The sequence below is a fragment of the Vicugna pacos genome, chromosome 14 (genome assembly GCF_048564905.1).
Source record: "Vicugna pacos chromosome 14, VicPac4, whole genome shotgun sequence".
In the NCBI taxonomy this organism is placed as follows: domain Eukaryota; kingdom Metazoa; phylum Chordata; class Mammalia; order Artiodactyla; family Camelidae; genus Vicugna; species Vicugna pacos.
The window spans coordinates 29,861,387-30,005,565 of record NC_133000.1 but is presented as its reverse complement, the minus strand read 5'-3'; the positions used below and the strand labels follow the sequence as shown (position 1 = coordinate 30,005,565).

The following is a 144,179-nucleotide window of genomic DNA, read 5'->3' as shown; positions in this document are numbered from 1 at the left end:
CATATTTTATTGCTCAGTGTGAGACCTCAATACATTTGACCTGATGTTAATTGGTAATTTATAGGGGGCCCTGACTCCTGAGGGTTGGAAGGGATTCTGGTTGACAATAGGAGGAGACCCACGATCCCTGAAGTCTGCTCAACCTGGATGGGACTCAGTCCCTCCAGGCTGGGGGGTCCTGGGGCCAGCACAGCGCCTGAAGCCCGGCTGTGGGGCCAGGAAGGCCCACAGTGTGGTTGGAAACACAGCCCCACTGGGTCTGTGAGGGGTAGGGGTCAACTTCTCATGGGGCAGGCTCTGGAGTTTGCTCCCCAAGGGCAGCCCATTCTCCTGGAAGTCAGCCCGACAGGGACAGACGTAGATGCTAGAACCAGCAGTCCCAAGAAAAGTGGGAGGTACCAATGTTTGCAAGTATGGTGACCCCTGGAGGGCTCAGCTCCAGGGAGATCAGAGCCTCAGAGCAGAAGGGACTGTGATGCCAGGATTTCTGCCTTTTCTGCCCCCTCCTCTCTGGGCCCCATCCCAGAGTTGGGCCACCCTGGCCCTTTGTCCTCCCACCCTGAACCCTGGTCTGGCTCCCTCTTTCCTTCCTGCCTTGTCCCGTATCTGCTTCTCCCTGCCTTGTCCCCTCTGTCACCAACTGTCACTCTCTAGGACTTGACCCCCAACTCTTTCTCTCAGTCACATACTGTCTCTCTCCCTGCCTATGTTTTTCTCTGTCTCTCCTTCCAGACCCCCAGGCCCTGGGCTCTGGTCCAGGCTTGTCCAGGGCCACAGGGCCCCACCTCTCCCAGGCACCCCACCCTCACTGCCAAGTTGTGGCCCCAGCCCTGCTCACAGTGGAGGAGCCCAGTTATAGAGGCTGCTCATACTGGTACTTACTGCTGTAGTAGTGTTTCCCCCTCTTCCTGGGCAGTACAGTCTCACCTTGACCCATTGGTGGCCCTTGACCTGTTGGTGGCCCAGCCTGGACAGCAGAGCTGGTGCAGGGCTGGCCACCTGCCCCAGCTGGAAGAAGGGAGGGCCCTGCGGGATTAAGGGGCTCCTGGGGGATTGGATTGAGGGACATGTAAGGAGCCAGATATTTTCACCCAACTCCTCTTTGTGAGAAGAAGAGAGTCTGAAACCACTGACTGTCCTCTGCCCGTTTCTCACTAAGAAAACTGCGGGCAGATTGTGGGAGCTCCTGAGAATTAGGAGGGAGTGGCTACCTGGAACTGGGGCTCCTGATGGCAGCTGTCAGGGCAAGGCTGGGGCCCAAAGCCTGGATTTGTGTGGAGCCCTCTGACTGGATTCCCGTGGCCACTCCAGGCACCTCATCCATTCCTCACTGTCAGCAGTTGGCCACTTCAGAGGACAGATATGAGGGTCTCTCTGACTCTTGAGACTGGCAGGCCCCACGTGCTCAGTATTTCTTGATTGAATGAACACCCCCCACATCTAGACCCCAAGTCTTCCCACCACCCCAGAAGGGTTTCTCAGACTCCCTCACAGCCAGTACTGCCCCAAAGTACAGTTTTGCTTCTGCCCCACCCGGGTAGTTTCTGCCTTCTTGGACCTGAGTGTACATGAATCACTGAAGTGCAGAGTAGAGGGTGTGACAATATATAAATATACTGTATAGTTATATATATTTTGGCAAAAATAATAGGGCTATTTTTATGCATGTATCATATGTATTTAAAATTAATGTGTCATCTACAGGTGTACTATAGATAAGGACGACCATATAAGTGTGGTGATGTGATTAGGATGGTTTGCTGTTAAGGTCTTCTCCATCTTGTGGACATTCTCTCTGCATTTTATATGCAGTGATGAGCGAGGGGGAGTGAAGACCTCCTACTCTGCTTGTGCAGGTGATTCCTCTTGGTTCTGTCATTCTTTATCTCACATGTTTTTCAGCCACTGCCCAAGGAAAACCCTGGGAATTTGGAGGAAGAGGAGGGGGCACCCAGAATTAGGGGGCAGGGTACCTGGGTTGGGAAGGACCAGAGAGCATAAGGTAAGAAAAGTTTGCAGAGAGGATCCAGGGTTGGATGCCAGTTGGTGGTGGGGGATCAGGTAGGCGAGGTGCATTTTAAAAGTGAAGTCATCCAGAATGTCAACTATGAGGTGCCAGGGGCAAATGCAGGTGATTGATCAAGAGAGAGTATAAAGCATTGGCATTGCTAAGCTTTCATTCATACAGGAGAAGGCTTGGAGGAAGGAGTCTCGTCCCCTCCAGATGCTCCTGAGAGTCTGCTTGACCTGCTGTTTGTTTTCCTGACCTGCAGACCTCCTGACCTGACTAAACTCTCCTTCCTCCCCTCAAGAGCTTGACTGACCTCATCCTATCTGTGACCCCCTTCTCCTCTTCCCAAGTGCTCAACCCCTCTTCCTGTCACATTCCCTCCCCAACCCCATCCCCAACCCCTCTCCTCCCCTCCCCTCCCTGTCCCTGTCCCTGTCCCTCACCTCCCTTCCCACCCCCACCTCCTGCCTGGGTACCTCAGAGCCCTGAGAGGACCAGGACATGGAGGTGATGGGGATGCTGTTCTGGCCCCACGTGCTGGGGTATATTGGATACAAAAATATAAATGTGCATAAACATCAGGCATCGGGTTTCCTCCTTTTTCCTGGGCTCTTTCACACTGTGGTTAAATAGCTGCTTTCTCATGAGGTCCTTGATGGGAACGCATCGTTGGTGAAGACTGAGGCCCTCAGGGCAGATTTCTTGACCAGCCTGGAGAGGCCCTGGCTCTCTGGGACCTGTCAGGACCTCTTGGACCAAACACAGCAGGGTTGACAGAATGAAACCTGAAATAGTTAATTCACTGCATCAAAGAAGGAAATGTGAATGTACTAAAATCCATTGAGTTGTATGCCTAAAATGGGGGAACTTTATCTTAATAAAGCTGTTTTTTAAAAAGTGATAAACACTTATTCACTAGAAGTCACAGTTAGACTGGCTCCCGGGAAGCTTGTCAGGATCCTGCTTCAAGTAGTGCACATTCGGGTCCAGTCCCCGTGCAGTGCACTCTCCTGTGAGTGCGCCCTTCCTGGTGGTGACACTGGCAGCCCTGGGAGCAGTGGTGTCTCAGCATTGGGTTGATGCTGGTCTGTTAAACAGTGAAGTGTCATTTGTGCTCTGTGCTTTCTGGTATTAACTTCTAGCAATTTTTTTTTCTTTGAAGTATATTCTTTTCAGAAATTTTAATGTAACAAAAATATTCAATAGCCCTATAATTTTTAAAAATATTTTTATTAAAGTATAGTCAGTTTACAATGTTGTGTCAATTTCCAGTGTAAAACAGAAATGCTTCAGTCATATAGGAACATACATATATTCATTTTCATATACTTATTTTTACCATAAATTACTAAAAGATATTGAATATAGTTCCCTGTGCTGTACATGATAAACTAGTTGTCCATCTACTTCATATAGATTAGTGTCTGCAAATCTCAAACTCTCAATTTTTCCCTTCCCCCTCCCTTCCCCCCTGGTAACCATAAGTTTGTTTTCTATGTCTCTGAATCTGTTTTTTTATTTGTAAATAAGTTTATTTGTCTTTTTTTTTTTAGATTCCACATATGAGTGATATCATATAATTTTTTTTTTGCTTTCTGAATATTTCACTTAGAACAACATTTTCCAGGGATATTTATGTTGCTGCAAATGACATCATTGTGTTGTTTTTTTATGGCTGAGTAGTATTCCATTGTTAAATATACCACAGCTTCTTTATCCCATCATTTGTCAAAAGACATTTAGTTTGTTTCCATATCTTGGCTATTGTAAATAGTGCTTCTATGAACATTGGGGTGCATATATCTTTTTGAATTAAGGTTCCCTCTGGATATATGCCCAGGAGTGAGATTGCTGGATCATATAGTAAATCTATTTTTAGTCTTTTGAGGAGTCTCCATACTGTTTCCTTAATGGCTGAACCTAACTACATTACCACCAACAGTGTACAAGGATTCCCTCTACTCCTTAACCTCCCCAGAATTTATTGTTTGTGGACTTTTGAATGACGACAATTCTGACTGATGTGAAGTGATACCTCATTGTAGTTTTGATTTGCATTTCTCTGATAGTAAGTGATATTGAACATTTTTTCATGTGCCTATTGATCATTTGTATATCTTCTTTGGAGAATTGCTTGTTTAGGTCTGCCCAGTTTTTTTTTTTCTTGTATTCAGTTTTATAAGCTGTTTATATATTCTGGCAGTTAAGCTCTTGTCAGCCTCATCTTTGCAAATATTTTATCCCATTTTGTACTTTGTCTTTTTGTTTTGCTTATGGTTTCCTTTGCTGTCCAAACGTTTCCAAGTTTAATTAGGCCATATTTGTTTATTTTGCTTTTATTTCTAATGGACTTCTAGCAAATTCTGAATTATCCCTTTCTTTCTCATCTTGGAGGCTGCCCCCAGGGGCTCTGTGTCCAACTAGGTTGACAGGAGCCCTGAGAGCCCAGCTGATGTGAAAATCAGTGGCTGCAACCTGTTGGGATGTTTATAATGGGGAAATACCTAGGAGTGACATGACCAGAAGGTGGATGAGTTGTCATTCTTTCTTTAATGAAGTGTCCATATATAGAGTGTTGATTTCCCCAAAGCAGAAAGGGTCCTTCATGTCCTTAGAATTGTCCAAATATAAAGAAAATTCAGGTACATGCTGTGAAATTTTCACTTTGTCAGAAAAAAGCACCTCCACACCAAAGAAAAAGAAAGACTGAGAACACCCCATGGATTTAAGTGGGTTTGTTCTGATAGGCATGCACCAGATTCCTACGGACCTGGAAAAATCGAGTGTCAGGAGCAACCTTTGCGCTGAGGAAGAATCATGCCACATGAATACTCCACCCAAAGAAGAGCCTATTCTGTTTCTTGTGAGCCTACTAAAGAGGACATTTCTAGGTAATCTTTGTTGGAATTTTTTCCCTCAAAGGGATTGAGGCTGAGTTCTCACAGGTTAGTTAAGCCCTCTTTCTCTACCACATCTTTCAGCATTTGGATAAACTAACTTGTCCTCCTCCACAATTTCTCATGGCCACTAACAGTCAGAACCTGAGTTCACTGGCCGTAGTGGGTAGAGTCTAGGTAAGAGTCAGCTACTGACATCACTCTTCTGTGCCATATGTAACAAGCATGCCCATGATGGAGGGTGTTTTACCAGTTAGTGACTAGATAGTGTTCGTCTTTTTGTGACTTTGACCTGCATGTCTGTCCTTTGTGCTGAGACCCACTGCTCTCTCAGAGAGTGGCTATGCAAAGACAGTGCATATTTCCCACCAGCACACATTTTACTGACTTCAGCTGTGAAAGCCGACAATGACAGTGTTACCGATTTCAGAGGCTGCTTTCTAGAGAGGTTTTAGTTGCACAAAACTGAAGCTTGGTGTCTAGTACAAATTACATTGTCTGTTTATTTCCTCCTATAATACTTAGAAATCTAGTTTTTACAAAACTATGTGTTTGCCTTCTGTTTTGGTGACTGTACATTCCAGAAATACAAATTAATTTTCGTGGTGGCTGTTAATGGAAATAGGTGCAATACTATGAAATATGCATGTGAAATATTTGTACTGATTATTTTGAATTCTCTTTTTATGGAACTTCATTCTCATAGTTTTAAACATATTATACAAGATTACTCAGTTATACAAATCCTTATTTATTTCAGAAGTCTGACATTACATACTCTGGTTCAGAAGCAAAATGAAAATTGAAAGAAAATCTCCATGGTTTTTAGAAAGTTGGGCTAAAATAAATCATTAATTTTTGCTGGAACAGTAATTTTGGCATTATTATAAGAGCTGCTCTGCTTTCTCACTCATGTCTAATTTATAAATGTACAAATACATCTCTGTACATCTCTCTATACTTTAACACATATTTTCATTGCTCTTTTCCCATATATTTTTGGTGTACTTTTGGAGATATTTCATAGGAGTTTATCCAGGTAACTAATGAACATACAGTAGAAGATGTAGGCTTCCCATGCCCTGTAGGTTTGTATTTGTTTATTTTCAATTTTAAGTTGGCTTCTACATTCATAAGTTAAGTTCTCTTAACTATTTTAAAAATATTTGCAATGTGTCAGCAAAGTCAAATCTCTAACATTTTGTGTGTCAGATATTTGACATATGTGTGCAGCAATGAAACTACCACCAAACGAAGGCAGTAAGCATACCCAAACTCCCAAGAGCATCCTCCTGCTCCTTTTGAACTCAAGTGTCCCTTCTGTCTTCTCTGAGGAGCTATTTGAGGGTGTGGTTTAGGGTTTTTAAAGATGATTCCCTGTGACAGATATGCTGCAAGTGTCTTTCAAGTTCCTCATTATCTCCAATATCTTTTCAGACCTTCCACACTCCAGTTCTCCTTTTCCATCCTGGGTCTGATGTTTATGAAGTTCTGTGGAAGCTTACTCTTATACTGCCTCCTGGGAAATTTTTGGTTTTCTCATGTTCATCTGGAGGACCATCCTAGCTATGAGTATTACTAAAGTACCTGATAGTGTCTTTTAATCACACCTAATAGGAATTTTTATAGTCACTGGACATTTTATTTACGTGCCTGGGCCAGAATCCAGGTGTCCAAACTTTTTTCTTTGTTTCCTTTTAGATAACTAACTTGGACAGAAATTAGTTCTGAAATGGAAATTTGTTGCAAAATACTATCTTTATAGTAAAAATTTAATGAGCAAAACACCAATTTATTCTCAATGAGAAAATGACAATTTATAAACCTTTCTCTTCAATAACAAACCAGAAATTTTAAGTATTTGGTGAGCCCATCTCTCTCCCCACCTGCCCCTGCCTGTGTGTTGGGTGACAAGGGACAAGGAAGCTTAGTGTTCCCTGAGCAGCATGTGAAGTTAAGGGAACATCCATGATTTCCAGCTTGCCCTTCATGGATTGATTCTTCTACAACCACATTATTGCCACTGGATTTTAACACTGTGATGATATTCCAATAGCTTTGCAAGGTTAGGGGCTGGCGTCAGTTTCTGATCATCATTTAAAGTTTTGAATGAATAAGTATGTTTTGAGGGTCAGGAAAATGTGTCTTTACATGGTATTAAAGTGGAGTCCTGACTGGATTTTACTGAGCTGTTATTCCTCACATGATGACTCGTGTCTGAGTCAGGAAACACTTCTGCTTCTTTACAAAGGTTGCTGTCTGTCCTGCTGCTGCTGCTTGTGCTCTCTTTTCTTTCATCCTTCAGTCCTGTTCCATATGTTCTATAAGAAGTCTAAATTCAAAGCAAGTGTCCTAGATAAAAAACAAATTTCTTCAGGGAGAGAAGCAAGATGGCAGAGTGGGATGCTTGTAGCTCTCCCTCTCACACAAATACACCAAAACTCACATCTACAGACCCGCTCAGCCAACCAGAGCACCCGTGGAACTCTGACAGAACATCACCCTCTTTGAAAGACAAAAAGGCCAAAAATCTGGTAGGAGAAAAGGAAAAAAGAAAGAAGAAAAAGCAAAACATTGTGGAACAGGTCCCGTGGGAAGGGAGCAGCAAAAGAGGACTAGCGCTCCTTCACTGAATCTCCCTTCTCCAATGCAGAGGCCAGCATGATGGAGGGGGAGACTCTGAGGCTCATATCTGCCCCAAGCACCCCTTGACTGACAGAACTAAGTTAAATGGGCACAAAGGTTTCCCAGCCCAAGACCTGAACCTACCAGGACAGGATATCTGAGCTGGGCAGAGGACTGGGATGGCTGCACTGAGGCAGCCCAGTAAACTGTAGGGTGCTGAGTGCTGTGGCTGGTAGGGGATATGGAGCAGAACAAACTTGGTCCCCCATAAATTGTGAAAAAAGCAAAGCAATTATGTTGGTGTGCCTTAGGGGGGAAGGGTACTGTAGCCTTTGTCTCCTCAGACCTGAAGAGCCATTACTGGTGCTTTTCACGAGAAGAGAGGTGGGGCGTAGCCTCAGCCACCATATCCTCTGTGTGCAGTGGCTGGGTGGGGGCAGGGCCGAGCCCTGAATCCACAACCAGGGGCTCCACAACCACCTAGGCAGGACTGAGTCTTGTTTACAGCATGAGGCACATAGGATCTCTCTGCCCTGGCACCTCAGAAAACTCACACTGCCAAGACAAATAAGAAGCTGAGATTTGGCATGGAGAAGGGGCGGGGCTGTTCTGCAGTCTTCCCTAAGCCCACCTACGGATTGCTGACCTGAGGTGGAGCAGGCAGTTGCACAGAGCAGTGGAGTGACCAGCACGCTGGGAGAGGGCAGGTGGCAAACCACCTTCCTGGCAGGAACACAGCACCTGATGACGGTGCTGGGAGGGGGCATGATCTGCCCACCTGCCTCACCTGAGTGCAGCAATTGACTGTGGCATTGGTAGGGAGAGTGACCCTCCCGTCCACTACTGCCAGAGAGATTTGAGCAATATGAATAAGCAGAAAAACCACTCCCACTTAAAAGATCAAGAGAAATCCCCTGAAAGCACAATCAGGGAAATAGACATTGATGTCCTGCTAGATCAAGATTTCAAAAAAAGAGTGATCAAAGTACTGAAGGAACTAAAAGAAATAGTGTTTAGAGATATAAAATATGTTAAAAAAGAAATAGAAGCTATAAAGAACCAAATAGAGTTAGCAAACTCATTTGCTGAGGTGAGAGCTGACATAAAGGCTGTACAAAGCAGGCTAGATGATGCACAGGAATGAATAAATGATCTAGAAGACAGGACAACAGAAAGTACACAATCAGAACAGCTGAGAGAAAAACAAATAAAAACCAATGAAAACAATATAAGGGAACTATGGGATAATATATAGCATGCCAATCTACACATAATAGGGGTTCCAGAAGGGGAAGAAAGAACAAAGAGGATTGAAAAGGTATTTGAAGGAGTTATGACTGAAAACTTCCCAAACCTAAAGAAGGAATCAGATATCTAACTACAAGAGGCTCATAGGGTCCCAAACAGGAAGAACCCAAAAAGACCCACACCAAGGTGTATCATAATCAAGATGGCCAGAGTCAAGGATAAAGAAATGATCCTAAAGGCAGCAAGAGAAAAACAAAGAGTAAGTTACAAGGGAACTCCCATAAGCCTCTTAGCTGATTTCTCTACACAAACACTACAGGCCAGAAGGGAGTGGCAAGATACATTCAAAGCCCTGAATGAAAAAAAAAATGCAGCCTAGGATACTTTATCCAGCAAGGCCATACTTTAGAATAGAAGGAGAGATAAAGAACTTCTCAGACAAGCAAAAACTACAAGAGTTTAGCAACACTAAACCCATGCTAAAATAATTATTGACAGGTCTAGTCTAAATAGAAAAGAAGCAGGATGCTACAAAAGTGAGAAACTCATAACTGGAAAGGAGATAACTACCACGAATTACAAATAGAATAAACATCAAATTGTAAAAGAAGACATCTAAATCATTAAGGAGAGGGAAGTAAGAAAAACCACTGTGGAAAACAGTAAAGAGATCACTCCCCCAAAAGACTTGGAATAGATTTACCATATGACCCAGGAATCCCACTCCTGGGCATGTATCCAGAAGGAACCCTACTTCAAAATGACACCTGCACCCCAATGTTCATAGCAGCACTATTTACAATAGCCAAGACATGGTAACAGCTTAAATGTCCATCAACAGAAGAAGTGGTATAGTTATATGGTGGAATATTATACAATCACAAAAACCAACAACATAACATCATTTGCAGCAACATGAATGTTCCTGGAAAATGTCATTCTAAGTGAAGTAAGCCAGAAAGAGAAAGAAAAATACCATGTGAGATCACTCATATGTGGAATCTAAAAAAAAAGAAACAGATTCATAGACATAGAATGCAAAGTTGTGGTTGCCAAGAAAGTAGGGAGTGGGAAGGGACAGACTGGGATTTTAAAATGTAGAATAGATAAACAAGATTATACTGCATAGCACAGGGAAATATATACAACATCTTAAGGTAGCTCACAGTGAAAAAAATGTGACAATGAATATATGTATGTTCATGTATAACTGAAAAATTTTTCTCTACACTGGAATTTGACACAACATTGTAAAATGACTATTTCTCAATAAAAATGTTAAAAAAAAGTTTTCTTCTGTACAGCACAGAGGACTCTAGTTGATACCTTGTAGTAACCTACAGTGAAAAAGAATGTGAAGACAAAAATAGGTATATACATGTGTGACTGAAACATTATGCTGTACACCAGAAACTGACACATTGTAACTGACTACACTTCAATAAAAAAAAAAACAAGTGTCACAAATATAAGGCGCTACTTTCTGTATTAGTGGAAGGGGACACATACAAGATAGGTTCAGCTACCAGTATAATTAATATTTATAATTCTGTTTCCTTTATTAAATATTTTCACAGACAGATGAATGACGCAAAGAAATGTTTAGAGGAGACCATTAGGCAAAATAAGATGCTCTCTGATGAAGAACTGAAGTTTAAGGCAGAAACATCTTCTTTTCCTAGATTACATTCTGAAAACAAAAATTAAAGTAATGGGTAATTGTTACTGATTCAATATGTTTTGTTGAAGGAGAACTTGAAAACCATTGAGAGGGATAATGAATATTTGAATGACGTCATTCAGATTGCTGGAGCTAAGCTTCAGTCATCGAGGGTTCAGGATGTCAAGAGTCCATGCTCGGTAAAATTTGGCTGCTACGTTGACCACAACTGGGCTTCTGAGGCTTTTTGTGCACTTAGTGAGCTGAGTGCTCCAGCTCCTCCTACTTTTGGTCACAGTAGAGTGTAGGAGCCTGGGAGTAGAACCTCCCTGTGAACAGTGACCCAGAATTTCACGGACTAATGCCTCCGTGAATTTTTAACTTCAGAGACTGGAAATACGTCTTATTTTCACAACCTAGGGAGTTTTCTTACCACTCACACTGTCCTCCAAGATACACAGAAAATGTCAGGAAATACCTGAGAGGTGAAAGAAGTTACTAGCCGAGGTATACAGCCCCTTGCCCTGTTTATGTTAAACAGGGAATTTTCCATATGAATTTGGGAAAACTTTATATTCCACTAGGAATACTCATTTGTGAGATCTTTGACATGAGCAGTTTCCCACCCTTGCTTTCCCCTTGTCATCCAGTCATGTCGTCCATTGTCCAGCAAGGAAGAAGTTTGTGGAAGCTAGGAAATATTTGTGCCTGAAGGTCTCTCTTTGTTCCGCATTTCTTTATGGGCTTGACATTTGTCCTGGGCCCAGCCTGGGTCAGCTGCCACCACAAGAAACTTATGGGTGGCTGTGGATTTTGGCTGAGAAGGGACAGTATTCCAACTGAGTTAAAGAGAAGCCACTGCCTGTCAGAACAAACCAAGACTTGCTGGAAGAGATTGACAGGTTGGCAGTGGAAGAGGAGCAGCTGAAGAAGAAAATGCAAGACATAAAGGGTCAGAACAAGCTGCTAGGATGCCCAGTGCTAGAACCGGAAGGAAGAGACCCTGTCTGCTGAAACTCTCAAATGAAACAGACACTGTCTTTGACCCCAAACTGAAATTCATGCAAAGTCCCAGATGCTTTCAAGCATGTGTAAGGGGACACATGACACTTGTTTTCTTTTCTTTTCAAAATTTGTATGTTCAGAATCATTTCACAGACTTAATATCTTCTACAGAGAATGTTCACCAAAGTCTTTGGACATGTACTGGAGCTAATATATTTATTTTCTCTGGTTTGTTCTGCACTTAACACAACTTGTTTTTTGAAAAAAATAAGTTACACTTTTTAAGTATATCACCCTGAGTTTTCATTGAAATCTTAGTACATGCTTTGTTTCTGTCCTATTGAAGATACTGGAAAAAAAGACATCTCCAGAGAACTTGAAAGATGCTGTTTCAATGAACACTTCAGGAATTTCAGAGGAAATGCCTCCATTAGTGGCAGGATTTCCACTGTACACATTAGCTTTCACAAGGAATAAAAATTTCATGTCTTAGAAGGTTAAATGTTGAAATATATTCAAATCATTTTTCTTGGGAATTTAGTCATCAATGGGAATGTTTTATTTTAGGATGAAATTGCTCTTAATAAAGCTCATGTCCACAAAGCCAAAGTGAAATCTGAAGAAATGCATGTGCAGGAGGACGTTCAGTTCAGCAAGAAGAGAGTAAGAAATGTTGCTTACCCCTAGAGATACTTAAATCAGAGAAATGAACATCACTTTGTCAGTGTTTAATTGTACTGTAATGCACATAAATCAGATGACCCAACTAAGCTGACTCCACGTGGATCCTCTCGTATTAAGTACATTCACATTGCTGTGGATCAGTACTTCTTGAACGCTTTTTCTTATGTCTGTCTTGCAGCCAGGTATTTTGAAGATGAGATCTGAGGATTCGATGCAGAGAGCCATTATGACTGAGGAATGCAACCTGGAAGATATGTTGCTTGTTGGGAAGAAAACCTCATAAGCAGGCTTCCTGGAAGATGTTGTGGCTTCAGTTCTATGCCCCTAGAATAAAGTAAGTAAATATAATAGAGTCAAATGATTTTTTCTTTTTTGGTTTTCCAGTGCATATAACAGTTACGTTTACACTGCACTGTAGTCTATTAAGTGAACAATACCACTGTCTAAAAACTCCAATATTCATAACTTAATGAAAATATTCTTTATTACTAAAAACTACTAGCCATCATAAGAGCCTTCAGTGAGGTGTAATATTTTCATTAGTGGATGGTCTTCAGTTGATGTCAATGGCTGCTGACTGATCATTGTGGTGGTTGCTGAAGATTGCTGTGGCTTTTGCAATTTCTTAACATAAGACCACAGTGAGGTTTGTCAAGGGATAACTCTTCCTTTCAGGAATAAGTCCTATGTAGCAGGCAGTGCTATTTGATACATTTCATACACAGTAGAACTTCTTTCCAAATTGGAGTCAATCTTCTGAATTCCTGAGGTAGTTTATCAGCTAAGTTCATGCACTCTTCTAAGTTGTTTGTTATTTCAACATTCTTCACAGCATCTTCACTAGTAGATTCCATCTCAAGAAAACAATTTCTTTGCTCGTCCATAAGAAGCAGTTCCTCATTCGTGCACATTTATCATGAGGTTGCAGCCATTCAGTCACATCTTCAGGCTCCACTTCTAACTCTAGTTCTCTTGCTATTTTCAGCACATCTACAGTTCCTTCCTGCACTGAAGTCTTGAGCCCCTCAAAGTCACACATCAAGATTGGAATCAATTCCTTCAAAACCCTGGTTCATGTTGATATTTTGACTTCTTCCCAAGAATCATGAATGTTGTTAATGGCCTCTAAAATGGTGAATCCTTTCCAGAAAGTTTTCCATTCATTTGCCCAGACCCATCAGTGGTCTCACTATCTGTGGCAGCCAAAGCTTTCCAAAATGTATTTCTTATGTAACGAGATTAAAAGTCATAATTACTTCTGATCCATGAGCTGCAGAATGATGTCATGTTAATCTTGGAAACAGCATTCATTTCATACATCTCCACCAGAGCTTCTGTGTGACCGGTGCATTGTCCAAGAGCAGTAATATTTTGAAAGAAATGGTTTTTTTTATTATTTATTTATTTATTTTATGAGCAGTAGGTCTCAACAGTGGGCTAAAATGTCCATGATGTAAACAGATGTGCTGTCATCCAGACTTTGTTCCATTTATAGAGCACAGAGTAGATTTCCCATGATTTTCATGGGACATAGGATATTCAGAATGTTAACTGAACATTGACTTCAACTGACAGTCACCAGCTGCGTTAGCCCCTATCAAGAAAATCAGCCTGCCCATTGAAGTTTTGATGCCAGATGCTGACTTCTCCTCTCTAGCTGTGAAAGTGCTGGATGGCCACCCCTTGCAGTTCTCTGCATTGAATATCTGTTGTAGTCACCTCCATTAGCTGTCTTAGCTTTATCTTCTGGAAAGCTTGCAGCAGCTTCTGGGTCAGCTCTTCTTGCCTTACCTTGCACATGTATACAGTGGAGATGGAATCTTGCCTTAAACTGCATAGGCCAATCCCTGCTGATTTCACACTTCTCTTTTGAAGCCTCTTCATCTCTCTCAGGGTTTGTAGAATTGCCGAGAACTAGGGACTTTCGCTAGGCGAGGCTTTGCCTTAAAAGAATATCATGCCCATCTTAATTAAAATGATAAAGAATGAAATATTTCAATAATTAACAAAATGTGATACAGAGGTAAGAAATGAGCAAAGGCTGTCACCAAAAATGTCACAAATAGAATTGCTGGACTCAGGGTTGCTACAAATCTTCAATTCGCTTAAAAAAGAAAAAGCATTAACATGAAGGGCAATAAAATGAGACATAACTGTAGTAAGAATGAGTTTGCACCGGGAAGGTAAAAAATGGGTTCCTGCCTTCAGGATTCTCTCCTATCTCCATTCCCCACCACAACCAAGCCCTTGAGTGCACATGTGCATATACAAAGACAATTGTTTTATGTTTACAGAATGTAAAAAAAAAAAAAAAAAAAAGGAAGACCACCATGCTGCATCTGGATCTGTGGAAGTGGGAGAGGAAGCCAACTTCCAAAGGCTGAAACAGAATACCCTTCCCTAGAGATATTTCTGGACAGATAAATAAGCACGTGGAAGAGAAAGATGTTCCCGTGTTAATTATGACAAATAATGTCATGTGAATGAATGTGTGAAATCAAGTAGATATTTTAATATGTTTCAGAATACTTACCACCATATTTTCTTTACCATATTCAATCAGTACAGATTTGCATTTATTTTTTGACCTTGATTCCTGTAATCTGCTGCTTCTGTTCATTCTTACTGGTTACCAGAGTTCTTGTTTGTATTTAGTTTGAGATTTTATCTGGTTCTTGGGCCAGATTTAGTCACTTCATTATCTGGATTCCCCTAGGTCCATTTTTATTGTCCTTAGTTTTCAACCACATCAAAATGTCATGACCTGCCATGTGTCTATCATTTTTATTAAACTGTAGACATTGGGTAAAAAATAGGGAAAATTTGAGAACTAGTGTTAACTTGCTACAGAGAAGATGGGCATTACAGCTGGCAGGTGATCAGGGCACCAGCAGTGATGCATCCTGTTAACCCAGTTAGCAGCTGAGATCAGTCAGTGCAGCCAGCCATCCTGAGGCCCATGTGTCTCCTGTCCACCTTTATTCCTGGCATGTAGCTCTTGTGTATCCCAGCTAAGGCCTGCGGGTCTCTCTAAAGATCACCTTTGCTGATGGACTGTGAGCTCCAGCTATCTGACTGTGGTCCCCGTGTGTGGGGGGCACAAGCTGCTGGGCTGCTCTGCACCTCTATGGTTTCCTCTGCAGTTACTGGGTGACCCCTGGGGAAGGTGGACCCAGTCCTGGGCTTCCTTCTTCTCCATCTTGGCCTCATGTTCTTTCCTGGATTGTTAGCATTTTGGTACATTCAATCATGGATTTCATAATTTGTCCAGAGTTTCCTGTCATTCTCAGGGGGAGGTCACGGACTTCTCACCTATTAACCCACTTTCAAAAACAAACAATTTCTTATATTTCCTAAAGAACAGGTTTTGCCCCAGGCTTTGACTGAAATCAGGACTCTCCGTGGGAGAAATCAAATAAATCTTCATTCTATGTGTTTGGTTGTGATGACTTGGTCAAGCCCTGATTCCCACATTGAAACACAGTCAGCTTACGCTGTCCCAGTTGCAGGAGACTGAGCTGGGGGGCAACAGAGCGCACCTCACTTGGGCTTTCCTCTGTGTTTACTTTATGTACAAATGATTAAGGGTGGAGACGCTGAAGAGAAGTCCAGATACCAAATGCTTGCCAGAGGCCTGAGTGTAGTTTTTTTCTTATGTATTAGTGGAGGGCCTTTAATTCTTTGCTCTGTATTTGTCAGTCTGAGTATCTATGGGTAAGGATGAAAGGAATATTTAATTCTTCCCTTCCAATTTCTGGGAGGGAAACTGGCAGAATTTCACAGAGTTTCTTTCCCCTCTCAGGAAGCTGGACATGAACAGATGTGAGCTGGTGGAAAAGAAGCAGCTGTTAGCAGCAGAGGAGAAGGTGAAATTTGCTGAAGAAGAGACACGACAGTACAAGTGAGTTCATCTCCTAAACACCCGCAGCTCCAAAAACCCCTGTTGAAATTTTGAAAACTTTTCTAAAATGTTCAGACGCAATATCATACACAGAGCAAAACAAATATTCAGAAGACATTTGTATACATACTTAATACAGGAGAAAAATTGTTTAGTTTTACACATGTTAAGTTAAACGTTTAAATTTACAAAGTGTTAAGTTACTAATAATTTCCTGGTCCCCAGTTCTGGCCATACTGTGTGGAAAGACGGTTCACAGAGATGTTTCTGAAGGTGCTGTAAGTTGTTCTCAACCTTAGGAAAGCAGTTTGGTGTAGCATCAGTGGGACCAATAAATATGACCGTGTCACTGGAGAGACTGACGTGTTGTAAGGCTGAGAAATAGGATAAGGATGTAAGGAAAAGAAGAATCAAGCTTTATGATGAAAGATACCCAACACAGGATATGTGAGGGAAATGTTGAGAACCAGAAGAGAAATTGTGTCAGCGCAGAACAGGCAAGCGTTAAATAATAGTGATGGAAGGAGTGACTGCAGCAATAGCTTTGAATCTGCTGTGTTTTTACAGTCGTGTGAAATGTATCTTGTACTGTTAGATAATGTGTATAAGTATGCAGTTCAAATAATGTGGAGTTGGACAGGTTAATTAACATTACACCCAGCATTGTGTTTTATCTGATGAAACAATTTGTAACTCATAGGAGAAGAGTTGAAGAATGTCACGGGCAAATGCGGGGAGCAGAGATCACCTGGAGACACCAGGCAACCTGCTTTCCTCCTGACACAATGAGTCCTCAGCACCTAATGCAAACAGTTATTGTGGCCCTAAGAACACCTAACCATGGGGTGTTTCTTGATCTGTTGACTTTTTCAGGTCGCTCTTGCTGAGAAGAAGGCCCAAGAAAACTCAGTAAGAATTTGTTTCCTCCCTTCCCTTTGTGCACAGTCGGCCACAACTGAACGTTGATGTGATTTTCTCCCACAGCTCAGGGCTCAGGAGCTGGAGAGGAAAAACACCAAGTTGTGAAGGGAGAATGCCTACCCGAAACAAAGGTACAGAATTTTGACACATTTTTAAGGGTGTTTTGAGATTCTTAAGGATTGACTGTTTTGTGTCTAGTAGGGGAATTGATGATGTAATTCTTATTGAAGCCATTCTTTCTCCGTCTATTAAGATTGGATGTAAACTGCAGAGAGAGGCAGGCAGAGGAATACATGAGGCAGGAGTCAATCGCAGGAGGACCACACAGGCTGCATCCTTCCCTGAGAGGTAAGGAGCACACTGTGTAGTGCAGCAGCTTCGTTTCTGCTGCAAAAGCCACCAAATGGGCTTCTTATCCCCTTGGGCAATTGTTGGGTTTCCTGGACACCACACCACATACTCACTGAAAAGAACACATTCTCAGCTGGGTGACAAGATGCTGTTTTCTTCACATGCCACCAGCCAGCAGGGCTCTGTCCTCTCTGAAGTGTGGAGCTCATGCCCCTCCAGGGACTGTGGGCCACCCCCCAGGCTCTTGGTTGGCTGGCGTGGTTGGTTTCTGTGCGCTAGAATTCAGGAGCGTCAGCACCCTCTTCCCACCTGGACACAGTGTTGAGGGCAGAATTTTCCTTGTAGTTGAGAAAAATAACATGTACAAGGTTTTAGAATGAAGACAGTATGTCCTGATGAGAAGAAATTTTTTCTTCATTTGTCTTCGTGGATAAGTATTCTATTCAAGATCTGCTTTAAGACAGCAGGCATTTCTTCACTAAATTTGCAGGTCCCTTTGTTCTTATAAAAAGTGTGACACAGTGATCTAGAGTAGCCAATTAGTAAGTGACATACTACATAGAGTAGTGTCACTTCTAGAGTTTTATGTGTAACTCTAAAATCTTCCAACGGCGTCTCCATATAATTCACTGTTCTTTTGCCAATTATTACAATATTAGTCTTTATAAGGCTGCTTCTTTCATAAATATTTACATGACACCTGGTCACTTACATAAGACATTTTCTGTCAGAAGGATTTTAAGAGTTTATCAATGGGCTGAGGAGGAAGAGGTGGAGCTGATGGTCAGGGGTTGTTGATACTCTTCCTCTGAAGGACTCTTCTTATTTCAATTTTTAGCCTATGTAGAAACTGTGATTTCTCCTGAAGTGTATGGTGAGTCCTCTGTGTTAGTGTTGATTTCCAGGGATCTGAGCCCTGAGCTCCCATCCAGGGTGATTAGTTATGGAAATACCTGAACCAGGGCTCTGGTCTCGTCTTCAAGGGTTACAAGACCTGTCTCCCCCTCATTCTGGTGTGGGAAAGAGTGAAGTGGGGCTTGGAAGTTTTTTGTTTTTCTTCAGCAAAGTCTGTGCAGGAAAGCATAATCCTCCATCCATTCTCTGGTTTTTATAAGATTCAGGCAGGACCTGGTGTGGCTCCAGGGCGGAACGGCAGTGCCTGCCCTTCTGAGGTGGCTATGGAGGCCCAGGTAAATGTGGTTGTCATTCTTTGTTGGAACACTTTCTGGCAACCTTGATTTTTTTCCCCAGTGGCCTTTCCTGGTCTTGTGTCCAGATTGTGTGTTCTTTCCTTTCCAAATTCAAACTCTTGCCCAGGAGCCAGTGGGCTTCTCCCCTCAACCTGTCACCTTGGGTGGTGCCTACAGAAGTCATCAGGGAGTGAGTGCTTAGGGGCTGATGACCGAAGACATAGACTGTGTGTTTCTCGAAATAGTATGAGGAGGGGGACCCCTCACTCCAAACTTCCTTGTCCTGACCTCCTTCACTTGGGATTGCTCCTGGGTCACTGAGACAGATTACTGTCATTATTTTGCTCCTTCCTTGTCTCAGGCCAGGTGATTTACCTGTTTAGAATGTCCATTCAGATCCTCATTACTGAAAAGTGAGCAAAGCCCTCCCTCCAGCTTTATGCCATACGCTTTGTGCAACTTTGAGTCTTCTTGGGTGTAGTAAATGTCACAAATCATCACTGTCTTTTCTGGGGAGGTAAATGTGTCTTCCACGCTCCCTCCAGTTGTACTCTGAGTAGAAAAGCCTGACTCTAAGAGATGTTGCATTTGTAGTAGGGAATAGAGGCTGGAAGTTAAAGAGCCCACAGTGAAAATGCCTATTTCCCTGCAGGAGGATTCTGATTGGCACCAAAGTCCTTACCTTGTGTAAGGTAAGGACTGGGTCTGTCCTGCCCTGGAAGCTGTCAGAGCTGCTCCTCTATCTCATCACACATTGTAGGATTTTACACATGAGCTAAAATCCCTTTTGCGTCAGTTGTGGAATTGAAACTTCCCACTTTACTTTTCCATAGGAAAAATGTAGTGTGTGTTTCGTAGTGAACTTAAAATCCAGACTTCCATGAGAATAAGGATAAATGATTACCTTCTGAGGACAGCATTGTCCCCCCAGAAGCACTTTGCCAGCTCCCCCGCAGGACTCCAGGATGCCCAGCTCCCCAGATCTCTGTAGCGGCAGCCACTGCAGGGACAAGGGCCCTTTGTCAGGAGGGAGCAGAGAGGGCCTGGCAGGGTCCTGCAGGCAGAGCGAACACCCAGGTGCAGCTCTGATTCCACATGTGGAGAATGAGCTCTTCACGGCCTTTCTTTCTCCATGTTCCTAGTCCACAAAGAGCAAGCTTCTGTGGGAGCCAGGGAAGGCGGTGGGGAGGGTTGTCCTGCACAGAGAGGATGCCTGTTGGGAAGGCATTATTTTGTCAGTTTGCCAGAACCTCTGTTCATCCTATAGAACAGGTCCCTTGGCTTCCTCTACTTACAGACACAAGCGGTGATGTGTGGTGACAGTGTTTTATCCCCGAGGCCTCCTGTGCAGCCCAGGCTGCAGACAGGCCCCAGAGGGGAGGGTGGAGTGTGTGGCTCTGTGCTGATGTCTGGGCACCTGGTGGAGGGGAGGGTGCCCGGTGCTGACCGCTGCTGCATTGGGTTCCAGCATTTGTCGGTTTTTGGTGCTTTTGTCTGTCATCCAACACATGTCTCCCTTCTGTTCTGCAGGCTACTTTTGATGCAAGAGGGCCCCATCCTTTCCCAAAGCCAGCCTTCATGGTCTGCCCCATGAGTGGCCTGTCATCACCCAATGGGCCACCTCCACTTGGGCCACCCTTGTGTCCTGTGCATCCTTGCCCACCACCACCAGCTGCTCCACTTGGTAAGATGAGAGCATATTCCTCTATTTCTTTCTTGAGTCACTGCAGAAGAAGGGGAGATCTCTCTCTAGGGCTTTGCAAAGCATGGGGAAACCTGATTGGGGACATTGTCATGTTCCTCTAGTCTATTTGCACACATATTTGATGGACTGTGTCTTCCCCAACCTGACCTGGGAAGGAGGTGTCTCCTGCAGAGTAAAAAAGTGTCCTCTGACATAAGGCAGAAATGTCAGTTTTGCACATGTGCCTTCAACATAAACTGCATTCTGGGTTTTGAGGTAGAAGCATGCCCTTATCATTTTCTCCAGTGAGTAGAGCCCTGACCTTCCACAATTGATCACTAGTTATGAAAACACCTGAACCAGTGGCCTGTGGACTTTTCCTCAAGTGTTAGTAGACCTGTCTCCCCCTAGTTCTGATGTGGGAAATAGTGTAAGATGGTGAAAGAAGGCTTAAAAGTTTTGTTCTGCTTCAGCAAGCTAACATTTTCAGTAAGATACTGAACAGGGAAGGAGATTTTTAATTTTTTTCTATATGCTTAGAAAGTAGTTTGCAGCAAGGAAGGGTATAGCTTATTGGTAGACAGAATGCATGCTTAGCATGCAGGAGTTCCTGGGTTCAATGTCCAGTACCTCCATTTAAAAAAAAAACAACTTCAAATATCAAGAATTCAAGTTGTGCAGCTCCAAACATGATATTAATTAGTTTTACGTGTTTTTCTTTTGCCACCTATCTTCAAAAATATCCCAACTATAATTAAGCTTTTCATTTGGAAAATGCTTTAACTCTCAAATTCTTTCCTGCCACATTTTTTTTAATTGAAATATCCATGAATGGAAATAGATGGATATGGGTGTTTAAAATTTACAGAAGTAATATTCTTATTAATATATCTGTAATTACATTTTACAGATGGAATGTCAATCTACCAATTTGGAGAAGAGAAAGATAAAGAATCTTCTGATGAGAAGGTACTGTATCCTTTGGTTAATATTCTTCTTATTTTAATGTATAAGCATCAGGGAATGATAAAAGATAAACAGATGGTTGTTTTCACTTTGCATTTTCACGTTAGTATTTGATGATGAAATTTTTTGACTTATATTTTTAATCTATAATTCAAAAGCTGTTCTGTGCTTAATGCCATATGACTGCAAAATAAACATCTGTTCATTTTTCAGACTCACCTAGTGAAATGAGTCTCTGTACCTAAATTATTTTTTCAAGTTCTTTTCCATTATAGTTTATTATAGTATATTGAATATAGAGAGTTTACTGTGAAAGTGAGGTTGTTTCTTTTTTTCTCTTTTAGCAATCCTCATTTGAAATTAATCAAGTGATGTCTCGTGTTGAATCTAGGATACTGGGTCTTTCCTTTTCATTCCCAGGAACAGTGTTCTAGTTTTCCATATACCTTAAGATGTTGTTTCGCACCTCGTCCTTTTGCTCAGCCTGTCCTTCCTCAAATCCACTTCACATCCCCCTCTCTGCACTGGGACTGTCTTTTGAGACACAGCCCAGTCTTCCCAGCATTCCCTGAGCTATGCACATGAAGCAGCAACTTCTGTCCTTTGTGCCCTTACATTGTCCATTCACTTCAGTTGTTGATCTGTTCAGACTTTTCTATGGTGATTGGTTTTCATGGATCTGTGCTTCTGGCAGAATACAGAGCCAAATCTGTCTTTAATTTATATTGCCAGCTTCTCCCAGGATAGTGCTTGTGATCTGATAGGTACAGTAAATAACTGTTGTCTTACTGACAGATTGAATGACCAAGTGAATGAATATGATGGTTTCTGAAGTTTGGTTCTTGCTTTATTTTGTTTTCCTAGGAAAGGGCGACTGAGCCAGGAATTGAAAAACAAGAGAATGTTCCTGAAAATATTGTAATTGATCCAGAGGAACTAACAGATCATAACACATGACCTCTGTTGATAGACTCACAAAACTAACACATTGGGTATATTAGTGAACATGTATAGCCTTTTTCCTCTATGCTTATAAGCTAGTTTCCTCTGTGGGAAGGGTGTAGCTCAGTGGTAGATAGAATGAATACTTAGCATGCAGGAGTTCCTGGGTTCAATCCCCAGTATCTCCATTAAAAAAAAAATAGGTCATAGAATACTCTGAGTTGTCTAGATTTAAATTTTATATCTGTTACTTTTTAAGTATTTACTCTTGCCACCTGTCTTTATAAATATCCCAACCACACCTTAGCTTTTCTTCCAGAAAATGCTCCAACTTTCTGAAATTCTTTTCTGCTACTTTATTTTATAGAGATATCTGTGAATGGTGCTAGATGTACATGTGTATTTAAAATTTACATTGGTAAATATTCTCATTCATGTCTCTTTAACTTCATTTTACAAATGACATATCAGCTTTCAATTTAGGAGTAGAGGAAGATGCAGAATCCTCTTCTTATTTGGAGGTGCTGTTCTATCATTATCATTATTTTTTATTATTATTATTATTATTATTATTATTATTATTATTATTATTATTTTGAAGTAGAAACTGTGAGTTATATTAATATATAAATGAAGGGATGCCCTGAGATTAGTTACTCACCTTTTTGCACTTGCCCATCGAAACTCTCTCTTATGTTTTTCAGTCTACCATTTAGAACTTCATCATGTGCTACATGTCATACTAGTGCCTAGTACAATCTGTTATGTTTCCAGGTTCACCTAATGAAACCAGTGTATATAGCACAAAAAGCAATGTTTAGAAGTCCTATGGAATTGATTTGGCTTCTTGAGTTGTTTTCTTTAAAAAGTAAAGAACTATTATTTTCCAGCCTGTGACCAATTGTGTGTTTCTTTTGTATAAATGGATGTGTCATGCTCTTAGGCAGGTTCAGAGAAAAATAGGTTGGATTAAAAAGAAGAGTGTTTTTGTGTTGTGTTTTGTTTTATGTTTTTGCCACATTGACCTTGAAAATCAAATGCCTGTGAAATGGAATTATTATAGTTTCCTTGTCATAGATCTGCAGGAATTATTTCACGAGAATCAGAAGCATGATGAAGAGTGATAGATATGTGGGGTTAGTATACCAACAAGTTTGGGTTAGTGGTGTTTTAATGAGGAGAACCCCTTTTGTATAGTTAGTGTGGCCTGCGTGTTGTACTTTTGATCATGACCATATTTGATGTAACGTAAGTGACAGTGATGATGTGTTTGAAGCTGACAGCTGTGGGGAGGGGTAAGGAGGCCCTGAGCTCTTGGATTTGGACAGCTGCTTCCTAGTGGCCCAGCACTGTGTTTGAAGTCAACAGATATGTTGGCATCTTGGTTCTGTCATGCACTAGCTGTGGGGGTCTTGGAAAAACTTGTTGGAGCTGTTTGAATGTCAGTGACCTTGTTGGTAAAATGGTACTGACACTTACCTCTGAGATATGTGCAATGAACGAAAGTGGTAACAAATGTGAAAACACTTTGTCGTCTGGAAGTAGTGTTATAGAGTGTAAGACAGAATGATCATTGGCAATGAATGGCTAAGTGTTAAGGACACTTTTTCAATACCTGAAGGACAATAAAATGGCAGTGGAGTTAAGAATGGGAAAGTTAGAGTGGGCATGTGGATTTCTTATTTGGGTTATGTCATGTTTCAGTAGACTTTTAGTAGAGATTTCTGATAGGTATATAGTGTTTTGGTACTTGAGGCCATCTTGAGATTTTAGATGTTTTGACCTTAAAGAAATTCCTGCTCCTGAACACCAACTGCGTGCTGGGCAGTTAGACACTGAATGTACCGGTTGAGGGTTGAGGCTGTAGTGATAAGAACAGAAGAACCAGTAAACAGGAATCCTCTGTCAGTCACAGTAAGTCCTTTGGGTAAAGAAAATGGAGAATTTTTTTTAATGAAAGTGAGTGTTTGTAGCTAGGATGGGGGTGGAATAAGAGTGGAATTTATGTAGTCGGCACAAATCAGAGTGTAACCACAGCTGCCAAGGGAAGGACAGGAAGGAGCAAGTCACATGACAGCCCAGGGGAGTGATGTTCTAGACAGAGAACAGGGGATCACATCTGTTTATCATTGTACCCGAGCATCTTAGAGTGACCAGGAAGCAGCAAATGGGTAACTGTCCTTATAACCATTTTTATTATTGTTGTTGTGTGTAGAAAAGAAGATGTGCACAGTGAGGGCCTGGCACGTGTGGAGGGTTAAGAAATGAATGTCCTTATCCTTCCCTTATGACAGTCCCTGTGCTTTTTGGAGGAGTTGCATAACTACGTTTAAAGTTTTTTGCTGTTATTAAAACATCAATGTTTTTCTTAGTACTTTGTTACTTTATTCAACTAGTTTTCCTAGCTATAAAAGTTTTAGCAAATAATAGATTGTGCTAAGCCATTGTTTACTGAAATGAAGCAGCTTCTACAGTGTTCTGTCAGTACTCAGTGTGACAGACTCCAAGGTTTGTTTTCATGCCAAGAATCTTATTTTAATACTAAATCCATATCTGTCCTTAGAAATATTCTAAATTTATAGCAAATATACTTACTAAAATATTTGTTCAAAAATAAATGTATTTTAAATTTTACTTTTTTATTGATTTATAGTCAATTTACAATGTTAGTTTTGTGTGTACAGCAAAGCAATTCAGCTTTACCTACAAAAATAGGTATTTTTTAAAATGTGTTCCTTTTTGTGGGGTAATTCAAAATGGAGTTAGGTGTTCTGAAGTTAATTGTTTATTGAAATGTGAAAATAAGTCAATACTTTCCATGTGAAAATACTTGCTCTGGCCTTCCATGTTCAGTTTACTGAATCAAAAGTTAAATGAAGATAAAAGATAGACTTGATGTAGAGAATATATATGATGTTTTCTATTTAAATATTTGGTTTCCCAAGATATTCTTCTCTTATTTTAAGCCTAATTGCTTTTAAAATAGGAAATTTTTTTAAAAGTTAGGAAATGTAGGGATTTTCTTAGAAAGGGATTAGGAAATCTTTATGCAACTCATTATTAATCTTGATTTTTACAGAGCATCTCTGGGAATCTACCACAGAAATATGTGGATATCTCATCTGGAGCTGCAGGTCAAACAGGGAAAAATACATTAAGTGAACCAATAGAAGGTAAGAACTGTATTTTATTAAAAAGTCTTTTGACAGAATGTTGATTTCAGATATGAATTCTGATATATTCTAAAAGCCAAATAAAATCACCTGGTGAAGGTATAGTGAGGAAAAAGATGAGAAAAGGAGGTCAGTTACATAACAGGCGTCCACAGCAGATTAGACTGAGAGTGCCTTTTAAGGAGCTAAGTTTTATTTTGACTTCAAGATGCTCTGTGACCTAAGGGCAGTCAGGAAATAAGGAGGAGGGAAAGAGGAGATGAAGAATGAGCGAGGCAGAGAGGACAGGCAGTAAATGAAGGAAAAGAATGTAGAGGACTGTGGGAGAGGGTGGGAAGGTAGAACAGTTCTTTGGAAAGAGGAAGAGTCTCTGAAATGTGAGATGGATCTGAAATGAGCTTCCAGCACCAAAGCTTGTTTGACAAGCACAAATGTTCCCAGTGTCCCCATCTTCCTTATTGTTAGGAAGGCAGTGAGGGCTGAGGTACCTGATCACACAGAGGTGGGTTCTACCTACTGTGGGTGAACACAGGCAGATGTGGGCAGCTGTAAATGTCTGGACCTCCATGTCATGTAGTGTGTTGCTGCCTTATAGGATGGAGTCACCTAGGCCAAAAGAAGAGAATAAGGAAGAGGAAGAGAGCAGGGTGTGTTATTGGTGGGGGGGCAGGGATGCTGTTGCCTGATAAAGAGTCCATTAGAAAGTTTGCAACTTCTAATCCAGCTTCAGGTTGGGGAAGTGTTATAGTGGACAGTTGAGGCTAGATTTCAGAAGGATCAGTTAAGTCGAGTAGACTCAGTATAGACGAGAGTTTCTCAAATTTTAATTAGTCATCCCAGGGGACCGGTGAAAAGTGCACATTCTGAGCAGCAAGCTTGAGACTCTGCATTTCTAACAAGTTCTAAGGTGACACCATTGTTGGTCTTGAGACCACGCTCAAAGTAGCAAGAGGGTAGATGTGTGTTTAGAGAAATCTGGAAGAGCTACTGGAGAGTTCAAGACATAACAGCATCAAGGAAAATCATGGTTTTGTTTTTCTTTCTGAGCAGTTTATAGCCAGAGGGAGGCAAAAAGTTGAAGTAGAAATTACCCATGTAAGATACTGCGATTTAGCAGAGAGGAAAAAGAAGTGGTGGGGATAATCCACCCAAAGAATACCAAATGAGAAGAATTATGACCACAGATCTAGGGATACCTTTGAAGAGGGAAGGGTGCAGTGAAAGGAAGGAAGGAGGAGAAAAGGCAGTAGGTAGGTGATGTGGGAATTGATAAGGAAACTTGAGAGAACTTTTAGATGGCATCATATATTTTCACTGAAGCAAGATTAGATCATTGCCACTGCAGAGAATTCCAGAAGCAGGAAGAGGCTAGAACTGGGGTAAAACACAGCCACTCCTCATAGCTATCAGGCTTCAAGGATATATGTTGTATTGGTATTTGTTATTCAAATGAGATTAGTTTAAATACGAAAGCATTGGCTTTTTTTTTAGGATAGATAATTTTTTGATAAGTTGGTTGTTTCACAAAAAGCCTCTTAAACATTAGCATGAGATACCAAACCAAACTAATTTTGGAAACAAAAGAAATTAATAGAGTTAATTCCATAATGCTAAAATTGTTGTTTTCAGTAAATACTACAGTGACTTTGAAATATAAAAGGCTTTTAATATCTAGTAATGTGGCATTAAATTTATTTTTCCTTTTTGATAATCATATTTCAATATTGAAAACTTAATATACATTATTTCTTAGGTGTGTCTTATATACCTTCTTGCAGGAGTGGATCAAGAAACTTTGAGAAGACAGCCAAGACCACGTCTACCCCAACAGCACAGGCCCATCGCCACTCCACCTTCAGGACGAGGCTGCACCACCACCAGTTCACCGTGGGTAAAAATATTGCTGCGCTCATGGTTGACAATGGCTTTGGTCTGTGCAAGGCCGGCTTCGCAGGTTACGATGCCCCCGGGCCATCTTCCCCTCCATTGTGGGACGCCCCCGGTACCAGGGCATCATGCTGGGCATGGGCCATAAGGACTCCTACGTGGGTAATGAGGCCCAGAGCAAGAGATGCATCCTGACCCTCAAGTATCCCATCGAGCATGACATCATCACCAACTGGGACGAGATGGGGATTTGGCACCACACCTTCTATAATGAGCTGTATGTGGCCCCCGAGGAGCACCCCCATGCTACTGACTAAGGCCCCCCTGAACCCCAAAGCCAATTGTGGGAAGATGACCCAGATCATGTTGGAGACCTTCAATACCCCAGCCATGTATGTGGCCATCCAGGCCGTGCTGTCCCTGTACACCTCTGGCCTCACCACTGGCATCATGGTGGTCTCTGGTAATGGGGTCACTCACACTGTGCCCACCTATGAAGGATATGCCCTTCCCCATGCCATCCTGCGTCTGGACCTGTTTGGCCAGGACCAGATGGACTACCACATGAAGGTCCTCACAGAGTGTGGCTACAGGTTCACCACCACAGCCAAGTGGGAAATTGTGTGTGACATCAAGGAGAAGCTATGTTACGTTGCCCTGGACTTGGAGAAGGAGATGGCCGCTATCACCTCCAGATCCTCCCTGGAGAAGAGCTAAGAGCTGCCCGGTGGTCAGGTCATCACCATCAGCAGAGAGCACTTCTGCTGCCCCGAGGCTTTTGTCCAGCCCACCTTCCTGAGCCTGGAAGCCTGTGGCATCCATAAGACTACCTTCAACTCCATCATAAAGTGTGACGTTGACATCTGCAAGGACCTCTACACCAACACAGTGCTGTTGGTTCTGTCCAGCGAGACCACCATGTACCCCCACATCACCGGCAGGATGCAGAAGATCACCGCCCTGGCCCCCAGCATGGTGGAGGTGAAGATCATTGTGGCCCTTGAGCACAGGTACTCTGTGTGGATGGGTGGCTCCATCCTGGCCTTGCTGTCCACCTTCCAGCAGATGTGGATCAGTAAGCAGGACTACAATGAGTTCAGCCCCTCCATCATTCACCACAAGTGCTTCTAAATGGACTGAGTTACCTTCCACCCTTTTCTGGACAAAACCTAACTTGGGTGGAAAAGGAGATGAGATTGGCAGAGCTTTATTTAGTTTTTATTTTTTCTTTTCTTTTCTTTTTTGATACTTGACTCAGTATTTAAAAACAGTGAAGGTGACAGCAGTCAGTTGGATCAAGCATCCTCAAAGTTCTAGCTTGTGACTAATGACTGCATATTTTTTAAAATAGTCATCACAAATATCATGAGCTGCATTTACAGGAAGTCCCCTGCCTTCCCAAAAGCTGCCCCACTTCTCCAAGGAGAAAGGCCAGTCCTCACACAAGTCCACACAGGGGAGGGTGATAGGATTGTTTTTGTGTAAGTGATGTTCTCCAAATTAAAAAAAAAAGAATTAACTTAATATTTGTTTTTGCTTTTTTTATTTTGAATGGTCAGCCCCTGTTTTTTGTCCCCAAACTTAAGATGTATGAAGGCTTTTTGTCCCGGTGAGAGTAGGCTGAGGCATGGAGACAGCCAGGGCTTACCAGTACACAGACCGGTTCAATAAAGTGCACACCTTAAAACAAACAAACAAACAAACAAACAAACAAACAAACAAACAAACAAAACCCCTCTAAGATGGCTAAGCTAGAGGGTCCAAGAAATGTAGGCATACCAGTAAGCCACATGGGTATGGAAAAAAATGAATATTTTTATGAACTATTATTCTCCAAGTGTGTATCCAAGCTGATCAACTCACAGAACTTTCTCTGATGTGAAGTGAATTACACATTCAAGTAAAGAGTCATCACAACTGTGGTCTTCCTAAATTGCAGGGCAAATTGAAGAACATGATACATCCTTGTAGTCTGATGGTGTCAATTGCAATAAAGATATGCTGTTGCGTGAGTCTTCTTGGAGTCATGATTTGTTCTTCTGATTAAATCTCATTTTTCTCATCAGTCAGCATGTTCACATTGGTATATGTGCAGTTTTCTATTTTATAAAGTCATTTGAAATATAATCATATTTTGAAAGCTTAACTGAATGTCCTGTTAAACCTATATTCCTGTTTTTATTTATTATCTGTAATGGATTCATATTTCTGTCTTGTTGCTGTCTTAACTGCCCCTCAAAAACAACACACCAAAACCTAATGTATTCTTTTCCAAAGCAAGCGTGAGGATTACGCTCAGTACTAACTCTGCAAGACTGTATAGTTGGCTTTCATGTTTACATACCATTGATTATGTGTCCCTTTTGTCTTTTAGATTCTACTGAAGAATATCCTCACTGGAAGGTGGAAACTTTTATACTTTTATCTTGAATTATTTTAGTGGGAATACTGGGAATTGAACCCAGGACCTCGGCATGCTAAGCAGGCACTCTACCACTGAGGTGTACCCTCCCCTCTTGAATTATTACTATAGATTATATTAAAAGCACATTATTAGTTTTTTTGTTTCAAAATTCATTCAGCTTACAGTTGGAGTGAGATTCTGTTCCTAATAAAACAGGAGGAATGAAGGATTTACAAACATCCAGATCAGGTAAATTTTGCAATACAAATTTAATTCTGAAAAGAAGTACACTAAAATATTTTAAATGTACACAGTCTTCTCATATCTAATTCCTTTTTTTTTTTGAAAATTTAATTGAAAGATTTGACATAAATAAGACATGCTGCTGTTACTATCCATATTTGGGAAAAGATATTCTAAGCATAAGAAAAAAGATTTTTAAAATATAAGCTTTAAGTCAGAAGTTTCCATTTATGTTGGGATACACTAAAGTTCTCAGTTTGCAGTCCCTATACTTCTTAGGGATTCTGACATATCATTAGTTGCTAAGATTTTTTTCCCAGTGTTTTAAAATGCTTAATTGAATTCTGAGCTTTATGTAGAGTAAAGCTTCACTTGCTAACAGGTCAATTGTATTTCAACTTTAATTATTTCATTTCAGTGTTGTTACATTGATGATATTTGTTTTTTTATTTAATGGAGATACTAGGGATTGAATCCAGGACCTTGTGCATGCTAAGCATGTGCTCTGTCACTGAACTATACCCTCCCCTCTCAAGGAGATTTTCTGAAATAAATGTTTTAGTCATATACAGAGAGCAAAATGCATTTGTTTAATTTTTGCCAGTAGAATTTTAACAAGACATTACAACAGAACCACTTTCTTCATTTTATGTATTTAAGATTCTGTGCTAAAAAAATATTATTAGCATAGAACAGATCTTAACATTTTAGTTTCATAAAAGTGCAAGAATAGAAAGTTCGTTTAAAGGAAAAATCTATTAGAATGAAATAAGCTGATTAAACTTTTAAAACGGGCAGTTTTTCTAAGAGCTGCAAAGTAATGCATTTAGTGTAAAATATGATTTGAATTGTTTAAACAATAAAAAGTGAAATTATGTGTATTCAGTAGGCCAGTATTTATTGTATTTTTCATCAGATGAATCTAAATAGCATTACATATATATGTTCTCTATTATCTAAAATCAAAATAAGTAGGAATTTATTTTATTTTAGGTATGTGTTTTTTTTTCTATTTAAGCAATCCCCAAGTTACTAAAAGTATTATTTAAAAGTCATATTTTATGAGCTAACTCTCATTCCCATGATAATGTCTCTCATTTAATTTAAACATTTTAAATAATATTTGACTTATTTCAGATGAAGCAGGAGTTGGAAAAAATATAACTAGAGAACTAGAAGAATGTATGTTGACAAAATTTATGAATTACATTTAGACATTGATTTATGATATAAACTGTAAATAGTAAATAACATCTCTTCCCATTGTGAACAACAGACACTATGCTACATTTTTTTCTTATCCATATCTAATGAAAAATGTGAAAACACAATCATTCATAATGAAAAATATACTTACTCCTCATTTATTCATAATGATCCATAGCTTTAAAAAAATCTCAAGAAGCCTATGTTCTCTGTTTATTTCTGGCTGTATCCTCCTTTTCCGCCTGCTATCCCTGTGGGACTGTCACCCTGCACACTGACACTGTTCTCAGAAAACCTGGAGGTCATCAGCTTCTCAAGTTTCTGGTAGCGACTGAGGCCAAAATCCCAGACTCCAGCAATCACAGTCCATGTAGCTGCCACTGGTGTGTGATAATAAAATTTCCTGTCATTAAGTTTGTCATTGGTTAATCTTTTGCCCTCATGAAAAATTCCAAATTCCTTAGCTTGGTATAAAAAAACATCGATTTGGTTCTTGCCAAAGTATTCAGCCGTATCTCTTTAGTCCCCTGCTCTGCCCCTCTGCTCCAGTGTCTCGCCAAGCTAGACAGCTTCCAGTTCCACATGTGCCCTTCCCTGCCTCTTTTCTTTGTGTTTGTGTTTTCCCTCTCCTTTGCACACTTTGTCCTCCCCGTTCAGGTATCTGCTTACATATCACCACCACCAAAATTGGGCAATATTGGCACAAAGCTGGATGTCCTTTCTAAGTGTTCCAGTTGTGCCCCCTTTTATACCTGTCATAGTGTTTATGACTCTGTATGGAAATTGCCTATTTTTCCAGTTTATGATATATGTTTCTTCAGGGTGGGCCATGTCATCTTCATCTTGTGGTTCCAGTGTTTCTCAAAGTATCTTAGCACATGGTTATTTAGTTAATGAATAAAGAATGAGAAAATCAGAAGCTCTGATACTTAGCCACATGAGCAGGTAATTCAACGTGCAGCCATGGGCAGATTCTAGAATCGTCACCTTGTATTTTGTATTGCAGTAGTATATAGATATTTTTATTCTTCTTAACCCCTAGAAAGGTCTCAGCTTTTTTAAAAAAACTAACTTATACTTAGTTACCTATAAAGTATTTTAGATAAAGAATCTTAATTCTTATTTTTTCCAGCTGCTGCTGGACTTGAATCTGGATCCTGTAGACCTTCCCCTCTAGGATCCACAGCACCGCATGGAGAAGCCACTCTGGGCGACTTTGTGTGGGGCCTGGAGACTCCTTCTCTCAGCTCTAGGCGCCTCTGTTGCAAACTCTTCCTAGCTGTATGGCCACTGGAAACCCACTCTGCATGTTTTGCCCTGAAGATGGGTTCTGTTTGTAATTCATTTCTACTCCTTGTAAAACAATTCAATGAAAACTCAATTGATTTTCCCCAAACTGTGGGCAGGGATGAAGGATAGCATATTATTTTATAAAAGATATAAATAATAAAAGAAGTCATAAAACAGCCCTGTGCACAGCAGAGTCAATAATCCCTCCCAATTTAAAGCAGAAAAGACGGCTTAGTTTTCCACAGCTGTAGGGCTTGCTGAGCTGGTTACTCTTTTTCTCCATTACACTTTTTTTTCCTTTTTTACTGAGAAAGAAATATGTGCACATGGTAAAAAAAAAATTCAAACAGAGCACAAAAATACACAAAGGAAAGATTTCCCTCATTCTCTGTTGTCTCAGACCTCCCTGGAGGCGTCACTGTTTACAATCCTTTGTGTGTTTTTCCAAATAGGCTTTGCACATTCCAACCTATACATGTAAGTTCTTTTAATATTTTACTTATTTTTAACCTAAAGGAATTTAAATCCTTAAGTGGCTTCTGCCCTGATAATAGAAAAGAACAAATCTGATTCTGTATTGGATCTGTTTCTTTGACTTTAACCCTGTGCCCTGTGTCCTAGGCTTAGTCTTGTTTGTTCTGCACCTTTTGCAAAACAATGTTGCCAATAGGCTGAAATATACAGGAGAGCCTGTTCTCAAAGCTCTGACCTTTAAGGATGTTATTAGCACTTTTATATTCATAAAGATAACAAGTTGTAAAAGAGAAATTAACTTTTGTTTTGTTGTTTTTACAGGGGCAGCATGATGTGACACATATGGACAGCTACAAGAAGGAAGGATTCCAAGAACAAAGAATTCCTGCACCAAGAAGTTTGCAACAAGTGACCACACAACCTCCCCCTTCTCAGTATAAAAAAAGGTTGAATTCTGACTTGGGGAAGATGGTTCTCCAGGATATCAGTCTGCCATCTTCTCAGTCTGCTGGCTTCTGAATAAAGTCTCTATTCCTTTTTGATTAATTCATTGTAGTTTTGTTTGTCTTTCTCCAGTGATCCTTTCCTTTGTAATAAGGAGGAAGATTCTTTTGAAAAGTCAACATTATTTACATCAATTCCATTAGATTGTCATTGGTGTGCTTGTGTATTAGAACAGATAATAAAGAATAAAATGATTTCTATTTTACTTTAACAAAGGAAAATTGAAAGGAAAATCCCTTGGGGTGCAAATAAATTTAGTGTCATAATTTTGATTTAATACTGATTCTTTACAGCAAAATAAAGAAAGGAAAAAAAAATAGTTGTTCTCCTTATCTTAAACAAATTTTGCCTAAATGTTGAAAGTGATAATGATTATTGATTCACATTTTTTCCCCATGTTGAGACAGTGCTAGGCCCTTTATGCTTTGCTCTCTCAATCTGCACAATGTACAAGGAAGTGGGTATTATTCATACCAATTTGAATATGAGGAAACTGAGAATCAGCAAGATAAGATAACTTGCTCAGCATCACCAGGCCTGGAAGTGGAGGAGCTGGGGTGAATCAAGGTCTGTTTGATGTCAGAGTTCATACATCAAATGCATTTGCTATTTTGTGGGGGCTCATGTTTAGGTTAACAAATTGTGATAGACCCCATCGCTTATCTCCTTCAAAAAGAGCAAATGTGCTTAGTAACTGCCTCCCTTGCATATCTGAGGATTTACCAAACACTCAGGCCCTTGGCTATAAATGCTGGCGTGTCTGCTGTTAGTATTCTATCCCCAAAACAGCCTTGTGCTGGAATGGTAAAGAAGCTGCAGACTCAGAAGTGAGAAGGCTGGTTAGCCAATGATGGGTAAGATCCCCTGAGGGGGTCAAACTAAGACAGGCACAGCAGCCTAAGTCCAAGTTGTTAAGCAGCAGTTTCCCATTACATTCTACCCTGATGAGCTGAAAGGCTGAACACAAACATAATTCACCAAAAAGGGTCTTCTGACCTTGAGCCAAACACCAACAATAAATAAAACATTTGTAGTCATTGTGATCCCACACTGCCCTTCCCTAAATTCCTGCATTCCTCCTTTAATTGCACACAATAAATATGGGAGCATTTGAGAGGCTCATGGAGTTGGCTCCTGACACCCTCTCACTCTCTTGACTTTTTCCACAGAGTCTTGAGTAATTCATTCCATCTCGGTGGGACTTCTGCTGGCCAGAACCCACAAATGATGATGAACCCACACTACATGATACAGATTTTTGTGTGTAGATTCTGTTTTGTATGATCTAAGATTAATTTTTTTGGGTGGTTGTGTAGAGGCCTCAGGCTGCCCAGAAGGAGGGTGAAATTAAAGTACTTGAAGATCAGCTTTAACAAACTGAAATAACCAGTGCTATACAAAACTAGCTCTTTTTCAACGTGCTGAAGGAGAAAGCAGAATTAAATTCTGAGCTAGATGCTCTAGTTGGCCATGCTTTACAAGGTAATTTGCATTAAATTTTAGTAAGTAAATCACATGTTAACTTTGCTCTTTGAGTTTGCTATACTGTTCCCTTGTCCCCTATAGCTTGACTGAATAGCCGCTGTATTTACTTATGCTTTTAATAATCATTCCTTCTTTAATTTGCATAAATTTGGGGGGAATTATTGAAATTGTGAGAAATGAGTAGCAATTTAAAAGGGCTTACTTAACATTATTAAGCAATTAGATTTTACGAATAAAAAGATCAACCATGTTTCTGAAATGGTTACTTAAATTGATTAAAGTATTAACAAATTTCATTTCTTTACTCTGCATATATATAACTGCCTTAAAAATAAATTTATAACCGTTTGCTGTGGAATCTGTTCCACATATCTTACAAATGGTACATAATCTTAACTTATGTGGGGGGTTTTAACATTTCATCTGTTTTGGTTGGAGTTTTGCTTTTTGTTTCCCTTTTGCTGTTATTTACACAGATCTAGATAGCGTACTGTTAGGTAAAAATGTTTAGTTTTCTGTGAACCCTACAGCTGCATGAATTACCAATGGTTCACATACACTAATTGTGGTACATCTCATTTTAAACATTTTTATTGGCAGCCAGCTGGTTTCTGCATGATCTTTTTTGTAATGTACCTATGGCTACAAACATAGTAAGTCTTTTGTCTTTCTTACACGTTTCCTGATTTTTAAATTCTTAGATATTTAAATAAGTACGTTTAGTTAATTAATGAACTCCAGTTTCAGCTCCAGTTTCATAAGCCCTTCTTTCTTTTATTGTAGGAAAAAAAGGGAACATATACTCCTTTTAATTTTTAAATATATCTGTTAACTTGTATCTGTTATTTTACCCTCATAAACAAGTTTGATATATTTGGCATATATTTGTCTTTGACATATATTTGCTAGATTTTTAGCTGTTCTTAAGTTTTATAAAATTAAGCACATATAAATTGAATAAAACTATGCAAATGAATTTATAGGAATAGATTGAAACAATATTTAGAATCATAACATGGTATTTTCAGGTTGGGAAGAGCTTTAGATTTCATTGAAAATTGAGATCTTCAGTTTTATCCTCTTGTCACTGCAATATTCATGTGAACCGCGCCCAACCTGAGTAGTATCTATGAGCCTCCTGATGATGTGCATACACGGAATACCAAGAGTATCAGGGTAATTTTATTACTGTGATTTTTCTGAATGATTATTTTGGAGCAGTTTTTATTTCATTAAAATTATTTCAAAATTTGATCTTAACTTTTATTTATTTAGTTATCCTAATGACACAACTGTCAAAAGTTTTCTGAATACTTATATTTGAAGGAAAGGAATGTAACTGAAAGAGTAAATGTAATGACCTTTCTAGGTCGTTAAACATAATCTATGAATCTGAATTGATTTAAAATAAATTTATTTTAAGGTGTTACACAAATAAAATATATGAACTATTTGATTTTTTTTACATGTTTACACTGTGTGTTAATCTGAAAATCGTATTTCCTTGAGATCAGCTCTGTAATATAGATAGGGACAGGCTACTCCTTTGAACCCGCTCAAGCTATAACAAGGTCAGGTGGAAGCGGAACAATGGTTGTATTAAGAAATCATGTTACACTGCCCACGTTCCTGGATCATAACTGTAATTTTTACCATTCCACATGTTATCAAGCACGTTTCTGCTCCTCTTCCTCCTTGTTCTTATTCTGCTCCCACCTTCCTCCTCCACCTTCTCTTTATTCTTCTTTGTCTTAGTGGCTCCATTATCTCTTTTAACTTAGAAGAAAAAATGCAATGGCCCCTGTGATGGCCTTTTGTGCAGAAAAACATTAAACTGCTATTTGATGACTGTTGTTACTTTTCACAACTTTCAAACATCTGTAGCTTAAAGGGTCAGAAGCAGAGAGTGAAAACGCACTTATCTAATATGACCTGTGACTCGTGGCAAATTTTCCCTGAGGACTGGGGCCATGATCTATCCCAGCGGTTCCTGAAAGAGCGAGCTGGAAGGAGAAAAACATGGATGTTAAGTCCATGGAAGCTACATAGTCACATATACATTGCTTTGAAAAAATACTTTAGTTCCAGTTTATCTCAAGTATTGGACTGGGTGCTGAAATTGGAGGATAAATAAGACACAAAGTCTTGCGCTCACGGACTTGATGCCTTGCTGAGCGTGACGGACCACGAAAAGATTGTGATACATTGCAGTGAGGGCAGAGACTGAAATTTGTACAGGTAGTTATGGGGGTACAAAGTGGGGTTACGCAGCAAGAATGGAGGAGCTGGTGAAGGCTTTCTGGAGGGGGTAAAATTTGAGCTGAAACATAAAGGAAGAAAAAAATTAATGAGGCAACAGACAATGTAGAAGGGGGTGCAGAAAAGAGTCACTCTGTGCAGTGAGTAAGTTAAAGGATGGACATTTAACTACAATATTATAGGCACAAGCATTTCAAGCAGGTTGGTGCCCTGGAGCAACAAGGTTGTGGTATAGGGTGATGGAACATAAGGCTGGAGGGGGAGCCAGGCCCGTCCCTCCTGCCTAGTAGGCTTGTGTTGTAGCCTTAGAAGAACATTCTTATTTTCCCCTTCTTTTTTCCCTACTTATGTTAATGCTCCTAGGATCTTTCCCTATCTTTGGAGATTTGCTAGAAGACTCATAGGGTTCAGCACATAATTGTCTTCATGGCGAAGATTCATGAGAGTAATGCAGGAAGGATCTACAACAGAATTATAAAGGAAAAGATGCAGATAGAGTTTGGGGAAATCCATGTCCAGGCTTCCTTATGCTCTCTCCCTCCCATGAGAGGTCACACAGAACTGCACACTTCCCCTGGAAGAAAATTCATCAATGTGGGTACATTGTTTATCCCCAGGGAAGTCTGTTAGGCACTCAGCACCTGAAGTTTTTACTGGGGACTGGTCACACCGATATCTTCTGTTTAGAACATACCGGAATTTTAGAACTTAGGTAGAAATCTGGAGTTCAGCATAGAACATGCTGTTGCACATTCTAGGGAGAATGAACGGCCCTCATTAGTTAACTGGTGACTAGGGACACTCAGAGCCAAGTTTTCTGAGGCCAGATGAAGTCTGATCTTGCAGGCAGGCCATTCTAAGGATAGTCATATATGGGCTTTTTTGTTAACTCTTTTCCATATATATATATATATATATGTACTTTTAATAACTTAAAAAAGTCTTTAAAGAAAAATAACTGGTTAACGTCTAATGAAGTGAGATCATGCAGCTTTATATTGATATGGATGAGCTTTAAGGCATTTGGGAGTTTTAAGTCTCTGCCTTTAGCTTTAATGCTACAGTGATGAGAAAAGAAACTGGGGTTGGGCTGGAATAATGTTCTTAGAGTTGAGAGTAGAGCAGGGAGGTGATGGAATAGCCTGCTTCCCAGATAACCATAGTGCTACAGACCAAGCTCAGTCTCAAGAGGGGTCTGATGTGAGCATCTGGGTGAAAGTATCCATCCTCTGGCTAGTTGATTATTTCAGACGATAATTATCTCTACTTAAGGCATATATGCATATATAAGAGTTAAGTGGTTTTTACTAAGCACTCACATGATGTTTAACTTACTGACCGGTTTCATCCCTCCCTATAAGAAAATTGCTGGTTAGTCATAGCTTGCTTTTATGTGGGAAAATCAAGGCTATGTTTGTCATCTTGACATTTCCTATGTTATTGACTAATTCAGTCACCTTAGCGCTCAATTTTCCTGTCTGTGGAGCACGTCCAAAACTTCCAAGTGTGGGCTTTGAGGTATATATGGTCTTCAAGAATATTTTTCTCATTTCAAAAAGTAAACTCCCTTTGTGTAGGTCCTAGAAGGGCTCCATTTTAGAGAGCGCTATCAGGTAGTAATGACTCCATCCAAGCGTCTGCTGAACAGTGAAGAAAAAAGGAATTAGTTGACTTATGATCACAATCCAAAAATAAAAGTTAAAGGGGGAATGAATCCTATATATTTCTCATTAACATATATATTATTGATAATATTGTCTAGTTTTGTGGAATGACTTTATAATAAAATGCATAAGTTTTGAAAACTTGTACCTGTGTTGGGGGCTTTTTGACATTTTAAATAGTTTACTTTCAGTGGCTGTTTTATTTACTGACTTCCTACTAGTTTCATATGTTTGCTTTTTCCTCTTTTTTATTAGTGTGCTGCTGGTGTTCTGAAATAGCAGTGGTTTGTTTATATTTATTTACAAAACTGTTGGATGCAAACCTATGTTTTTTGTCTTTTATGTACCTGTGAATGAGCCACTTGCTGATGTGTGCTTCTGAATACATGCATACACAAACATACACTCTCTCTACTTGAAAAAAGAAATAAAAATAAGGGACAATATTTAAGTAAATTGGAATACTGGTAAAGAATACATACCAAGTATGTTTACACTTATGTAGTTTTAAAAGTTGACTCAGTACATTAAAGGGAGCGCATGTAGCATTTTCTTTAATGTTGTGTTTTACTCTGGTTTTTCAAATGTGGGTGAATGGATGACATGGATTAAATACATACTCGGAAAAATATATATAATTATACATGCTCTGATAAATACATGATCTATTACATCTCAAATTTATACTCTAATAAATACATGATCACATTATATCTGATACATGACCCCATGAACTGTTTCCTACGTCTTATCATTCAAACTCATGGCTTTCCTGTTTTGAAATTTATTTTTTCTCATCATAGGATACATAATCAACAGAGTTTCATACAAACATTTTTTTACATTTCTATTTTGGTTCCTATATTCTAAACCCAAAGTGCTCATTTTGAGACCTCAGTCTGATGTTCATTACAGCGTAGTGATCACAGTCATCATTCCAATTGTGACACGTGGATAATACACACATTCTGGACTTTTTTATAGAAAACGTGGAGAACAGCACTGGTGGGGATGTACTTTTATACAGGTAAATCCCAGGATCAGAAGGAAGGTTAGAGAGTCTTCAGAAACTTAATAGATTTGGCTTATTTCTGTAATATTTTAATAAATTTATCTTGTTGCATCAAACAATTACCATAAGATAAATAATTTTGGAGTTTATAACTAAGTGAATAGCACAAGAAACAGTAATATTTTTTAACATTTTTTATTGATTTATAGTCATTTTACAATGTTGTGTCAAATTCCAGTGTTCAGCACAATTATTCAGTCATTCATGGACATATATACACTCATTGTCACAATTTTTTCTCTGTGATTTAGCATAACATTTTCTGAATATTTCCCTGTGCTATACAGTGTAATCTTGTTTATTTATTCTACAATTTTGAAATCCCAGTCTATCCCTTCCCACCCTCCACCCCCCTGGTAACCACAAGTCTGTATTCTCCATCTGTGAGTAAATTTCTGTCCTGTATTTATGCTTTGTTTTTGTTTGTTTGTTTTTTGTTTTTTAGTTTCCACATATGAGTGATCTCATATGGTATTTTTCTTTCTCTTTCTGCCTTACTTCACTTAGAATCACATACTCCAGGAGCATCCATGCTGCTGCAAATGGCATTATGTTGTCGGTTTTTATGGCTGAGTAGTATTCCATTGTATAAATATACCAACTCTTCCTTATCCAGTCATCTGTTAATGGACATTTAGGCTGTTTCCATGTTTTGGCTATTGTAAATAGTGCTGCTATGAACATTGGAGTGCAGGTGTCATCCTGAAGTAGATTTCTTTCTGGATACAAGCCCAGGAGTGGGATTCCTGGATCATATGGTAAGTCTATTCCTAGTCTTTTGAGGAATCTCCACACTGTTTTCCATAGTGGCTGCACCAAACTGCATTCCCATCAGCAGTGTAGGAGAGTTCCCCTTTTTCCACAGCCTCTCCAGCATTTGTCATATGTGGATTTTTGAATGATGGCCATTCTGACTGGTGTGAGGTGACAACTCATTGTAGTTTGATTTGCATTTCTCTGATAATTAGTGATATTGAACATTTTTTCATGTGCTTTTTGATCATTTGCATGTCTTCCTTGGAAAATTGCTTGTTTAGGTCTTCTGCCCATTTTTGGATTGGGTTGTTTATTTTTTTCTTACTAAGTCATATGTGCTGCTTATATATTCTGGAGATCAAGCCTTTGTCGGTTTCACATGCAAAAATTTTCTCCAGTCTGTAGGTTTGCTTCTTGTTTTATTTCTGGTGTCCTTTGCCCTGCAGAAGCTTGTAACTTTTATTAGGTCCCATTTGTTTATTCTTGCTTTTATTTCTTATAGGAGATAATTTTTGAAATGTATATCAGACAATGTTTTACCTAACTTTTCCTCAAGGAGGTTTATTGTATCTTGTCTTATGTTTAAGTCTTTAATCCATTTTGAGTTGATTTTTGTATATGGTGTAAGGGTGTGTTCTAGCTTCATTGTTTTACATGCTGCTGTCCAGTTTTCCCAACACCATTTGCTGAAGAGACTGTCTTTATTCCATTGTAAATTCTTGCCTCCTTTGTCGAAGATGAGTTGACCAAAAGTTTGTGGGTTCATTTCTGGGCTCTCTATTCTGTTCCATTGGTCCATATGTCTGTTTTGGTACCAATACCATGGTGTCTTGATGACTGTACCCCTATAGTATTGTCTGAATTCTGGGAGAGGTATACCTCCAGCCCCTTTCTTTCTCTTCAGAAATGCTTTGGCAATTCTAGGTCTTTGATGGTTCCATATAAATTTTATTATGATTTGTTCTAGTTCTGTGAAATATGTCCTGGGTAATTGGATAGGGATTGCATTAAATCTGTAGATTGCCTTGGGCAGTGTGACCATTTTAACAATATTGATTCTTCCAATCCAAGAGCATGGAATATCTTTCCATTTTTTAAAGTCTTCTTTAATTTTCTTCATCAATGTTTTATACTTTTATGTGTATAATTCTTTCACCTCCTTGGTTAGATTTATTCCCAGATATTTTATTACTTTGGGTGCTATTTTAAAGGGGATTGTTCCTTTACTTTCTTTTTCTGTTGATTTATCGTTAGTGTAAAGAAATGCAACTGATTTTTGAACGGTAATTTTGTAACTTGCTACCTTGTTGAATTCTTCAATCAGCTCTAGTAGCTTTTGTGTGGAACTTTTAGGGTTTTCTATATGTAGTAACATGTCATCAGCATATAATGACAATTTTACCCCTTCTTTTCCAATTTGGATCCCTTTTATTTCTCTCTCTTGCCTGCCTGCTGTGGCTAGGACTTCCAGGACTATGTTGAAAAGGAGTGGTGATAGTGGGCATCCTTGTCTTGTCCCAGATTTTAGTGGGAAGCTTTTGAGTTTTTCACCGTTGAGTACTATGCTGGCTGTAGGTTTGTCATATATAGCTTTTATTATGTTGAGTTATGTTCCCTCTATACCCACTTTGGCGAGAGTTTTTATCATAAATGGGTGTTGAATTTTATCAAATGCTTTTTCTACATTGATTGAGATGATCATGTGGTTTTTGTCCTTTCTCTTGTTGATGTGATGTATTACATTGATTGATTTGCATATGTTGAACCAGCCTTGTGTCCCTGGGATGAACCCCACTTTGTCATGATGTATAATCTTTTTTATGTGTTGTTGGATTCTATTTGCTAAAATTTTGGTGAGGATTTTGGCGTTTATGTTCACCAGTGATATTGGCCTATAATTCTCTTTTTATATAGTGTCTTTGCCTGGTTTTGTTATCAGGGTGATGGTGGCTTCATAGAATGAGTTTGGGAGTCTTCCCTCCTTTTCAATCGTCTGGAAGAGTTTGAGAAGGACTGGTATGAGTTCTTCTTTGTATGGTTGGTAGAATTCCCCGGTGAAGCCATCTGGTCCTGGACTTTTATTTGCCAAGAGGTTTTTAATTGCTATTTCTATTTCCTTTCTAGTGATCGGATTGTTCACGTGTTCAGTTTCTTCTTGATTCAGTTTTGGTGGACAGTTTGTTTCCAGAAACTTGTCCATCTCCTCTAGGTTATCCAGTTTGGTTCCATACAGTTTTTCATAATATTCTCATATGATATTCTGTATTTCTATTTTGTTTGTTGTAATTTCTCCATTTTCCTTTCTTATTTTGCTAATTTGTGCTGTCTCTTTTTTCTTCTTTATGAGTTTGGCCAGAGGTTTGTCGATTTTATTTACTTGTTCAAAAAACCAGCTTTTGGTTTGGTTGATTTTTTCTATGGTCTTGTTAATCTCTATTGTATTTAATTCCTCTCTGATCTTTATTATTTCCTTCCTTCTGCTGCTTTTTGGGGCTTTTTGTTGTTCTTTTTCTAATTGATTCAGGTGGTGGGTTAACATGTTTATTTGAGATTGTTCTTCTTTCTTGAGGAAGGCCTGTATCTCTATAAACTTCCCTGTTAGCACTACCTTTGCTGTGTCCCATAGGTTTTGAGTGGTTGTGCTTTCATTATCATTTGTCTCAAGGTATTTTTTCATTTCAGCTTTGATTTCCTCTTTGATCCATTGTTTTTTCAATAACATTTTGTTTAATCTCCATGTTTTTCTTTTCTTCTCCTTTGTTTCTCTGTTGTTGATTTCCAGTTTCATGGCATTGTGGTCAGTAAAGATGCTTGAGATAATTTCTTTCTTCTTAAATTTGTTGAGGTTTGTTTTGTGTCCAAATACATGATCGATCCTGGAAAATGTACCATGTGCACTTGAAAAGAATGTATATCCTATTTTTTGAGGGTGTAATGCTCTGAAAATATCCACCAAATCTAGTTTTTCTATTGTAGTATTTAATTTCTCCGTTGACTTGTTTATTTTCTGTCTGGAAGATCTGTCTAGTGATGTTAATGCAGTGCTAAGATCTCCAACTCTTATTGTATTCCCATCAATATTCCCTTTTATCTCTGTTAGTAATTCTTGTATTTACTTAGGTGCTCCTATATTGGGTGCATATATATTAACGAGTGTAATATCTTCATCTTGTATCACTCCTTCAATCATTATAAAATGTCCCACTTTATCTTTCTTTATGGCCTTTGTTTTAAAGTTTGTTTTGTCTGAAATCAGTACTGCAACACCTGTTTTTTTTGCTTTTCCATTTGCATGGAATATCCTTTTCCATCCTTTCACTCTGAAGCTATATGTGTCCTTCTCCCTAAAGTGGGTCTCTTATATGCAGCATATTGAAGGTTCTTGCTTTATTATCCAGTCTGCCACTCTATGTCTTTTGACTGGAGCATTTAGTTCATTAGCATGGACAGTAATTAATGATAGATGTGTGTTTATTGCCATTTTGAACTTATCTTTGCAGTTGAATTGGTATATCCTCTTTGTTCCTTTCTTCTTCCTTTTGTGGTTTGGTAATTTTCCTTTGCATTATCATGGATTTTATTTAATTTTTGTGACTCCCTTGTAAATTTTTGACTTGTGGTTACCCTTTTTTGTAAATCTATTAACCCATTACTATAACTGTTTTTATTAAACTGATCATAACATGATCTCAAACCCATCCTACTTTAAAAAAAATAAAAAATGAAAGAAAAAATATTCTATATTTCCCTGCCTCCCTCTCCCACTCTCAGTAGTTTGTATGTCTTCTTTTATAATTTTGTGTTTTCTTTATTTGTAATTCATGAGTTATCACTTTTCCAGTTGTGAGTATCTCATTTCTGTAGCATCCTACTGCTCTTCTATTTAGAATAGCCCTTTCAATACTTCTTTTAACATGGGATTAGTGTTGCTAAACTCCTGCAGCTTTTTTTTTTTTTGTCTGTGAAACTCTTTATTTCTCCTTCTATCCTAAAGAATAGCCTTGCTGGATAAAGTATCCTAGGCTGCATCTTTTTTTCATTCAGGGCTTTGTATATATCTTGCCACTCCCTTCTTACCAGTAGTGTTTGTGTAGAGAAATCAACTGAGAGCCTTATGTGGGTTCCCTTGTAACTTACTCTTTGCTTTTCTCTTGCTGCCTTTAGAATCATTTCTTTTTCCTTGACTCTGGCCATCTTGATTATGATATGTCTTGGTGTGGAATATTTGGTTTCTTCTTGTTTGGGACCCTCTGAGCTTCCTGTATTTGGATATCTGATTCCTTCTGTAAGTTTGGGAAGTTTTCAGTCATGATTTCTTCAAAAACCTTTTCAATCCCCTTTGGTCCTTCATCCCCTTCTGGGACCCCTATTGTGCAAAGATTGGGATGCTTTATATTATCCCATAGGTCCCTTATGCTATTTTCATTATTTTTTATTTGCTTATCTTGTAGTTCTTCTGAATGGGTGCTTTCTATTGCCCTGTCTTCTAGATCACTATTTCATTCCTCTGCATTATCTAGTCGGCTTTGCACAGCTATTAGATCATTCCTCATCTCTGTCAATGACTTTATGCATTCTACTTGGTTCTTCTTTATAGCTTCAATTTCATTTGTGACATATTTTGTATCTCTAAACACTATCTCTTTTAATTCCTTCAGCAGTTTGATCACTCCTTTTTTGAAATCTTGATCTAGTAAGCTATCAATGTCTATTTCATTGATCATTCTTTCAGGGGACTTCTCTTGTTCTTTTAATTGGGAAATTTTTCTCTGCTTCTTCATCTTGCTCATACCTTTCTGGCACTGTGGTTTATGGAGTATCAGTTGTCTATTTTGGATCATAAGTTTTTTATCTATCTAATGCTTATTTAGGAACAGAACTTAGGAAAAAAAGAAAAAAATAGAGAGAGAAAGAATTTTAAAAGAAGGGAGAAAGAGGGTTTGAAAACAGTGTATAATGAATAATAGAAGAGCAAGTTGAAGCAGAGTATTAATCGGGTGGAGACGTCCTTTTAAAACCTTTAAAAAAAAAAGAAGGGGGGGAGATGAATAGATGTATTTGAAACCTGTGTCTAATCAATAACAGGACATCAAAACCCAAGAGAAATAGAAATTAATTAAGAAGTAAAAATTAAGAGAGTAATAGAAAATAGAACAGGTTAAAACAGATTTAAAAAAAACATAAACAGGTTTGTCGGTGTTGTCCTGGATTCTGTGTGCTTTTAATGTGAAGTCTTTCTGTCTTCGTCCTGTTTTGGAAGCTCAGCTTGCTGTTTTCAGAGGCCCTCCGTTGGCGCCCTCTTCTGTGCTGTTCCCAGCACCTGTCGGCAAGCCGACCGCGCCACCTCCTAACACGGGGTCAGGTGCAGCTCTCCTCTGCTGTGGGCGGGCGTGTCACTGCCCCTCCGGATGCCGCAGTCAGATGTTGCAGACTGGCCAGGTAGTAGGGCGGGTCGTGCCCCCTCCTAGCACCTTGGTCAGGGGCTGTGTTCCTGCCTGAATGGCGGGGGGGGGGGGGCCGCTCTCCCTCTACTGCGCCGCCGGTAGCTCCGCTGCTCTGTGCGGCTGCGCGCTCTTCCCTGGTCGCGCTCCGCCCCGGTCGGCGTACCCTGGTCGGCGCTCCGCTGGTGGGCTTGGGGAAAACTGAGAGACAGCCTTGTCCCTGCTCCGAGCCAGAACCCAGCTCCTTGTTTGTATTTGTGGAGCAAGTTCTCTGAGGGACCAGGATGGAAAGATCCTATCTGCCCCGGGCTGTATGCCCGTCTCAGTCTGGCCTCTGAGGCTGCTGAGCCCTTCGGTGCAGATGCAGGTTTCACCCCCGCCCCCGCCTGGGTGCTCAGAGCTGGAGGATATGGTGGGTGTGCCTGAGCCCCGCCTCTCTTCCCCCAAAAAGTTTCCGCGGGTTTTCAGAAATGGGGCTATGCACCCTTCCCCTGAGAACACATCAACCTTGCTGTTTTATGGAGGGCCCAGGTTGTTCTTCCCTGTGCACCCACAGCCACGGCGCCCAGCCCCTTGCTTTCCCCCGGGGCTGCCTCCGTGCTGCCGCCCCCATCCTCTTCCTGGCTTGTGCAGCCTGGTCCTGCCCGCCGCTGCCGGCCCGCGTCTCAGGCTGGGTGTCGGGGGGACGCTCTGTGCCCGTTTAACTTAGTTCTGTCAGACAAGGGCTGCTCTGTACAGATCCGAGCCTCGGAGGCTCCCCCTCCGTCCCACTGGCTTCTCAGTTGGAGAGGGGAGACTCAGAGAGAGAGCGCCAGTCCTCCTTTGCCGCTCCCTCCCTGTGGGACCCGTCCCCTGCTGCTTTGCCTTTTGTTCTTTCTTTTTTTCTTTTCACCTACCAGATTTTTGGCGTCTTAATCTTTTGAAGAGGGCGATGTTCTGTTGGAGTTCCGCAGGTGCTCTGGTTGGCTGAGTGGGTCTGTAGATGTGGGTCTTGGTGTATTTGTGGAAGAGGGTGACTTACGAGCGTCCTTCTACTCTGCCATCTTCTCCGTCTCTAGAAACAGTAATATTGAAACCAAACTGAGTAATGCTTAAACTTCAAAACCTTTAAATATAATGTTATATTTAAAGAAGGAAAATGAATTATTTTAATTCATTTGTTTTGATTTTGAATATTGTCATTCTGTGTTTTCCATAGATATACAAATTTTTTTCCCCGTATTTATACTGAGAGAGGACATATAGTTTTCTATAATAACTTCCCTTTTAATCTTGTGGTTAATTATTTGCTCATAGCTCACTGTCTTCAGGCCTTATGAAGTTTGTGGTGAAGCGAAACCTAAAAACAAGGTAAGGAGAATTGAAAATACCTGGTAAACATTTTTACTACTGTTCTTTATTATTCCTATTGAACATAGAGGGCTCAGGCTTGACTCTTCAAAGGCTAGCAAGTAGACATGCTTTCACTAAAGTTTCATGTGTAGGAAAGTTAGTGCTTTATTGTATTCCCCTTTGAAAAACGTTATATTGAACTGTTTCTCCTTTATGGGACTTGTGATCTCCTCTATTCTTGTATTTTTCCCACCATATAAGGTATGATTATGGAGAGCAATTCTTCAAAATAGGTTAGATTGGTAGGAGATTTTTGAAATTTTAGCATTCTAATATGTTTTTATGTTTTCCTTATTTATTTTGTTTAATTGTATCCAGAGATGATTTGAATAGGCCAACTCTTAATCATCATTTTGTTTTAAAAACTGAGGTTATAATGGATATTTGTGAAGTTTAAAAAATATGAGTAATATATACTGTTATATACTGTTAAATGTGTAAGACACACGTGATAAATCTCAGATTGAGTGTTGGTAGTTACTAGATGAATTATAACCACCTTAAGATGTTTTTTGGATTTTTGCAGTGCTTAGTAAATATTTGTTGAATGAATGGGTGGAATCAGGACCTGAAAGAACAGTACTCTGCTACTGGACAGGATGGATTTGAGGCCCACAGTGGTCAGCCAAGTGATTCAAAAGAATATTTTGGTTGGATGTAAGATAATTAGCAAGGGCCAGTGTGATTACCTGAAGAGGATATGTCCTATCTAAAACAAGTGCCACCACTCCACTATTGCTCATTTTACCATGATGGAATATGGGCCTAAGGCTAACAGATTCTCAGTGTTTTCAAGAGAAGATTTAAATATGGATTTCAATGGAGAATTTCTTTATCTTTAAAATAATGGGCTTGCCAATCAAACAACATCTACAGGCTTCATGTATGGTCCTTGAGTTACTGGCTTGGTAATGTGCGGTTTGCATTTTATTATTCTAAGAGACTAAGCAGAAGTTACCCAGACTCAAAGAAAACATTCTAGTGTAGTTTGGATCCAGTCTTAAGTGGAGGAGAGAGTCTCTTAAGGTGACTTTGTATCTCAGGCCACGAAGTCCTTGCTATTCATGCCCTTGTAGGATGTCAGGGAGATATGTGAAGGGGTGGCCTAAAGGCCATCTCCTGAAAAAAACACTGGGATTAGGAAGCCCCAGGAAAATGATTCTGTTGACAGCGGAGAGAATTGATAGGACAAAAGGCTGGTCTGCAGGGCTTTTTCTGTTTTCTTTTTCTTTTTTGGCAGTGAAGGGTAATCATCTTTATTTGTAATGCACACACTATTTAAAATATGAGTGTTGCCAGTTCTGAGAAAAGAGGTGTCCCCAAAACCTATATACCCATCCCTCTCTTATCCAAACACAAAAGAGACCACAGCATTTCTTCAGAAGATGCTCAGTTAAAAATCAGCATTGAAGGCAGCCACAGCCAGGGCCAGTGTGACAATAATGAGAACCAGGAGTCCCACAATACGTTCTTCCTGGAGTTCTGGGCTTCGTGAGGTCTTAGTCAAGTGCTGCTTTCTAGTAAGCCTCGATCCTCCAGCCCGTCGCTGAACTGGCCGCTCTCACTGATCCAGAGCTGCCACTCATCCTCGGGCTGCAGCTTGCACTCAGGGAAGCCCAGATGTCCTGGGCGGGGACGGTTGTCAAGGGCGCGTGGCCGTGGGGAGGAGGCAGGACCGCAGGGCCCGGGGGCGCTGCGGCGCTCGCTGCCCGCGGCCAGCTCCTTGGCACGGGGGAGGGGGTACCTCGGAGGCTAAGACGAGTGCTGTGGTGACTCCAGTCAGAAGTGGGAGGCGCCGCAGCTGGGAGCCAGCGGAGGGATGTACCGAGGGAGGGCGAACGGCCAGAGTGGAGGTGTGCCAGCTGCGGGGGCCGGGGGTGGGGGCGTGCAAGTCTGCAGGGCTTTTTCTTTCCAAAAGTTTTCCCATTCTCTCTACCACCCCTTTTGAACTGCAGATATGCCTAAAAGGACCTCAAATCATTTATTTTTCACTCACTGAATAAAGAAAGTTGACTATATATTTTTGGTAGGTATGTACTAGCACTATATTAAATGCAGGGGATGTAAAGTTGAATACAGCAGGGTCTCTACACTCTAAAGGTTTATAATCTGGTAAACACCTTGATTATCTGCTACTACATTAGTGATAACAACCAACTCTAAGCATTAACAACAAGGTAGTCCTTTGGTTTTCCAGGAGTATGGAAGGGAATGCTTAGAATGAATTATAGATTCTAGGGAAAATTAACTTTCACCTGCCTCACCATGCTGCCAAAAGCCAGGATGGGCTGGTGTTGGATATCCAGCAAGCAGATTAAACATCCAGTTAAGACATCAGGGGGCAGGGTCATGAAAATGAAGATACAAAAATAAAAATTGATATTAAAATAATATTTATATTAAATAGAACATCTAAGCATGGGAAAAATAAAAATTTAGTTGAAAGCGCCTGCGATTGTCTTTTGGTTTTCTTTCTTTCTTCTTTTCTTTCTTTCTTTCTTTCTTTCTTTCTTTCTTTCTTTCTTTCTTTCTTTCTTTCTTTCTTTCTTTCTTTCTTTCTTTCTTTCTTTCTTTTCTTTTTCTTTCTTTCTTTCTTTCTTTCTTTCTTTCTTTCTTTCTTTCTTTCTTTCTTTCTTTCTTTCTTTCTTTCTTTCTTTCTTTTTCTTTTTCTTTCTTTTTCTTTTTCTTTCTTTGTTTCATCTTTTTCTTTTTCATGAGACATTGAGGGAGCTGGCCACGAGTGTCAGGATAGTGCAGTAATGTTGGAGGCAGATTGCCTGTGTTTGAATCTGGCTTTGCCACTTACTAACTGTGTGACCTTGGACTTTTACTTCTGTGTGCCTCCATTTTCTCATTTGTGAACTGAGATAAGGATAGTAAATGCTAATATAATAAAGTGTTTAGAACAATTTCTGGCATCCAATAAGCATAATACAAATGTTGGCTAATATTATGACCCATAAAAATCTTATCTGGCTGTAGCTCTGGCTTGTCACTATCTTACAAGCTATGTTTGACACACTTGCTAGGAAAAGCTACGCTAAATGTTTTTATCTTCAGACACTAGTGCAGGAGATGCCTCCTTGCCTAGCCCTCTTACATCTGCTGCAGAAGGGCAAGAGATTGGAATGAATACTGAGACCAGTACTTCTGCTAGGGGAAAAGAGCTCCCTCCCATGTCTGGCCTCCCTTCTAAGATAGGTAGCATGTAAGTCTGGCCCAGCTACACCAATTTCCTTTCTTTTGACTTTTTTTTTAAATATGCATGTTGCTAATTTCTTATTTCTATTTTTTAAAAAATTATGTAAATACGATCTTTAGTTTTCAAAGTAATTTCTGCTAGGTGTCATGTCCCTTAATTTTTTGAATATTCAAAATAATTAAATGAGATATTCTTTGCTGAAATTGCTTTGTCCTATTTATAAGTTTTAGGGTCTTTCTTAAAGATTATTATTTTTATAAAGCCTGAGACATGAATTACAGACAAAATTTATTTAGAAACAAATTTAGGTTAAAGTGACACCTATAGAATCATTATGTCAAACAGAACCTTAAAGATTCTTCAGTTTGCTCTAAATTATGGTATATCCTAATTCTAAGAGCCTGGTGACGTTAGTAGACTTTTGCTGACACTGTTAAAGAAAAATGCTGATGTCAATTACCAACTTAATACATTTTGAACTTTCCTAACTTTTTGCCTTGAAGACATTGCATGTCTGGGATGAGTGTATACACAAAGTATTGTTACTGTATTATTAAAGAGTTGAAGGAGAGAACACTTTCTATCTGTGATAATCTGAACAAGAAACATTCTATTCAAAACAGATTTTATTTAGAAATTGTTCATAATTATTTTGAGAAGAATAATTTTCCTACATAGGCCAGTGTGTGTGTGTGTATTTTTTGTTAGTTGTATTAAAACTACATCAGTCATTCACTAGTAAGGATTTTTAATGACTTTTTTCAAACTAACCCTCACATATGATCTAGCAAATGATTTATTGGATGAACACATGACTGCATTGAGAAATAGTGCCCAAAATTGTGGCACATACTAGATGACTATGCAAATATAAAATATAACAAATCCCCTGCCCCCAACTTGAATATGTTTCACATAACTTTCTTCATCTGATGAAGGTATTTTCATTGTCTTCCATTTAGTAAGCTTTATTTCCAAAATTAATTTTAACGATGGAAGAACTTTCTTGCTTGTGCTTGAGGTGGCCTATGTGATTAATTATTGAGTTTGCTGATAAAGGTTGCTAACCAGTATGGCTTATGGCTTCAGTGTTTTTCTGATAAGATAACAGTAGAAGAAATGCTTTTGGTGAAGGTAATGATACAGAACTGAGAACAGATTTTAGGAACTCCCTTGTGTTCAGCATTTCATCGGTCAGATGAATAAAGACTATTAGAACTTCAAGACTAAATCTATGACCTGGAATCCAGAATTCAGGTAATATCTTCTTTTTGACTTTTTCATTTTAAAAATGTTATCATTCATAACAGGTTGTGGAAAATATCTTTTACATACTGTCTATTCACATGATTTATTTTCAAGTTTTCATCAATTAAGATGCTTGTGTAATTCTGTACAAATTTAAGAGCTGGTCATGTGCTGGTGCAATGACTTTTATAACCCATTACTTCAGGACTTTTATTGCATAAAATAAAATAATTTACCTAAGTAGGCCTTATGACTTAAATGATGCAGAACTTCTAAAATGTAATTTCCTCTGGTTAGCAAAATCAGGCACATGAAGTTTAGTTACAGTTTTCACTTTCAAGTAGGAATCATTGTAAGCCCATTCTGAGGATCCTGCTTCCTAATTCTTTAGTGTTTTTTTCCTTATTAGTATAACTAGCCAAGGACAGCAAAATTTCATTTCTTTCCAATTAAAATTTATTACCACTATACACAAAAATCAGTCTTAAATTGTTAGTTATATAGCCATCATTCAACATTTAAAACTTATAATAAAACAAGAATATTTTAACCAAAATTTATATAGCTAACTAATGCTTAAATACTAGTTAAGTAAAATATTTTTGTGCTCACTTGTAGTATCCTTTTGTGACTCTGTAATAATAATTCATTAAATTTCATTGTTTCTCATATTCCGATATTCTAATATTTTTGTTCTTGCAAAATAGTAAAGGCTATTTTTCTTCAGCTAAAGCAGTTTTAATCAAACTTAAATGCATTTAAAATTTAAAAATTCATTTTAGCTATTTGGCAGTATAGCATTGAATGTTTATGTTCAAAGATAATAGGCTTATATATTTTTGATAAGATTTCCAATTTAAAAATTAAATATACAGTTGTCAAGCTCCCATTAATTAAAAATAACTTGTGTAAGATTTTTCTATCCTAGTTCTACCTTTTATTCCCAAGTAACCTTTTTCAAATTCTAGTTAGTAATCTATTAAAAATTTAGGTTGAATTGCCAAAGTTATATGTGTATATTTAAAATTAGATGATTAGAAAATCTTTTTATCTCTTAGTTCCAGACAGTCATCTCTATCAGAAAAACCACCAGAGCCTTCCCCTATAGCAAGGAGAAAGGCATGTGAGAAAGCAGAAAACCCAAAAATGAAGCAACAAAAACAGTAAGTTGCTAATGCTTTTTTATCTGATAGATTGTATAAAAATTATCAGCTGCACTTAGATGCTAAAGGACAACAGTGAAATAATTTTCCATATTTAGGCTCGCTTGAATTGTGACTGATTTGACTTAATACAACCAAATCAGCTGTTGGCTTGTGGACTTACTGTTCTTTCATATTTAAATTGCTATTATCCTTAATTTTTTGTTGTTGACATCTTTGAAAAGCTGTGTGTGTGTTTTGTGAGTTAGTTTGTTTTGTGAGGGTTAGTTTGCCTAACAATATATAATATAATCTGATGGTCCACTTACCTGGGCATTTGTAAATTGCAACACCACAACACACAGAAAGTTATGGATTGGTTAGAGCCACTGTGCCCTTCTACCCTGTGGCACACTCACATTTCCCTCGGGTCACCTGACGAGCTGCATATGGCAAGTAGATCGCTGACATGGTCTTGAGTGAGCGTATCAATGGAAATCTCCATTCAAATATTGGCAAAGCCTATTTCTTCAACATAAAATAAATATAAAGAGAAGTTTTTGGGTATTTTCTGTATTGAAGTGAATGATCTTATACAAACCCCCTCCCATCATTCATACTCTCTACTTTGACCACTGATTTAGCTGCCTTGAATGTCATGGAAATTATTCTAATCATCCTTGCTTCCTGCATTTAAAGTTGTAATTTACCTGTTTCTACTGAATCAAATATCTCAAGAATAACTAGGATATAGGGGATGGAGCAAATAGTAATTTAAAAATAAATGAATTAATCAGTTGAATAAGAAATCCCTCTTAATCTCTCAGGGTCTGTTTCCTCATCTACAAAGTGAGCTTCTTGGTCTTAACTGTAAAATTGTATAATTTTAAATTTGCCTTGCTTTATTCATACCGAGTTTGGATTTTAGCAGACAGAACTTTTTCTTTAGTACCATCTTGAGGCCAATATAACACAATCCAGTGGGAAATTATTTTTCTTTACACTTTTTTATTGAGATGTGTCAATTTCCAGTGTACAGCACAATTTTTCAGTTATGCATGAACATACATATATTCATTGTCACATTCTTTTTCACTCTGTGCTATCACAAGATCTTGTATATATTTCCCTGTGCTATACAGTATAATCCTGTTTATTTATTCTACATATGCCTGTCAGTATCTACAAATTTGAAAAAAATTTAATTAAATTGTTCTCAGTACATTTTATCTTATGAAAAACGAAAAGAGGAAGAAAGGAAGGAAGGAAGGAATCCTTTAATGAGAACTTTTTTTTTTTTTAAAGCATGTTTCTTTTAACATTTCTAACAAACAAAAGCCAACTAAAGCCACCTATTTAACTTTTTTTTTCCTTGTTGCTCAGATTCTGGAACCTCAGAGGCTACTCTTTCACCTCCTTCTTCCCCACCAAGCCAGCCCCGAAACGAACTGAATGTTTTTAATTGTCTTACTGTTTCTCAGGGAAACACACCACTTCATCAGGATAAGTAAGTCATTATGTAAAAGAGTCCCAACTATTGATTATAACATTCCTGAACCTTTCAATACAATTTAGAAAAAACATTTAGCTTTCTCTCTGTGTGGGAGATGGAGTCTGACTTGTGAACTCTTGCTGTATTTTTCATGTTTTTCCAATGGAAAATGAACCTTATACACAAAATTAGGTGGATTTATTTTCCTGCTGAACATTATTCCCTGCTGTAGATTTGCATTGCTCCACTTCAGCACTTGCCTTGTCTTTTCCTTTTGCAAGTCAATTAGAATTGAAATATCTTTTGCGATCACTTGAAGTTGAAATTTCTTGGTATTCTTCACCTTCATTGAGCCCATAAAAGCCTCTAATCCGATAGCCTGCATTGAAAATAGGCAAACTGTTTTTACCTTTGGTGGAAATAACAGCTTACAGAGACCATGTCACAAATGTGTAACATGTTGTTACCATTTAGTTGTTCCACAAGTCCATCACAAAACTTGAGTCATTGAGTTCTTGGAAAAAAAGAGTACCATTATGGGCAGAGGAGGTAGAACTCAGGGTGGGCTGTTGGGGAAGAAAAGTTGGAGGGGTATAGAAAATATAATTTTCATTCAATTTGAAGTGAAAAAATATTCCTAAATTGAGCCAGAATCTCTTTTGTAAGAATTTCATAGTAACGGTGTTGCCATAAGGTATTTATTAACTCTAACTTGTCTACTTTGATTTTGAATTATAACATTGTGGAGGTATGTACTTGATATCCAGTCTCCAACACCAATTTGTTTCTATGTTATAATCTTCCTATATATATCAACGATTTTGAAATTTACAGATACTGTTTAAGATCTGTCTGGCATGTTTTGATCATACTAAATGGCTCTGTAGACAGAGAGATATAACATTATTTTGAAATAACCTTTAATCTACTTAATTTATGGAAAAAATTCTTGACTAGATTTTAACATAGTTTAATCAGTAGATGATATGTCTTTAAAATGATCTAGTTAGGTGATTTTTTTTAAATTTAAAAACAAATATTAAAAGACTCTTGAACATTGTTAAATCATACCTCTCATTTAATTGAGAAAAGAGTAGAGCATTAGGAATGTCTTTAGGAGGTCCATTTTCACTAGTGATATGAAGAATTACTAAATTTTGTCTACCTTTTATTTACAGTCATAAAATTTTCTGTCAGTGTTTTGATAATCGTGATAGTCTAATCATAGTTCCATTTTTTTTTACTGAAATAGCTTACAAGCTACCAATCATTTTACTGCATTGTCATCTCTATAAATTAAAACTTAGAATAACTGACTACCCCAAACCTTCACCTACCTTTTGAATCACTTTCTTTGGGCTCCTTTATGAGACTAGCATGTCTCACCTGCTAGAAGTTAGGTCCCACACATTGTTTCTGATGGCATGACATGCCAGCACTCACTCTGTCCTCATTCTTCCCAAGCCTATTATATGATACTGCACACTAAATATTTAGTATCACAGTAAACAGACTTACTGTCAGTCCTGGAGGATTCAGGGTCAGTCTGACAGGAATGGCTCACCTATTTTTAAAATACCACCAAATCCTCCCAGCTGTTACTGAGGGACTGACTATGCAGAAGACCTCCACATTTTTGAGATGAGTTAAATCAAAGGTTATTAAATTTTGACTGATTCGCTCTCCATGCAGACATGTATTTGTGTAACTTTCATATGAGGCTCTAAAGTAATTATCAAGAGGAATGAAATTCATTAATGGTTATTGAAATGAAAAGTTTTCTAGTACTAGTCAGATTAAAAAGCACCCTGAAGTGATGGATTTCATTTACCTGATGGTGTTCCTCTTCAGGGCCTACATGTTAGAAAGCGAGGACAGATGGGTTCCATGTATCAGTAACAGAAAGTTTTTGTCCCCAAATCTTGGTAGAAAATATAAGAACAAAATATTTTACCTAATTTAGGTGTATATTGAATTTGCTGTTATCCATCACAAATAGGAAAGCAGGGCCCGTTAAAGGAAGTGTTTTCTGTGTTTCTATTATTCATACTATTGAATCAGTTCAGCCTCAGAGTCTGCCTTTTAACACCTGCATTATTTCTCTTCATAATTCTGACTCTTTCCCTGTAGGCATGATGAAAGTGACTCTTCTCTGTTGGAGGTACACAGGGACTTCATGTCTTTCCTACTTTCTGGTCTTTCAGTGATGTTCCAAAGTGCCTTCCTAGAAAATTTAAGGAAGTCTCATTTTTGTTGCATTCATAACTGGTAACTGGTAAATGTCAACACACTAATATTTTTAACCATAAATTTTTATATAAAATATATTTTTGTGATCATAACTTTCAGACAAAATAGTGGCAGACTTTTTTGTATAATAACAAAAAAGTGTGCTATTTGTTTTCTGTCTATAATCTAAAAGTTTTCTTTAAAAGAAATTTAGTTCTATGAAAATTAATTTCCTCAATGAATGTTGCCTCCTTAAAGTGTGGGAGGTGAATAAGGTATTTTTTCATGTTGGTTTATTGATTTCAAATGAGAAGTTTATGTCAGGTTTTGTGATGAAAAAAGGTATGCTGGGGAAAAAGAATACTATGGTACCTAAAGTATAGAAATAGAAAGAAAAAGAGTTTTTAAAAAATAAAATATTTTTAACTAGTAAATGCTATTTTAGAAATAACAGTGTTGCATTGTTTGCGTGTTATGGATTTTTTTTGGACCCTTAATTTCTTTTTCTTTCTATCATTTCCTCTTTCTACTAGTCATTTTGTCTCCTTTCTCTTTGTACTTTTCCCCATGTTTTATGGCCATTTTCCTGATCATCAGTAGATCCTCCAGAAGGTAGTCAGGGAAAGGGAGAGGAAATTAATCTCATTCACACATTCACAGCATTACAAGACTTTACTCGTTTTGCATGGAACAAAAATAAGCATTTTTTCCCCTTCTGATCAGATCTGTTGTGTAAATTTGCAATATTTAACCATAACTTAAACAATTTTAAAGTTGACTTACATATTGCAGAATGTGAATAGATTAATAGAAAAGAAATACCATGGATGTATGTTTCCCATTTCTATATTTTTCTATAATTTTTGATATAACGTAATCTCTATAAAACATTAATCCTAATATTCTGAATATGAGAGTATTTTCCAGTATCTAATGAATAAAATGCTTTATTTAATGTTGAAATAATTTTTATTCAAAGGTCTGAAGAAATAAAACATGTAAGAATGAAAAAGAGACATACTGGTCTCTAGACTATACACTGTAGGCAAATATTTACTTTTGTAATATTGCACCTTTGACATGACAGAATTATGTTGGATGTTATGTCATGAAGGGAACACTTAATAGATTCTTAGGATAAATAATAAACTGAATGAAGGAAAGTTTTTGGACATATTATATAACTGAGGGTGCTGTTTAGTTTCTTTCCCCTTAGGATGATTTGTGTCATTAAATGCAGATCATACAACTCTTAGGCTGTTAACATTTTTTTTCTTTATAGTCACCTTCTTAGAATATGCATACATACATACATACATATTCTGTTTTTGAAATAACAGTAGTAGTTGACTGTGTATTAGATCATAACTTTTCAAAGTGAAAAAATAGTTATAATTTGATGGCTTCAGTTCATAGCTTTTAAACCCCACATCAGTTAAGATTTTGAAATGGCAGATTCAGACTTTTGAGGAGGTTTGGCTCACATTTCAGTTTTGGTTAAATTCTTAGATTACCAACAAGTTACTGAGCATTTGTTTCAAAAATCTCAAATTGATGAATGTATGCAAATAATACTTTGGATTTTGTCATTATACATCTATGTGATAACAGTTCCTGGTATTATTTCTAGTAATGAGGAACTCCCTTCATTTTTTGAAATCATTATAACTAAACCCTAAAAATAAAGGATTTTTAAAAATCCTGAGCCTAAATTTACCTCCTTTAAATTTCTATTCATTGGTCTTTCTTCAGCCCTCTTGAGCTGTAGTAGAATTAATCCAGCACATCTTTTTGTGGGTATGTGACAGATCTTTTAAATATTCAGCCATTTAACTGTGCTTTTGTATACTCTAATTAAGGTTCTCTTATCATCTCAATAGTTTTAGATTTATCTCTTCCTGATATACAGTCTAGGATTCTTTCTGCTTCCACAGTTTTGGATAATCTCCCATTTTTCAGAGTTCTTCTTAGAATGTGGCATCCAGAGCTCAACCTCATTCCAGATGTGGCCTCAGCAGAATATATTAACTCTTTTGCTTTCTTCTGAAATATTTACTTCTATTGCACAAGTCATTGAAAATGTTGGTAGAGGAATTAAAAATTGTTAAGCAATTGATCTGATATCAATAAACAAATTTCTTTAGCTTGTAAAATTAAGCCCCTTTCCTACTTGGAGAATTCTCTTCTATCTTAAACTTACATTTTATTCTTAATTTTTTTCATTGAATATTTTAGTGCTAGGTATGTACTTAAATGAATTATGTTCATAATTTTTCTTGGCAGTGCATCTCATATGTCAATTTAATAAACATGCCATGTCTTTCTTTGTTTCTGAGGAAAGATTGCTTGATATTGAAGACCTCTTTCCAGACTGACAGGAACATGGACTCTTTAGGTGTGATTCTTCAGCCACTGATGGAACTACCTTACTTACAATAGTGTTTTACTTACCTTATCTAAAGGGATGTCATTTGAAAAGCTTTTTGTATGGACAATTCTGGAGTCAACATATATTGTGAATATGACATTCCCCTAATATGCTGCCTATTAATTCTACAAAGAACTTCCCCACGAGGTTAGTGAACTCATGTAATCTCTTATATATGAGTATTTATATGTGCATTTAAGTGTTTATAATTATTTAATGTTTTCCTCTGTGAGACTCAACAAGAGTTACCCATCTGTAATCTCTGAAGTCCACTATTTTTCTCCTTTATAGAAAATTGAGTCTATGTATTTTATCCCCTTTATTGATCCAGTGTACCAAAAATGATTTTGCCTCTGCAATGGTATATACTTTCAAAACCCTGTGACATAATATTTCAGAAACAGAAGTACTTGAACTCACTGAATAGGTCTTCATTATCAGTTCTAACTTATCTTAGGCTTACATTTCTTCTTAATTACTCCTGCCCCTTGCATCATGAAGGTTGTTCTCATTCATCAAGAAGATGGAAACAGATAGCTTTGTTTTATGCCTGTATCTGCTCTAATATTATGCCATCTGTCTTAGATAACGGGCATATTTCAACATTTTTCTTCCTGCTCTGAAGCAGTTACATTCAACTTACATATTTATTATGTCTTATTTCACACTCATCTTTAGTTTTCCTCATACATTTATTTCAATTCAGATCCCGTCTTAAATTCCTTTAGGACAGGGACAGTGTTTTGATAAACTTTCTATTTCCATAGTTGATAGTCCAATGGCATAAAGCAGAAACTTCAGAAATCTTAAATTTATCAGAAATTTCCCTAAAGAGATTCACTGTTCTCTTAAAATTTTACTCTTAAGTTTTTTTTTCTCTTTGACACTGTTAAGAGTTTTGGAAAGTTTTTGCTATTTTTGAGCCATTATCCCTTTAGAATTTCTGTCTATAAAATATTCTTATATTTCTTCAAATTGGTTTTAAATTTGCTTTCTTAGTATTTTAGGTGATATGTGTTATACTTTCTCCAGAATGTCTTTTTTGACATAGAATTATACTCCAGCCTGACAGAGTCACATCTCCCAGTTAACCATCATTTATACTTTCTTACCTGTCAGAATTCACTATACTTGAACAGCTCCAATATTACTTCATTAAACTTGAAAGAGATGAAATTACTAGTAAGAAAATCCAGATGCAGCACTGGCTTTGCTTTTTGCAGAATGCATCTTCTAGCTGACACCTGATTAGTTGGTGCACACCATCACTGCTTTTACTGTTTCACTCTGTGTCCCTTTGCTTAAAAAATGAGACAAGGGAGCAGTATGGATTTCATTACTAATTATTTGGAAAGACTTCTTAAAGTCAGAGAAAAAAATTAAAAGTAGTTTCATGATACAGCTACTGAAATTAAGCTCTGTTTAGTTTTCTGCCAGCTCAGGGGCACAATCAACCCACTTCCAGCTTCAAAATGAATCAGAAAGCCCCCATTTCAGTGTGTGCACAAAGTTGAAGGGCACACAACAGCTGTGCTCTGTGTAGATGCTACTGATGATCTTCTCTTCACTGGATCAAAAAGTGCTAGTTGTTATGTTTTGTGGATATGTAAGAGATCTTTCAAAAAATGATTGCATTGAACAAGTTTTGAAAAAATGTCAAACTGCTTAAGACTCATAAGAATCTGAGAGATAATCAGGTTCAACCCCTGAATTATATAAAATATAAAAATCACTGGATGGTTGGTAAGAAATTGAAACCTCTGTTGATGTGATGTGAATAGAATGGTGAGGGGATACATCTCTCTTTGGTAGTTGAGCATCTGATGTATGCAAAGCCTCGAGCTTAGTAATGCAGGCTGCTTAAAAATCTATGAAAGGCCATTGCAGTGTACAGTGTGACAAAGAGAGTAAGGTGGGTAGTGGCAACCATTTCTTGAGCTGTTCCTGTATGTCAGAGGCTGTGCTGGACAGTATACAAATTACATCTCACTTAATTCTCACAACCACCCCAATAATATACATATTGCATACTTATTTTACAGATGAAGAAACTGAAGATTCAAGAAATTAAATAATTTCCCCAGATAAACTTAGCTAGAAAGTGGAAGAGCCAGGATTAGAAACCGAGGTGTATTCATCTCCAAACCTGTGCTCTTAACCCCTTCGGTAAAATGACAGGCCACTAAAAAATCAACTCTTAATGATTTGAAAAGTTGTAGACTAAGAGTTTCGGGGGTTTCAGAAAAGGGAGAGATTATGACAAGCTGTAAAAAATAAGGAAAGCTTTGATAAGGAGGTATTTAGGATGAACCTTACAGGATTGTTGCTGTTGACAGGTAAGGACTGGCAACCAAGATCAGAGAAGAGCATAAGCAGAGATGTGGAGGCAGAAGTGAATTTGGTGGGTGAGTGGGAGGCAGTATATCTCAAGTGGTACAGCACACACTTAACGTATATGAGGTCCTAAATTCAATCCCCAGTACCCCTTCCAATCAGAAATAAATGAATAAACCTAATCCTTAAAAAAAAAGTGAGCTTGGAAACAATCCAATTGAATTGAAAGGTAGACTATACATGACAATGGTCAATGAGACTAGGAAGATGAGAAAAAAGCATGTATAGGAATTTGGGGAGCTAGTTAAATTTTTTTTAGCATTTAGGGATGTTCCAAGACTCAGTTTAATCAGCAAACATTTTTGCTCATTGTCTATGAGGGACATGTAAGAGTCTAGCTAGAACTTATCATTGTGAATAATGGCAAGTAGTTCCCCCATTAAAAGAACTTTGTTCTGTACAAATATAAATTTCTACTGATTCAAGCTAAATTGAATTCTTTTTTTTTATAATCTGGTTTCTTTCTCTTATTTTTTACATTTTTTATTGATTCATAATCATTTTACAGTGTTGTGTCAAATTCCAGTGTTCAGCACAATTTTTCAGTCATTCATGGACATATACACACTCATTGTCACATTTTTTTCTCTGTGATTTATCATAAAATTTTGTGTATATTTCCCTGTGCTATACAGTGTAATCTTGTTTATCTATTCTATAATTTTGAAGTCCCAGTCTATTCCTTCCCACCCTCTACCTCCCCCCCGGTAACCACAAGTCTGTATTCTCTGTCCATGAGTCTATTTCTGTCCTGTATTTATGCTTTGTTTTTGTTTGTTTTTGTTTTTTAGATTCCACATATGAGCGATCTCATATGGTATTTTTCTTTCTCTTTCTGGCTTACTTCACTTAGAATGACATTCTCTAGAATCATCCATGTTGCTGCAAATGGCATTATGTTGTCGGTTTTTATGGCTGAGTAGTATTCCATTGTATAAATATACCACCTCTTCTTTATCCAGTCACCTGTTGATGGACATTTAGGTTGTTTCCATGTTTTGGCTATTGTAAATAATGCTGCTATGAACATTGGGGTGCAGGTGTCATCCTGAAGTAGATTTCCTTCTGGGTACAAGCCCAGGAGTGGGATTCCTGGGTCATATGGTAAGTCTACTCCTAGTCCTTTGAGGAACCTCCACACTGTTTTCCATAGTGGCTGCACCAAACTGCATTCCCACCAGCAGTGTAGGAGGGTTCCCCTTTCTCCACAGCCTCTCCAGCATTTGTCATTTTTGGATTTTTGAATGACGGCCATTCTGCCTGGTGTGAGGTGATACCTCATTGTAGTTTTGATTTGCATTTCTCTGATAATTAGTGATATTGAGCATTTTTTCATGTGCTTTTTGATCATTTGTATGTCTTCCTTGGAGAGTTGCTTGTTTAGGTCTTCTGCCCATTTTTGGATTGGGTTGTTTATTTTTTCCTTATTGAGTCGTGTGAGCTGCTTATATATTTTGGAGATCAAGCCTTTGTCAGTTTCACTTGCAAAAATTTTCTCCCATTGCGTAGGTTTTCTTCTTGTTTTATTTCTGGTTTCCTTTGCTGTGCAGAAGCTTGTAAGTTTCATTAGGTCCCATTTGTTTATTCTTGCTTTTATTACTTTTAGGAGAAAATTTATGAAATGTATGTCAGATAATGTTTTGCCAATGTTTTCCTCTAGGAGGTTTATTGTATCTTGCCTTATGTTTAAGTCTTTAATCCATTTTGAGTTGATTTTTGTATATGGTGTAAGGGTGTGTTCTAGCTTCATTGTTTTACATGCTGCTGTCCAGTTTTCCCAACACCATTTGCTGAAGAGACTGTCTTTATTCCATTGTATATTCTTGCCTCCTTTGTCGAAGATGAGTTGACCAAAAGTTTGTGGGTTCATTTCTGGGCTCTCTATTCTGTTCCATTGGTCCATATGTCTGTTTTGGTACCAATACCATGCTGTCTTGATGACTGTAGCTCTATAGAATTGTCTGAAGTCTGGGAGAGTTATTCCTCCAGCCTCTTTCTTTCTCTTCAGTAATACTTTAGTAATTCTAGGTCATTGATGGTTCCATATAAATTTTATTATGATTTGTTCTAGTTCTGTGAAATATGTCCTGGGTAATTTGATAGGGATTGCATGAAATCTGTAGATTGCCTTTGGCAGTGTGACCATTTTAACAATATTGATTCTTCCAATCCAAGAGCATAGAATATCATTCCATTTTTTAAAGTCTTCTTTAATTTCCTTCATCAGTGGTTTATAGTTTTCTGTTTATAATAATTTCACCTCCTTGGTTAGATTTATTCCCAGATATTTTATTACTTTGGGTGCTATTTTAAAGGGGATTGTTTCTTTACTTTCTTTTTCTGTTGGTTTATCGTTAGTGTAAAGAAAGGCAACTGATTTTTGAACATTAATTTTGTAACCTGTTACCTTGCTGAATTCTTCGATCAGCTCTAGTAGCTTTTTTGTGGACCTTTTAGGGTTTTCTATATATAGTAACATGTCGTCAGCATATAATGACACTTTTACCTCTTCTTTTCCAATTTGGATCCCTTTTATTTCTTTCTCTTGCCTGATTGCTGTGGCTAGGACTTCCAGGACTATATTGAATAGGATTGGTGATAGTGGGCATCCTTGTCTTGTCCCAGATTTTAGTGGGAAGCTTTTGAGTTTTTCACCGTTGAGAACAATGCTGGCTATAGGTTTGTCATATATAGCCTTTATTATGTTGAGATATGTTCCCTCTATACCCACTTTGGCGAGAGTTTTTATCATAAATGGGTGTTGAATTTTATCAAATGCTTTTTCTACATTGATTGAGATGATCATGTGGTTTTTGTCCTTTCTCTTGTTGATGTGATGTATTACATTGACTGATTTGTGTATGTTGAACCAGCCTTGTGTCCCTGGGATGAACCCCACTTGGTCATGATGTATAATCTTTTTTATGTGTTGTTGGATTCTATTTGCTAAAATTTTGGTGAGGATTTTGGCGTCTATGTTCATCAGTGATATTGGCCTATAATTCTCTTTTTTTGTAGTGTCTTTGCCTGGTTTTGTTATCAGGGTGATGGTGGCTTCATAGAATGAGTCTGGGAGTCTTCCCTCCTTTTCAATCGTCTGGAAGAGTTTGAGAAGGACTGGTATGAGTTCTTTGTATGTTTGGTAGAATTCCCCGGTGAAGCCATCCGGTCCTGGACTTTTATGTGTAGGGAGGTTTTTAATTGCTATTTCTATTTCCTTTCTAGTGATCGGATTGTTCAAGTGTTCAGTTTCTTCTTGATTCAGTTTTGGTGGACAGTATGTTTCCAGAAACATGTCCATCTCCTCTAGGTTATCCAGTTTGTTTCCATAGTTTTTCATAATATTCTCGTATGATATTCTGTATTTCTCTTTTGTTTGTTGTAATTTCTCCATTTTCCTTTCTTATTTTGCTAATTTGTGCTCTCTCTTTTTTCTTCTTTGTGAGTTTGGCCAGAGGTATGTCGATTTTATTTACTTTTTCAAAAAACCAGCTTTTGGTTTGGTTGATTTTTTCTATGGTCTTGTGAATCTCTATTGCATTTAATTCCTCTCTGATCTTTATTATTTCTTTCTTTCTGCTGCTTTTGGGGCTTTTTGTTCTTCTTTTTCTAAATGATTCAGGTGGTGGGTTAACTTGTTTATTTGAGATTGTTCTTCCTCTTTGAGGATGGCCTGTATCTCTATAAACTTCCCTCTTAGCACTTGCCTTTGCTGTGTCCCATAGGTTTTGAGTGGTTGTGCTTTCATTATCATTTGTCTCAAGGTATTTTTTAATTTCATCTTTGATTTCCTCATTGATCCATTGTTTTTTCCATAAAATATTGTTTAATCTCCATGCTTTTCTTCTTTTCTCCTTTGTTTCTCTGTTGTTGATTTCCAGTTTCATGGCATTGTTGTCAGTAAAGCTGCTTGAGATAATTTCTATCTTCTTAAATTTGTTGAGGTTTCTTTTGTGTCCAAGTACATGATCGATCCTGGAAAATGTTCCATGTGCAATTGAGAAGAATTTATATTCTTTTTTTTGGGGGTGTAATGCTCTGAAAGTATCCACCAAATCTAGTTTTTCTATTGTAGTATTTAATTTCTCTGTTGCCTTGTTTATTTTCTGTCTGGAAGATCTGTCTAGTGATGTTAATGCAGTGTTAAAATCTCCAACTATGATTGTATTCCCATCAATATCCCCCTTTATCTCTGTTAGTAATTCTTTTATGTACTTAGGTGCTCCTATATTGGGTGCATATATATTTACGAGCGTAATATCTTCATCTTGTATCACTCCTTTAATCATTATAAAATGTCCTTCTTTATTTTTCTTTATGGCCTTTGTTTTAAAGTCTATTTTGTCTGAAATCAGTACTGCAACACCTGCTTTTTTGGCTTTTCCATTTGCATGGAATATCCTTTCCAATCCTTTCACTCTCAGTCTATATGTGTCCTTCTCCCAAAAGTGGGTCTCTTGTATGCAGCATATTGAAGGTTCTTGCTTTATTATCCACTCTGCCACTCTATGTCTTTTGACTGGAGCATTTAGTCCATTAACATTTAGAGTAATTAATGATAGATGTGTGTTTATTGCCATTTTGAACTTATCTTTGCAGTTGAATTGGTATATCCTCTTTGTTCCTTTCTTCTTCCTTTTGTGGTTTGGTAATTTTCCTTTGTATTATCATGGATTTTATTTAATTTTTGTGACTCCCATGTAAATTTTTGAATTCTGGTTACCCTTTAATGTAAATCTATTAACCTATATCCGTTTTTAATAAACTGATAATAACATGATCTCAAACCCATCCTACTGTTAAAAAAATTTTAAAAATAAAGAAAAAAAATTCTATATTTCCCTGCCTCCCTCTCCCACTCTCAGTAATTTGTATGTCTTCTTTAATAATTTTGTGTTTTCTTTGTTTGTAATTCATGAGTTATCACCTTTCCAGTTGTACATTTCTCATTTCTGTAGCATCCTGCTGCGTTTCTATTTTGAATAGCCCTTTCAATATTTCTTTTAGCATGGGTTTATTGTTGCTAAACTCCTGCAGCTTTTTTTTGTCTGTGAAACTCTTTATTTCTCCTTCTCTCCTAAAGGATAGCCTTGCTGGATAAAGTATCCTAGGCTGCATCTTTTTTTCATTCAGAGCTTTGAATATATCTTGCCACTCCCTTCTGGCCTGTAGTGTTTGTGTAGAGAAATCAGCTGAGAGCCTTACGGGGGTTCCCTTGTAGTTCACTCTTTGCTTTTCTCTTGCTGCCTTTAGAATCATTTCTTTATCCTTGACTCTGGCCATCTTGATTATGATATGTCTTGGTGTGTGTCTATTTGGGTTCTTCCTGTTTGGGGCCCTCTGAGCTTCCTGTACTTGGATATTTGATTTCTTCTGTAAGTTTGGGAAGTTTTCAGTCATGATTTCTTCAAAAACCTTTTCAATTCCCTTTGATCCTTCTTCCCCTTCTGGGACCCCTATTATGCGAAGATTGGGACGCTTTATATTATCCCATAGGTCCCTTATGCTATTATCATTATTTTTTATTTGCTTATCTTGTAGTTCTTCTGAATGGGTGCTTTCTGTTGCCCTGTCTTCTATATCACTAATTTGTTCCTCTGCATTAACTAGTCGGCTTTTCACAGCTGTTAGATCATTCCTCATCTCTGTCAATGAGTTTTTCCATTTTGCTTAGCTCTTCTTTATAGCTTTTATTTCATTTTTGACATTTTTTATTTCTCTAAGCATTATCTCTTTTAATTCCTTCAGCAATTTGATCACTCCTTTTTTGAAATCTTGATCTAGTAGGCTATCGATGTCTATTTCATTGAGCTTTCTTTCAGGGGATTCCTCTTGTTCTTTTAATTGGGAAAGGTTTCTCTGCTTCATCTTGCTCATACCTTTCTGGCAGTGTGGTTTATGGAGTATCAGTTGTCTATTTTGGATCTTACGGATTTTATCTATTTAATGCATATTTAGTAATAGAACTTAGGGAAAAAAAGAAAAAAGAAAAAAAGAAAAAAAAAGAGAAAAAATAAGAGAGAGAGAGAAAGATTTTTAAAAGAAGGGAGAAAGAGGGTTTGAAAACAATGTATAATGAATAATAGAAGAGCGGGTTGAAGCAGAGTATTAATCGGGAGGAGACGTCCTTTTAAAACCTTTAAAAAAAAAAAAGGGTTGTGGGAGATTAATGTATGTGTTTGAAGCCTGTGTCTAATCAATAACAGGACATCAAAACCCAAGAGAAATAGAAATGAATTAAGAAGTAAAAATTAAAAGAGTAATTGAAAATAGAACAGGTAAAAACAGATTAAAAACAAAACAAAAACAAAAACAAAAAAAAACAAAACAAAAAAACAAACAAAAAAAAAATGGGGGGGTTGTCGGTGTTCTCCTGGAGTCTGTGTGCTTTTAATGTGAAGTCCTTCTGTCTTCATCCTGTTTTGGAAGCTCAGCTTGCTGTTTTCAGAGGCCCTCCGTTGGCGCCCTCTTCTGTGCTGTTTCCAGCACCTGTCCGCAAGCCGACCGCGCCACCTCCTAACACGGGGTCAGGTGCAGCTCTCCTCTGCTGCGGGCGGGCGGGTCACTGCCCCTCCGGATGCCGCAGTCAGATGTTGCCGACTGGCCAGGCAGGAGGGCAGTTCGTGCCCCCTCCCAGCAACTCGGTCAGGGGTTGTGTTCCTGCCCGACAGGCGGGGGGCCGCTCTCCCCCTGCCTGCGCCGCCTGTAGCTCCGCTGCTCTGTGTGGCTGCGCGCTCTATGCCGGCGCTCCGCCCTGGCCGGCGCTCCGCCCAGGCCGTCGCTCCGCCCTGTTTGCGCTCCGCCCCTTTCGGCGCTCAGCCCTGGTCGCGCTCCGCGCGTGGGCTCGGGAAAGACCGAGGGGCAGCCTCGTCCTTACTCCGAGCCAAGATCCAGCTGCTTGTTTGTCTTTGTGGAGCAAGTTCTCTGGGGGACCAGAATGGAAGGATCCTATCTGCCCAGGGCTGTAGGCCCTTCTCAGTCTGGCCCTTGAGGCTGCTAAGCCCTTCGGTGCGGACGCAGGTTTTGCCTCTGCCCCCACCTGGGTGTTAAGCGCCGGAGAATATGGCGGCTCTGCCTGGGCCCCTCCCCTCTTCCCCTGAAAAGTTTCCGCGGGTTTTCAGAGATTGGGGTATGCACCCTTCCCCCGAGAGCACATTAACCTTGCTGTTTTATGGAGGGCCCAGGTTGTTCTGTCCTGTACACCCACAGCCCCGGCGCCCAGCCCCTTGCAGTCCCCTGGAGCTGCCTCCGTGCAGCCGCCCCCGTCCTCCGCCCGGCTTGTGCAGCCTGGCCCTGCCGGCTGCTGTCGGCCCACGTCTCAGGCTGTGTGTCAGGGGGACGCTCTGTTCCCATTTAACTTAGTTCTGTCAGACAAGGGCTGCTCTGTACAGATCGGAGCCTTGGAGGCTCCCCCTCTGTCCCGCTGGCCTCTCAATTGGAGAGGGGTGACCCAGCGAGCAAGTGCCAGTCCTCCTTTGCCGCTCCGTCCCCGCGGGACATGTCCCGCGCTGCTTTGCCTTTTGTTCTTTCTTTTTTCCTTTTCTCCTACCAGATTTTTGGCGTCTTTATGTTTTGAAGAGGGCGATGATCTGTTGGAGTTCCGCAGGTGCTCTGGTTGGCTGAGTGTGTCTGTAGTTGTGGGTCTTGGTGTATTTGTGGGAGAGGGTGACTTACAAGCGTCCTTCTACTCCGCCATCTTGCCCGGAAGTAAATTGAATTCTTAAGTATAGTTACACATTCAGCATGTCAGAAAAACAAAATACAATGGTTTTATGATTATATTTTTGAGTTGAAGATAAAATCCATCAATCAGTGACTACTGGGAAAAAATGTGTGTATTTATGAGTATGGAGTGTTGTCAGGAGATAAGAGCAGATTTTGAAGCAGCTGAATAAGGATGGCTGTTTAAAATTCAGATGAAATTTGGAGCAAGACTCTTTTCATATGGCTGTTTCAAAATTTTGTATAATTTTTTTAATACCACATAATGCATCCCTAGCTTTCATCTAATCCATTACACCTACTTTGCCCTTGAACCCACTGCAAAGTGTCAAGGATGGGGTTAGGATGTCTATTTACATTAATTGAATAATTACTGTTTCCTTATCTCATTTTTTCTCATAGAAGAAAGATTGTTAATGTTAAATGAGTCTAATTTAGTTCATATTGACAATATTTCCTCTTTCTTCTTTGTTTTTAGATTGTCCTTGTAAAGTGTGAACGAAAATACTGCAATGTAAAGGAATACTTCAACCACATCAGTAAACAAAGAATGCTAAAACCAAGCCATCAGCAGTTGCTGCCACCCCTCAGTGAGGAGAGGCCTGAAGCCCAGCCTCTCAGCCACTCACAATGGTGCCCTCTGAGCAGACTTAGAATAAGAAAGGACAGGATACTGGCCCTAGATAGCTAGATGCTTGTCAAAGGAATGAATTCAGCGAGCTTAAATGTTTGCTTCGTCTCATACATAGAAAAGCACTAATTCTTTATATTGATATTGACTGAAAAAACTGAGCAGCCTAAAGTTAAGAGTTATGTTTTATTTGGAGAGAGGACTCGACCGGGATGACAGCCTCTCAGACCAATTTCAGGGAGTGTTCGGAGCTCGACTCTCCCGCCAAATTAAACATAACTCTTAACTTTTAGGCTGTGCATTTATTTCAGTTGACAGTTTTGGCAACCATAAAGGGACCCAGAGCAGACTTCTCTCCTTCACCTGAACTATAAGAGGAACTGGAGCCTTGGTACCAGCACTGGCCATTTGTGCCCACCCGCCTCCTCGGGTAGTTAAGATGAATTTGGGTGAGTCTCTCCTATTTCTTAACTCTCCCATATTGATTGATGATCCCGAGGTTCATTTGGTGGTGTATCAAGGTGCCTGGCCCTCCAGTTGAAAGGTGCTGAGGGGAAATACCCACCCAGTGGAGACATGCTGAATGGGACCTAGTTGAAAGATACTGGGAACTACCCATTCAGTGGAGACGTCCCAGGTGGGGCTGCTTTAAAGTGTCAAGTGAAATAAATGTGCAGCCTAAAAGTTAAGAGTTATGTTTTATTTGGTGGAAGGACTTGAGCCAGGATGACAGCCTCTCAGATTACTCAGAGGGAAGAGGTAGGGGAGGAGCTAGGGTATATAGGAGCTTTACAACAAAGACTACATAGGTGGAACAATAGAACATTACTTATTATCTAAAGAAAGCCAGGCATCTCAAGTAAAAGAATTAAGTGCTTTTTTTATGTATGGGAGGAAGCAAACATTTGGGCTTACTGAATCCATTCCTTTGACAAGGACCTACCTATCTAGGGCCAGTATCCTGTCCTTTCTTATTCTGTGTCTGCTCAAAGGGTACCATTGTAAGTGGCTGCAGAGGCTGGGCTGGAGGCCTGTTCTCACTGGGGGTTGGCGACAGGCTCTGATGACTTGGTTTCAGCATTCTTTGTTTACTAATATGGTTGCAGTATTTTCACTCACATTGCAGTATTTTCCTTTACAGTGCTCCCCCTTGGTCCTAAATTCGACCAACATTTTGGAAGACATTTAGTGCCCAATTTTGTCCCACAGTGCTAGGAAGGCTCATTCCTAGTTAAGGTGAAGAATCTGTTGACATGCAACTCAAGGTGTTAGGTTTTTCATCAGGCCCTGTTAATATTAAATGTTCTCTGGATCACCTGTCTTACTAATCTATTATGATCCAGGAAATGTTTATCCATCATTGCTCATTTCCATACCTAGAATCACACTATTATAATTATTTCATGCAAGGTTATAAATTTTATCTATTATTTTATGGTGTTTAGCCATCATCAATCTTGTTGGAGGCCAAGTTACACATTGGGAAATAGAAGAGACAACAATCTTATAAAATGGACAGGATATAAGTAATACAGCTAGTAACTTTTAAAAAGTCATGAGTAAGGATTTAATAGTTGAGAAGTAACATTTTTGGGTTAACATTTTGCTTGTGCTTCTGATTGAGCTTGAGTGATCTTGTAACAAAAGTCATATTTATGATCAGGCACAAGGCAGGTATAATTAATTGGCCAGGTGAGGTCTCTCACCTTGTAATCTCAATAGTGGCCTAAACAGAACTATCATATCTTTTTAGAATAACAATTCTGAGGGCTAACTATTTAGACCGTTGGAGTAGGGAAACCCACCAAGGTAACACAGAAGTACTAGACATAGGTAATTTACCATAAACATAACAATTGGATTAGTTCATAATCAAAAGTGAGAGCAAATATCAAAATAATTGTTATGCAGGCCTGCTCCAGTGTCTTGGGTCAGCTGTCTACCTCAGGTGTTCTCTTCTCATCCTGGTCTGTTAGCTTTTACTTCATTTGAGCATTGTTTAAAGGTGAGCAGTAATCTAAAGTCCAGTCCACTGCAGGGGCTCTTTTGGACTGGAAATTAACCCAAAAGTCAATTTCCTTTAGCTTTCACTGTGCATGATCTAGATAAGAGTACCTGATAAAGGATCCTTCCATTCAGGTTGGAGACAGTTTTTAAGTCATGCCTGTTCCAGTATGTACAATCCCCTGGTTGCAGGTCATGGGGCATCAGATTTTTACCCAAGGATAGATTACTGAAACAAGTAACAAACAGAAACAAACCTAGAGTGTCCTTTTAATAATTCAAATAATCTTTGCAGCAATGTAACATAACAGCAAGAAATGATCTGGGAAGTGTCTTAGTAAATATAGACCTCAATTAACAAAACTAGAATTTAATATCCAATAAAATATAAATTTTTCCCTCTAAACTTACCCTCAATTTTATCAAATATACTCAAATCAATATTAACTTGTTTATAAGTTAAGCCTAATTATTTGATCATATAGGCTCTTTTAAATTGGCTGTGTTGGAAGTTCTAATAAGGAGTCTCAGGCTAGAATTTTAATAAGGTTTCCCAAGGCCAAGAAAGCCACGTCAAGGGCTGACCATAAATTTTTACCTTACAAATTTAGGTAAGTTGTCTTCTCTTTAAGGTCCGTAAAATACCTTGAGATTCCTATATCTGTAAGGAGATGATCTTCCTAATTTATCTGAAAGAGCCACTGGGGACCAAAGAGTTTCCAGTCTCTGGAGGGATCAGATAGAGAGAAAAGATAACTGTTCCAAGTCTGCTTCCATAGGTATAATTCATCAAATTGCTGTGAATCCTAACTAGCCTAAGGAGAAGAATTTCTTTATATCTGGGAAACAGGTTAAAAGCCAGTATTATTTCAGACAAAATCTAAAATTATAATCATATTCATCAGTTTACTCAGTCCCATGTAACTAATCCTTTTGGTAACAGTTTTATTAAATCAGTTTTCATTAGAACTTTAAAATGACTTACCCAGTTTAGTTCAGTTCTATAGTTTGAATTTATTAGAAGCCAGTAAATCTCCTTGAAGAGAAAGCATTTTGTAAAATCATCAGAATAAAACAATAACTGTCTATAAATGACAAAAGATTTAAAAGCATGGTTAAATGCCATTACACTGTAATCAATTAAGAAACCTGGTCACAAGAACCAGAAATATGACTGGTAACATTTCAGATACACCAGAATTCTAGGAAGTCCATATAATTTCTGGAATATCTATAATGATATTTTCTTATACAATATAACCTAGGAGCATTTATTATTCACTTGAAAATAATTCCCATGTAAGTTAACATATCAAATGAAGCAATAGTTTAAAATCTCTCTTTGGGATGTTTCAGGGGCCCTCTGTAGCATCCCAAAGTTAACGGGAGATCAAAAGAACTTTAATCAGAAATTGATATTTGGGAAGCTTGTTAAAAGGTTTTAAAACACTTGGTTAGATAAAAGTATAGGTTAATGTAATGTAGTCCTTATTAAAAAGAAAATATTTCAAATGTAAAGACAAAACAGATCACTTAAGGAGTTTAAGTAGGTTTACAATCTGTTACTGTAGGCAGATTAATATTTCAAGAAAACTTTGCCCATTTAACAAAGAGAAAACCAAATCTCATCTTGTACAGGCTTACTATTAAGATACATTTACTTTGACCAAAATTATTCTAAATTTACCCAGTCCTGATCATGTACAAAACCCTTTTCTCAGGGATCTTCCACAAACCTTCCACAAATTTCTATACTCATATTATTTTGTCACCTTTTTTTTTTTTTCCATATAGAAGCAACCAGATTCAGGACAAAGTCACTATATTCCATTAACAAAATATAATTTCATTCCTTATATCTTCCTTTACACATTCATCTTACTTTCTTAAGATACTGAGATGTTTTCCTTAATAATAGAGAATATTTCAGGGTGGCACAAACCATTAATTAATATTTTTAAACACCTTAATTTCTCTGTAAGAGGAAGTCAAATTTTAAGTAATTAATATTTTAATCTTATTTTATCTGAAAATGACATTGCTATTTAATAAACTACCATCATTTAACTTAATTTAGCTGAACTCTATAATTTAAAGATACCAAATATTTAGAGATTATTTTAAGCATATATATATATATATACACACACACACACACACACATATACATATACATATACATATACATGTATACATATATATACTTTTTTTCTAGCCCTATAAATATATACATTTTAAACTCGGGTAAGTAAAGAGAACTTGTTTGAACATTAATGTTCTGGAAAAGTAGGTGATCCCTTTGTCTTTTTTTTTTTTTCTTTTACTTTACACAGTGTAGTGTCAAAACCTTGTATCTTAATCCAAAAATGTCCATTTTATTTATCCCATTCACTATAACCATGTAAAAATTTTTATCCATTTGGAATGAGTCCCTTATTATTATTTTTTCTCTCGTTAAGAAAAAAAATCTTTTGACATTTTTAAATTCCTTTTTTCATTTACTGAACCTAATTAACATTAATTATTCTAATGTTTTTACTAACATCTCTAAAACCCATTGAAGGGAAAGGGAAAACACAAATTTAGATTTCCAAACTTTTTTTTTTTTTAAACTAAGTTCTTAGGTTGAACATTAGACATATTTTTCCACCTTTAAGCTTGATTGATTTTAATAGGTACCAATTAAACAGCTGTTTATGAGAGCTCTCTTAACTTTCACCAATTTAGAAGTTTTCCAAATTAAAGAATCCGTCATATAGCCATCAATTTACATATATATAAATAAAATTTGAAAGTGTACCCCCCAAAAGGTAAAGGCCTTTATAGTCCAGGCTGATGCAACAAAGGTTAAGATGGTAAAATGCCTGAGAATTGGTATAGTCAAAGAATTGTTCAGAATCCCAATTTATTTGCTTGGCTGCCATATGTACAAAATACTTTTATCTTTTGGATGGCAGAGTCCAACTTTTCCTTTAAAAAAAAAAGGAAACACATATATACATAAATACACACTCATAAAACACCCAGAGAAGGATAAAACGTTTACATTTCAAGGACATAGGAAGAGAAATCCAAGTTCCCCTTAAAGGGGCTTCTGTTTTCATAATGTCAGAATTCCAAAAAAAATAAAGTTTTTATCAGGCTTGGCTAATTATTTTCAGAGTGAGATTTTTTTAAATTCCCAATTAAATTTGTAAGTTTTATACATACATAAACCTGGATAGGTTATTACTTGGAGGCTGGCAATCTGTCACTTCTTGTTCTTTTGTTTTGAAATTTCTATTTCCCATTCAAAGCTGTGGTTGTCAGAATAAAATCGCTAGTAAGATTTCCTGCAGGGACAACTGCACGGCATGAGGTCTTTGCCTCTACCACTCCTGCAAGTTTCTCAGTCACTTAAGAAAGCTGTCGCCAGCCTGGAGAAGGGTCCCATTTTTGGAGCTGTAAGGTTCCTCATAAGATTTTTACTTTTATCGCAACAAATTCAATGGAGGTAGCCAAATTGCAGAAAGTGTTAGACCAGCCTCTTACCTAACCACACGGTCCAGACCTCAGTATCTTTCAGCTGGGCCCCACCTGGGATGTCTCCACTGGGTCGGTATTTCCCTGGTATCTTTCAACCAGCCCCAATATGGATGTCCACACTGAGTGGGTATTTCCCGGTATCTTTCAACCAGGCCCCACCCAGCATGTTTCCACTAGGTTGGTATTTCCCCCCAGTATCTTTCAACTGGAGGGCCAGGTAGCTGGATACACAGCCAAATAAAACTCAGTATCAGACAATATGGGAGATCCGAGAACTAGGAAAGACTCACCCACATTTGTCTGGACTCCACGAGGAGGCGGATGGGCACAAAGGGCCTCTGCTGGTACCAAGGATCAGCTTCCTCATAGAGTTCAGGCTCAAGAGAGAAGTCTGCTCTGGGTCCCTTCGTGGTCACCAACACTGTCAACTGAAATAAATGCACAGCCTAAAATTTAAGAGCTACGTTTTAATTGGCAGAAGGACTCCTCTCAGATTTCTTGGAGGGACTACTCTGAAAAGGTAGGGGAGGAGCTAGGATATATAGGAGCTTTACAATAGAGACCAGCTAGGTGGAACAATAAAAGATTACTTGTTATCTAAAGAAATCCAGGCATCTCAAGTTAAAGAATTTAGTGCTTTTCTTTGTATGAGAGGAAGCAAACATTTGGGCTCACTGAATTCATTCCTTTGACAAGCACCTACCTATCTAGGGCCAGTATCCTGTCCTTTCTTATTCTGAATCTGCTCAGAGGGCACCAGTGTGAGTGGCTGCAGAGGCTGGGCTGCAGACCGCTCCCCACTGGGGGGTGATGGCAGCCAAAGATGACTTAGTTTCAGCATTCTTTGTTTACTGATATGGTCGCAGTATTTTCACTCACATTGCATTATTTTCATTCACAATATTAAGCCTTAGTGATTTGAGCAAGCAAATTCAGCTTACTCCAACTGTTATTTATAAGCAGTAAATGTATATTGTAATACCTAATTCATAAATAAGTTTTAAAGTAAAGATATGAAATCTCTAGGTTTTGTCTGTTTATAAGTCTGTGTACACATTGTAGATATTAGATAATTCTACTGCTAAAAAGAAGTAATGTGGTGTGATAAAATTCTAAGTAAATTAAATGCAAATGACATCAGAGCTTTTGGGTAAATTATTTAAAATATATTTCTAAAAATGTATGCTTAAAATAATCTCTAAGTATTTGGTATCTTAAAAGTATAGAGTTCTGCTAAATTAAGTAAAATGATGGGAGTTTATAAAATAGTTATACTATTTTCTGATAAAATAAGATTGAAATATTAATTACTTAACATTTGACTTCCTCTTGCAGAGAAACTAAAGGTGTTTAGAAATATTAATAAATGGTTGGTGCCTCCCTGAAATATTCTCTACAATTAAGGGAAACATCTCAGTATCCTAGGAAAGTAAGATGAATGTGTAAAGGAAGATATAAGGAATGGAATTATATTTTGTTAATGGAAGACAGTGACTTTGTCCTGAATCTGGTTACTTCTAAATGGAAAAAAAAAAAAAAAAAGGGGGGGGACAAAATAATATGAGTAAGGAAGGTTGTGGAAGGCTTGTGGCAGAGGAACCCCGAGGAAAGAGTTTTGTATGTGGTCGTGATTGACTAAGTTTAGAATAAATTTGGTCAAAGTAAATAAATCTTACAAGTAAACTGGTGCAAGACTAGATTTCGTTTTCTCTATTTTAAGAAGACAAAGTTTTCTCAAAATGTTAATCTGCCTTCAGTATCAGATTGTAAAGCTACTTTTACTCCTTAAGTGATCTGTTCTGCCTTTACTTTTGAAATATTTCCTTGTTAATGAATAAGTACTATTTCACAGTGATCTATACTTTAATCTGCCCAAGTGTTTTGAAACCTTTTAACAAGTTTCCCAAATATCAATTTCTGATTAAAGTTCTTTTGATCTCCCGTTAACTTTGGGATGCTACAGAGGGCCCCTGAAACATCCCAAAGAGAGATTTTAAACTATTAAGTTTCATTTGATATGTTAAATAACATGGGAAGTATTGTCAAGTGAAAAATAAATTTTTCTATGTTATATTGTATGAGAAAATATTATTAATATAGATATTATAGAATTTATATGGACTCCCTAAATTTCTGGTGTATCTAAATTGTTACCAGTTATAATTCTGGTTATTGTGACCAGGTTTCCTTATTGATTACACTGTAACGGTGTTTATCCATGCTTTTAAATCTTTTGTCATTTATAGACAGTTAATTGTTTTATTCTGATGATTTTGCAAAATACTTTCTCTCCAAGGAAATTTACAGGTTTCTAACAAATTTCAAACTATAGGACTGAACTAAACTCCGTAAGAAATTTTAAAGTTCTAAAGAAAAGTCTGATTTAATAAAACTGTTAACAAAAGGACTAGTTACATGGGAATGAGTAAACTGATGAGTATGTTTAGAATATTTTATTTTGTCTGAAATATTTCTTGCTTTTAATCTGCTTCCCAGACATAAAGAAATTCTTCTCCTTAGGCTAGTTATGATTCACAGCAAGTTGATGAATTATACCTATGTAAGAAGACTTGGAACTGTTATCTTTTCTATCTGATCCCTCCAGAGACTGGAAACTCTTAGGTCCCAAGTGGATCTATTAGATAAATTAGGAAGATCATCTCCTAACAGATATAGGAAACTCAAGGTATTTTAAGGACCATAGAGAAAAGAATTTATTTAAACCTGTAAGACAAAAATCTATGACAAAACCTTGCAGTGGCTTTCCTGGCCTTGGGATACCTTATTAACATTCTAGCCTGAGACTCCTTGGTAAAAGTTCCAACACAGCCAATTTAAAATAGCCTATATGATCAAATAATCAGACTTAACTTGTAAACAAATTAATCTTGATTTGGCTATATTTGATAAAAATGAGGGTAACTTTAGAGAAAAGAAGTTTATATTTTAGTGGATATCAAATTCTAGTTTTGTTAATTGAGGTCTATATTTACTAAGACACTCCCCAAATCATTTCTTGCTGTTATGTTACATTGCTGCAAAGTTTAATCGAATTATTAAAAGGACACATTTGTTTTCTTTCTGAAGCTCAGTAATCTATCCTTGGGTAAAGATCTGATGCCCCATGACCTGCAACCAGGGGATTGTACATAATGAAACAGGCATGACTTAAAAAACTGTCTCCAACCTGAATGGGAGGACCCTTTATCAGGTACACTTAATTAGACCATGCACAGTGAAAGCTAAAGGAAATTGACTTTTGGGTTAATTTCCAATCCAAAAGAGCCCCAATAGTGGACTGGCCATTAGAGTACTGCTCACCTTTAAACAATGCTCAAATGGAGAGGAATCTACCAGGCCATGATGAGAAGAAGACAACATCTGAGGTAGACAGCTGACCCAAGACACTGGACCAGGGCTGTATGCCAATTACCCTGATGATTGATCACACCTTTGATTATGAACTAATCCAATTGTTAAGTTTATGGTAAATTACCTATGCCTAGTACTTCTGTGTTACCTTGGTGGTTTTCCCTACTCCAATGGTCTAACTAGATAGTCCACAGAAAAATTTATTCTAAAAAGAAATGATAGTTCTGTTTAGGCCACTATTGCCATTACAAGGTGGGAGACCTCACCTGGCCAATTAATAATACCTGCTTTGAGCCTGAACATAAATATGAATTTTCTTATAAGATCACTCAACCTCAACCAGAAACACAAGCAAAATTTTAACCCAAAGATGTAACTTCTCAACTATTAAATCCTTACTCGTGACTTCATTAACGTTACTAGGTGTATTACTGATATCCTGTCTATTTTATAAGATTGTTGTCTCTTCCATCCCAGTGTGTAACTAGGCCCCCAACAAGATTGATAATGGCTAAACATCTTAAAGAAATTGATAAAATTTATAACTCCACATAAATATTTGTAATAGTGTGATTCTAGGTATGGGATTGAGCAACAGAGGATAAACATTTCCTGGATCATAATAGATTAATAAGACAGGTGATCCAGAGAACTTTTAGTATTAACAAGGCCTGATAAAAAAACCTAACACCTTGAGTCGCATGTCAACAGATTCTTCACCTTAACTAGGAATGAATATTCCCAGCACCGTGGGACAAAATTGGGCACAAAATATCTTCCAAAATATTGGTCGAATTTAGGACTAAGGGGGAGCACTGTGAAGGAAAATGCTGCAATGTGAGTGAAAATACTGCGACCATATTAGTAAAAAAGAATGCTGAAACCAAGTCAAGAGCAGCTGCCACCACACCCCAGTGAGTACAGGCCTCCAGCCCAGCCTCTGCAGCCACTCACAATGTTGCCCTCTAAGCAGACTCAGAATAAGAAAGGACAGGATACTGGCCCTAGATAGGTAGGTGCTTGTCAAAGGAATGAATTCAGTGAGCCCAAATGTTTGCTTCCTCTCATACATAGAAAAGCACTAAATACTTTAACTTGAGATGCCTGGTTTTCTTTAGATAACAAGTAATCTTTTATTGTTCCAACTACCTGGTCTTTGTTGTAAAGCTCCTTTATATCCTAGCTCCTCCCGTACCTCTTCAAAGCGGTCCCTCAGAGTGATCTGAGTGACCTTCATCCTGGCTCGAGTCCTCCCACCAAACAAAACATAACTCTTAAATTTTAGGCTGCACATTTATTTCATTCGACAGTTTTGGTGACCCTGAAGGAATCCAGAGCAAACTTCTGTCCTTCGCCTGAACTCAACAAGGAAGCAGATCCTTGGTACCAGCAGTGGCTTTTTGTGCCCATCCTCCTCCTGGCGGAGTCCAGACAAGTTTGGGTGAGTCTCTTGGTTCTCGGGTTGTGAAGGAAAAGCCAGGCTGGGGTAACACATTAACCCTTAAATCTAAGTGCAACAAGTGTAGGATTACTGATCTGAGTTCTACTGGGCTAACTGGTTAATCTATGTTAATAAGTGTCCATTTGCTGATTCCCTGCTTATTTTATTTTATTTATTTATTTATTTTGCTAGCCAACTGGATTTTCAAAGAGACATACCTGGCCTTGAAATGTTGGTTTGCTGCCTCCCTGCCTCTACTTTTGTGATAATGATACTGCTAAAGCTGTTACACAGCTATTGGCCAAGTCTCCCAAGCTTCTAATTAACCCTATAAAACCTCATGCACACGTCTTGGAGGTGCTCAGATCTTCAGAGCAGGAGCCCCTCTGAGCCTGCCGACATGATAAATCTGACTACTCCAACCCTCCGAGTGGTGCTTGTTTCTTGCAGGCCTGTCATTTCCGTAACAAGATCTCTCATATTGGTTCATAATCCTAAGTTTTATTTGAGGGTGTATCCAGGAAACTGTCCCTCCAGTTGAAAGATACTGGAGGGAAATACCCACCCAGTGGAGACACGCTGGGTGGTGCCTGGTTGATACATACCGGGAAATACCGACCTAGTAGAGACATCCAGGGTGGGGCTGGTTGAAAGATACCAGGGAAATACCGACCCAGTGGAGACGTCCTAGGTGGGGCATGGTTGAAAGATACTGGGGTTTGGACTGAGTGGTTAGATAAGAGGCTGGTCTAACGCTTACCTCAATTTTGCTACCTCCACTGAATTTGTTGGGATAAAAGTAAAAATCTTATGAGGAACCTTACAGCTCCAAAAATGGGACCCTCCTCCAGGCTGGCGACAGCTTTCTCAGGTGACTGAGAAACTTGCAGGAGTGGTAGAGGCAAAGACCTCATGCCGTGCAGTTGTCCCTGCGGGAAATCTTACTAGCGATTTTATTCTGACAACCAGAGCTTCAAATGGGAAATATAACTTTCAAAACAGAAGTAAAAGAAATGACAGATTGCCAGTCTCCAACTAATACTCCAGCCAGATTTATGTATATATAAAACTTACAACTTTAATTGGGAATTATAAAAGAAAAACTCACCCTGAAAATAACTAGTCAGGCCTGATAAAAACACTTTTTGGAATTCTGACCTTATAAAAACAGAAGCCCCTTTAAGGGGAACTTGGATTTCTCTTCCTGTGTCCTTGAAATGTAAATGTTTTATCTTTCTCTGGGTGTTTCTGTGTGTGTGTGTGTGTGTGTGTGTGTGTGTGTGTGTGTATGTGTTTCTCTTTTTTAAAGGAAAACGGGCTCTTCCATGCAAAAGGTAAAAGTATTGCGTACATACGGCGGCCGAGCAAATAAATTGAGATTCTCAACAATCCTTTGATTGTACCAATCCTCATGCATTTTGCCATCTTAAACTTTGTTGCATCTGCCTGAATCACAAAGGCCTTTACCTTTTGGGGAGTAAACTTTTGAATTTTATTTAGGCAAGACCCCCACTTTCATGTGGAAAAACCTGTTCATCTTATTGGTTTAAAATCACTGCATATATACATTAATTGATGGCCATTTAATGGATGCTTTTATTTGGAGAAATTTCTAAATTGGTGAAAGTTGAAAGAGCTCTCATTATAAATAGCTCTTATATTAGTGGTAGGGAAATGACAGGCCAGCAAAGAACAAGCACCATTCAGAGGGTTGGATTACTCAGATATATTACGCTGGCGGGCTCAGAGGGGCTTCTGCTCCGAAGCTCTGAGCACCTCGAAGATGTGTGCATGTGGTTTTATAGGGTTAATTACAAGATTAGTTTATTCAGTCAATAGGCATGGAATAGCTTTAGCAGCATCATTATCACAAAAGTAGAGATAGGAAGGCAACAAACCAACATTTCAAGGCCAGATATGTCTCTTTGAAAATCCAGCTGGCTAGCAAAAAAAACAAAAACAAAACAAGACAAAAAAAAAAAAAAGACATGAGCAGGGAATCAGCAAACCGACACTTTTTACACTTAGCTTTATGAGTTGTCTTGTTAGCCCAGCCTGGCTTTTTCTTATTCCCCTCTCTTGATGCTTTCACATCCTTTGTTGGAGTAAGCATCATCATGTATCTGTTGTAAGGGCTCGTAATTGGAGGCTAACATCTGTAGTTTTATAGCCTCTATCTGCTCCCTGGCAAAGTGGTTCAGAAGTTTAGGATACAGGGCCCAAATAGCAGAACTGCAAAAAACAGGAGCAATGGTTTTATGAAAGGTGCCAGCCAGGAGGTCTAGCCTCAGGGGCCTGTCCACAGGCTTTTGTGTAAAATATGTTTTTTTGTGTGTTTTTTTGGTTTGTTTTTGTGTTTTTTTTTTTTTCTTTTTGCCACTCAGTCTTGTAACTCTTGAACCATCCCTCTGATAATTTCTGATTGATTGGCATAAAAACAGCACTCTTCGTTTAGGAAGTGGCATAGTCCCCCCTTTCTGGCCATGAGCAGGTCCAGGCCCCTCCTGTTTTGTAAGATCATCTCGGCCAGAGAGTTAATCTGATTTTGCAGTGCTCCCAGGGTTTTTGTCATTTATTGGAGATCCTGGCTGAACTCACCTGTAAGCTGATAATAGTAATGAGAGGATGAGGCTATGCCATCGATTTCTGTGCCCACCCCTGCTGTCATTTTGAACCCCACTAGCAAGGGGAGTGAAGGTATTAGCGTCAGTAACATCAACCTTATGATTATCTTAGACATGATGCTGGGGTGATGGCACTAGTTATAACAAGGTGTAAAATAGCTATCAGGATCCTGTGGCCTATATTCCAGTCAGGTGGGGCGGCACTAGCCAGCCTCACTGCTAATACACAGACAGGTATAGCAAACAAGGAAAGAGGCAAGGGAGCACAAGAGGAGTATATTTAACAGTTTTGTTGAGCTTTTCTCAAGCTTTGGCCATGCTTTGACTAGCCAGCTTCTGGGTGTGGCTAGAGCAGGGCTCGTAGATCTTTTTCTGGTCCTTTTGATCTTGATCTTGAGTGGATCTCCTGGGACGCTCTCAATTTTTAGGGACCCTTTATCTGAGGTGAAGTTGCTCTCTTAAACTTGGACTGATGGATCCAAGGGATGATTACTGCAACTTTAACAGCTTCCCTGAGCTTTGGGGCCTGTATGCTGTGTGTAGGTTCCAGTGGATGCTCAGTGTCTTTGCCACTTGCTATACAATTTCTGCCACGAAGGCGGCTCCATTGTCAGACCCAATGGAGATAGGCATTTTAAACCGAGGAATGACATCCCTAAGAAGGGCCTTTATTACTTCTTTTTCTTTCTCTGTCCTGATGGGGTAGGCTTTATCCACCCTGTGAGGGTGCAGAAGAAAACCAGCAGGTACTTATATCCCTTACTGGGCCCAAGCTTAGTAAAGTACACTTTTAAATCTTTGAAGGGAGCCAGTTTGTATCCTTGTATTCCCATTGGCCCAGTGGGCCCTTGTTTTGGATTGTCTTGAGCATAGAGCAAGCTGTGTTGGGAGACTGATGCGTACAGAGTAGGGAGAAGAGACATCAGGAAATATCACTTTAGGTGGGCCTCCAAAACTGTTTTTCCCATACGTGTGTCTTCGTGTTGTTGTTGGACTATGCTATAAGCTAGTCGTTCCGGGATGAAAACCCTTCCATCTGTTATGATTCACTATCTGTCCTTTTTTTTTTCTTCCCTTGTTCAGCCTGTGCCCACTTGTTTTCATTGTGGCTATATTATGGGGCAGTGGGTAGTTCTGGTGCTGCCATAATTTTTATTACTGGGTGTTCCCAGGTAGCTGCCTCTCTTGCCTTTTGATCAGCCAGCCTGTTTCCCTGGCTTATACGGTCTTTTATTTAGTGTCCCATACAGTGAATAACGGCCACTTTCTTTGGATTCCATACTGTCTCCAGTAACTGTAAAATTTCTTCTTTGTTTTTGATTTTTTTTCACCAGTCAAAGGCCTCTCTCCTTATAGATGGCTCCATGTACATGCAAGGTTGCAAATACATGTTTGGAATCAGTGTACATATTGACTCATTTTCTTTTTTTCCCTTAGTGCCTGGGCAGTGCCCAAATATCTGCTCACTGAGCAGGCCATCCTGGGGGAAGGGACTCTGCTTTTATTATCTCTCGGGTTGTTGTTACAGCATAACCTGCTTGCCAATGCCCATCCTGCATGTAAATGCTGCTGTCTGTGAAAAATTCCAGGTCTCGGTTCTGCAGGGTCCTGTCAGTTAGATCAGGCCTACTCGCATTAAATTTTTTTTGTTTTTTTTTTTACAGTCAAGGTCATACTGCCCTTCCCCCTCAGGCAAATAGGTGGCTGGGTTTAAGGTTTGCACAGTCTCTAGACAGACTCTTGGATTTTCACATAGAAGCCCCTGGTAGTGGGTCATCCTTGTGTTAGTTATCCATTTGTAATCTGGGTCATTTATCAGGGCCAGCACAGAATGGGGCACTGGGGCTGTCCCAGTGTGAGTTTGTCTGCCTTGTTGACCAGGAGGGCTGTGTCAGCGAGGGCCCATAGACAGGATGGCCATCCTGATGCCACAGGGTCCAGTCTTTTAGACAAATAGGCCACAAGGCGCAGCTATGTCTCCACATTCTGAGTCAGGACTATGAAAGTCCCAATCTGGTTTGGTGTAGGGGCCCGTGTCCTGGCCCATCCCTCAATATCCAGTGTGTCCCTGGGGGCTCGGCCTTGCAGCCATTTTCGTACTTCAGTGAGAATGTGTTTCTTCTCCTGTGTATTGAAAAGAGTTAGAAGCAGCTGGCGAACATCTCCCCAGGTGGGACGGTGAAAATGAAAGATAGACAATAAGGTCAATCAGAGCCTGCGGTTTGACAGTCTGGTTACAGTCGTCACATATCACCAAGTAGAAATCATCATGGGCTGAACAGAGACCAAATATTTGCATCTCTTTGTGACAGAGCCCTATGTCCTAGTATTGCTTCAGGGCTAGGCAGGGGCCGGCACTCCCCGACAGTTGCCATGGAGGCGGTGGCGGCTGCGGCCAAGGTGGAGGCTGTGCCAGGGCTGCGGGGGCTGCTGCTGCTGCTGTTGCTGGGTGGCATGGCCACTGCTCCGCCCACCTCCGCTTGGCGTGGCTCCCCTTGACATCCTCTTTAGCCTGCTCCGACACTTTTTGCTCCTTTTCTTTGGAGGGCAGGCCCAAAATTCTGACCGGTTTACCTGTGGCTCTTTATCTGCTATTATTGTGGAAGCTCTTGTTTTTAATTTTATTTACACCATGGTGTGATAGAAATGCCTGCGGTTTTTCAGAGTAGGAAGGAGTATGATGATGCCAGTTGAGAAGGGCTGTAGTGCTAAAGTGTTGGTAACAGAGAATGGGATGCCCGGGTGGAACAGCCCCATCTTTCCCAACTTGCTGCAGCCCTTGTTTCTCCTGCAGTGGCATTTGGAGGGCCGGCGGTGCTGGTCTCCTGGCTTGTACTAAGCAGAGTCTCCTTCCTACCAGCTCAGGCTGGGGGCTGGGCTTTGCCTCTGGGTCCTCAGGTTGGGGAGATGATGACACAAAGGTTGGCAGTGTCTCCAGTGGAACCGGAGGTGTTGGTGCCCCGGGGGCATAGGGAGGGGGCAGGCACATCTCGTCCTCTGTTTCTCACTGGAAAATAAGCTTTTCTCTGTCTTTTTGGCCTGGACCAGCTGAGCTGCTAATATCTTGGATTGTCCAGGTCCGTTTGAGCAGAATCGAATACATGGGGGTAGATTATGGGCAATATTTAGCCTGGAGTCAATGTAAGGGAATTGATCTGGGTGGCCTGGGATTCTGGTGATTATTCAATAGATTACTCGCACTGTTGCTAGGTCCAAAGTTTCTCCTGAGGGCCACCTGACTCCAAAGGTCAGCCATTTAAGTTTACACAAAGTATGAAGCTTGCCAGGGCTCATTTAAACTCCATAGTTTCTGAGAATTCCGTTTTGGAATTCTAAATCCTGAAGTCCAGAACTGTCAACTTTGATTTAGAGGCTCTCATTATTATTATTTGACAAATTTTATGGCCTATTGCTGTGGGTCTGCTCCTGGCATCGAGGACTGTGACCCCAGTATCTCTGTTTTTTTTTTTTTAAACCTTGCTGCCTCACTGGGACTAATATCTACCTGCTTGGCTGAAAGTGCTCCCAATGGGTTAGGGTTTCATGATAGGTACTTGTCCTTGAGGCTCTCCTGGGCCTGGATGAACTCTAAGGGGTCCCTGCATAAAGCTTTCTCTATTGTCTAAATTGAAAAAATATGAGGCTGGGATGGCCGGCCATTGGCAAAATAAGTGGACCAAAAGGGGATCTCAAAAGAGGATTCCAGCCAGTCCTGGGGTAGCTCCCTGTGGCTCAAGTCTTGCCAGCTTTATTTTAGACAGAGGGGCATTACTAAGGCTGGTTTATGAATCGCGACAGGATATTCCAGGGACTGGTGACAAAGTCAAGTCTGAAACTTTTAAAAGTCTCATTTTAGTCCCCAAGGGCAAAGGGGTGTTTACTTATATGCTGTTTTATGTCCCTTTCCCTCCCAGTGTAGCCACCCTGTGCTGGTGTCGCAGACAAGACAAGGGAGGGTTTTCTCTGTGTCCGCCTGTCCATTCCTCTCGTGGGGATGAAGATGCCTCTTAGCTTTGGCAGGTCAGTATAAGCTGCTGGCTCTGATTGGGACCCTGAGGGACTGGTACCGCCCTGAGCCATATGAGGTCACCACGGAACCGCAGGTTGGGACTCAGTCGAACTCGAACTCCATAGCAGAATGCTGTGGAGCAAAAAACTCGAGCCTGATCGCATGCTTCACAGGCCACTCATTCACACACACACACACACACACAGAGTTTAACAACTGTCCTCCCACCAATTCCCAATATCCTGTTTCCTGTCGGAGGGGATCAGCCTACTCGTCTGTCCACTGAGACAGGACCTGATTCCTGACTGATTTCCCCATCTGAAATACTGTCAGATAGAGAGCCAGTAGGAGGGGATCAGCCTCCTCTTCTGTCCAATGGGACAGGACCTGATTCCTCCCAGGGGTTCCTACCTTGTCCAGACAGACATCTGGTGAGTCTGTCCATCCCTCCATTGAGTCTGGCTCTGGTTGTAGCCCAGCCACTTGGGGTAGCCAAGTCGCCATCATGAAAGAGAACCCAGAATACCATTGGGCGTCGTCACCTCATTCGCTGCCAGAGTCCAGTCCCCCGGTTGGCCGTAGCCACCAGTCCAGCGGCTCAAGGGGCCAGTGTGGTTGTATCTCACTGAGGCCTCCAACAATGTTATGGAAATGACAAGCCAGCCAAGTAACAAGCACCACTTGGAGGGTTGGAGTACTCAGATTTATTATACCAGTGGGCTCAGAGGGGCTTCTGCTCCGAACCTCTGAGCACCTCCAGGACGTACGCATGAGGTTTTATAGGGTAAAGTACAAGCTTGGGGTATTTGGGCAATAGGCATGGAACAGCTTTAGCAGCATTATCATCACAAAAGTGAAGGTGGGGAGGCAGCAAACCAACATTCCAAAGCCAGATATGTATCTTTGAAAACCCAGCTGGCTAGCAAAAAACATGAACAGCAAACCAACACTAATTAACCTAGATTTACAAGTTAGTCTAGTAGAAATCAGATCAGTATTCAAATACTTAGATTTGTGAGTTATCTTGTTAGCCCAGCCCAGCCTCTCCTTCACATTCCTAGACTTGTGAGTTATCTTGTTAGACCAGCCCGGTTTTTCCTTCACATTAAGGTTAGTTTAAGTTTGTTCTAATTAATATAGACATATTTAGAGTCATCAATATTAAGTATAATACCCTTACTGTACCTTGGTTTAATGAAAGTCAAATAACATCCTGTTATATCTGTTGCACATTTGTCACTAATTAATAGTTATTATTATTATTATTATTATTATTATTATTATTATTATTATTATTATTATTATTATATGGTGTGATAAAATTTTAAGTAAATTAAATCCAAATGAGATGAGACCTTTTGGGTATATTCTTGAAAAATATATTTTTAAAAATGTATGCTTAAAATAATCTCTAAATATTTGGTACCTATAAATTATAGAATTACGCTAAGTTAAGTTAAATGATGGGAGTTTATTAAATAGCTATGCCATTTTCAGATAAAATAAGATTGAAATATGATTTACTTAACATTTGTATTCCTCTTACACAGAAATTAAAGGTGTTTAGAAATATTAATAAATGGTTGGTGCCACTCTGAAATATTCTCTACTATTAAGGAAAACATCTCAGTATCCTAGGAAAGTAAGATGAATGTGTAAAGGAAGGTATAAGGAATGGAGTTATATTTTGTTAATGGAAAATAGTGACTTTGTCCTGAAGCTGGTTACTTCTGAATGCAAGAGAAAATAAGGGACAAAGTTATATGCACATAGAAAGCTGTGCAGGACTTGTGGAATAGGAACCCTGAGGAAAGAGTTTAGTAAATGGTCATGATTGGCTAAGTTTAGAATAAACTTGGTCAAAGTAAATGAATCTTAGATGTAAGCTGGTACAAGACTAGATATTGTTTTCTTTCTGTTAATAGGACAAAATTATCTTAAAATGTTAATCTGCCTTCAGTAACAAATTGTAAATCTACTTATACTCCTTAAGTGATCTGTTCTGCCTTTACCTTTGAAATATTTTCTTGTTAATGAGTAAGTACATCTTTACAGTGATCTGTACTTTTATCTGACCAAGTGTTTTGGAAACTTTTAACAAGCTTCCTAAATATCAATTTCTGATTAAAGTCCTGTTGATCTCCCATTAACTTTGGAATGCTAGAGAGGGCCCCTGAAACATCCTAAAGAGAGATTTTAGAGTAGTAAGTTTCATGTGGTATGTTAAATAACATGGGAAGTATTGTCAAATGAATAATAAATTTTCCTAAATTATATTATATGAGAAAATATTATTAATATAGATATTTTAGAAATGATATGGACTGCCTAGAATTCTGACATATCTGAATGTTGCCAGTCATAATTCTGGTTATTGTGACCAGGTTTCTTTATTGATTACAGTGTAACAGCATTTATCCATGCTTTTAAAACTTTTGTCATTTATAGACAGTTAATTGTTTTATTCTGATAATTTTGCAAAATGCTTTCTCTTCAAGGTGATTTACTGGTTTCTAACAAATTTCAAACTATAGCACTGAACTAAACTGGGTAAGTCATTTTAAAGTTCTAATGAAAAGTCTGATTTAATAAAACTGTTAACAAAAGGATTAGTTACATGGGACTGAGTAAACTGATGAATATGGTTATAATTTTTGATTTTGTCTGAAATACTACTGGCTTTCAACCTGTTTCCCAGATATAAAGAAATTCTTCTCCTTAGGCTAGTTATGATTCACAGCAAGTTGATGAATTATACCTATGGAAGCAGACTTGGAACAGTTATCTTTTCTCTCTATCTGATCCCTCCAGAGACTGGAAACTCTTAGGTCCCCAGTGGATCTATCAAATAAATTAGGAAGATCATCTCCTAATAGATATAGATATCTCAAGGTATTTTAAGGACTTTAAAGAGAAAAGAATTTACCGAAATCTGTAAGTCTAATCTATGACAAGCCCTTGACATGGTTTTCCTGGCCTTGGGAAACCTAATTAACATTCTAGCCTGAGACTCCTTATTAAAAGTTCTAACACAGCCAATTTAAAACAGCCTATATGATCAAATAATCAGACTTAACTTGTAAACAAATTAATCTTGATTTGACTATATTTGATAAAAATGAAGGTAATTTTAGAGAAAAGAAGATTATTTTAGTGGACATCAAATTCTAGTTTTGTTAATTGAGGTCTATATTTACTAAGACACTTCCCAGATCATTCCTTGCTGTTATGATACATTGCTACAAAGTTTAATTGAATTATTAAAAGGACACTCTAGGTTTCTTTCTGAAGCTCAGTAATCTATCCTTGGGTAAATATCAGATGTCCCATGACTTGCAACCAGGGGATAATACATACTGAAACAGGCATGACTTAAAACATTTCTTTATGGCCTCTGAGTCTTAAATCTTGCTTATAAAATACCTTACCCACTTTAAAAAGTAATTTTAAAGAAATTCACCCATGTATTCTATATTCTAGCATTTTCATGGCTTTCTGTTTTTTTTTCATGTACATCTTGTATCCCAGTAAGTGTTGTGGCTCCTTTCCCCTGCCTGAGGCTAACATCCTTAAGAGCTAACCTGTGACCCATCTCCATTTATGGAGTGGGCCACCATCCCGCTCCTCTGACTGACATGCTGTCGCTGTCGCGCACTCCGTACGTCTCCACATGTAGCTGGTTTGTGTCTACACTCTTTTCGTTGTTGATCTTTTTCATTCTTTCCATGCTACGAAACTACTTATTATAGGTAGCTTTGCCTTACTATTCTTTCCCTCCCACATTTATCCTGGCTCAAGTTTATTTCATGTAAACTTTATATTATTTTTTTCCATGTCTCTCCCCAAGAAAAGTTATGTTGAATTTTGAGATTGAGGTATCATTGACAACTTATAATACTGAGTGAATCTTTTTGCCCAAGAAATGTCTAATACAATTTTAGAACCAAAAAAAAAAAAAAAAAAAAAAAAAAGGAAGGACCCTTTATCAGGTACTCTTAATTAGACCATGCACAGTGAAAGATAAAGGAAATTGACTTTTGGGTTAATTTCCAGTCCAAAACAGCCCCTGCAGTGGACTGGCCTGTAAAGTACTGTTCACCTTCAAACAATACTCAAGTGGAAAAAAAGCTAGTAGGCTAGGATGAGAAGACATCTGAGGTAGACAGCTGACCCAAGACACCGGGCCAGGCTGGTATACCAATTACCTTGATAATTGCTCACACCTTTGATTATGAACTAATCCATTAGTTAGGTTTATGGTAAATTACCTACGTCTAGTATTTCTGTGTTACCTTGATGTGTTTCCCTACTCCAAGGCTCTAACTAGATAGCCCTCAGAAAAAATTATTCTAAAAAGAAATGCTAGTTCTGTTTAGGCCACTATTGAGATTACAAGGTGGGAGACCTCATGTGGCCAATTAATACCTTCTCTGAGCCTGATCATAAATATGAATTTTCTTATAAGATCACTCAAGCTCAATCAGAAACACAAGCAAAATTTTAACCCCAAAATATAACTTCTCAACTATTAAATTCTTACTCATGACTTTATTAACGTTACTAGCTGTATTACTTATATCCTGTCTAGTTTATAAGATTGTTGTCTCTTACATTTCCCAATATGTAACTAGGCCTACAACAAAATCAATGATGGCTAAACAAACTGAAGAAATATATAAAATTATAACCCTGCATAAAATAATTGTAATAGTGTGATTATAGCTATGGGAATGAGCAAAGAGGGGTAAACATTTCCTGGATCATAATAGATTAGTAAGACAGGTGATCCAGAGAACTTTTAGTATTAACAGGGCCTGATGAAAAACCTAACACCTTGAGTGGCATGTCAACAGATTCTTCACCTTAACTAGGAATGAGCCTTCCTAGCACCGTGGGACAAAATTGGGCACAAAATGTCTTCCAAAATATTGGTCAAATTTAGGACTAAGGGGGAGCACTGTGGAGGAAAATACTGCAATGTAAATTAAAATACTGCAACCATATTAGTAAACAAAGAATGCTGAAACCAAGTCATGAGCAGCTGCCACCACCCCCTCAGCGAGTACAAGCCTGCAGCCCAGCCTCTGCAGCCACTCACAATGTTGCCCTCTAAGTGCACTCAGAATAAGAAAGGACAGGATACTGACCCTAGATAGGTAGGTGCTTGTCAAAGAATGAATTCAGTGAGCCCAAATGTTTGCTACCTCCCATACATAGAAAAGAACTAAATTCTTTAATTTGAGATTCCTGGCTTTCTTTAGATAACAAGCAATCTTTTATTGTTCCAACTACCTTGTCTTTGTTGTAAAGCTCCTATATATCCTAGCTCCTTCCCTACCTCTTTGGAGCAGTCACTCAGCGTAATCTGAGAGGCCGTCATCCTGGCTCGAGTTCTCCCACCAAATAAAACATAACTCTTAACTTTTAGGTTGCACATTTATTTCAGTCAACTGAAGTACAGAATCTGGTGACTGGGCAGGAAATAATGTCACTGAGGGGGTGTTCCCAACAATGTTGTATCTGTAAAACTCTAATTATACAAGTTTGTTCTTCACATTGTCAACATCTTATATTAAGGTGGGGGATATCAGAGATTCAGCAAAGTGCATTCAAACACTAAGCAACTTAAAGACAAATAGCATAAGAGGCAAATAGTTCTTGTTTATAAATATGAGAAAAGGTAAGTCTGTGAATGCATTTTTGTTTATCTGTACCTGTCTACTTGAAGGAACATTAAAGTGTTTACAGTAAGAATGCCAATAAAGTAAAGTGAAAACCTATTGAGAAAATATTATATAAGAGCTCAATGTTAAATAGGAAGGGAGAAGTCATATTTGATCTGTGACTAAGTACACATTTCATATTTCCTCCCTCCCAAATAACTAATGAGTTAAATTTTCATAGTATTTATTACTTATATAGTTAAATGATTTACATTACTTGCTTCAAATGAATACCACTGCTTGGAAAATGGCTGAAATCAGCATTGTAGATGATGAAGAAGTACTTGCAACATTTAATTAGCATATATTGAATAACTGAGACAGCTTTTTTGTTGTTTCTAAGGACTTAACGTTATCTTGGTGTTAGCCCATATTTTATAACTTTCTGTTTTGTTGGATAATTGGAGGATCAGTTTTCTGTTTCTTATCATATATGTCTTCAAACTGTAGAGCAGATTATTCTTTTTGCCGTAAGATTGATGAACTGTTTTACATAATTAAAATTATGGTGAACTCTGTTGGTTTAAATAATAGTAGGGAGCATAGGAATGGTTAGTTTTTACTAATTTGTAGAGTAGGGGTTACTAACATTGCATTGTATTTTGCATTTTGAGAACTACTAATTATTTACTGTACCGAATACAAGTCTCTTGAGAAAAATTTTGTAGAAAAAGAACACTGTTATCTTATGTTAGAAATTTAGTCATCCAGTTGACTCACTATAATCTAATTTGAAAAGATTGATTACAACTTGATATTTTAGAAGTTAACTCAGAAAATGTATCCAAATTTAAAAATATATTTGTCATTTAGAATTTAGCTGAGGAAGTAGAAGTAAGTTATGTTTAAGCAATAGTAAATAATCCATATATGATTGGGTTAAAGTAAACAAAAACTAAAAATAATTTTAAAAGTCCTCAGTGTCTTTAACTCAAGAGGGCAAATCTCATGTATGAAAGGAATATTGGTAGTTTTGCCCCTTGGTGGACTTCTGGAAACTGCAGGAAAATGAATTACCTTTGTGGCACTGCATCATTTGTTGAGTTTTTGAATCATTGTCATCTAATCTTTTCTGAATCATATTGAAGTCATCCTCAACTCAGGACCCAGAATTCCTAGTGTTTAAGAGACTTGTGAATTAAGAGTTTAAAGCTGTGTCATCTTGTTTTCTTCATTCACTTATCCATTTATCTGTCAAAATGTTTATTTATAAGTTACAGTGGAAAATGTCATTCTAAGTGAAGCAGCCAGAAAGCTAAAGAAGAATACCATATGAGATCTCTTATACATGCAATCTAAGGGAAAAAAAAAAGAAAAAGAAAAATAAAAATGAACATAAAAACAAAACAGAAACAGATTCATAGACATAGAATGCAAACTTGTGGTTCCCAAGGGTGGGGGTGGGAAGGGATAGACTGGGAGTTCAAAATTTGTAGATAATGACAGGCATCTGCATAATAGATAAACAAGATTATACTGTATAGCACAGGCAAATATATACAAGATCTTATGGTAGCTCACAGCAAAAAAAAAAAATGTGACAATGAATATATATATGTACATATATAACTGAAAAATTGTGCTCTACACTGGAATTTGACACAACATTGTAAAATTATTATAACTCAATAAAAAATGTTTTTAAAAAAGTGCCAGTCATGTGTGTGTGAAGTGCTGTTCTAGGTAAGGTTCTTACAGTGACCAAAGAACACAAATCTTGTTGCTTGCAGCATTTCCTAGGAATTTAAAAATTCTAAGCCTAACTGTTATCCTGAAATGTGACTTATCTTGCTGTTTCATCTCTGTTAAGTTCTTCAGGTCAAGTTACTCTTGGAGACACTTGTTCTGCAAGTACCAGCTGGACAGTTGCTATTTCTTCTGGGGAATACCAGATCAATCAGATTGCACTAAACCCAACTGACACCTTCCTCTATGCAGCTTCTGTAAATGCGGTCAGAATATGGGATCTTAAAAGAATTTTAAAGGAAAGTGTATTTCTTGTACACGACAAATGTATTTTTTCACTCATCATTAGTGCATGTGAAATCTAATTTTTATAACCCCAGATGTTAATATAAAATCTTAGGCTTTTCTGTTGAATACAACACTCCTAAATATTTCTACTTCTAAATATTTCTCATTAGCAAACTCACAATTTTACTTTCTTTAGTCTCCATTGCTGGGGAAAATGTATATGAAGGAAAATAGCCTTTCTTAATATATGTCTAAAAGTTGTATTGTTTACTAGGAAGAGACAAAGATTCTCATTCTAACTGCATCAGTACTTTTGAAAGAATTATTTTTTGTAACATCAATCATGCATCTTCTATCTCAGATTTTTCAGTTTATAAACTTTACAAATTTGCACATAAATCCTCACAGGGTTTTGGTGAATATGAAATAATATATGTAAAAGATGAAGTATTAAGAACATGAAGTGAGTAAAAAGAGAAAAATGATAAATTGAAGTATAAGCTTTTATCCTTCATTTGAGTGTTTGTTTTAGTTCTTTAAATTTTGGCAGCAAGAGAATATTAATTTATTAGTTAAGAAATATTTAGTCAAGATCAAGTATGGCAGACACTGTACCAGAATTGTGGTAGGTACTGGGGATAAAGACTAAGCCAGACAAACGTGGGGTCCGCCTTCTTAGAACTCATCTCGTAATGGAGTCTAAAGGCCACTGAAAAAGCAATTACAGGATAGTGAGTTCAGCCTGCAATTCAGGAAATTCAGATAATAATCCAACCTAGAAGGAATTTGTTAGTGGTAAATAAACGGAAAACTTATTTAAGAAATTTTAAGAATAACTAGTTATAACTTGTAATATTTTAATGCATGACTGAGAAAGTATAATAAACCTAATTTATATATAAATAAATGACAGAGAAAGAGAAAGAAGAAACACAGTCCTGAGTACTATTTTAAAAATAAAAAGTAGAAAAGTAAAAGAGTGCTTGTTTAAGAAAATTAGGAAAGAGATGAAGACTTGGTTTATTCTTGAAGATATTAAACTTGTAGTCAGAGCACCGTGGAGGAAGAAACTTAGTTATAACATGAGTCAGAAAAGATCAGCTTTTGAAAATCTTTACACTTTCTTTTCTACTGAAAAGTTAGATCCTTTGAACCCTGCCTGATTTCAGCAACATGATTAAAAGCAGATTCACCTTAACAAAGTAACTAAGAAAAGAGTTTTCAAGAAATGGTAATATTCTGAAAACCAAATAAATCTCTGCATTCTAGCAGCTTGACCTGAGGCAGGACTATGAGACAAAGGTTCACTGTCACCCCCTGATAATTGACATCATGTGTCAATTTCTACCAGTCAGATATGTTTGTGGTCATTTTCATATTTAAAATAACTAATGAAATGGACTACCTATTTCCAGGTGTATGTGTACACACGTAGTGCCCATACTTGTATGTGTATATGTGTATACATGTATATATAAGATGGGTGTACATATATGTGTATGTGTATGTGTGAAAATATATGTGTGTAATAAAATGATCTTACTTTCTTCATATTGTTATTTTCTAGTTTTATCAGTGACATTGTTGTTTTAATCGAATTTCACATTGGGCCTGATAACATCAGTCATATGTCTATAACATGTGCAGGCATTTAACAGGCTAAAGTGTACCTAGACTTAGATGGAGCTAAAATTAACATGTAGCAAGTTTTTGGACTTTTGATGCCTTTTTGTTTGCTACCTGAATGACATTAGTCATTTTGGAATAACTTGTTTAGGACTTCTGACACTTCCATCATAGTTTGGCCATTTTTTGAATGTTAATTTGAACAGAATTGTATAGAGGTAGAGTTCAATCAGAAGAAAATGAATGAACAGTTTTATCAAAGAATATAGATTATTTTTGTTGAGGCTTAGCCTTAGCATGCTAGGAAATATTTCCAAAGAATATTATTTTTCTTTTTTTTTTTTAAAGGTTTCAATCTAAAGGTAAGTTAACAGGACACTTAGGCCCTTTTATGTGTCTTACTGTAGATCAGATTTCCAATGGACAAGATTGAATCATCATCGGCTCCAAGTATTATTACATCAAAGTGTGTGAAATAGAGTTGTTGCATTATAGTCTTCTATTAAATGATAGATTTAAAGTATTTGGATACACCTAGGACTCTTTTCTCTTAATCAGTTCTCTTTTTTCTCATTTCTAGCCTTTGCTTTTTTTTCCTGATCTTCCTCACTCATAGTTTCTGATTTTTTTGTCTTATTATTTATACATATATGATCACTTTTCATAGAAGATAGGTTGGGAGGGATTTTAAAGATTTCTTGGCTCAGTCATCCAACTACTGCTTAAGTCCCATCACCACCATCTTTTATACTGAACATATTATGGTCTTCAGGTTTTATGCAAGTAGCAGATAAGATGAGGAGAGATGCATAGTTTGATTCTGGAGATGTTAAGTTTGAGGATTTCCTTGTGAATCCCAGTAGGCCATCTGAAAGGCAAGTCCAGGGCTCAAGATAAGTTATAGACATGTGTGTTTCAGAGTCAGTCAAATAGAAGCAGATATTCAAGAAGTTAGAGTAGTTGACATGGCCAAAGGAGCAAGAAGTTGACATGACTCAGCCTTGGGGAGTCCTACAAGAACCAAAAGGAATAAAAGAGGATACAGTGATAAAGAGAGCTAGGAAGCATGTAAGTGCTCCTTTTTAAGGAACTTTGATTAAGAGATGAGAAATGGGTTAGTGACTTGAGAAGAGAATGGTTAAGGGGAGAGGGCCTTGTATTCTATAAACTTGAGCATGCTTAAATGCTTAAGATGTGGGCTCAGTGGAGTGGGAAAGTGTGAATAGAGAAGGGGTGGCAACTGATGCATCAGACCAAAAAAGAGATCAAAGATGTGAACCTTGGAAAGAAGTAAGTACACTTTAGCAGCTGAAAAGAAGGGATGGGTAAGAGAAAGTATGAGGATAAAAGCAAACTTTTGTAACTGGAAGGAGGGTCCAGAAAGTATTTTTAATCACACTAGCCTTTGCAGGACATCACCAGGTCAACAGCTGAGAGAGATGAGGGCAACTGAGGGGAGTGAACATTTCTGAATAGCAGCTCTGGGGTATTTGAGATGACCACCAGGATCACAGAGCTACCTAACAGTGTTGAAATAACCATCATATCACTTATTTGAATTGCAACTGGATTGATATACAGTATTTTTATTATTGAACATGCCATTTGTGTACTCATACATGAAAAAAGTTGTTGCCTTTAAAAGCTTAATATGTAAGCAAAAGTAATGTGAAAATAAGGCTCAGGTTCATTCTGAGTCATTCATAGCAGGATTTTTTAGTTAACTTAGTAAAATATCACAACAAAACAAATCATGTCTGGTTTATATACATCTCATATTTTTCTGTGAATGAACACATATAGGTACTTATTTGTAAGTTAAATAGGATGACTGCTTTTTTTAGATGTTTGATGTAACTGAAGGGGTTCTTGGAACTGTGAGTCCCATCCACAATTTTGAGCCTCCTCATTATGATGGCATTGAAGTGCTAACCATACAAGTGGATAAACTATTTAGTGGGTCCAGAGACAATAGAATCAAGAAATGGGATCTGGCTCAAAAAGACCTTCTACAGGTAATACATGGGATATATTGGGTTCTTCAAAGCCACCAGTATTCTCTATAAGAACCTGAAGAGCCTCTAAGTAGAATTTCATTATTTAAGGATGATTATCAGCCAGGGCTTCCTCTTCAAGAGTGTTTCATTGTCATCCACCAGAGTTATTAATTATGAAAAGAGTGACATTCAGCATTTAATGATAACCTCTTAAATAAGAGGTGAATAGGCCATGATAAGAATTGGAAAATCTGGGATTGCCCTATGCATTTGCTTACTAATTAAAATCAGTCTCAGTGTAAAGCAGTTACAGTTTCTCATTTTGTTTTTTTTGTTTTTTTTTTTTTTGCTTTATATATGCACATTCCAAAGAATACTAACTGCAGCTGAAGTCAGAGCAGTGTAAATGATGCCTTTTCTGCAGGAGCATGTTCATACCTCCAAAAGTGTTGCTTCTCTCATTTCCTGTAGAATAATGGTTGGGTTGAAGTGTTTTGTCAGTACAATCAAATATTGGTGGCTTTCCCTAATTCCCAGAGGAAGAAATTAACAGATGAAATTGTTCTTGAGTTCAAGTGTTTCCTTCTATCTGTCTGGGTGCATTTGTCCTGCTGTTGCTGTCACTTTCCTGCTGACAACAAGATGAAAAGCAAATAAACAAGTAGCATGAATGTCAATAGAAAAAACCTGGCAACAGATGCATACATTGCATTCTAACACTTTTTTTTTATAGATATACATTCTTGGATGTAACTTTTATATTATGCATAGAAATATATTTATGCATAAAATGTGGTCATAATGTCTGAGCTTATAATTATTGTCTACTCATTTTGAAATATACAGGTTAGCTCCAGCCTTCAACAGAAAGCTTTAGGCTTCTATGTTCTTGTTCAAAATTTAAGGCAGTGATTTTGAGATAATCCTTAGAGACTACATATCAGGTTATAGTTTTCAAACTTGCATGAAATACATGTTAGAGAAAGGTGAAGTATTTACTCCTTTGAAGAGGAAGCGATATTTGAAAAATCCTGTGTACTTTCCAGGTCTTTTAGATTCTATATATTTTTAATATTCTAGCCCTTTAATACTGATAACACTGATGATAACTAGTGAGACAAATTGAAGAACAAATTATAGATTTATTTCTTTAAGTCACTAAGAGTGATTGCATACAAAATAATTTTTATAGTTTCCAGGCCAATTCAGTGTTTCAAATATTGAATTTTGTCAGTAAAAATTTTGTAACTTGTTTTCATATGAAACTTCAGTTCAGAAGGCTCCTCTTATGCTGATAATTTTTCTTTTTTTCTCTCAGCAAGTTCCAAACACGCACAAGGATTGGGTCTGTGCCCTGGGAATGGTGCCAGGCCACCCAGTTTTGTTCAGTGGCTGCAGAGGGGGCAGTTTTAAACTCTGGAACATGGATAACTTTGTGCCAGTCAGAGAAATGAAAGGTCATGATAGCCCCATCAAAGCCATAGGTGTTAATTCCACCCACACTTTTACTGCAGCTGAGTAGGTTTTTCCTGTGTGGTCATTCGCTACATTGGTTGCTTGTGTTCAGATTTAATAAATGCTCTAAGTTATCAGTATCTGGGAATGTAGTACATGTGAAATCCTTCTTTTATTACATTTACTCTAATGGCTGTTCATATTGTCTTGTTTCTATTTTCTGAGGTCCACTGTGGGCACAGAGTTTGGGCTCCCCAGTTTACATGATAATAGTGTTAATCCTGTATCAGCTCTCTGCCTATACTGGGAAGTCTCCTGCCAGATGTTCCCCTGGTGATTTCAATTTTTTTAATCATTCATAGGTGACTAATTTTTAAGGTTTTTTTTTCCCAGAAAGGTAATAAACTTCATATTTAGAATAAATTATTTAAAAAAAAAAAAAACCTCTTTTTACCTCTCCCACTTTTAAAATACATGGTGTTAATATTTGCTTCCTCACTCTTAGGATGGCTGGATTGATTAGTTTATTCGCTCATTCCTGATGACTCTCCTGTGTGCCAGGCACTGTCCTAGACTTTTGGGAATAGTGAAGTGAACAAAACATAAACAAACCCCACTTTTATTCTAAGGAGATGAAAAGAAAATAAATAAGTAAAATGTGTCAGATGGTGACAGGTGCTAAGGAGAAAAATAAAGCAAGGAGGAGAGTATTTGGTGGGGTGGGGAGAATTACACAGTAAGAGCGGTCAGTGAAGACCTCACTGAGAAAGTAACACTTAAGAATGTGCTTGAAGGAGGTGTAGAGATTGACCATAAAAATGACATCATTTGTATATAAGTACTTTGGAGAGGAAAGCATATGTACTATAACATGAGGTGTTTATCTCCTTCAAATAAAATGTCATTTCTCCTGAATATCAATCTTGAAAATTTCCCTGTCATTCGTGAACCAATTATGTTACTTAATTAACTTGAGGACCTTCTTGATTCTTTTATCCTAAGTGCGTGATAACCCTAATTTTATTTTGAAGCCTCTGTCATATTTCCGTTGTGTCTCTTATTTCTGATGTTTTCAACAAGTCCCTCTTTTCATTTAGATTTGCTTTCTCTCATCTTTAAAGAACATCAAAGCAAATTTATTTTGTTTTTCTAAGGTGCTTACTTTTGGTGCTTCATTGATGTAATTTCCAAGATACATTACTTTCTTAAGCGTCACCACTTTTTTTTATCTTGCTGTGTCCTTGACAATTTACTGGAAATAACTTAATATCCCTCAAAGTTGTAGGACACTCAAGATAAGACTATAAAAGAATTGTGCATCACTGAAGTCTGTCCAGTGTGGTGTGAGGATGCTGTAGTACCTCTCTTCTATGATCCAGTTTTATTTTTGAAGAACTGAAATTTCCCTCAGTTTACTCCTGGTGCATCAGATGCAGATGCATTTACCACATAACTTCAAATCAGGAAAATAGACAATAGAATCAGAAGAGCTATTTTCAAATTAGTTCTACATATTTGTTATTTAACAAACATGTGTATAGGGCTTAGCATCTGCCAGGCATTATTTTAAGTACTTGCAGGCATTAGCTCATTTTGTCTCCGTAAGAACTATAGAAGGTGAGCATTATTATCATCCCTATTTTACAGGAGGGAAAACTGAAGCACTATATAATTCAAAGTCCTTGTGTAAGTAATCCCATCATATTTGATTTCTGGATCTCTTGTCATTGATTTTTCTTATGATTATGGGTCTCATTTTTTCTCCTTTTTATATCAAGTAATATTTTATTGACTGTTGAACATTACAGTGTTGTGTTTGAGTATCTGGATTTTATTATATTTCTTTAAAGAGTGTTGGGCTTTGTTTGTTGTTAAGTTGCTTGTGGCTCAGCTTCATCTTTCTGAGACTTGTTCTGAGCTCTTCTTGGATTTCTACTGACTGTCTTGGATGTTTGATGATACTCTCTACTTTACTGCTCAGAACCTGAGCATCTCACAGCCCTCAGTCAACCCCAGGAGTTGTTTGACTTATACTTACTAGTAATTGGTTTTTGGTCTGGCCTTATAGTCTTCACGCATGTGCAGCTTTGCCTTCAGTCAAAGACATTAGAGGCCCTCTATGTGTATTTACAAAATTTTTTCCTGTAGCTCCATAGTTGTTTCTGCCTGCTGTCTCCTCTTCTCTACTTGGTCTTACAAATCCCAATGACTTCGTACTTCCCAGATGTTTCTTACTATCTCTTCAACTCCCATTCTGTGATTTTTCTGCTTGGTTCCCACCCTCCACTGTAGTCTGGAAAGGGCTTCCAGGACAAGAACCAAGCCTATCACAGAGCTTACCTTCTCTGTTTCCATTTTCTCAGCGATCCCAAGCTTGAACTACCCATTGCCCAATGTCTGAAAATAGTTGTTTCATAGATTTTGTCAAGTTTTCACCTTGTTTACAACAGGAGAGAGAAACTAGCACAAGTTTTTCTGTTACGACTAGTAGTGGTGATCATCTTACATTTCATATGCCAAAAATTGAACTCCCAACCTTCCTGAGGCTTACTCTGTAGCCTTCTCCATCTCAGTCAATGGCTTCTCTGTTTTCTCTGTTGCTCAGACCAGAATCTTTCATTCCTCCTTTTCTTTCACTCCCATCAGCAAATTCTGTTGGTGTTGTACCTGTAAATTACATATAGAATCTGACCAGTTCTCACCACGTCTTTTGCTGTCTCACTGAACCTAGGCACCATCAGCTCCTGGATGACTACAGCGGCCTCCTAAACAAGGTCCCTTGTCTATGTGTGGTCTATTCTCAGCACAGAGGCCAGAGTAATTTTTTTAAAACACAAATCACATCAGGTTTCTTCTCTGCTGAAAAGCTTGTGGTCATTGCCCATTTCCTGTAGAGACAAGCCCATACTGGACCTGACCCTCTGAGCATCTGTTCTCTCTCACATCACCTTCTAGTGCCTTCTGCTGGGCTCCTTCTCTGACAACACCAATCTCATCTCTTCTGGTCTTTGAACAGAGCAGGGTCACTCCAGCCCTAGAGCATTTGCCTTGGCTGTTCTCTTTGACTAGAATGCTTTGCCTTCAGATCTTCTTCTAAGTTCTTTCTTCCTCAAGAAGAATAATCTTGCCATTTTATTTAAAATTGTGATCTCTTCTATGATCTGATACTCCTGCTCCCCTTTGCCATGCTCTTTTATTTTTCAATAATATTTATTACTTTCTAATAAACTTTATAATCTAATTATTTATTGTGGTTTATTGTCCATCTCCTTTTGCTAGAATGTATGATCTATAAAGGCAGAAAATTCTTTTTTTAATTTATTTGTTTATTTTATGTTTAGCCCAGGCACCTAAAATAGTGCCTAGAGAACAGCAAGATCTCAATGAAAATGTGTTGAGTGGATGGCTGAATGGGATAAATGAAATGGATAAATGGGTGGATGAATGAGCATAGCCCCTTACTGTTTTCAACATACATGTGCTGTGTGGGTTGTTGAGATTATTATATTCCCCTGAGTTTTATTGAGATATAATTAATATATAGCACTATATAAGTTTAAGGTGTACAACATAATGATTTGACTTACATGTATAATGAAATTATTACCATAATAAATTTAGCTTAACATCCATCATCTCATGTAGACACAAATAAAGGTAAAAAAGGTGTGCTTTTTATTCCTGTGATGAGAACTCTTACAGGAGAGAAGATTATTGATTAAGAACTAGAAACCTTAGATTCTAGGCTCAGCTCTGTGCTCCACTGTGTTACATTGGACAAGTCACTAAACTTCCTTTATCCTTGAAATGGACCACATAACATTTGAAATGCTTTTTAACATAAAATTGCATGGCAACCCTTTCTTTTTGGCTTTAGATTTATTAGGAAATTAGAGAAAAGCAACACTCCCTTTTTAGAGCCATGAGAGACATGGTAGAAAAACGTGACTGTCTAATGACTGGTCCCCAGTACCCACATGTTGGGTGAACAAAAATAAGTCAGCCCTTGATAGTAGGAGCTATTTTAAATTTAATTATTATGGGTAACTGTTTGATACACTTATAGGACAATGTATATTTTTACTTACATCTATTAAAGACCTTTTCAGAAAATGTTTCCATGATAAGTAATTCTGAGAGTTTATTTCTTTATCTTTCCACATTTTTTTACATGTTCATTTTTAATTTATTATTTTGTAGTGATCAAACTGTGAGAATTTGGAAGGCTTGAAATTTGCAAGATGGTCAAATGTCTGACACAGGAGATCTGGGGGAAGATATTGCCAGTAATTAAACATGAATGAAGATAATCATAAACTGAATACTGTGATAATACTCTGTGTTCTTTATGGAAAATGTTGTCCTGCATTTACTATGCAAAATTGTGAATGGGATTAACTGGGAAATATATCTGAGTCCAAATGTTGAATAAAATGGTATTCTAATAAAATTGTATACTATCCTGTGTGCTTAATTTTAATATCTACTGATGTGTATATATCTTATAATTGATATAATGCTTGATTCACATATTTTTTAATCATGGCTGGATTTTTGTGTCTAGATATTAAAAGACACCTTCAAATTATTTGAAATACAAGATGTCTGCTTTTGTGACAGTCAGAAAATACACCTGGAATACAATGTAAGCCACTGTTAACTTATTTATATAGTCTGTTCAGCTGATCTGCATATTTAAACACGTCAAGAATGGTAGTCAAACTGTGATCTTCTTGTCTGGTATTTATATCAGTCTATAGAGGGTTCCCAAATTTGAAAGCTCTTTTAATGAAATGGAAGAGATGTGAGAATATTATTGATGATTTTTCATAAAATAGAGTTGACCTTAATCTACTAACAAAGAATGTTAAACAGTTTGTGTTAAATGTTCATGTTTACTTGTATTGACCAAAGTTTTGCAGCTGAGCTGTACTCCATGCTCAGGACTAAAATGCTGTTAAATTGTTTTAATAGTGCTGTGCATATACTCTGTGATGGGAAACTTTTTTGATGTCCTAACAGAAATATATTTTGATCTTTTTTCCTATGGTGTTGTTCCTATAATCACCTTTTAATTTCACTTTTATTTAATAGGAGTGTTTCTTTCCCTTTTTATCTAATTTTTATATGCTGCTAAATATATTTTAAGTACACTGTATTTGCAAACCTTGGTAGCCATGATGAGAACTTTATCATCTGTAGTAGGAAAAGCTATTTAAATAGGTAGATTGTAAAGAGAGAATGTCATGTTGTAACTATGCATTTTTAAATTCTGTAGATTGAATTTTGGAAAAGAATGTATAATTTAACTGCCTGCTCAGAATAATTAATTTGTAAATTCTGCTAGTTTAATTTTTATGTGGATTATATGACACTTAAAAATATTGTCTTGTGATTTTTTTTTTCCCTGAAGATACCTGGATGTAGTTAGTGAAGCGGCAAGAGCGCAGCAGGGGCACCAGAGGCAGGGAAGGGAGGAGAAGGAGGAGAAGGACCCCTAGCAGCAGCGGCGGGAAGAAGGGAGGCGGCGGCGGCCAAATGGGATGAGAAGACCGGGAGGCAGTCACGCTCCACCGGGCTGAGCCAGACACGTCTTCTTACACACTTTTACCACTGCCCGGGCTTGAGAGTGAGCATGGTGTCAGTGGAGAGAGATCACCTGGGACTGTATTATTTCAGAATCTTTTATGTTAGTTGTGTGTATCCAGAGTGGAGATATAAAATTCATAATTTAGTACAGACTGTGGATGAAAATATTTGAAAAAAAACCTGAGCTAAAGGGTCACACTCAGAGAATGTCATCAACATATCACTGTCTACCTGAGGTGGGGTTCCACGGGAGAATTCACTGGGGTCAGCTCTGTGTGCAGGGGTATTTTAGCATCTTGTCTATGTCCCAGATAATGGAAAGTAGAACACTGATGATTACCAGTAGGGAGATAGTAAAGTACCAGAACCTTCAAATAGAGAACTGAGGTTTCATATTGCCTTTGAACCCTAATAAACTGATCCAAATACAGTGTTTTTTCTCAAGTTTTGGCTACATATTCAGAGAGATATGAGCCGTATACTTTCTGATTAAAAATAAGGCAGGATTTCATAGGATTTGCAACTGGGTTAAGACAAAACTTTTAGGGATTTTTAAAATGGTGTCTAGCTTACTTATGCATTCATGAAAAAAATGATACGTAAATGTATACAGACTTTTACATTATATTATTTTCTAGAACATGTACTTGGAATAAAAAGCAATTATATTCTGTTCTCAATACCATGTACTATTTATAGGTAGAGCTCTGAGAATTTATAAAATCCCAACAGATACTCATTTTGTATGACATTTGGAGTTGTAGCATGTGGACGATTTCATAGAAGAAAGAAACCTTCCAGAAACCTTTCCTGAAATTGTGTGAGTGATGGAATAGAGAAAATAAACATAAGTATAGGGGAAAAAGTTAAAATATAGCTCTTAAAATATATTTATGAAAAATGAAGTTTAATCATAAAAGCTTCTGGAAGTGTGTGGGTGTAATATATAATGGTATTAAGAAAGCACATATGTGAGAGGTAGGATTACATGTACTTTTATAAAATGTGGTTTAGTAGTGGTTAAGAGCATAGATTCTAAAATAAGACTGATCTGGGTCCAAGTGTCCTCTGGAAACCTGGTTAACTTCTGTGACTCTGAGCTAAGTTATACAACTCCTAGAGGTACTGTTTTCACTGTATTTAATATGAGTGGCTCTTGATAGAATAGTGTGATGTGACAGTCATGATATAAGTCATGATGTTCCTAACACATAAGAATGCTATGAGGATTATATAAGAAATGAGTATTAAGTACCAGGCTTGATGCTCAGTAATTACTCATAAATGATTGTATTATTTATTTTTGCCTATTTTTCTTGCAGAACTTATAAAAAATCTCAAACATTATTTTTTGTAACAAGAATAAAAACAAAATAGACCTATAAAAATATTGGGCATGGAAGAGTTTACTTTTATAAGATATACTGTAGGGTAGGGAAACATTTCTATTAGGAACAGTAAAAATTTTCCCATTTTTCCTACACTGATTTTTCCATTATTTCATCAGAAAATGCAAGTGAGAGTAAGGTTGATTGGGCCTATAAGCACTATCTGAAGTTTATGTTGAAGGTAAAAAGCAGTACATTGCTTATTTGTAATCATATAGTATGGGGTAGATCTATGTAAATTAAAGATTAAATTGTGAAATATTTATTCCAGTCATATCTTCTCTTTACACTGAGATCATAATTAATTATAGCCATAATTATTGCATCACATTTGAAAAACTTAATTCCAGCCATAACTAACCCTTTGTATTTGAAAAGAAATGACATTTTAGAAGATGGTGAATTAAGGAGAGCTATACATTCTTTGATGACCCTCCCATTGAGAAGTGAAGGTTACTTCCCTACCTTGAAACTGGGCTAAATTTTGTGGCTTGCTTGACCAAGAGAATGTAGGAGAAATAACTTTCTGGGACTTCCAAGGCTATGGCATAAAGGGCCCTGCAGTTTCTGCCCAAGCCTTTTAGAATACTCACTTTGGGGAAATTGGCTGTTGTGTAAGAAATCTGACTACCTTGGCACCACTGTACCTTGATGAAACCCGTGGTAACCATATGGAAAGGCAAGATGTCTAGGCAGCCCAGCTAAGTCAGCCATCCTTAGGTGTCAGACATAGCAAATAAGCCACCTTAATAGACATAGTAGCTCCAGGAAATATGACATGGAGAGGAATTGAATAATCTACAGACAGAATGAAATCTAGGCGTATGGCTCCAGTAGAAGAATTCCAGCTATCTCCAGCCATCTCTAGCCAGTCAAGCCATCCAAGGTGAGGCCCCATACATCTTAAGGAAATGCACCCCCCATTGTATTCTGCCCAATTACTGACCCACAAATGATGATTACAATGAAAGGTATTGGTTTATGCCTGTAAGTTTTAGGGAGATTTGATATGCAGAAATAGATAACCAGAATAGAGCCCCTATTTATAAATCAGAGGCACTTCAGGTAGATTTACTACTAATCTAAGTAATTGTCCTTTTTTTCCATTAATCACACACTCCTAAACCAATCATTTACCAAAACTGAGCTGAGTGTATAGTCACAAGAACTTGCTACATGAATGATCACAACATAAGGAGCAAACTAATGAAAAAATCCAACATATTTTTTTTCTAAATTGTCAATCTTTGCCGTGTATTCTTACCCAAAGCAAACTCTTGAGATATCCTTCCATCTGGAGGCAGTTTTGCATCAAAACCCCAAGCTGGGAACATTCTATCACTGTCATAATGTTGAATGATTTCTCCTACTGCTGTCAGTGCCATACCATAAGCATTCAGTTGGATTCATGTAGTGGAGGGAAGTGGACTGGGCAGGTTGCCTGATGACAGAAAAAAATATTTCAAATATAAGTGATCAGGCTAAACATATAATTTTTGGACATTTTCTTGATATCTATTTCAGATTGAAGTACTAAAAATTATGTTTTCTGCCTATATTCATAGTATGTTGAATAGTATCTTTCGGATAGAGATTGACTTAGTGATATTTTACATTAGACAAGACATGTAGAAAGTTTCTCAAATATATGTTAATCATATGCAGATTTTTTTCAAGAATTATTTCTCATTGTCAATGCCATAGGCTATTCTTGAGTTTCAGTCTCAGATGATGGATAAGAGTGCTTTTGTTAATCTTATTTTATTGTAATCTTTATTTTTTAAAAGTTGGGTGATTTTAGCTTTAATCTTTATGCCTATAGTCAGGGGTCCCAACTGATTTAATGGGCTTCAATAATTCTGAAGCCTTCCTAAAGCTGTATCACAAATAGAAATTGATTATTTCATCCATATCCTAATTTAATCGCCTTAAAAGAGGAGAGCATAATGATTTTGAAATCTGTGCTAATTAATTACCAAGATCTGAAAAAATTATTCAGTTTCTTACTAGACATTAAGCTAGAAGCCCACCTCTAAATCTTGCCATTTCCAGGACAGCAAATGTAAAAGCCTGTAATAAATCCTACCACAGTGTTTACTGGGAAGATAAAATAAGATTATGTATGAGGAAGTGATTAAAAATTATAAAGCACCATAGAAATATAAGGTTTAGCTACTACTGCTATGATCACCTAGGTCATCTCAAGGTTCTGAATTTTCAGTATGCTGTGTTGTGGGATATTGCATTTGAATAAAGATAAATTTGAGAGATGAAGTAATACACATGCTAGCACTTAAACACACTGAGATTCACTTGCCCTAATTACCAGCACAAAGGCAGCCTGAAATTGCCCTTAGTTTCTTACATGAAAATGGAAATTAAATGGGACTTGTAACAGCTGATAAAAGCTCAGTTCTACATTAAAATATTGCCTGAAGAAGGAAAGCCTCAAGGTATAGTTCTTTTTTTGATAGGGAAAAAATAATAATAAGGCCTTGAGATCCAAAGAGAAACCAAATGAAGGAAAGATCTCCCTTTGGTTTATAATGCATACAATTGTACCCAGAACAATTTTGGTTTAAAAATAACTCATTGTGTAAATGCAGTTATATTTCCAAATGGTTACCAGCATTCACGGGCTGTTTCCACATGACAAAATTGCTAAAATGACTGTCTCCTGACCAAGATGGGTCTTAATGTTCCCCTTCAGCTGGACTAGTCTTTAGAAAGGTTTCTCCTGACTATAGGCCCCTGACCTCTTATTTCTTAGAGCATATACTTCAGAAAACTTGGAATTACACATTCTTTCTCTGCTCCTCTGAGATGCAAATCTTCTATAATCCTGGAATGTCTTTCTTAGGGCCCTGGGAGCTATCCCTTTGAAATATAATCATCAAGAAAGATAGCACATAGTCTCTGTGGGAGAGTAGGAGCCTAACTACAACAAGTGGGAATTAGTAAACACAGCCAGCCTGAGCACACAGGGCAGCTCCCCCGCCAGCATCCCTCAGTACTTTCCCAATACTTCAACACAGCACTTAAAAACCCTCTCACCTTTTGTTTTGGAAGAGCTGAATTCAGTTTCTCTCTTCTATTGCAATAGTATCGATCTCTATTGCAAAAGTCCTGAGTAAAATCTTCCTTAGCTGTTAAACTTATCTGGTGCAATTTTCCTTTGACACTTCTTTCTAAGGTAGGGATATTGCTTCTTGGTCAAAAGCCCACTGGAGACAGAGCTAAACAATACCACTACTTGGCTAAATGGTTATTTGACCTAACTCTCAAATATAAGAATTGTTACCCAATGGTGGCAATATGCCACTAATCCTATTTCTTTAAGAAAACCACAATTTACAAAGTTAAAATATAAATTCCACTAATACCACAGTGTATCTAAACACCTTAGCCTATCAAGCATAGCAGAGCTCAATACTACCTGTTCAAAGATGTTCTCTTTCCAGCATCTTCATCCAGCCCAATCCCTTCACTATTCCATTAGTAATATCTTGCTTTCCACCCCTACCTCTCAGTTTGCCATTCTATCCTGAAATTCACTTTCTCCTCCTCCAGCTTGGGCCTCACATGCATTAGACAATCTTCCTTATTCATTCCAGCTCTTGTTAATTGTCTCTCCTCTCCTACTTTTATGTGCTTGTGTTCTGCACCACAAAATTTGGCAGTTCTTTGAATCTGGGACATATTTGCACCACATCTGTATCAGGAGCAATGCATACGAAAAGTGAACTTGTAGTAGGTTGATAATATTGGGTTGTCAACTAATAACAATAATAATTATGAAAGCATGAACTCTAACATGAACTTACTTCATATCTAACTTAACCTCTTTTTAATAAACCTGTGACATGGGTACTTTTATCACACTCATTTTTTTCAGATTAAATAACTTGCCCAAATCACACAGTAATAATAGGTCAAACTAGAATATGAATCTTGGCAGATTTCATAGGACTTACTCTTAGCTATAACTCTTTTCTTAAGGATTTTGTAATATTTTAAACCCTGAGTACTATCAAACATATCTGATTTTGTTTTAGAGGTACACTATGACTTAATAAAAAAATCACACTTGAATAGGCTCAGTTTTTAAAGTTTTATTGAGGCATAATTCATATAATTTATAATTAATCTATTTAAAATATATAGTTCAATGATTTTAAGTATATTTACAGATATATACTATAATCAGTAGTCAATTTTAGAAGATTTTTTCATCTCAAAAAGTGTATTTATTTACTATCATTCCCTATCACTCCATCCAGCCCAGTATTAAACAATGACTAATCTACTTTTTGTCTCTATTAATTTGCCAATTTTGGACATTTCATGTACATTAGAATCACATAATATGTGATGTACTGTGACTCTCTTTCACTTAGCACAATGATCTCAAGGTTCATCTGTGTTGTAACATGTCAAACTTCATATTTCATTCCTGTTTATTGCTGTATAGTATTCCTTTGTATGAATATATCACATTTTTAAATACATTTACTAATTGAAGGACATTTGGAGTGTTTCTAAATTTTGGCTATTATGCTACTATAAACATTCATGTACAAATTTTTGTGTGGACATATGTTTTCGCCTCTTTTGCATACGTATCTAGTGGAATTGTTGGGTCGTATGGTAACTCTATGTTTAACAACTTTAAGACCTGCCAAAGAGTTTTCCAAAGTGGCTGCATCATTTTACATTCTCAGAAGCAGTATATGAAGGTTCCAGTTTCTCCATAAGCTTGCCAACACTTGTGACCTGACTTTTGGATTATAGTCATCCTAGTAGGTATGGAATAGTATCTTATTATGGTTTTGATTTGTGTTTCCTGATGTACAAGTATGCAAAGTACCTTATCCTGTGCTTATTGGTCATTTGTGTATCTTCTTTGAATAAATGGAATATCATTTTAATTGGGTTATTTGTCTTTTTTGAGTTATAAGATTTCTTTTTACATTCTAGATACAAGTCTCCTATAAAATAATTGGTTTGCAATATTTTATCCCATTCTGGGGTTTGTCTTTTCATTTTACTAATTGTGTTCTGTGGAGCATAAAAAGTTTGAATTTTGATGGAGTTCAATTTACTTATTATTTGCTTTTGTTGCTTGTATGTTTGGTGTCATATCTAAGAATAAACTGTCAAATCCATGGTTATGAAGGTATAGCCCTATGTTTTCTTCTAATATTTCTATAATTTTAAACCTTACAGTTAGATTTTTGATGTATTTTATATTAATTTTGTATATGATGTTAGCTAAGAATCTAACCTCTTTTTTTTTTTTTTTTTGCATGTGGCTATCCAGTTGTCCCAGTACCATTTTTGGATAGACTCTCCTCCAACTGAATTGTCTTGGCATTCTTCTCAAAATCAGTTAAACTTAGATGCATGTGTTTATTTCTGTAATCTCATTTCCATTTCATTGATCTATCTCTCTATCTTTATGCCAGCCCCACACTGTCTTGAATACTAGTAGTAAGTTCAGAGAATGAGGAGTACGAATCTTCCTACTTTGTTCTTTTTTTTCAAATCTGCTTTGATTCTTTTGTGTCCTTTTAAATTCCAGACACATTTTTGGGTAAGTTATTCATTTCTTCAAAAAAAAGCCTTTCAGATTTTGATAGAGATTAAAGTGAATATGTCAATCTCTTTGGAAAATATTGCCATCTTAACAATGTTGAATTTTCTCAACATGTTTTCCACATATTTAAATTTTTAATTTCTTTCAAAATTTTTTTTCAGAATATAATTTTAGGGTATATGTTTTTCACTCACTTTGTTAAGTTTATTCCTAAGTATTATATTCCTTTTGATACTATTGTATGGAATTGTTTTCCTAATTTCATTTTCAGATTGTTCATTGGAAGTATATAGAAAAAGAATTAGTTTTTATATTTTAATCTTCTATCTCTCAATCTTGCTGAACTCATTTATTAGTTCTAACAGGTTTTTAGTGGATTCCTTTGGATCTTCTATACATAAGACTATGTCATCTGTAAATAAAAATAACTTACCACTTCCTTTCCAACCTGGATGACTTTTATTTATTTTTTCTTGCCTGATTGCCCTAGCCTACAGTACAATGTAAAATAGGAGTGGCTAGAGCAGTCATCCTTGTTCTAGTCCTCACCTTAAACGGAAAGCATCCAGCTTTTCATCTTTAAGTATGATGTTGGCTATAGGTTTTCCATATTTTCTCTTCATAAGGTTAGTAAGTCAATTTCTATTCCTAGTTAAAGTGTTTTTATTATAAAAGTATGTTAGACTTTGTAAAATTATTTTTCTATATCAGTTGAGATGGCCATGTGATTTTTACATTTTATTCTATTGATATTGGTGTACTACATTATTTGATTTTTGAATATTAAGCCAACTTTGCATTCCTGGGATAAATTTTAATTGGCCAGAGTGTATTTCTCTTTATATGTTGCTGAATTCAGTTTGCTAGTATTTTGCTGAGGAATTCTTATATCAAGAAAACACTGATTTTCAGTTTTTCTTATGATGTCTTTGTCTGGTTTTGGATCAAGGTAATACCTCTCAGAATGAGCTGGGAAGTATTCCTTCCACTTCTATTTTTTTTTGGAAGATTCTGCGAAGAATTGGTATTAACTCCTCTTTAAGTAGAATTCACCAGTTAAGCTATCTGAGTCTGAGTCCACATAAAGTTTGTAGATAGTTTTTTAACTACTAATTCAGTCTCTTATTATAGGTCTACTCAGATTGTCTATTTTCTTAAGTCACTTTTGTTCAGTAGTCTGTGTCTTTCCATCAAATAGATTCTTGCTCTTCTAGTTGTTGTGTTAATGCTCATCAGTAAATACAAGCTAGTATTTTAATGCAGTTGGACATTAGATGTTTATGTTTCATATTTTAATGAATAAAATACATCTGTAAAATTCATCAACTTGAAGCCACGATGTTAGAGAATAAATTTATTGTGTAGTCAAAGGTAAGCTGAATTAAAGTTTGGTCTCCTCATCTCTATTTCTAACTCTAGTACTAAGAAGTCAAAATGTATCTTAGTAACATGATTTTCTGGATCTGAGTTTTCTTATTTGTATAAGAGGATGATAGTCGGGGTAAGTGATCTCTAAGGTGTCTTCTGACCTAAAAATTCTATTATTTTGTGAAATGTGAGTTAATGAGAAAGAAATGTGAAGTGAAAGGAATATAATTTGAGAGTCATAGTACAATAAATAATTAGAAAAAAACCTGGATACAAATATAACCTTATGATAAAAGTTGAATAATAAGATTCATGCTCTTATAATACATAATAAATAATTGATTTCAAATAATTATTCTGCTTGAAACCAAATCACTTCAAAATAAAATTAAAAGTCTACTGTCTTTCTTTTCTTAAAATATTTAAAATACAAATTATGAATATCCATTCATGGGGTATTATATGATAGTCCCTCTGAATTAGTTAAACAGAAATTTGTTAACATGAGTCATTCTTAAAAATAAAAAATCAAGTAAAAGTAAAGCAAGTTGCAAAAGGTACATGTACTTGAAATACATTTATATAAATTAATACACAGAGAAGTACTATAAAATGAGGATTATAATTAGACACACTTCAGAATTATACATGGAGAATAAGAGAAGATAGAAGAAATAGGGCAGGTAGGTAATAAGCTTACTATATCTAAAATTTTATTTTTTTTAAATGACAATATTTCAGTATTAGTAAATTTGAATGGAACTATTTATGCACTTTTGTTGTATTTCTTATAGTCTCTTGTATATCTGAAATATTTCATAATATTAAAAAAGAACAATTATGTGAATTTTATATCTAACACTTCTGAAGTATGTATATGTAGAAAAATATCTAAACCCATGAAAATAAATATTTAGTTTCTCATGCAACCACTGATAATTTTTATTATGGGATAGTCATAATACTCACCATTTGATGTTATAAAATCAATAGCCACTGTGAAATTGATTTGCATTCTAAAATATAAGTAAATAAGAGTCATTAATAATTGAATAACCTCAAAAAAAGGAGTTTGATTTCCATTTGTGTTCTATTTTTAACATCACTAATTTTTTTTTTTTTGAAAGGGTAGATTTTAAATAACTGCTTTTATCACCAGGTTAAGTCATACAGTTACAAAGTAGTTAGAAATTTTTGAAAGGCTATTGTTAAAAAAAAAAAAAAAGCTCATTCTTACATAAATAAAATCTGTTACTTCACCGGGACACTACTGTTCAAAAGGCCCTGACCAAACAATTCCGAAACAAAACACAATCCCAGATTGCTTGCAGCCCACTGGGAATGAAGCTGTGTGCAGAATATGAGACCTCCAAGAGGACATAAAGCCAGGGGCCACTGGCAATGTTCAGAGTAGCCAGCCAGACTCCAAAGAGGGAGCCCAAGTGATTTTTTTCTGGGACACTATTTGAATTATTGTTCAATTAGTCAACAAAATAAATCTTCAAGAGAGAAGAACAATTAATTAACATGAGAAGGAGGTTACTGCATTCTTTGATCTATATGTCATAATTGTTTAGTAAATTCCAACAGTCTTAACAAAAAATAGCCTCCATCATTTGCATGTATCAAGATAACTTAATGACAATATGCTATTGGTAAGCTACAAATGATACTGTTTTATGTTATAATTTTTTTTTCGTTTATTATGTTTACAGGCATTCACTGCTCAAGTCAAGGTTAGGCTTGTCAAGTGATTAAAGGCAATTTTATTATAGCAGTATGTACTTATTTTATTCTAAAAGAATAAAATCCATAAAGAGAAACAGCTTTTATTTCTGTTTGCAACCTGTAAGATTGAGTTATTTTGCTGATGTAAAATATCAATAACTCACTTTAGGGCCATGCCACTTTCTGAAAATGCCATATAAATGTGTCAAAGCCCTTTATAGATGTCCAGAGCTGAAGCGGCAAGCAACTGACTGCTCGTGGACAGCAGGTGCTTTCTCGGGGCCAGAGCTGACTGTTGGGGAGTGGCCCTGGAGCAAGACAGCATAGCCAGATGAAAGAGACTTGTTATTTAAAGGCAGAATGTCCAAATGACTCTCAGGCATTGCTGATTTTTACTGTCACATTTATCAGGCTTGCACATGACCCCCTAACCTTAATTTTCTTCTTCTAAAGGATTCACTTGTTGAGTATAGTGTCCATTATCTATTAAGTCATAAGAAAGAGAGATTCCTGTGGCAGGTCTGCAGATGAAGAGGTGAAGAGGGCAGTGAAGAAGTCAGCCACCGTCCATCTATGTGATGGTCACACCAGTATCACTGTATACCTTGCAGACTTTCTCAACAGTGTTGATGTAGGCAGCCATCATCAGGTCCAATCTCAGGTTATGCTTCATGGCCGTGCACATGATTTGCCTGGCAGGTGGCTCCATAGTGTAAGCTAAGCCAGAGTGCACAATGTCTTCCTCAGAGGCACCTGATATCCTGTCTTGGAACTCCACTGTGGGTACAATGGGAATGGTTCCACCATGCTTTCTAAATTTTCTTTCCAAACTCTCTTGAACAGACATGAGCAAGTCGTAGTTAGAATCCCTTTCATATCTGAAAGTCAAACGGCCATAGCGGACATGATTCAGATTCTTCAGCCACTCAAAGTATGACACTGTCACTCCTTCAGCATTCAAGTAGAGATCTGGAATAAACATAATGTTCCTTTCCAGGAAAATTTTATCAGTTTCTGGAGTTGTTGGTCCATTGGCACCTTCAGCAGTGACCTTGGCTTTGACTCTGGGTGCATCGGACTTGGTCAGCTGCTTCTCACCGGCAGCGAGGATCAAGATGTCACAGTCAGCCTCCAAGATACTCCCTTCATAGATCCTTGCCTTGGGGAAGCCCAGGATTGTTCCATGTTGCAATTTGAAGTCTTCTAGTTCTTTTGGGTCAATACCATCGGGATTATATATGCTCCCATCAGATTCACCAACACCAACACATTTACCACTGAAAGGATGTAAATATCTCATAGTGTGCAGGCCCACGTCACCAAATCCCTGAACAACGAATGTCTTATTTCAATCCTGGGGTCATTCCTAAAATACTCATGTAAGAAGCTTCATTGATGAAGTTTTCTATCCCATAGAAAACTCCCTGACCAGTGGCAGAGATCCGTCCGTGGATTCCACCCTGACAGATGGGCTTACCAGTAACACAGGCGTGGGCATTAATGTCATAGTGCCCTATGGTGCTGGCACAGGTGTCAGCAATCCAGGACATCTCCCATTCGCCTGTGCTCATGTCTGGGGCAGGCACATCAATGCCAGAACCAATAAAGCATGGCGAACCTCTTAGCATTTTTTTCCAATTCATTATTAGTATAGTTCGTGGGGTTGACCTTAACACCAGCTTTGGCACCCCCAAATGATACATCAACCATTACATACTTATATGTCATCAGAGAAGCCAAAGCTTTTACTTCATCTACACTCACATCAGTGCTGTAACGGATACCTCCGTTGCAGGGCATGCAGTGCTGGCTGCGCTAAGCCAGGTAGCCCTCTATGACCTCCCAGGAGCCGTCGTCGCGCCGGAAGGGGAAGGACAGGCTCAGCACTTGGTTGCAGGGCTTGATGATCCGCAGGATGCCACGCACCCGGTCACGCTTCTCCTCGCTCTCCCGGGTCTTGCGATCCTCCACGATGCTGGCGCCACGAATGAAGAAGCCCTCCACCATTCTGAAGAAGTTGGGGTCGTGCTCGCGGTCTGCCGCCGCGTCGCTGTAGTGTCGCCGGGTGGGCGGCGCGAACTCGGGCTGCAGAGCGGCGGCGGCGGCGGCGGCGGCGGGCTGCCCGCGGCCCGGCCCAGCAGCGCGGCGGAGCCCAGGGCGGCGGCCGGCGCGGGACAGCAGCAGTGCGCCACCGGGCAGCGGCACACGGCGGCAGGGCGGAGGCCGCGGAGGAGGGGCGCCCTCGCAGGCGCGGGGACAGACCGAGGGAGGAAGGGCCCGGCGCGGGCTGCCCATTTAAACCGCGGCTTCCTGCTTTCCTGGCTGCCCCCTCCCCTCGGCGCTCGCTGCCTAAACGGGAGGGCGGACTTTGGGGGCCGCGGGCTAGCGTCGCCTGTGAATGGCAGGGGTGGGGAGGTCTCCGCCGCCCCGGGAGCCGGGCCTCCGCCTCCGGCGCGGCTTCCAGTGTTACCACTAGCAGCTATGTTACAGCACACACTGGGTAGTATCAATAGGCAGTTTTACAAGCTAAGAACTTGGCAAAATACTTTTACAATCACACAACTGTAAAATACAAAATAAAGCATCAGGTATAAAAACAACTCCTAGTTGAGAGCACAATAACTAAGACAGGGACTTATAATGAAGAAGACAAACTGCAAATAATTATCTGCCAGTGTTCAATGTGAACATTTATGTTTCATTTGCTTTCAAAACTATTCTGTACTTAATGTGAAAATTGTATGCCCTTAAAAGTAAGGCATAGCTAAAATCATGTCTAATAATATCGTTCCTTAAACTAATTATTTCCAACAATCCTGAAAACATGGGACTTTCTTTTGCTTTGTTCATAACTATTTTAGAAGTATTTTAGATACTGATTTATCTGTCAGTGCTCATACCATTACTGTGTATATGTGTGTATTTATAGATGAAATTGGTTATATATACATAAAATGTTCAGCACAAGGTAGCTACCCCGAATTATTTTACTGGGTTAGCTTTTTTTTCCCTTTTCTTTCTGATAGAAACCAAAGAAGTGGCATTCACATTAAAAATTCACTTTTTTGGATATACCTTTGACTCTTTCTGTATGTAAGTCCACTTCTTTCTCACCAAAGGCATAAAAACAAATAAGTGACAAGAATATGATTACTGGGATAACCTGCTATCATGATTAATTTCCAAAATAATTTTAACTGAAAAAGTAGATCTTTTGAAGACATGTGTACTTAGATTATTTTTAATAGCAAATTATTTTTGACCCACTGTACAACTGACTTAACACTTCAAAGTTTGAGCTGTTGTTTAAATGGTGGTGGTGGTGATGATGATAACGGTGATGATGGTGATGATGGTGATGATGGTGATGTTGGTGATGATGGTGATGGGTACTATAGTACTGGGTTCCTTGTAGTTCTCTTAGTATAAAGTATAGTAGCATTTCCATCTTTCTCTAAAAATTCAGCCTGAAAAATCCTTAATATTATTCAAGTGTTGAAATGCATTCACTTTTTTCCCCAAGGAATAAACAATCTTTTGTGCTTTACATTAATAAAAACTAATATAGATTCTCTTTATAGCTATATGGTAAATTTTTTCCTCAGAGCCAAAATTAGGTTTATAGGCTAAGAATATAGGCTAATTTGGAACATAACACATTTAATACATAAAACTTTCAGAAAAAGAAATCAGTGAAACATTTGGGAGAATATTTTGAGATAATAAATCCCTCTGAGGGATTGAAAAGAACAGTCACCATCGGCACAGTGCTTTGTCATTCTGCTGCTAGAGAGAAAGTGACTGTAATACAGGGTATAATGTGGTGCATTAGAAGAGGCTTAGCTTTTGAGTCTGAAAGAATTGGCTTTGAATTTTGAGCAACCCAGTTGCTGACATTAACCAAGTTTCAAAACTCTCAGAAGGCAGGTGCCTGGCACACAACAATAAAGCAAGGACTGATAGAAAAACTACATGAAATGTTATATCTATTTCTCTCTATATGTATATAATAACACTATATATATATATATATATATATATATATAGCATAGCTTATATCAATTAGCCTCATAATAATTTTTGAAGGAAGATACTAGTATTCTCTTTCTACAGACAAGGAAATCTAGGCTCATAAAACTTAATTTTTCACATAAATAATAAATGCCTGAATTGGAATTTGAATTCACATATAACCTCCAAGATCATATTAATAAACACTATGCTACTCTCTTTCTACAATTAAATACTTGTGAACTGCCTGGCTATAATAAAAACTCAATGAAGAATAGTTATCATTATGTTACATACCAAAAAAAAAAAAAAGGTGCTACACAGATACCCTTAATGATAAAGATGCCAGGACATATTCTCATGCTTGGGCAAATTTGTCCTTCCCTCAAGTATGTTACACACATGAATCACAAAATCATCTGTATAGACGCTTTTTTATGTTATTTTATTCAATGACACTTCCTTAGGAATGAAAAATAACTCTGAGCTTCAAGAACACATGATTTAGCACATTCTAAAGGTAAATATAAGAGTTGAGTCTTTGGTTCAACCTTCCTTAGGTTGCAGGGATATACACCTTGTTTTGACTGAACTCTCTCATAACAGTATCTGCTTTCTACATGCAGGAACCTCCCTGTATTTACTGGGTGAATGAATGCACTTGTTTTATGATTGTTTCAAAGTATTCTCCACAGTAGCCCAGGATATGTAGTATAACCACCAACTTCTTAGAAGCTTTAGTTGGAGATTAAAAACAAACAAACAAACAAACTCAATAACCAGAGATACAAAGTTCATTTGAATGCCAAAGTTGTACCTAGCATAGCTACAAAGAAAATATATGGCTACTAACTAAAGAACTATACTGTACATAAGAATAAAATCAAACAAACAAAAACAGAGCATAAATACAGGACAGAAATAGACTCACAGACAGAGAATACAGACTTGTGGTTGCCAGGTGGGTGGAGGGAGGGAAGGGATAGACTGGGATTTCAAAATTGTAGAATAGATAAACAAGATTACACCGTGTAGTACAGGGAAATATACACAAAACGTTATGATAACTCACAGAGAAAAAAAATGTGACAATGAGTGTGAATATGTCCATGAATGACTGAAAAATTGTGCTGAACACTGGAATTTGACACAACGTTGTAAAATGATTATAAATCAATAAAAAATGTTAAAATAAATAAATAAATAAATAAGAAAAGAGAAAAAAATTTAAAAAAAAGAATAAAAAGAGAGGGAAGTATTCAGTTACTGAAACTGGCTAAACCAACTAAATTAGAAAACCAAATAGATTAGGTACAACAAAAAATGTAAAAAAACAAAAAGAACTTTTAAAAAGAGATGAAATATATCAAAAGGAAAGAAGGAAAGAGAAGAAAGAAAGAAAAAGAACAACAAAAAAAGGAAAGAATGATAGGAGGGAAGAAGGGGAAGGGGGAGGGAGGAAGGAAGACAGGAAGAAAGGATGGGGAGAAGGGAGAAGTGAGAGCCAGGCCATACCAAGAGTACCTATGAAGCTTTGAAGCTTAGGATACTCCAAGACAGTAAAAAAGATAGGTGCATTTAGCACTAAGTGAATAACTAAGATCAATTGGTAATTATGCACAACAGAGAATATCAATCCTGGATGCATATTTGGGAGTTAATTGATTTCAAGATTTGATTACTTCCTTGTCTCATTCTGCATTCAGAAAGACTCTAACTCCTTCACTGTTTTGAATCAGCAGTATTCAAATCAGAGTGGAAACATGATGGCTCATCACATAAATCATTTCATGGTTGTTATGGCCCCTTAACCTATTATCACACTGTTTGGATTTTTTCATTAAAAAAACTACAATTCAACAATTATTTACTGAGCATCTTCTCGTTGCCAAGCACTGTGTTAAGTGATAAAGAGAAAATGGGGGCAAACCAAACACTATCTTTAAACTCATAGAGCTTACAATTCCAGTTTTCTACTGTTAAAAACAATAACACAACAGCACAGTTTATCATGGAATTTATAATCAAGAGCCTAACCTGAAACACAACTGTGCATTACTGTGTATAACAACTTGTTCATTCCCACTACTCCTAAAAGTTCCCATTCATGTTATAGTGTATATTTATTATACCAAGTGGCACACTTTACATATTTTGAAAATATTAACTGATCAAAGTTTTAAAGAAAGTTGCTAGCAATACTATACCTTTAGGCTAAGGCAGATTTCCTGAAGACTTTGATAAATGATCTGTCATAAAAGTCAAACAAACAAACCATCAGTAATTATGTTACCTTTTTAGTTTTGTTTTAATTTACTTTACCTTTAACATTGTCTGGAGCCTAATATTACAGAAAAAAAATAACAATTTTGTCAAAATAAAAACAGAAACAAAAAACTAAATTCACATGAGATGTCTCTTGCTAGAGTATTTATAAGATTATCACACATATGTCTTTGAAAGATTTTGCTGAGGAAGCATTGTTTTAGCTGTCTTTTTATGTTTTGAAAGCAGACAAGAGCAGGAGGATTTCAAGAAGCCCAGATAGGAATACTATAGAGTATAAAAAGGCATGTCTGCCAAATATCACAAGTTAGTAGTAACATCTCATGACACTTCCCAATGTGTATGTCCTAGTACTGTTTAAGTATATTCTTGGAAAATGTCTTCATTTCACTCTACCACCTTTCCAAAGGATGACAGATAAAACAGACGTCAAGGTGGAAAATTTAACTAGCACAGCAAAGATCCATAGAAAAGATGTATATACATGCAGGTCAAAGAAAACTACACATAGACACATGCATGCACACGTATAGAGTAATATCATCTTAGATAACTTTTCTACAACTGTTATTATGAATTAATAATCAAGAACATACAAATGTGATGGGGATGTGCAGAAGGGTTGTTTTACTTTCTTCCCAATTTCAAATTCTCTTCAGTTGAATAAACTGAATGTTATCAACATGAAAAATGAAACTTCACCCCCTTCTTCAAATTAATCTTGGCAAAGGCAGGTTCAGATCCACCAGCTGTTGGGATCCAGAACCCATAAAAGAAGCTGAGATGCCCCATCAACCCTAACATTCTTCCCATTGTGGCCACACTCGTACCTACCCTAATATCTTCTCAAGGTACTTAATTTACTGATATGCACTCTAGTTCACACTTGGATTCTGGAAACTGCCCTAAACCCATGGCTCACTTCCTCAGGCACTATCACCCAGCCTAATCCTTCCTGACCCTAGCTCACCATGGGCTAACCTTTGAACTTTTCAGTCTTACCTTTTCCCTCTTCCTTAAAAGCAATTCAACTACCTGAATGGTAACACAAATAGACGCTTGACTCTAAATTGTGCTGCATCTTCTAAATTCCTTCTTCCTGATGGGATTATTTGCCTTTGACAAGTGAGATCTGCTAGAATGAGGGCAGGATTTGAGACAAACAAGTGCAATTTCAAATATAAATACTTTCACCTGTCTGCGATACAATCTTGGAAAGGCTATTTAACCTCTCTGCACCTCATTTGTAATAAGTGAAGGATTACAAAATCTTCCTTGGATTGTTGCTGGGAGGACAAGGAAAGCACCTGTCCTTTATAGTAGGCACCCCCAGGAACTGCTTGGTATACAGATGGATCTTGCAAGGACAGCCCACCCACTTGGGTTGCAGTAGCACTGCACCCTGCCACTGAAGCTGTCTGGTATGAGATAGGAGAAGGCCAGTCTAGCCAATGGGCCGAGTTACAGGCAGTATGGATGGTGTTGATGAATGAACCTAGCCCCTTGCAGATTTGCATGGATAGTTGGGCTGTCTATAGAGGCCTCACATTGCGGATACCCCAGTGGGCCCTGCAAGACTAGAAAAAAATTGAGGTTTTTCCTAGACAAGTTATTTTCTTAGAGACAAGGAGCTACATTTTCAAAAAGAGAAAAAAAAACAATTATAAACATAGCATATTGGAATTAATAAGAAATTAGACATAACAAGGCTTGAGTAGAGTTTTCTGGCAAAAGTACATTTTCTAATCTCTCCTTTCTTAAGGGCTTTCCTCAAATAAATACCTGAAAATAATCCTTATCCATTCTACATATAAATCAGTGCCTCATCTGTTGACCAAAAAACTTTTTTTTTTTGATGTTTAGTCAGTGAGAGCAAAGTTAGAGAATGCATTTGATGTTTATTTTAAAGTTCTGTATGCCTTTAGATTTATCAACTAGAAATCCTCAATAGGAATCTTTTAATTTATCTTCATACTTTTTTCTTTTTTATATATATTTTTATTAAAGTATAGTCAGTTTACAATGCTGTGTCAATTTCTGGTGCACAGCACAATGCTTCAGTCATACATGAACATACATATACTCATTTTCATATTCCTTTTCACCCTAAGTTACTACAAGATATTGAATATAGTTCCCTGTGCTATATAGTATACACTTGTTGTTTATCTATTTTATGGCTATTAGTTAGGGAGTTTAAGATATTTATACATTTTAAATGTCTATCTTTCTTAGAAGATTTCAAAAATTCATTTAGCAGACATTTACTGACTACATATACATGTACTCCTACGCACTTGCAATATGAACATGTATAAGACATTGATATGCCCCCAGAAAATAACGTCTATATGTGTGTACAGTGTTTAAGACAAAATTGGAACCCATTAATCAGCTTCTGCTTCTGTCTGAGAGATCAGGGAAATACAAACCTAGCAAATTTTGAATAGTAAGTAGGAATTTTTTCCTTATAGAGTGTTATATTAAGCCAGGGAAAGCATTAGAAATGAAAGAAAGTTTCTATGTATAACTGGTAAAGATGTACTATAGTTTTGGTAACTTTCCAGTTTTATAATTTGAGTATTAATTATGAGCAAGCTGGCAAACTAAGTTTATTGAACAATTGCTGCATGTTAGTTCATTCAAGACATTTCCAAATAAATAAATGGGTAAACAAATGGCATCATTTTATTTAATTTATGAGATAAATATTATCAGCTCCAAGTCCAGTTCTCTTTCCATTAAATCAGAGTGATTCACATAGGGCTGAAGAAAGACATATTCAATCAAGAGCAATGAATAAGTCTGTTTTCACAAAGCAGTGTCTAGACTGTTTAGAGGAATAGGGTGGGGATAGAGACAATATAATCAGGTTTCCTATAAGTAAATTCTGACTTCTCTTGTATAATTACTTTTTGATGCTGTGTAACAAGTTACTACACACATAGTGACTTAAAACAAGACACATCAGTTAGGTCAGAATCAGAAGACCTAGCACAACATGACTGGGTTCTCAATTCAGCTTCTTTTCAGCCTGAAATCAAGGTGTTAGCTATACTTAGTTTTTTGCCTGAAGGCTCTTAGGATAAATTCATTTTCAAGTTATTTCAGGTTTTTGGCAAAATCCAGTTCCTTGTGGTTGTAGGGTTGAGGTTCCCATTCACTTGCTGGCTGTCTGCTGTGGGCTACTTCCAGTTCACTGAGGCCACCTGTAGAAACTTGCCATGTGATGCTTATCTTCAAAGACAAAAAAAAAGAAAAGAATAATTTTCTCTCCTGTCAAATTTCCATTATGCTTTCACTCTGATTTTGAATTGTTGGCTTCAGTGAGGCACCAGTCCTTTGTCAAGGAACACCTGATTAGGTCAGCCTCACTGAAGATAATCTCCCTTTATTAAAATGAACTGTGCCAAATAACAACCTAATCCCAGTAGTGAAATCCATGATGTTCAAAGATCCAGGGATTATACCATGCACGTACTCCATGGCAAGGGGATCTTGGAGGTCATATTAAAATTCTGCTGACCACATTCTGTGACTTTTTGCAAGTCATTTAAGCTCATAAAACTAATTTCCCTGTAAATATAATGGGAATACTTACTTCATGTGATGATATGAAAGTACTTAGCATGTTATCTGGAAAGCATTCAGTAAATGTTAAAAATTATATTAGTTTGAGTGTTCTTTTAATTAGCAAATTAATAATGGAATGTTTTATTATGTATTGTTATTACATAACAATATTATTATATAGCAATGAGAGTTAATCTAAATATGTTAGTTCACATACTTTGTAACTCAAAGAAGAGAAAAAAAAGTTGATGCAACTAGCAACTTCAATTTAAAAATAATATGCATGATTTAATAATTCTTGCATTTTTCTAAAAATAAAGCATTTTGATTGAAATGCAAAATAAATTTTTAAAAAATTTCCACACCTACTTTAATCACTCTTCCAATGCTCATGAGATTCCAGTCTAAATCTAATCACATTCATTTTAATTCCCCATTAAACCAAATAGTGCTCTATCTGTGGCATAATTGGACATATTCTTAATGGGAAAGTAGTAATCACTGAACTCCCCATTTATACAAAGAATTGGATATTATTCTTCATTTTGCCTGAAGCTACTACTATTGGGTTGGCTACTATTGAGAAATTTTGTAGTTGATTTCAAACAAGTGAAAAAATAAAATTAAAATGTTCATATGCTTGTTAGAATAAACTTGGACAGAAAATCTTACATATAGTCTGAATCTTGATAGTACTTGAACGTAGCTCACCTTGTAAAGAACATGCTTGACTTCATTGTTCATTTTTTTAATTTTGCTTTCATCATTTGAAATCATGCAGTTTAGTTAGAAGAGTTGGCTGTTCCTTTGAGAAAACTGTTCACCACTTTTAGGGTTTTTCTACTTAGACTTCAATCTTTGGAGCTCTATTAACCTTTAAACATTGGCTGCACAGATTTATTTTGTAGTCATGATGGACACTTTCCAAAGCCCTTAATTCCTTACATTTATCTGCATTCCATCTTTCAGTTTTCAGCATGCTTTCTAATTCACTGTTTCATGTTGTCCTCACAGTAATCTGTGTTGTAAGTAGAGGATTTATGGTAATCCCCATTCTATTGATGAGGAAACTGAGGTTCCATGAGGTCAATTAGCTGGTTATTGTCAAAGGCGGTATTGAACCAAAACAGTTTCACTTCTTGTCTGTCCCTCATACCCTTTGTCTTCCATGCACTGTTATAGAATAAATTCCTGTTATTTTAAGGTGCAAACATTCCAGTAATTTGATATGTAATCCTTATAAATCAACACAGTGGACAAAAATGTTAGGGACAAATTAACTTCCTTCTGGTGTCTGGTTTTATGTAGGGAACTCAGGTCTAGACCACTATGATACATGGGATTCCCATGCCTTGTCTGTCCATTAAAAGTCCAAACATGGATGTATCTGGTCATGCATTTCCCATGAATGTTTTGATTTCAACTCACTCTCACTAATTTAGGCTTCAGTTCCTCCTTATTTTTGGCAACTGCCAGTTTCATTTGTTTGATTTGAGGCTAGTGATAAATTTCTCTTTTTCTTGGTCATATTCAATCCATGATTTCTTTATGCTCATATGCTGGGCTGTGAGGTACAGGCAAAACTTCTGTCCACCCTCTGCCTTGACCTTGTCTTCCAATATCAAGTATCCTGGCTAGGTAGCTCTAAGGTTAAAAAAAAAAGAAAAAAGATCCCACCTTGGGCAAGGGGCTAGACACAATAAAGTTAATATAGGAATGTGACTTAATCTTTCCTTGGATGACAATAAAAAGATACTCTCTTGAAAGTCTCTTGATGACCTAAAATGGCTTTCTTTTGTAATAAAATTTCTTAATTTTTACAATGTCTTAAAAGAAATCTGAAGCATATTTTGCAAAGGTACAGCTCATAGTCTCTTTAAAAAGCCTTATGTGAGAGCCTTGAAACACTCAAAAGGACTGTAGCATGTGTTTGGGTGGCACCATCCCAGTGATGATGTTAATATTTATGCTATTTGTGTCTTTAGGGTCTATTCTCTATGTTTGTTTGTTTTTTCTAGAGCACAAATCTTAGTTCTTCTACTTTTGATTTTGTGAATTAAAGGAGGGATTTTTTTGGATTTACTATTCCATTCATTTTTTTTCCCCAAGTCACTTGTCTGTGGGAAGCCAATAAAGAATTATTTGAACTAAATATTATAGAGCAGCTGTGTTAATGAAAGTATTTGTTTTCATTTATTTTATGTGCACATATACCTAACAAGTTATGCAACAGCTATGCATTTATAAATCCAATGAATGGATATTATAAATAAACATAGGAATAGACCAGTTAGAAACCAGAATTTGCAGTTAAATAAATTATATAAACTACACAAATAGGAAATTCCAGCTCTGTAAAATTTACTGGGGCAACAGTATATGATCACCTACTTTTAGTTTGACATCATTTTCTATTAACATCTTATATCTGAAATTTTCTGCAATTTGGACTAGCACAATATTGAGTTTATTGATGCTGGTAGAGTTAAAATTTGCTTCATTGAGCTATATTAATTAGAGTTGAAAATGCCAATTTAAAAATGTTATGATATGGTCACATTTATTTAACTTGTACAAAGAAATTAGTAAAATACAAACAATCCTTCATAATATTCCTTGGGAATGGTGAAAATACACAGATAGTAGAACCAGTGCTAATAATTTTGAATAGAACATACTACAAAGTTTCATCTCCCAAGATAACTTTTATTTTGATATTTTACAAAATTCAAAATGTTAAGCATGAACTTCCAGTTTTGGATGTAAAGAGCTCTGAAGTCATAACTACCATATTTACAATAAGACAAAATTAATTAACTGAAGAACTTCTATAAAATTCACTTTGCAAACAGCACAGGATTTTATGCATTGATAGATGCAGATGTAGATATTTAGTTAAGTTGAGACTTTTGGTGAAAAACAGTTAACAACCAATGTTTTTTGGTTTTTAATATAACTCACTAAGCAATTAGACTCCATAAAGAAAACTCAAGATTCATCTATTTAAACAGTCTTTTACCTCTCAAAAACAACATTATCATGAAAAAAAAGTTTATAAACGGAAAAAACAAAGCCATTGAAATTGTTTCAGAAGTCAATATTGAGTTTCTATTGTAAACCTATAATCAAAAAAGGCTTTGTGAAATTAAAAGAAGACCATTTAAAGATTTTTCTTAGCAAAAGATTCAGTTTGTTAGCAGTCTGTTATAATTATTGTATGAATGTTCAGAGACAAATTAGCTATAATAAACAGAAACTATATTTCTGTTACTTCCAAAAAAATATTAGACTCATTCATAACTGAATAAATACTTTTTACTCAAAATTACTTAGGTAAAAAACCCTATGTTAAATAATTAAGATAGAAACATGAAAGATAAATGGAGATATGATAGATATATACATGCAACCAAAGAAATATAAAGATGCAAGTTCACAAATTACATTAAATTCAACAAAAAAAGTCATTTTATTCATTTCTCTAACACTTACCCAGCATTTTTAACAGAAAATAACCTAATCAATAACAACTAATAAGTGACTTCATGGTTTGGAATTTAATGTACACGAATAGTTTTGATGGTGGAGTATGAAAATCTTACTTTAGAAAGTGACAGCTCACCAAGGAGAAAAAAAGAGAAAGAAAAGAGAAAGGGAAGACAACAGTAAGAAAATGATTTAGATTGAAGGTCATAGCAGCTGTGCAAATAAAGGACATGATGCAATCAACAGTTTACATCTATTTGATGGATCTTTGGAAAAGCTCTGTGTAAATAGTTTTGATATTCAAGCTCATGTAGAAAGTAATACAGTAAAAAAAAAATGCAAGCAGGAATCTATAAAGCATAAAGGATCTTGCAATCACTTTTCCTCAAGCAGATACAGGCCACTGATCAGCTGATATATATATATTAAAAAATAACTCTCAGGAGTAAAAATGACAAAGTACTGCAACCTTCAGTGGAAAATTTAGCAAAGGTAGTTAAGAGCAATATGCTCCGTTGGCTCATGGGTCCTTGGCAAATGACAACACGATGGCCCAGACCAGCCTCAGTGTTACTCAGAACTCCAAATGGAGACATTCCTCTCACCTTCAGATTTTTTAATAAAATAAAGTAACAAAAGTAAATGGCCTGCCAGATATTCACCCCAGGGAGATTGCCTCATGGAAATTGAAGGAGTAACTTAATTTTGAATTTATGGGAAAATTCCTCTTCCATTTTTCTTTGTCCCAAGTTGCTTTTTTTTTTAAATTGAGTTATAGTCATTTTAAAAGGTTGTGTCAAATTCTAGTGTAGAGCACAATTTTTCAGTTACACATGAACATACATATATTCATTGTCACATTTTTTTCACTATGAGCTACCACAAAATCTTGTATATATCTCCCTGTGCTAGACAGTATAGTCTTTTTTGTCTATTCTGCATATGCCTACATTGCTTTTTAGCTTTGTTGACCAATGCCAAAAGTGCCACATTGGGACTCTCCCAGTGCTTACTCGTCTTTGCATTAGAACAGGATGTGCTTTAACTTGCCCTTTATTTTTCTTTCTCACCAGAGTACAGCTAGAGTTAGCAATAAAAGTATTCTGAAACTAACAATTGCTCTGACAATTTTTGATCAGCTCAACAGAAAATTAATCAAATGAATCAATGAAAATATATTAAAGCATAGTTAGATATTGAAGCTGTAGCATTCTTGAAACAAGGCACTTTATTTTTCAGCTTTCATATTTAGGACCTGTGGGTGTGTTTTGTTAAGCACCTTTGAAAATGAAATCAAAACACTGCACTTGGATGGTCTCCAAGATTATACAAAGATATAATAGTGGAGGAGTCAGCCTTTTCAAAGTAGTTTGGGGTTAAAGAGTAGGGAACATGTGTGTGTTTGTGTTGTGAAGGGTTCACTGAAGCAAGAAGGAGAAAGGGGAAGCAAAGGAGGGAAGCTAAGAATGAAAAAAGAATAAAAGCAATTTGCTATTCCTCAAATTATAGAGCCATATTTATTGATAGTTTTAGGAGTAAGTTTAAAATCCATCCTCACGTGGAAGGAAGTCTGCACAAATGCTAGGTAAATCTCAGTTTCTACTCTCTTCTTGAGTGGCTCCCAATCTTTGAAGTACAAACAGAAATCACCTGAAAACTTATTCAGTGTGTGGACTACCAGACCTCAACCTGAGAGAATGTACATTTTGGAATGCATTTCAGTAGACTTTCCTTCAGAAGGTTCAGGATCAACATCTTGAAAAACACTGATTTAGAGTCTTACAATAAAAAAAAAAAAAACTAAGATAATTTTACCTAACAATTATGCATGGCTTTCTTTCCCTTGAGATCAACAAAAATCAAGTTAGTGTTTTTAAATGAATATTATAAGTGTTTTATAGTTAACTGAAAGAGAAGATTGAAACCTAATAAATATTTGTTAAGTACAATTGAAAGAATAAATTTGTAAACAGATTTCCCAACATGTGCACTCTGGATACTCAAAATTTCTAATCTGGAATAAGTACCCTACATAACACTGACTTAACCGTCTTCACAATTAGCTATTTAAAACCAATTCTTGTGTTACCTTAAACCAAAGTAAGCAAAAGAAATATATTAATAGGCAGTATATATAAAGTTTTCTCAATTGGAAGATACTAATCTAATGTCCTAGGTCTTGTTCACTGGTGGTGAAAGCAACAAAATGCTCAGTACTCACCAGTGAAATAAGACAAGCAAGCAAAAAATATTTCATTCACCTAAATTTTCCCTTTAAAGGCAGTGTTTCCTAAAGTTCAGTTATCTGTATAATATCTTCATAATTTCGGCCATATCCTTGTAAGACACATGCCATGGAAAAGATGTATCATGGAAAAGAAAGCAGGCATTGCTATAGACACTACCTATTTTATTTCACACTAATTCCAGTTATTTCCTGAAATCTCTGGTTTATTTTGTTAGCTCTATTTCCTTACCTCACATTTAAATAAAATATCTCAGCTATTAAAGTTAAAAAGTGTCTGTTCTTCTATCACCTAATATTAACTCATATTCTAACAGTGGTTTATTCATAGCATTTTAAGAAACCACACCCAGAGCCCAATCCCAGGAGCCCTCAGATACTCTCACACTGACCTATGAATGAAGGATTGCTCCAACCTTTCCATGTATAGGAAAGTCTTTAAATGTTTAAAATAATTTAACCTTAAAGAACCAAGCATCTCATCCCAATGACCTTTGACAAAGAAATATGGAATTGGTGACTTTAAATGTCTTTGTTCACCTCCTCTACACTTCCAAAATTAAAGCTAAATTGAAGCAGAAGGCCCCAGACCACCTCCAGGATCACTTTCTATGTTATATAGGGAAAAACCCTTAAATCTACATGATTAATTTTGCTAATATAACTCAGACTAAAATAAGGTAGATATTATTTCTAAATTACTGACATAAACATCTCTATCCATAGATTTGCCTAAGGAGAAGAAGCCTTAGTACTATGGATGACATTATTTTCTAATTTGTTTAAAAGTCTGCCTTGTATGTGGTTTGTTTTATTGTGTTACATTTTACCCAAGTTATTTCTACTTCATGTCTGATTTGGGGTTTAGAAGAAAACAGGTAATTGGCCTAAGTGCCATGAAGTATATAATAGGGATATGTATGTTATTATTATATATCACCAAGACACAGGAATAAGGGTAGAAGGGTTGCCCTCAACCTTCAAAATACTTCTGAAATACATCTTTACATTGAAAATAATACCTGTATCAGTAGGCATTTGAGGAGCAAAGCTTAATAGAGCAACATTTGTATTTCAAACTAATATGTATTTGGTCTCAAAATAATAAGTCAAGTCCACTGAGGAAATTGAATACTATTTGGATATTATTGGGACTTTGCACATGAAGTAATATGGATATTAAATTGGGAAATGTTCAACTGGTCCATGATCTATTTTAAACTTTTGCATTTTTTACTTCATTTAAAATGGTAATTTTTAATCTCTTAAGTGATAAAGCCTTTCCATTTGTCTTTTCAGAATTACCAACTGTTCTTCTCTATCCACAGTATACTGTGAAATGAAGGTATGCAAGTAATGTAGCTTTATAGTCTCACTAAAACTTACCACTTTAATGTGATTAAACCTTAGTATAAATAACTTTATCAAGTTAATAAGGTATTTCAGTTTTCTACCAAGATGAAATATACAAATAAACTATGTGACTAACTGTTTTACTTTCAGGTTTTGCTATGATTATACATAAAACTACCCCCACTGAGTGTATACTAAGGGATCCATGCATATTCTGAGAATAAGTGTTCAGGAAGCCCACAGTCTCCTTGGAGTGAAAAAAGGCACCAAATTATTAAGTCACAACAATATATAAATGTATGTGGTAATAATGGAAAGGGCACAGGATTGTGATAGTAGTGAGGAGAAAGACAATTGTCCAATTTGTGAGATGTCTTAAGAAAGTAATTTCAAATTTATAATATTAAATAGGTATCTCCTCTTATGACTATCATATGATGCTAATAGCAGCTATGAATTAATACAGGTGACCGACTGTATATAAAACACTAATCCTACAACAGGTCCTTAGTAAGTATTTTACACACAATATATTATTTCATGTTTCTAACAACCCTATGAAATAAATATTATGATTCCTTCCACTTACAGACAGTGAAGCTAAGGTTTAGAAAAGTTAGTTACCAGAGCCTCCTAGGTAGTTAATAATGGATTGAGAACTCAAGCTAGATTTGCCTACTTCCAACACCTGAAGTCTTGACCACTAAGCTGTAGATCACTTTGTGAGCAAGTCCTTTGGGGATTGTGGGGGAAGTATAAAGCTGCCTGCATCAAAGCTAACATCTCTTTAAAATTTTGAGTTTTATCATCTAAATTCCTATGAATGCTGTCTTTACTCAAAAACAATAGTAAATGTTTATTTTAATGCTCAAGCTTTGGAAACTCTCCAAAAAACACTGTAGTTACATTTTCACACTTTCCATGAAGATAGTGGCATTTATCCTCCAGCTTTATGTGCCTCTATGACATGTCTGTGGTTTGAGAATGTCAGCTAAATGATATATGGAAACTACAAAAACAGATACTATAAAAGAAAATAAAGTTTTCAATAAAGGTGAGGCATTCAAAACAGAGGAAAATAAAAAGTGGAAAATATTTGACATCATAAATGAACAAAGTACAGTAATGCCTTATCATCTGTGATTTTGGCAATTATGTTTTTGTTTTTCTATAGAATAAATATAACTGCATAACATTTTAAATTACATGCATATATTTCTGCACAGAATAGTTCCAAACCCTGTAAGCAAAATAGTCTACCAGAATTACTACTTCCCCACTTTTTTGGACCACTTAAATGAGTCTAGGGGATACTGTAGGTATAAGGCGTCATTTAAATCCCACACTCTCAATATGTGGATAGAAATGTAGAAATGCATGTTCTTCAGGATCTTCATAATTTGTGGATGTGCCAAGTAGTATGTTTGGCTGAGACTTACTAAAAATGCAAAAAAGAATTTAAGCATAAGAAATCAAATTTCAAGTCAGTAAGGGTTGGCTTGAAAACTGAAAAAGAATATCACTTTGCATAACATAAAACTTCTAGGAGAATCTGCCTCAGCAGATTGCACCACTTCAGCAATATTTCCTGAAGAACTAAAAGTGATTCCAGAGAAAAGTTACCTACCTGTGTGTGTGTGTGTGCGTGGTTAACTAGTGCTTTGGTTTCAGTGCGATGAATCAATTTAAGGCAGATTTCTAACTCAGATTGATTTAGTTTATTATGGACGTGAATTTTTACTACAATTTTTCTTTATAAGGTTTAACTTTTAAAAATACATTAAATGCAGTTTTTTTTTTTTGCATCATCTTGGTCTAGTCAACTATAGTGTTGCCAAATACTGTACTTTTCAGTAATACAATACCTATGGTTGGCAATGGATCACTGTGCAAAAAATAGATGTCAGGATAACATAGTCTGCTGAAGCTGTGGGACATGGATTTGGACCTAAGACTTTTTCAATGCAATTGATTACACAATTCAGGGCATTCTTTCTCCCTAGACTTGATTTCTCATCTCAGGCTCAAAGTGTTTGGAGTGTTCTCTGATATCTCCCTACTTCAGGTCCCATATTTAATAATCAAGTCCTGTAGTTCCACTGTCATGGATCTTTCAAATCAATTTCTTCCTTTCTATTCTCATTGCCACCACCATATTTCAGACTTGCGTTACCACAATCTGTTCTGTCACAATACAGGCTTCATGCTAATCAATTCTGGAAATGCCATCAGTTTAATGTTCATAAAATGCAATTCTGGACATGTCACTCACCTGCTCAAAAATTTTCAAGAGCTCCCCAATGCCTAGAGAATAAAGTCTATACTTCTTAGCTTAAAATTCAAAGTGTTCTATGTATTATAATTATTGGTGAATGTTTGTTTTCTTCCTAGATGGTGGGACAGAGCTTTTCCTTTATGCATACAAAGTAATTGGCACAGGAATTTATGCATAGAAGCATGTATTAATTCTTACAGATTCTATCATGATTCATATATCTACTTTTCTCAATTCCAACTAACATTCAATTATCATAGGGTTATGCTCTCTTACTTTTAATTTTCTCTGGATGAAAATATTGATTACTTCAGAAATTTTTTATTATAGTTTTTTTCAGAATTAAATATCAGAGATTAGTTTATCAAAAGTAGACTTCACTTTTTTTTTAATATTATTGATAAGAGTAAAGAAGAAAAGACATTCTATTACTTATCAGTGGAGCATAAAATCCTTGAGATCAGAGATTTACTCTAATCTTAAATCTCCTCAATCTACCTTTACATCCTTCTTCAGTTTCTCAGCAACCTTATATGAGTCCAACAAATGTGTTCACTAACTTCTGAATGTCCAGCCTTGGAGAAATCAGATAAGAGAAGAAAGTGTCAAATGATATTTTCAAAGGCCATATTTGTCAAAACTGATCACTTTATTTTGCTGTGAGTTAGATTATACTGCTGTTTATCAGTCTGCCTCTCCCTGCACAGAGAACGATCACAGGCGAATTTCCACATGGATAATTTGGAAGCGAGATCACTTATCAGATCTGTGTTCAGTTCAGAACTAAAAATACTATTGGGGCCCCATAAATGTTAAGTAGCACTAAGAATAATAATAACCAATGTCTTCTTAGTACCTGTGCTCCTGAGTACACATACTTGAAATTTTTTCCAATTACAATTCAAGAACATTTCAGTTGCCTTTATTCAAGACCACTATTCAGGCTCTTCTGGAAATGTTTTATTTAGGTTGCATATCTCTTCTCCACGATCTCTGATTTAGAATTCAGCTCTCTAATAATGAGTGGAAACTGGAGTCTGAAAGAGAAAAAAAAATTTCTTAAACGATGAATGCTACAGGCACACATTGTCTTAATCTGAAAAGAAATAAAAAAGAAACCCTAAAATATTTTCCTAAACTGCTAAAATGCTTGGGCTTTGAAAACAAAGAAAAAAGGCAAATTACAATACAATTTAACTACATTTTTAAAATATCCATGATCACATATTTGACATTACAGCATAATGACATGAGTAATATCAAAAACTGGTTTGAAAGGATTTGAGTGGTGTTCTCTAGGCAAACACAGGCCCTAAGGAGACATGTGTTGTGGGTATAAGTAAAAAGAAAAAAATACATTTTTCGTTTTGTGGTAGTGGTTGCTGTCGTTGCTGTTGCCACTGATAATAAAGAAAAAGGCCTGATCTCTCTAGGAAAGCTATGTTCAACCCTTTCCCTGAGCTATAGTTTACTCCCCTCTTCACACCTGAGGGCACTGGGGTGGCCAAGTAAGCACTGTAACGAGATCTGAAAAAGAAAAAGAAAAACTTTCAAAATAAAGCATCACTGTTTATCCCCAGCTCAGAGAATTGGGGAAATTCAATGTGAGACTTCCCTATTTTTAACCGTGGAGCAGGCTGTTTTCCTTTGACTCCTTTGTAAACCCATATCTACTTGACCACTCCTGGAAGAAACAGAAATAAAAACATCCAGTCCTGGAGCATCTCAGTACTTTAAGTTCAGAGTGCTTTTAGGGTCCAGCTGAGGCAACAGGGCACTCATAGCCAAATGACTGCTTACTAAGGAAGCACTGAAAGGACATGATGGACACAGAAGCAATGTGGACAAGCGTCTTCATGAGGAAATCTGCCAACTTGACAATGTCTTGTCCTGGAAATAAGGATCCATTTAGAACCACCTTATTTTTAAATGACCACCATGAAAAGAGCTGTTAAGTATTAAACAGGTGTGTGCTATCCGTGATTGTATTTGGATCTCCCAGCTTAGTGGTGTCATAGAATTTATGAATGAGACAGATAAAGTGGCATACTCCCTGCATGGATTAAGATTCTGTATGAAAGTCAAAATAAAGTGCTGCATACCTGCCACATTTGAGAAAACATAGTCATCATTCCTAAGATGCTTATCTAAACTTTCTGGACTTAAACTCTCAAATGGATCAGCTGAAGAAAATTTAGATATTTGTAAGTTGCAGAAAATCACAAAAGCTTCTGGGAGCATATATCAGTTCCAAATCTCTTACTCAGGCTAGCTTCAAAATTACATTTACTCTGACTCCTGAATGTGTGATCTGCTAAGATCACTGATATTTGTTAATTACTGCAAAATTTAAAACAGTGACTTAGAACAAATAAAAGCATAGTTTAAAAAATCTCCAGTTTCAATGTTCTACACTTGAATTAGTTAAATTTTAAAATAGATACATAAACTCTATTTGGCAGGTGAAATAAAAACTTGCAAAATATTTTGAAATTTTCCCTCAGAATTTTGCTATTTTATAAATATTATCTTTTCTTCCTTTTTCCTTCAATATAATTTAAGACTAATTGAGCTTTTTCTGAAAATATCTCAGTTCAGTAATTCAAAAAATTCTTCTCTATCCTCAATGTTTTGCTATGCATTATACAATGTAAAATAACTAAGACATTAGTCCATATCATCAAAAAATGTATTCTATGAGTGGAAATTACATGTTCAAAAAAACACAAATATAATATATGATGAATTAATTGCCATAAGTGAGATACAAAATAATTGACAGAATAAAAATATTTAATTAAACTTATGTTTTCAAAATTAAAGACAATATTAAGACACATCTCAGACAAATGGAAAAATTTCAACAGAGGTAAAAGATTAGGCCTTCTTGGAAAAAGAGAATATTTTAAGCAATATTAAAATAGGTATAATAAAATTATCTTTGTAGATCAGTTAGGGTCTCAGAGAGCCTGGAACAATGCGTACATAAAGAGAATGTAGTTCATTAAAATGCAAAGGACAAGACAACAAAGGAGGTAAGCTCCATGACATCACTCTTGGACATATTTTTTTTGGATCTGACTCCAAAGACAATGTAACAACAAAAGCAAAACTAAACATGGAACTACATCAAACTAAAAAGCTTCTGCACAGCAAAGGAAACCATCAACAAAATAAAAAGGCAACATATTGAATGGAAGAAGATACTTGCAAATCATGTCTGTTAAGGGGCTAATATACAAAATATGTAAAGAATTCATACAATTCATTATCAAAAAAAAACCAACTAAATTAAAATATGGACAGAGAGTTGGAATAGACATTTTCCAAAGAAGGCATACAGATGGCCAACAGGCACATGAAAAGATGCCCAACATCACTCATCATCAGGGAAATGCAAATCAAAACCACAATGAGATATTACCTCATACCTGTCAGAATGCTATTATCAAAAGGATAGGAAACAATACATGTTGGCAAGGTTGTGGAGAAGGGCAATCTTCATGCGCTGTTGGTAGTAACGTAAAATGGCACAGCCACTATGAAAAATAGTACGGAGGTTCCTCAAAAATTTAAAAATAACTACCATATGATCCAAGAATTCCTCTCCTGGGTATTTATTGGAAGAAAATGTAAACATTTATTTGAAAAGATATAGGCATCCTTATATTTATTGCAGCATTATTCACAATAGCCAAGATATGGAAGCAACCTAAGTGTCCATCAACAAATATATAAATGAATAAATATGATGTAATATTTATATATATCATACTATTGTGGAACATTATTGGAATATTATGGTCATAAAAAGCATGAAATCTCGCCACTTACAGTAACATGGATGGACCTAGAAGGTATTATGCTAAGTGAAATAAGTCAGATATAGAAAAATACTGTATGATTTCACTTTGATGTGGAATCTTAAAAAAAGAGAACAGAAGAACATAGCAAACAGAAATAGATTCCTAGACACAGAGAACAAACAGATGGTTACCAGAGGGCAGGGATGGAGAAGGCAGTGAAATAGATGAAGGAAATTAAGAGGTACAAACTTCCAGTAACAAATAAGTGAGTCACAGGGATAAAATATACATTCATGGTGATCATTTTGTAATATATAGAAATATCAAATCATTATGTTGTACACCTAGAGCTTAACATGATGTTGTAGATCAATTATAATTCAACTAAAAATATATGGGGGGGCACCTGCACATAAGCGGCTTGGCGGAATTGCTGCTCAGAGGGCCAGCACCTGGGGTGGGGGAGGGGGCCATGGGGCAGGGGGCGGCCGCAGCACCGGGAGCTGGCTAGAGACGATGAGTGGCGGTGGGAGGAGGGGCAACCATGGGCTCGGCCCAGCATGGGGATAGCCCCACAGGTGCCTGCGGCAGCTAACATCATCCAGACTTTTCCGGAGGAAGTCCTCCTTCATCAGCCACAGAAATGAAACAAGAAAAAAACCAATGAGAGTAAGGAGCTGAGTGCAGACACAGCCGCCTACTGCTGCTCCGCGTGCCACAGGAACGAGGATTTGGGGCTCGGCCAGCCCGTCTGGAGGCAGGCCAAATCCCGCAGCCTGTCGGCCTTGCCTGACCTGGCGAGCACCAGGGAGTTCAGGAGGACCTGCTCTCTGCATGAGCCCTGCCCGGTGACCACTTTTGGACCAAAGGCCTGTGTGCTGCAGAACCCCCAGACCATCATTCCTATCCAGGACCCTGGCAGCCAGTGGTTGAACAAGCCCCCAAAGTGTGTCCTGGTCATCAAGAAGATCCGGAACACCAGCCTGCTCCAGCCCTTGAAGGAGCTCTGCGTGCACCTGATGGAGGAGAACAACATGGTCGTGTATGTGGAGAAGGGCCTGGAGGACTCAGCCATAGTGAGTGATGGCCACTTCGGGCCAGTGAAGAGGAGGTTCTGCACCTTCAGGGAAGATTATGATGACATTTCTAATCGTATCGACTTCATCATCTGCCTGGGAGGAGATGGGACCCTGCTTTACACCTCCTCACTCTTCCAGGGCAGTGTGCCTCGGGTCATGGTGTTCCACCTAGGCTCCCTGGGCTTCCTGACCCCCTTCAGCATTAAGAACTTTCAGTCCCAAGTTCTTCAGGTGATACAGGGGAACACAGCTGTCCTTCTTTGGAGCTGGCTGAAGGTCAGGGTCGTGAAGGAGCAGAGGGGGAAGAAGGTGTCTGTCCCGAACGGGATCAGCAAGAACAGGGTGCTGGCCGCTGCCCTGGACACAGAGGTCAGGAAACAGTTCATGCAGTACCAGATCCTGAGCGAGGTCGTGATTGACAGTGGCCCCTCTTCCCAGCTGTCCAACGTGGACATCTGTCTGGATGGGCACCTAATCACCACAGTGCACAGTGACGCCTGTCCTTCAGGTGTGATCATCTCCACCCTGATGGGCAGCACGGCATGCATTGCCATGGCTGGTGCATCCCTGATCCACCCCAACGTGCCAGCCCTCATGATTACCCCCATCTGCCCTCACTTGCTGTCCTTCTGGCCCATTGTGGTCCCCGTGGGTGTCGAGCTTAAGATCATGCTGTCACCAGAAGCAAGGAACACCACGTGGGTGTCCTTTGATGGATGCAAGAGATGAGATCTGCCTGCCATGGAGACAGCATCAGCATTAGCACCTCTTGCTACCTGCTCCCCTCCATCTGCGTCTGGGACCCTATGAGCAACTGGTTTGAGAGGCTGGTGCAGTGTCTGCACTAGAACATGCAGAAGAAACAGGCCCACTTTATGGAGGACGAGGATGGGGAGGAGATTGGGGAGCAGGGGACAGGAAGCTAGGACTGTGCTCTGCGTCCCACTCTGGTCGGGCCAGCCTGAATGTGCACACTGTGAGCAGGCACCTGCCCAGTGCCGGAGCAGGCATCGCATCACCTCTGCCTGTGGCCAGAGGAAGGGCCTAGAATCTGCCTTCTGTCGACCAGATCAGCTTTTTTTCACTTTTTAAATCTGACTTCTTTTCTTCATTTCTAAGCAAGCAAGCGAGCAGCAGCTGGGGCTCTGAGGTCAACCTGTGCTCACCCACCATGCATTCTGTCAGAGCCCGGACCTAGGCAGGGATGGCTGAGCCGGGTGGGCTCTTTGTAATTCCTTGTCAGGAAACTTCCATAAATCAGTCTATTGAAATTCAGAGGGGATCAGAATGGATGGTCTGTCCTTTGCTAGTGAAAATAAATGTCTCTTAGCCACCCCCCCAAAAAAAAAGAAAAAGAAAAAATAGATACTGGAAGAAAATGTATCAAAATGCTAATGCTGTTTATCTCTGCAGGGTGGGGATTATGGATGATTATTAATTTTTACCTTAAGAATTTATGTATTTCTACTTGAGTACAAGGAACAAGTGTCATTTGTAAAATTAGAAAGAAAACAATAAATCTCATTACAAATGAAAAGAATAAGAGAAATGAATAATTGTTTATAATGAGGTCTGAAATCACATCCTTGTATGTTCAATAAAATCAAGTATTTATTTTTTAAGTTTAGTCTCCCCATTTCTGTTATATGTACTTTGGGGGGAATATAATAATATCAAGCATCTAAGTAATACAATTTAATCATTCCACAATGTATAGGTATATCAATCATGTTGTAAACCTTAAATATATTCAATTTTATTTGTCTATTATAACTGAATAAAGGTTGAAAAATAAATACTGCAAAAATTGAAAAGATAATATATAGTCACTTCTATGTTTATTACAGTGTTATTTACAATAGCCAAGATATGGAAACAACCGAAGTGTCAATCCATGGATCACTGTATAAAGAAGATGATACACACACACACACACACACACAAACACACATAGTAGAATATTACTCAGCCATAAAAAGAATGAAATCTTGCCATATGTGACCATATGGATGGACCTTGTGGGTATTATGCTAATATGTCAGACAGAGAAAAACAAATACCATATGATTTCACTTATATGTGGCATCCAAGAAAAACAGAACAAATGAAAAACAAAACACACAAATACAAAGAACAGAGTGGTGGTTGCCAGAGAGGAGAGGGGCTGAGGAGTGGATGAAATGGGTGAAAGGGATCAAGAGGTACAAACTTCTAGTTATAAAATAAATAAATCATGAGGATGCAATGCAGAACATGTGATTATAGTCAATAATATCATATTGCAAATTTGAAAGTTGCTAAGAAAGTAAATCTTTAAAGTCCTCTTCATAAAAAGAAATGTGTAACTTTGTATGGTGACAGATGGTAATCAGACTTATTGCGGTGATAATTTCACAACATATGCAAATGTCATGTCAAATAATTACGTTGTATACATGATACTAATATATATTAATTATACTTCAATTTAAAAAATGCAAATGACAATGGGAATAGGAGCATAGAGCCTTTAGCCTTTAGCCATGAGGATGAGTATAAAATATATTCTGTAAGCTGTGGATAATTATTAACATTAATTTTTTACTAATTCACTTTATCATTTTATTTGACAAGTAATACACTATAATACATTAGAAAATATAATAAATATTACATGATATATCACCATGGTTAACAATTTAGTGCATGTCATTTAAAAAGAAATATTTACAAAATGAGAGTATACTAAGCATCATGTTACCTGCATTTAAATTATATATGTATATCTGTTTAAAACATAATGAAAGTCCTTATGTAATACACTTCATACCTTTAAATAACTGCATAAAACATTATGAAATGTACTCTAATTTATTTGTGACAATTTCTATGTTGTTGCCTACTTATATTGCTTTTTATTATTATTATAAAGAGATAGAAAAAACAAATATTTATTAAGTACCTACCAGGATAAATAAGAAGTGATATATTTATACAATGGAATATTATTCAGCCATAAAAATCAACAATATAACGCCATCTGCAGTAACATGGATGTTCCTGGAGAATGTCATTCAAAGTGAAATAAGCCAGAAACAGAAAGAAAAATACCACATGAGATCACTCATATGTGGAATCTAACAACAACAACAAAAAAAAACATAAATACGAAACAGAAACAGACTCATAGACATAGAATATAATCTCATGGTTGCCAAGGGGGTGGGGAGGTGGGAAGGGACAGATTGGGATTTCAAAATGTAGAATAGATAAACATTATTGTACTGTATAGCACAGAGAAATACACACAAGATCTTATGGTAGCTCACAGAGAAAAAAATGTGACAATGAATATATGTATGTTCATGTATAACTGAAAAATTGTGCTCTACACTGGAAGTTGACACAACATTGTAAACTGGCTATAACTCAATTAAAAAAAAGAAAAAAATTGAAAATTTTTCCATTTTTATTTTTTAAAGCCTTTATTTATTTTCAGCCATGCAAGTGATACATTTCTTCATTCAAAATGTAATGTTCCTTGGTTCCTCAAAAACTTACACATGAAATCACCACGAGCTGCACAATTCCACCCCTAGACATATACCCTAAAGAGCTGAGCACAGGTGTGCAAAAGGAAAGCCTGGACACCACATTCACAGAAGCACTAATGACAACAGCCAGAAGGCCAAAGCGACCCTGAAAATGACATTTTAAATATAGGTCAAAGATACAAACAGAAAATTCACAGAAAAGGAAATACAAAGGTAACCTAAACATCTGAAAAGATGTGCTCAACCTTACTAATAAAAAGAAAGAGGTGAAGAAAGACTCCAAACTGAGATACTGCTTTATACCTTTCAGATCAGCAAAAATCAAGCGCTTTGGTGAGACTGTGGGGAAATCAGGAGGCTCCACACATCCTCTCTGAGTGTGTAGAACAGTACAACCCCTGGTGAGAATGATAGTGCATTTCTGAAACCACACTTATTTGTATCTCTCCTGCAGATTCACAGTGGTCCCCCTCAACCACACGGGGATACATCCCAGGACCCCCAGGGGGTGCCTGAAACACGGACAGCACTGAACTATGTTTTCTGTTCCTGACTTTCACCCACAGATGTAATGCCTTTTCCTCACACTATAGGCATAAATTTTATAATCTGAGGTTCCACAGCAAAGTGAGCACAGACTTCTTTCCTTCCTCACTTTTTCATGGATAGAAGTTTCATTCTCACTGCAGACCTTAGCAGCTGCAGCATACAGTTTCTTCTTTCCTTATTAAGTTGAGAACTTACACCTTTCACTTAAAGGAAGCACTTGACAGCTTCTCTTTGGCACACTGGAATTGCCAGCATCACAACTTTGTACTCTGGGGCCAAGATGAAGGGTCACTTGAACACAAGCACTGGGATACTCGTGCCAGTGGCTCTGATAACCCTGATAACTACTGAGTGAGTAACGTGCAGGTGGCACACCCAGCATGGACACGCTGGGTAAAGGAATGTTCACGTCCTGGGTGGGGCAGAGGGGGATGGCATGAGACTCCATCACACTACTCAGAACGGTGCATGAATTAAAACTTAGGAATAATTTATTTCTGGACTTTTCCACTGAATATTTTTGGATGGTGTTTGACGGCAGGTAACTAAAATTGTGAAGAGTGAAACCTCGAGTAAGGTAACACACACATGCAAAGTAACCTTGTTAAAAGCTTACTCACTGTAGCATCATTTGTGATGGCAATTCTTGTAGGAGACTAATCAGAGTCACGGTATATCCATATAATGGAATACAAGGCAGTCATTAAGTACAGAACAGAGGAAGCCCTCCATGTAGTAATA

General features: G+C 37.5%; 1 protein-coding gene and 3 pseudogenes across 1 annotated transcript; 3 read left to right on the top strand and 1 right to left on the bottom strand.

Annotated features, from left to right (window-relative positions):
* Positions 1 to 20,071: 20,071 nt before the first annotated feature.
* Positions 20,072 to 28,276, top strand: LOC102527650 (actin, cytoplasmic 1-like). Its single transcript, XM_072976627.1, is given in 7 exon segments — positions 20,072 to 20,177; positions 21,088 to 21,146; positions 22,008 to 22,061; positions 25,165 to 25,258; positions 27,012 to 27,218; positions 27,221 to 27,444; positions 27,446 to 28,276. Coding segments are annotated over 7 exon segments (1,575 nt in total).
* Positions 28,277 to 50,379: 22,103 nt separating this feature from the next.
* On the top strand, positions 50,380 to 103,867 carry LOC102543853 (kinesin-like protein KIF21A; annotated as a pseudogene).
* Positions 103,868 to 115,813: 11,946 nt separating this feature from the next.
* On the bottom strand, positions 115,814 to 117,264 carry LOC102544108 (glutamate dehydrogenase 1, mitochondrial-like; annotated as a pseudogene).
* Positions 117,265 to 132,182: 14,918 nt separating this feature from the next.
* LOC102544376 (NAD kinase pseudogene) lies at positions 132,183 to 140,282 on the top strand (annotated as a pseudogene).
* The last annotated feature ends 3,897 nt before the right edge of the window (positions 140,283 to 144,179 follow it).